Here is a 144,179-nt window from a genome sequence, read left to right on the forward strand (position 1 = left end):
CAGTAATATATTGAAGTAAACCCTTTACTTCTCAAGTTGCTTTTGGTCAGTGTTTTATCACAACAATAGAAAAGCAAAGTAAGACAGCAACTGGATGTGCTGTTGCTGCTATAACAACAACAACAACAACAACAACAACCACTAGTACTACTACTCTTCTCAACACACACATATGCACACACACACATACACATTTATATACACACACATCAAAATATGAATTTATGCATGCTTAACACACACAACACTGAGATTATTAAAATTCACTTATAAATTATAAATGAAGACAAAATATGACTCTTACTTTAATTTTCTGGCAGAACCCCACATTTTTGGATGTGATTGTTCAAAGACCCCATGTGTGTTAGGACTTAAATTTGCATTATCATCTGTGACATAAGAACTCATGTCTATCTCTGATTTGTACAGTCTTTGGACTTCAGGGCTTGGGGAACAAGTTATTATATTTTTCATATCATCATACATAAATATTTTTTCTTTTGGTGTTTCTGGCAATTTAAACACAATTTTGTGGAAAGATATGCTTCCACCCTAGTTATTTGCCTATAAATCCCATTATTATTACTATATATTTCAAGCTTACCAGGAAAAGAGTCAGTTGGCATATTGGGGTACACATGATGCCCTGAACAAATCATTACAGCATCAAAGAGCAGAGAGTCTTGCTTCCCATCCTTTTCAGTGACAACCTCCCATTGTCCAGTGGCCAAGAAGCCAGAACATTTCTTTATACTGGAAACAAGGGTCTGAAAGAAAATGAGAAAAAAGAATTCCTTCTATGTTTCTTCTGTAATTCCTTCTATAATTTGATGTTTCTTTCTTTCTTGCAGAATTTTTATTCCTTCATCTTTCTTTTCTTTCTTCCTATATAACATTAGCATAATATAAGCATGTATCAGGAGCATGATTAATGTTTGCAGATATTACTGCCATAAATCAAGGCAATTTTTGACATTGAGAATTCCAAGAATAGATGAATGGATGGAATGAGTAGATAAATGTAATAAAAGGACATCTGGGGCCAACTTCTTTTTGAGTTCTCTCCAGCTGCAGGCAGCTGTTTCTTTACTTCTCAATAAGCCTTGCTTTTTTACCATTTAAAAAATTTGAAAAATGATAGCTGGAAATTTTAACTATGTGTTTAGAACAACCCTGGGGAAAATAATTATGTAAATTCAGCCTCAGGTCATATTTTTGTCCATTGTTTCCCTCACTATCTGTGTGCACCTTTCATTTAATACTAATTAATTAAGACGGGGCTTTCAAACAAATATGAAACATTACTGCCAGCTCCAGAAACAATGGCTCCACTTCATAACACTTCCTAGACTCATTAAGGAGATATATAATGGGCTAAGAGGGTAAAGGACAGGGCTCATTTAAGTTGTTATTCTTTTCATAATGTCATAATTTCTAACAAATGCCACATTTGATTGGACAATGCATAACTCATTGATATTGAACCCACAGGAATCTAAATCTGGACTACAGAATTTTGGATGATTTTCCAAGCATAAGAGAGTATGGTATGGAACTTTGCTGTAATAGTATATTTGTCTTCAGCATTTTCTAAGGCATTTAAAAAGTTTCTGAGAGGGATTGGGTGGAGGAGTGAATAAATGCTCTATAGTCTAACAGAACCGCTGACTGGTGAAGCGTCAAGACACTTGGTACACGCTGTCTGATGCTGTGTCCTTCCATCTTCTCTGATTCATTCCTGTGTTCCAGTGGTACTGGGTACAAGGTCCTACCTCAAACTGTATGTATCTCAAAAGACCCTTCTTCTGAGCAAATGCCTTTATGTATTCCTGGAGCTTGCTATGGTGCATGTAGTTTGGGAAATCATCAGGATAGGGGAAGTCCGGAAAACACATCATTTCTTTGGAAGAGTTGGTGAATACCGACTGGTAAATGCTGGCTCTTCCTTCCTCTGCGTGGCCCTAGGAAGAATAGCAAAACTGTAAAATGAAGCCAAGAATGGTGCTCTTTTCTGAGAATATTCAATTATTAGTTGATCAACACCCCTCCCCCCCTTTTAGACTTTTTTCCTCTCACATATTACATCCCAGAGGCAGTCCCCCCACCCCCACCCCCATCCCCTCTCCCCCAGATCCACTCCTCCTTTTTCTTCAGAAGAGAGAAGGCCTCCCAGGGATATCAAACAAACACGACATATCAAGTTATAGTAAAACCAGGCACATCTCTTCATATCAAGGCTGGAAGGGGCAACCCATCAGGAGCAAAAACCCTTTTAATATTAAAAATTAAGAGTTCTTTTTTATCGGTTCTCTCCAATGAAGTCTCACTAGGTATATTAACCACACTTAAGGGTAGACCCTATGCCCAGGAGTAGATGGCCAACATAAGACAAACCCAATGGTTTTGTCTCACGTTGCTTTGTTTGGCTTTTTTTTTTCTCTTACTGATCTTTTGTGCCTATATTATGGTTCCTGATTCTGTGTTATTATGGGTTTTGTTTGTGTTTGTGTGTGTGTTTCTTCATTTTTTAATGTGATTTTGTTTTTTTCTTGTTTGCTTTCTAAAGAGAGAGAGAAAGGAAGGGTGTGGGTTGGGTAGATGGGGAGGTGCATGGGATATGGGAGGAGTTGGGAGAGAGGAAAACTTAATCAGAATGTATTGCATTGTATTAAAAAATTTCAATAAAAATGTATGAAAAAAAGAGTTCTTTTTTCCAGATACAGAATAGAAAGCTTTTTACATAGGACTGTACAGAGCTGATCTCTTCCCACATTAACCCTCCTTGCCCTAATTAACCACATGTTAGTTTTTTGTTTTTTTTTACAGTCTCTCAGCATTTTCCTTATTCTTCTCTGTGTTATCACTGGATCTGATATCACACTTACCTTGAAAAAACAAGGATACAGCAGTACAGTGTGTGGTTTTTCTCTTATGTGGTTGCTACATGGACATTGGTACCCTCTTCACCAGCCACAAGACCTAGTGTACAAGTGGCTTATCCACTTTGGTGCAATCAGAATCACAAGAAAATCCCCCCAATTGCAGATTCCTGGGTTTCACTTCCAAAATTTTGGATTCCCTGTCCCTCTGATATATGACCTGAGAAGCCTGCGAATTTGTACTTCTAAGAAGTTGCAGGGGATACTGGTGTGGCTGGTCCTGAGACCACAGTGTGGGAAACTACGCTCTGCTGTAAATGAGTCCTGTTGAGGAGCCTTTAACTCATCAGCTATGGGAATTCACTCTTCAAAAAAAAATTCACAGGAAACCACAGGACTTAGACTATGTGTCACTGCTTGGCATTCCTCTCTAAAACCTCTGTGTAATTGAAAAGTGGCTTCTTGTTGAAAAGCAGTCGGAAGCGAAATTGAAAATAAACATTTCCTGTCTCTTGTGTGGACAGGATAAAACATACACAGGGTGCTGCCTTGAAAACACATCTCAAAGCTGGCCTTCTCTATGTCCCCAAGGCCTGAAGGAATTCTTATGTAACAGAGGAGAGGGATACAATGTCACACTGTTGCTTGATTTAAGATGCCCATCTCTTGTTCACCAGGCTAGCTTCTGGAAGACCAAGACAGGCAGATCTAGAAAGGATCATGAGGCCTATGTCTCTGGGAGGGAAGGGTTCAGCCTGAGGCCTCAGTGTCTCTCCTCAAGTTGAGAATATATCCTTCCTCTATCTATGATTGCCACATTTCTCATAAATTTCTAGGCTCAAATTTTTATCTTTTTAAAGACTTGCTTGGAAATATTTATGGAGGTCAAAAATAGGGTGAAGGCTCTTCCCTGGCAGGTTCTGGGGTCTGAGCCATTGTATTTACTCACAGCCCTGTCTGTTGCCAGTTGTGAGGCAAGGAGGGAAGAAGCTTTCTCAGCTGTCCACTGGAAAGAGGGAGGGCACAGTTGTGGGTCAGGGAGTGGTTAAAAATCTAAGCTTGCTCTGGAAAAAGAGGTGATATGGCCTATTTTCAGATGGAGTAAGTGCATGTGTTTTCCTGCATCGATTCTAAGCAATCCTAACACGGAAAGAGAACTTGAAATTTTCTTCAGAGGCTGTTCCTCAAATAAGAGAAATGTACAACAGTAGACAGTTGCTTCAAAAAGCGTGCCCTTTCCTCACGTCAACATGCGAGGTAGTTAGAACCAGTCAGGAGGGAATTAAGCACCAACTATGACATAGGCTGAGAGACTGTGTCCTAGAACTAGAGACCAACAGCTGTGGGTATATTATCAACACATTGTCATTCTGTCTAGAACTTCGGCATCTCCCCTCTTCTGCCTTAGGTCATAAGTGAATGGAGGACTTGAGGTGAATTCCAGAACGTTCTTTGTGTGTTTTCATCAGTCTGCTTTTATTGTCTTTCATACTTCATCTCTGTGTATCTGTTCAGTTTCTGTTGGGTTAAATAAACTCTCCAGCTCCAGTTTCAAAATTGCTCCTTCAACTTGCTTTCTCTTTCTCCCTCTCATCAACTGTCAGTCATCCCTGCGTCCACCAAGCTCCTGTTGTCTTTATTGCCCTAACGACATATTTGCTCACATCATAGTTGTTTTCATTTCCATGGCCACTGATAGGTTTCTCATTTTCAGTGACTGACCCCACACCAGTGCATATATGGATAGCCCTAATGACTCAGTGGGTTATTTCAAAAAAGGCACGAAGTTTGGAAGGGATACAGGGGAGCTGGAGGAGGGATGAGAGGTAGGTATGATCATACTTTGTTGTATACATGTATGAAATTCTTGAAAATTAAGGAAAATATAAAACACTGGCTTCCTAGTGTACTTATTACTTGATGCTATGCCTCACACGGTACTGTATACACCCAGGATGTATCTGTTGAGTAAATACGTGAATAAGTGAGTGAGAAAAATAAGTTCAGATTATTCTGACTCTGTTGTTTTCCTTTTTTTTTTTCAACCAAAATGATGGCAATCTACCGTTCGTTCCTTGAGAAAATTTTAATTGCTGTGTATGACCATGTTACCAAAGTTGGGGCTATAATCTGTGCCCCAAAAAGTCAAGTTCAGCCACCTGTTCTCCAGAAGTCCATTGAAACAGCAAAATTAATAGTAAGAAGCAGAAAAAGGAGCTTTAGTCAATGTGGTCATTGGGAAGAAGGACGATGAGATCCAGTGACCTCCTCCAGTCCGCTGTATAAGTCCTTAAGTGAGATTAAAGTTTATGCACATCTAAGCAGTCCAGGGCAAAGTGGGGTCCTTCCCACCATTGACTCAAAATTGTCCAGGTTTCCATTTCATCATACAAGGTAGTCCAACAAATGTTAGATGCAGTCAGTACTATTAAATCTCTTTTTAGAGCTACAAAGGCCTCCAATATTTTCCTTCTCCCAGCATGAGATTCCTGGGGGAAATTTCCATTTTGGGGTGTCCATTGTTTCAATAGTCTGATAGACTGGGGAATACAAGTGTCCCCTTAGAATATCTTCATCTTCAGCAGGCCAGTTACAGGCATACCACCCTGAATGCACCAAAGTTCTGCAGGGTCAAGCTTGGTTAGTACTTTCATGGGAGAAATTTCTTATTGTAAAACTAACCAAGTCTTTTGAGGATGTGGCACCCTATATGAATGTATGAAACTTCAAACTCGCTCATATTTAATCTGCTATTCTTTAAACCCCATTTGGTTTCCATTTCTTAGGAAAAGCATACAGTGGGAAGTTCAGAATGATCAGGTTTCTGTCTTCCTGCACACCTTTTTGCACAGCAGGGACTTGCAAGATGAAAGCTTATGTAACACATTTTTCAAAAATTCCTGTCTGAGCACACTGTGCAAAGCAACTTTTCTTAGAAAAGAAAGAAGGCTTGGGGATGCGCGGAGGAGACCGGAGTTTCAAGTATTCGAATGTATTCACAGCCCCCACTGGGACTCTGAGTAGGATGTTGCTTATATACATAACTTGGTGGAAAAAGAGACCTTCTATCTTGGGGATAACCAGAGTCTGACTTCGTGTATCTTATTAGACTATCACTTTTTGCTTCCTTACATAAGCTTCCTGAGGTGGTGATAATGGCTAACTCAGATTCCTTCTTGGATGCTGATGACTTTGACATCTCTCATTTTTATTTCGGGGATTGTTGATTTTTCTTATGATGCTGGTATTGGCACACTGCCAGTACATCCACATGACAGTGGGCACCACTCACAGATCATGACGGAAATGGCATTCTGGAACTGCATCATGTAGTTATCTGCTTTCTTTGACAACATTCACTAAGATTCAGCTCACTGCTATCTTGCAGGAATTTTCTTCTCACTTATGAAGATTTCAGAAGCTTTTTATTCAGTAGCTATCTTGTCAACAACTTTTTATCTGAGATACTTAGGGCCCCTTATTTTATAGAATATGTATAGTTTTGAATTATGATCCATAGTCTCCTAGTGAGGTCTGGGGTACCTACCTATAATCAAACACGATAACATTTCTGTAGGATAGAGTAAGAGTGGGAATTAGTTGTATAACAGTTTGGCTTATGGTTTTTATATTTCACTGCTACTGAACTTTGGGTCACAGTCTGTGGCTCGAGAAGCCAGGTATGTCCACCTATCCTCAACAAGCCAATTAGGCCACCCAAATTAATATAAAAATCAGAAAAGGGGAAGGCCCAGTTATTTCTCCACTCCAGCTCATCTCTAGGGTCCTAAAATGAGACTGATGTTTAAATAGAGGACCAAGGATAGACACATTTCAGAAGTTTAGGTCAAGGCATGGTCCCATCCACCACTGACCCACACCATCTCTGTGAGGGTGTAAAGCTCTTTCCTCTACAGAAGAGCTTCCTTCTTGAATGGCCTAGGCTTTTCTTCTCTCAGCTTGAGATCCTGGGGAAATCCTGAATTCTTGAGGTTCACTGTTTTAATAATCTGATAGCTAAAGTGCCTCTTAGAATATACTCAGTTTTTTTTCAGATTGGTTCCATTACATACCTCATGGTCAGACTGTTTCCGTCATTATCCCATGAAAGGTGTTGCTAACAATTGAATTCTTGTTTATTTGATATCAAAGTGTTGTGGACTTAAGTTATGACTCCCTTCATCAGCAGACTGGAAACCATTGATGTAGAAGAACGATTATGTCACATGTTTCTCATCCTACTCACGAGCACAAAACAGACACATCCAATGATGATGTAGCATTTAGCTCTTGCTGATGGGATTGTGGACAGTCATGTTATTCTAAGCTAGTAACACTTTTCTGGGCAGATATAAAGAAAATGGAATGTTCCAAAAAAACTTATTTCCAGACTGGAAAATAAAATCTATGACTAGATATCTCATGTAATACTTTGCATTTAACAGGAACAAAAACTATAGAAAAATCTCATAAGATGAATACAGATGTATTCTAAATTAGTACTAAATTCTTTATCAGAGAATGAAAATTGCAGGTAGGCAAGAACTGAGACTGAGACAGAGAAAGATGGCTACACAGTGAGTGTTGTGGATACACTCTCTTTGAGCCAAAAGTATGTATCACTTTCATGCAGTCACATTGACTGGAAAATTCAAGGCAGGAAAGCTAGGAGTGCTCCCAGATTTGGCTTTGAAACTTGAATGTTATATTTATATCGAACATTTCATGGCCATATTGTTTTGAAGACTAGAGGGCAAAGATCATAATTTTTCTCTTCAGATTTAGAGTTGACAGGCAATCCAATAACCACACACACCATCAACATTTATAATAATTTATAACTGCTCAGAGAGACACAGTTAGTCATAAAATCATATCCTGTTGGAATCACAAAGCACATTAGAGGTAACCTAATTTCCAATCTCTGTGTTTGACAGATGAGTACTTGAGCTCCAGAGTGTGGTAGTCAACTTGCCTAAGATCTGCCTAGAAAACCTGAGTTGGAAATAGAACTCAGAATTTGATTCTAGTCCAGATTTTTCCAAACTGTTTTGTTGGGATTTAAGAGGAATAAATGATAGAATCTTTGCAAATATACAAGAAGGTGGCAGTGTATTACTTTAAGCTAATTACTGACATTAGCACTCCATCCCTTGGAGAACTGGACTCCACCAGACAGGTCACGGTATTGTTGCTGAGCTAGAGACTAGAAATACATCACAAAGTGGTCTGCTTTCTTTGAGGCATCCTGTAAGGTTCGGCTCAGTTCAGCCCTGCTGGTGTGAAGTAGTTTCGAGTGACCCAACATTAATGTGACAGGAGAAGTCAGACCTAAGTTTCCAGACCTGGGACTTTGGTGATATGGCTTTCAAGTCTGACCAGGTGTGGTTTGCAATGGAAACCATCGTTCTACCTCTTGTGTCCTGGAGACGGACCACTTACCGAGAATTTCCATAGGCCTCCAACATCGTGGCTCCTTTCAAAGCAGATGGGCTCCATCCCTTCCTCCAGACAGCACCGTATCGCAGCCAAGCCACTGACACCAGCTCCGACAATGGCCACTTTCTTGCCCATGATAGATGATAGATGGTATGAAAAAAAGTCTTTAAAAAAATTGTCCTTTGATGCTTAGGGTTTTTCAGTTGAAATTATTAGTCAAGGTTTATGTGTCAGGATCCCCACCTTAACACAAGAAGACACAGGAGCACATTAATGGTGTGTGTTCATTACGCACAATTCTTGTATAACAAGACACTGAACCTTTCTTCTTCTGATTACTCCATTCTCTAAGAAATGACCAAGCCGGTGGCCACCACAGCAGGCAGCACCATGAAGATAACCAAACCAACGCTCAGAATTTCAAATGAAGCTTCAGTAGCTTGAAATTCAAAAATGACTTCTCTACCAGTTCAGAGTTAAATACAAGGTTCAGAACTAGAAATGGACCCCTTAAGCGAAACCCATTGCATCAAATCACTTCTGTGAATACTGATTGCCTGATTTTAAGAGATTTTACCTCTTAACCAACCACCTTCTTTCCCCTGCCCAGATAACCAACAGCTCTCCAAATGTAGACGAGAATTGGCTTTTAATGTCAAAATTGAGAAAGGGGGCGGGGCTATTTTTCTTAAAGAAAAATTTCCTTTTTCTTTGTATTTTTCATGTTGTGTAGAGCTCTGCTAAAACCTGGAAGAGAAGGATTGAGTGCCATAGGAATAAGAGAAGGACCAGGAGGGCATGGGGGAACAAGGAAGAAAGGGCTGGAGGGAAGGCATGAATGGGGGCCCCGGCCCTTGGCTCTGAAAAATACAGTGGTGACTGATACGGTCACCAGGATGTAAAGTGAAACCCCTGGGAGATTAAATGACCCATAATTCTTTTATTTGTTCTTGCTTTGAAATTACAGAAAATGTAAACAAAACCTAAGCACCTGAACCCCAAGGAAAGAGTTTGTTGTGAAAACGGTGGGGGGGGTGGGGTGGGGGGGAAAGCTCAGACCTCTTGATTTGAGTTGCTGATCGACTGACTTCCTGTAGGTGGCCAGTTCGTGAAACTGGCCAATGTAAAGAGCAGACTGTGACGTCAGAGGTCCGCTCTCTGACCCCCACCTCTGCTCCTCTCTCCCCCTTGCTCCAGTCTGTGTGATTCAGGAGGGAGTCCAGAGTGGAAGCACTTAGCTTCCCTGCACAGTTTCATTTCCACCAGGCCTTTTCTTTACCCAAGTGCTAACTTCACTGATCAGTTTCACAGTGTTCTCAATCACTGTTTAACTTGTCCCATCTCAACACTTCGTGCGCTTTTTCCTCTCAAAGACCCCATTGTGCTCAATTTCTTATTTCTTCTGCCCAGAGCTAGCTAAGCAAACGGCAGGGATTCAAAAAGTACGTTTTTTAATTTAAGAAGCTGTTTAGGATTCTAGGGATTTTAGGGTACTTTGAAATGAAAGAGCTCCAGCTTTTATTAGGATGTTAGAAAACTGTAAAACCTCCATGATGCCTCTGGAGAGGTGATCAGGAGTTCATGTGGGAGAAGAGATCACAGAGACTACCTGGTGGGTCTCTGGTTTTCTGGAGACTTCACATCTCCCGTTTTCAAGCTCCAGAGGTGGTTTGCAGTGTGACTGTCACACAGAGCAGGGCTGTGTGAACAAGCTGTTCACTGGCCTGTTGACTAGCTTCTCTGGCCAGGGGATTAGGACTTTTTAGGGAGTCGAAGGATTTCAAGTGTGGAAAGAGCTGGTGTTTGCCAGCCAAGCTGATTATTGTAGAATTTGTGAGAGTTTGGGGAGAGTCTCTAGATGATTCCACACCATGTAATTCTCATGTTTGTACTTTGATGGACCCAAGGGAACATTGGGGTACCCAGAACCACAGCCAGAGGCCTTGCTTTCTTGTGACTTCACGTCTCTGGGCTTCACGCCTCCTCTCTCACTCCTCCTCTCCAGGCCCACTTGCACTGCACAGACCCTCCTCCTTGCTGGGGCTGTGCCTAGCTCGCTCCCTGTGTTTTAGTTCAGGCACAGCAGAGAGGCAGGGAAGACAACTTAGCCTTATATTTCCTAGAACTTTCCTTCAGTTAAGAGACATCTAACACTGACCTTTTAGTGACACCTTCAGTTAGGAGAGAGGAGGTCCTGGACCAAGAAGCTCCATCAGGAGGTGAAGGGCAGAGCAGTAGAATCCCTGTTCCTTTCTTCCACCCTGTGTTCTTGGCACCACCCTGTCCTGCCAGATGAACTTTGGCTCAACTCTGTTCTTTCTATGGCGCTCCTTTGCCTTTGGCAGTAAATTTCCTCTCCCAGTCCTCGGGACCTATGCATCATTTGGAAGCTCTAATGGCTTCAGGAAATTAATTTTCCCGAATGATAAATTTTATGGTGTTCCTCCCTGGAGATTAGGGCACACACAATCTCCCTTGCTTCCTGATCTCCCCACTTCTTGGCACTTGCCTGTCTACCATGATGCTCCGAACTGCCTGTCATTCAGCCACACTCTTTCTCATCCCTCCACAAGGGATCATGCTCCTTCCTTCTACAGTGCCTCTGGGGGGATTCTCCATGTTCATTTAATCTGTGCAAAGTTCACTGTTCAGCAGAAAGTTTCTTAGCGTTTACGTGTTTTGTTACTGAATTTCTGTAGACCAAATGTTATGTCATACTACCTAACAGCTATATGTTTTCAGAAGGTTTTGTGAATTGCCTCATAAATGTTGATTATTATCCTGATGGGCAGATTTTCCATTTCCAGCCAGACACCAACATGTCTGCTCTTTTTTTTTTTTTAATCTTCTTTGGCATCCATCCAGTAGAGAGTTGAATATTCAGTAGAGGCTCAATAGATACATGCTGACTGAACTTTATAGTGTTTTTAAGATGTTTTGTTTAGTTTTTCTATAAAGGGAATTTTATTATTACCACATAGATGGGTGCAAAACTTAGGGATTTGTTTTTTTGAGATGTTATATTATATTATAAAATGTATCTTATTGAGATATAATTGATGAATAAAACGTATATTTTGAGGTACACAATACAATCTTTTGCTATAATATACAACGTGAAATGGTAACAGGCAGGCTAATCAACAGATTTATCTCTTCACATGATGACCTTATTGTTTTTCTATAGTTGAGAACATTTAACATCTCCTGTTTGGTAAATTTTAAGTACATGATATTTGCTTTAATTATTGTTAGCGTGCTGTACATTGAATCTTCAAGACACACTTGTGCCACCTGATGAACAACATCATCCCTTCTTTCCCACTCCCAAGCATCTGAGATGGTTTAAAGAATGCTTGCAGGTTCAGTTAGTGCCTCTCAACTTCAAGCCTGTTTTAGTTTATGCTCTGTTTTAAGGAGCTGGGCAGTAATGCTTATTATTATTATTATTATTATTATTATTATTATTATTATTATTATTTTGCCTGCTGGCTCCTTGTCTGGGGGAGTCTCAAAGGCTGGGAGTGAAGGAAGTTTCTCCTTCCAGTTTCTATTAGCATTTCTGCCACAAATGTCATCACCCCAGCTACCTTGCTGACACTTTAGGTAGGTTCAGTTACAGTGATAGTTGTTCCCCCCAACCTGTAGAACCAGTCTCTCCATGTCACCTCAGAGACATGAGCCCAAACCACCTGGCACTCTCCTCAGAGTTGAGGCACCAGCTCTGCCAGTTCCCTTAAGACCTTTAGTTTTTAATATTTCCGATCTATTTCCTTAGTGTGAGTTTCAGTCTCTCTCCCTTCCTTCTCCCCTACCCCCGTGTATATGCAGACTCATGCTCACATGCGTGCACATGTAGGCCAGAGGACAGCCTTAGATGTTGTTCGTCAGATGCTGTCCCAGATAGATAGGTATCTTCATGGTCTGGGACTCTCCAAGTTGTCCAGGCTGGCCTGCTAGCAAATCTCAGGAGCCTCTGGGCTCTGCCTGTTTTTGCCTCACCAGAACTGGGATTACAAGCATGGGCTCCCACTCCTGGCTCTTCTGTATAGTGTCTGGTAGTCAAGCTTTACCATCTTAATTATCTGCTCCGTCCAGAACCTGCTCCTTTTGTCTCATTAGATCTAGGAGGGGCAGTGCCTTCTGTGGTTCACACCTCTGTGATATTCGGGGCTGTCTTTACTATTTAGATTCTCTGATACCCCGTCAACACTTTTCCGTATGATATTCTTACAATAAAATTCTCTCTTCTGACAGGATCGTAATTCTGAAGTTGGTGCCAGGAATAGTCCAAGCAAATAGACTCAGTATGTGGCATTTAGAGACATGTTTGGTCAAGTCCTCCATTTTGTAAGTCCTGAGTTCCTTGAGCATTGTGAACTCAGAAACAGAGACTCATGTAAGGTCACCATCTGTTCTTGATTGTGAAGTACTCACGCAAACGAAGGTGACCACTTTGTCTACCAGGCTTTTAGACGGCAGCACCCATGTGCCAGACCTAAAGAATTTCTTATTTCCTGTAGCTTCATGACCAAGTTTGCTGAAAGTCAAAATACATCTTAACTTTTTCACTCCTCAGCATTATAAGGTAACTGAAAATTCTCAGCTCTGGCAAGCATTTCAGAAGCACTGAGACTCTTGAATCTTTGGGTCAATCAGTTTGAGCTTCTCTTGCTAGTGAGTGTCTGATGACACTTGTGGTTACAAGGGACAGTGGTTCTCCTTGCGATCTTCCTCAGCCCATCCAGCAGGAGGGAGAGCCAAAACCAGATACAGATCTCAACCTGTTCCTGAGGACACAGGAAGCTCAAAGTCTGATCTAGGAGGAAATAATGTAGCTGTAAAGCAGGTTTGGAAGATGCCTGGATTGACCCAGGCAGGCGGATAATCATAAGTATTCACATGGAGGTGGGTTTATTCATGGACCAACCTGTAAGCCATATTGTTGATCTGGAACACAGTTACAAGAGAGACTGGAAAAGCAGGTTAAGCCATATTGGGCGGTACCTCATACATGATTTAAACAGATAAAGGCATAGCAGAGAATGATTTTTGAGCCGAAGTGATGTACCTAAAGGTTCACTTCAGAAAGGCAAGTGGGAGGGATCACGGGTGTGGGGGTCCCTGCAAGCATCCTCAGCAGGAAAATGAAACTCAAGAGGCATGAAGGAAAACTCGGTTCAGCCCGACTAAGTCAGTGCTGGCTCAAACTTCTGGAGTCTGACACCAAGCAGTTTACTGCAAGCACATTTAAACATAGTATAACTGTTGAAAAAAAACTTCCTAATGTGATACAATCCCATAATTGTATCCAATCATATCAAAACTCAACTTCCATGTACATGTGACCCTGAAGATGGGTTCTACAGCTTAAGTGTTTAGGATCTGGTGTGGCCTCTGACTGAGAAAGTGTAGAGGTTACCAGGCTACAAAGTACATGTGATATCTCCCCTAAGGATGGGTTATGTTGACTGAGAGCTAAAGATACATGTCTAGGGAGGGATGGTCTGGGATAAGCATTCTGAGGGATTTGGGTGAGGTCAGGATCTACAATAGCTAAGGTCACCAAGTTGTTAACAACATCCACTCTCAGATTTCTGGGTGGAAAACAGAAAATGGTGTCTCTATTAAGGAGACACTCCTGCATGATTAACAGTCCTGGTTTCTCCAGTGTTTATCTGTGAGCATGAGGACCTTGTGCCCTCTACATACAGAATGGGGTATGGCTTGGGTTCTGGAGTCTAGCTGGCCAATTAGATGACCATTCAAGAAATAATGATAGCTAGATCTAATATATACTCTATTTCTTCATTTTTAAATCCTGTGGTATAGACAAAATATTTTCTGCTCTATTAATTTATATTTGCATATTAACTACTTTGCTCCAACAGAATATAAACTTAGAGAAGAAGGAATAATTTCTACCTAATTCACTCTCAAGTCCCCTAGTCCTGGAACAGGTCCTGGTTCACAATATGAATTCAAAGACTGTTAGTGCAAAGATGACGTCTTTAACATTATTTTTACTAAAAACTTTAGACTGGGAAATACGATAATGATTTTGGAGTTAGGAATTGGCATAGGAGAGCTCTGTGTAGCAGAACAGAGCTGGGAAATAAGCAGATGAAATCATCAACTGTTGTCTGTTTATGTGATGCCAAACAGGATAAAGACTGATGGAGAAGAGGTTAGGGGGCACCTGGATCTGACATTTCTAGTTCAGAGCCTCTCCATAGTTCACACAAGGTCCAGAATAGATGGCTATAATCACCAGTCCTTCTTTCACTCAGAGGAATTTCAATCTTTTGGTTTTGATACCTCTAAATACTGATCTGGTGCACATCAGAGTGGAATGCGTGTACCCACCAGAGGTGAGGCCCAGAAGGCCTCCTTCTTTGGTAATTTTGTGTTTGATGCAAACCTTGCATTTGTACCCTTATTAAGGCTTGGATAGGTCACACTGAATTGGCCCATTCTGGTGACCTTAAGAACATATAGCTGTCTGATCACAGGAAGTGTAATCAGCCAAGGACTCAAGTTCCTGAAGCCTCTGAACTGAGGCCACATTTGTCCCGGGTGCTGCCAGATGATGGCTGGATTTGTCAGGAGTGCTAATCGAATCTATTCCCTGTACCTCAGGACTTCTCCAATGTCTAGTTTTGGATTGAGGGTTCCTTCTATGACCTCGTCAAAGCTGTCTTTGGTTGCTTGGCAGTCCACAGTGTTTCCCTCCCCTTTGTCTTTCATTTGGTATCAGACTGATTTCTTCTTCCTGGCTGTCAGATCTCCCTGGATTCCTCAGCTTACATTTATCCTTGCCAGGTGCCCTTCTGGTACAGCTCTGGTCTAGAGCGTCTCAGCATATTTCTTGGAGGACTCTGTTCTTAGAATGTACTTATTCTCTCTGACTTGACTTCTACTTGAGCTTGGGCCCCATCCGGATGCTCAGGTCATTTCACTGGGATTCTGGTTCTATGCCTAGTTCTTAGCAGCATTTCTTTTTCTACGTTCAGGAGCTAGATCTTTCCTTCAACTGTTTCTGGCCAGAGTGCTGTGACCTAGACACCTACAGCCTTAAGATCCACTAGCATGTCTTCCTCTTAGATAGTGACTATGAGTTCAACTGGCCATCTGTATGTAGTATTAGCCTTGGAATGCTCAAAAAAGCTACATGGCCTCAATAATTAGAGCACTAATCACTGATATGATGACATGTTGAAATGTACTTCTCTCTAGGGAAAGAGGCATTTTCAACTCTTATAAGGAATTCTTAGTGGCCATAAATTATAGATCCTTTGTTAATATTAGTGTAAAAACAGAGGAGATATGGAGGTGCATGGGTATTCAGTGACAGCAAACTCTTCTGAAGATTACAGAAGCTGAAAGGGAAAACACTAACTTCCAAGTGTCAAGGACCATTTGGACTCTCTACATACCTGTGTCACAGGTTTGATTCAGTACTGAAGTCTTTATCTGACAAATACCCACACAATTACGTAACAAACAGGAGGCTATACATTTTCATGGAGGAAATAGTATTACAGCTTAAACCCTTCCAGAGTCACAGATGGGCAAAGGCCTGATCAACTTACCTTTCCACATAGCCTTTTATGCTCAGGTCCTCATTCACAGGAAACCTGGTAAGTCAATCTGTGGCAGGGAGCTGAGAATGCAGTCGACATGACAGTCTACAGCACACAGTTTGACTACTAAGGGGCAGCTCAGAATCAGAGGGGGTGGTCAGAATCTCCTCTATTACTATTGTGCCAACCCAAGGGGACTGGCAGTGGGGAGCTGACTGTTCAGACCACTGCTTATCTGTCCTGTGTTGCTGAGAAGAACAGCTCATAGACTCTAGAGTACAGTACAGCAATATAATAAATACACAGCTTTGCATGATAATGCACAGCCATGAAGGCTCTGACAAGAAGATATGCGTGAGGGGGGAATAAAGTAATAGTTAATTTTATATATATATATATATGTATGTATATATATATATATCACTTGGAGGTGTGGGCCACCTAACAGAAGTGAATGGAAGGACATGATCATGAGTGTCTGGCCCCCTCCTCCTGGTGGCCAGCTGGAGAAGTGCAGAAAGTATCTCTCACCTAGCACAAGGCCAGTGTGCTAGTTCAGAAAAGGCTTCACCAATGTTTTCATGCATAAATTAAGAGTACTATTATTATTTTTAAAGTATATGTTGTGGTCCTCACGGGTTTTCTTCTGACCTAGGAAGCAACAGTAGCAAAACTACAATCGCTCAGCGGATAGAGGATGGTACTCTAGAGCTGTGGGAGACACAGTGTATTTTTAATTTTTAATTTTAGACATTTGCGCTATCTCCAACATTTTGTTGTTAAAGACACTTTGCAATAGGCAAAATTAGTGAGAAATAAATGATGCATTTGAAAATATTAAAAAAAAGAGCAGAAGGATTTTGTATTTTTTATTCATATAGACGATAATTATTTTTATGTGTGAAGTATGTTGAGTACTTCTTGGAGTACAAGCATTACACATTATGATATTTACCATAATAAGTTTGTAACATAGGGCTGCTATTGCTATATTGCATATGTTTTGCTTCTGTCAAGATACATTTTTATTTCTTCTGTACTATATCAGTGATTTTTGGAGAATGCTGTTGAATATCTCATCTTTCTGAGTTTCGAAGGCTTTCCCTAGGGAATCTCTGTGTACAGTGAGATGCCCTTTGAATGGCAATCATTTCCTGATCTGCTGGCCTCGTCATTCTGGAATAACAACTGTCCCCGATTTTTGTTGCTGTGATGAAACACCTGAGGCAGATTAGCGTGAGAGCACGAAACACTGGCATTGGCTGAGTGTCTGGTGTCACACTGTGGTAGACAGAAGAGTGGGAACACATGGGAGAACTAGCTAACATAACCGCATACCAAGCCAGGACCAGAAAGAAGAAACCAATGGCTTATAAAGCCCTTGAGGGCCTGCTGCATGGAATGACCCAAGGATCCCCTGTTGGACTCTACCTCTGGAAGTTTCCATCACTTCTCAGCAGTACACCTTGAGGTCCCCTAGAGAACCCTTACCATATTCATGTCATGGCACCAAGAAAACCCAGTTTTGAAAACATCTTTTGTAGCAACTCAAAGGTGTATATTGCTTATTGTTGTGATGATTTATTTGCTCTATGTTGGAGAGTTTCTTTCCTTATTTGGCTGATTTTCTTATCAGTGAAGTGAGCTAATTTGTGCTAACCTCCATTGTGGGTCAGATTTCTATACTGTGTTTCTTAGCTAGGGGGCAAGAAAGACTGCTTGGAGCATTAGTAATGAAATAAAATTAGAATGTAGTTGCCAAGCTCTCCCCCAGGCTCACAAATAGTTTATAGAGGCAGCCCGAGAAGATTATGTTCTAAATGCTCTATTTTATTCACTGTTTGTATTTGAAGTACACCTTTCAAACATTGTTTAAAAGAGAAAAGGAACCACTTCCAATTGTTTCAAAAAAAATGATTCAAGTTGGACATAAAAACATAGTTCTCCTTGCAAAGTGTTAGTGAAACTTAGAGAGAACTGACTTACAACCTCTGAAAACCAGCATGATTCCGAAAGAGGCTTACTTAAAAGGCCAGAGCAAACACTGTCTTGCTTACTAATTACTGCCTTCATGTCCTGCCAAATGAACTTGAACAGGAAAGGCAGAGGTATGAGAATCTTAATTTTTAAATAGCAAAGTTCCTGCCTGGTTGTTGTCAGTGACTACCCAACATTCTAGAGGGAATCCCAATCAGATGAGCACAAGGCAAATAGCTATGAGCAGAATAGGAACCGCAAGGAGCCTGAGCAAATCAAAGTATAAGCAAGGCTTCCGAACACCACTAACGACACGAGTCTTCATAGGCTTCAGTGACCGGTCCCACTGGGTTAGGATGGCATTCCTGGCTCCTGACCACTTCCCTGGACCTTCCAACCGGAACTGGTAGGGGCTGCAAGGGCCAAAGAACACTTGGATGGCCAACCTGGGATCCTTGAGAAACAGCTGTGGGATGTTGGGCTTTGCTCCAATAAAGGAGGCCAGTTCATCCATGTAAACAATGTAATCTGTCTGGATGGTCTCGCTGTTGCCAAACCTAGAGATGGAGAGGAGAGATTCCTGTGACACCCACGCTTCGCAGAAGCAAGAAGAGGGAAGGCAACTCACGTCTATCAGGGGCAGCTGTTCTCTTGTGTTATTGAGGGGGAATATTTCATATCTCATTTGGAAATAAATTCTCCAACTCTACAGAGCAGTGGAGAACTTTTGTGTCCCTGGGAGCAAATCGATAATTGTCTCTTGCTCAAGTGAAGTTTTTCATTCGCAGCCCAGAGCTAATGAGTGACAGTTCAGGAATGGAGTCTAGTTTTCTAGGTTAATTCTCATGCTGCTGAGTCAATTTCATTTAAAGCATCTACTTGAAGTATCATCTACCTTGTGACAGATTTCTGGGCTAGAGAACAGGGTTACTATGAGTTCATTACTTTTGCATGTCTTTTCTGGGATGTACTGCAGAAGACAGGGCAAACAGGGACAAAATACAACGAGGATCCTTAGTCTCACTCTGCACCTTGCACTGAGTGGGACCCAACGCAACGGCAGGCGTGAAGATCTCCACTAATGATTCTTGGATGGAAGAATGTGGCACATAGCTTTTACTCTGTTAACTTCATGAAGGATCATTTAAGATGAAATCAGTTTCAAATATTGACAAATCCTGGTTTTCTTTGCAAATCCTAGATCTACATTATTATATATCTACAATATAATCTACAATATAAAGCTCTTACCATTTGAGTTTTTTCCCCATTTTCTCATCAATATCATCCATCATGTCTTTTACAGAAGGCAAAATGCATGTTCCTGAAAAAGAAGAAAGGGCAAAAATGATTGTTTCATGAATCCAGCGTAGGGGTACCCCAGTATTTTTCATTCTCAGTGAATTATGAGTCATGTTATATTTTCACTTTTAAAAGTGTTTATTTTTTTTCTGTGTGTGTGCACATGCGTTCATGCCATGGCACTGGTGTGAGGGTCACAGGACAACTTTCTGGAGTCACTTCTGTCCTTTTACTAAGTTCCAGGAATCAAATCCAGGGCATCAGGCTTTGGAGGCAAGCACTTTTACCCACTGAGCCCTCTTACTGGTCCTATTTTCCTTTGACTTTTTGCTGTTCAACAAAACAAAGTCTTGAGCAAATTCGTAGGTGATGGTTTTCAGACTGATGAAGGATTCCCACTCTTCTCAGAACACTTGCCACAATAACAAAAGTCTAGTATGGAATTATCTTCTTCTCTTGGTTCTTAAAGATATCAGATGCTTAATATTAATTGAAGAGCCATATCATAAACTTTCAATCATATTTTAAAGAATATTTTCTATAAATTATAGTCTAATGCAGGTGAATTGTAATTATTTTTCAGAATTTTTTGTGTATATGGAGTATGTGTATATATCTTTTTGCACATGTCTGTATGTGTGTTGTGTGTAAGATAGATAGGTAGATAGAGAGAGATAGAGAGATATGAGAGAGAGAGAGAAAGAGAGAGGCACAGACAAAGAGAGAAAGACAGAGACAGAAAGACAGAGAGAATGAGCAGAGGTCAGAGGTCAATCTCAAGTACCCTTCTCTACAGCTCTCTACATTAGCTTTTGAGATATGGTCTACTCTTGAACCCGAAGTTCACCAGCTGGCTAGACAAGCTAGCCAGCAAATCACAGGCGTCCTCCTGCATCCACCCACTGCCCCTAGTACTAGGGTCCAGGCAGGCACTGACGTACCTGGAATTTTCACATGGGTGTTGGGGATCTGGACTCAGGCTGCCATGCCTTCATGATAAGTACTTTATTTATGGAACCATCTCTCTGCTCTGATTTTTGTTTCAAGATTCAAGAAAAAAAATCTCCTTAGGAAATTCAGTCTTGCTTTGCCAGAGAAGGGGATTTCAGCAGATAAGGTAGAGTGCTGTGGGATGGTCTGTATGTCAAATCTGTTGCTCTGATTGGTCAGTAAATAAAACACTGATTGGCCAGTGGCCAGGCAGGAAGTATAGGTGGGACTAACATAGAGGAGAACTGAGAGAACAGGAAGGTGGGAGGAGACACTGCCAGCTGCCACCATGACAAGCATCATGTGAAGATGCTGGTAAGCCACAAGCCACGTGGCAAGGTGTAGATTTATAGAAATGGATTAATTTAAGATATAAGAACAGTTAGCAAGAAGCCTGTCACGGCCATACAATTTGTAAGCAATATAAGTCTCTGTGTTTACTTGGTTGGGTCTGAGCAGCTGTGGGACTGGCGGGTGACAGAGATTTGTCCTGACTGTGGGTCAGGCAGGAAAACTCTAGCTACAGTAGAGAACTTAGTAAATCCCCAATTCTCTTGGTGGAGAAACAAGAGATGTTAAAAGTGACTGAGATGATGGACTGTCCAGATTCACCAAGGATACGGGGAGTGCCAGGTGACGAGATGCCATTTGAAGCTCCCTCAGGATTTTAGGCTCATATAAGCTAATATGGGTCTCTGAAACACAGACTAAAATATATTGTAGGACAATTTCTTTGGCAATGCTGGAATGACTTTTGAATGAGATTAGAATTTATCTCAAAAAAATGACTGTTCACCCTTTGCAGTGACTTGTTGAACTCACCATTCTTGCAACCCTTAAAGCATCATTGGGCAACTTTTGTCAACATGGCCTCATTATAGCCCCTGGGCTCTGTCTTATCCAGGTGCAGGTGAAGGGACTGGGAGGTGGGAAATGTGTTCATAAGCCAACTCACTCCTACCATCAGTTTGCTTGAAACTGGCTCTTCTGTCTTGGGGTTCTGATTTTTCTTTTCTGGGTGCTGGGAACCAAATCCAGGGCTTTGTGCTCACTAGGCAAGTACTTGTCACTAAACTCAATCCTCAGCCCTTAGCTGTAGCTCTGATTCTCCCAAACTAAGTTGTTTGTTCAATAGCCCATTTCTTGTAATCTAAGCATTTGCCTTTTCCATCAATTTCCTGTCAATTGCCCACTTTGTATTCCTCTTTCAAGATTATTCTTACAAGTTATTAATCTACTTATTTACATTGTGTCTGTGAATGCGTACATGCGCAGGAATCATGGTGTGTGTGTGTGTGTGTGTGTGTGTGTGTGTGTGTGTGTGTGTGTGTATGTGTGTGTGTGTGTGTATGTGTGTGTGTGTGTGTGTGTGTGTGTGTGTGTGTGTGTGTGTGGTGGTCAGAGGACAACTTGTGGAAGTCAGTTTTGTCAGTTTTATCCTTCTACCATGTGGGTCCCCAGAATGGAGCCCAGGTTTGTCAGCCTTGGCATCAAGCACTCCTTCCCTGGTTCCCCTTTTTGTTTTACTTTCCTTCCTTATTTTCTTTTCTGAGAGCCAAAGTTACAACTCTTGTCCTCACAGAGAGTTAGTGATCTCCCTTTAAGTCCAGTCTCCCTGAGGTGCTGCTGCTTTGCCCGAGTCACTTAGGCCTCTGAGGCCACCTCCAATCTCTGCCTGAGCAGGTAGAGGCAAAGGAGACCTAGGGAGGTCACGGCTGAGTAGGACCATACTGAAATGGGTAGCAGCCTGGTAGCCCAGGCTGCACAGTGCCGTGTATACCCACTCTAAGCTTCAACAGGAAAGGGAGACTCTGTAAGCCCCAGCAAGTCAGGGTAGGACGAGAAGCTTTAGCTATGGCTTCGAAAGGAGCCCACTTTGCTAAAACTCCCCCATCGAGAAGTTTCATAACTTAAGGTTCAACTAAACTTTGCTCAGTATGCTCTGACATCTCTGTTTTTTCTTTAATTATGGCTCTAAGTATTTTCATGATCTGTGGCTGCTCACAGCTATACTTCATTCGTTACTGTGACTCTGATTTTTCATCTGTTACTGTGACTCTGATCTCAGCTCTGCTACCAGAGAATGCTGGCGGCCTTCCATGCCTTACCCTAATCAAGTCTGTTGTTTCCTTTTCCTTTTGAAAATATGAATACTATGTACTCTTGTATCTCAGAGATTAAACACCTCTCACATCTTGTACTTCCTGTCTCAAGTCAACAACCACTGCTTGTCCTTAACTAACACACTGCGGAGAAGAAAATAGCACAGAAGAGCCACTGCCTTTCCAGAGTCTGTGCTCTCCCTGGCTGTAGATATCTGCGGCTGGCTGGAGATTGGCCTGGAACTATCCTTCCCTATCACCCTTTCAAGTAATGTAATTCTATTCAGTTTGAAATCACAATTTAATACTGTTGTCATGCAGTTAGGACCGCGAACTCTTGGAGTTCTTGTCTATTGAATGATCTCAGGTAATTGTCAGCTCCCAAGAATCATAAGCAGCAAAAATCTCCTAATAATATCATACCATTTCATATGATAACCTAGTGCCACATGCTTCAAAGTGCTTACAGAATGCAGCACCAATGGAAATAGAGTTACAAATTTGCAACACTGGATAGGTCTCTTAATTAGGATTATTACTTATATTCTGAAAAGTACTCTCATTAGTATCCATCGTTGAACTTTTTAACACACTTACCCTTTATTACTTGTGCAGCCCAGCGTGCCTGCAGGTCAGTTGTGGGGATGGCAGCACCAAGGGACTGGACAAGGCCAATCACTGCCATGGTTGGTTTCTCCAGTTGAGGAGGGAAGATGCCTTTGTACAAGGTGACCTCATTGTTTCTGCTTTTGATGATAGAGTCATCCAGGAAGGGGTAGGCATAACCATAGCCTGTTGCGAAGATGACACAGTCAATGTCCTCAAACACAGTCCCATCCTCAAAGACAGCAGAGGTCTCTGTGAACTCCTTCACGTTAGGCTTGATGGACACAGTGCCGCACAGGATACGGGCTGGGAGCTCATCATTGAACACAGGCTCTTTCCTGAGGGTTCTGTATGGACAGAAGAGACTGGTCATTGTAACAGTAACATGCCCCTCTTGTCTTAGTCTTTATACAAATTGTGAAGGTAGGAACAAAATAATCAACGAGTTTTCTCAAAGCTATGGAATATCACTAATGCATGTGAAGAATAAAACTTATATGAGGCCATGTAGGAAGTAGGAGAAGTTGCTATCATGTCTATGTCCAGAAAAGTTCTAATGTACCTGGTATCTGAAGTCTTTCATTACTTCCTATTACCCATGAAACTGAGAAGATTCAGTCCTCTTGAATTCCCCATATCTCACTTTTCTCTTCTGGAATGACAATGTCATCTATCTTAGATCACAGGGAGATCTGAATAATACGAGGGATTTTGTAGGCTGTAGCACAGACAAAGCACGAACAGTGTTAACTTCTCTTCTTATTTTCCAAACTGGCCATGGTAAGACAGACTTGAAAGGGTGAAAGGAAAACATGAGAGGGCCACACCTGCGTTTTCATAGAGTGGTGAAATGTGAGCCACATGAAGTCAAAGAAAATGCTCCTGGGAACTTAGAGAAAGCTAGAAGAAGGGGAGAACAGTTTGAAGCACTGGCCCCTGGGGATCTGAAAAGAGATCCTTATTTTTGCTTAGTAAAATCTCTATGCATACAGATTATTCAGAAGTTGACAATGAACTTGAATAGCGTGGAAGGAAAGGGCTGTTTATGTATGGCCAAGACAAGAGAAGAAGCTGCAGGAGGAGAAACTGAGACAGTGAGATTAGGTGGCATTCTGGTTGGAAAAGTGCTAGATTCAACTGCACTTCCTACCTGCCAGTTGTATTAAACTCAATGCCCTCAGTCGTTAAGCACCCTAGCCTCACTGAGACTGCATTTGCCAAGGCTATCAGAATAAAGCTGAAGGATCAGTTATTTTCTTGAACTTAGTAGTAACTCTTGACTTAGTTAATTGTATCTTCCCTCCTGAAACACTGTCTGTCTTCAAAGATCATTACTTTTTCTTAGTTCCTTTCCTAACATGACTATTTTCCCTCAGTGCTCCCTGCTGCTCTTTTCTTCCCTACCTGATTGCTGAGCTCAGCCCCCTTTTATCCTTCTGCATCTACACTCCTCCTTCAAGAGATGGCGTAGAATTTAACTTAGAGTTTGAACCCAATTCAAGGACCCTCTTGAAAACTGTCTTTATGGCATTTTCATCCCCCTAGCCTGCGTTGTATTCTCTCTAACACACAGCTTTCTACTAAACAGTTATGGTATGTTTATGGCTACTAAGAGTGTACTCTAGTAGGACAGGATTCTGCCTGTTCTAGACCCTGATATATCCACAAACACTTACTTGGGACCTGGCACAGTAAATACTTCATTTGTATTTGCCGAGTTAATGAATTTGTAAGAAGTTTGGGATTTGTATGCAATGTTGAAGAAATGCCAGATTCATGTAGACCCGGTCGAGTGAGAGCATCCTTTGAAGGGGTTGAGAAAAGAGTACTCCACTTTGACATTAAGTGTGAAGTCACAAAGTTTTATATAGATAAAAAACAAAGGACCTTGAATCAGCAGATGTGGGTTTATACGGAAGGTTGCTTCTACTTCCTGAATGTGGGACTTTGGTAACATTATTAATTCTATTGTACTTCAGTTTTCTTAGAAAAGCAGGAGAACAAACAGAGCCCTCTCCATATTTGTGCGGGTGTATGTCATATGCCAGAGCCTAAAGGAGAGACTAGGTAAGACTCTGGTAATATATGAAGTGCTTAAAACAAGTTTATTTTTGTTACTGTTACTATGGGAACTAATTGCTTCAGTATTACCTAACTTTCTAGATGTACAAATCTGGTATGAAGGTTATGTGGAAATCATTCCCAATATTTGCAGTTCTTTATCCTTTGATACAGGAGGTGTGATTACTTCATGAATATTTTTTGATTTGTTTTGAGGTTACAACACACATCAAGGGTTGTTGACACTGAAGTAAATGTTAGCAGGCACATTGTGTTTCAGTCCACATTACCCATTTAAAGGCATCAAGCCATAGTTTTCGTGCTTGAATCTTGCATTCATCTGCCTCATGTACCACCAGTCAGAGATGGCTGTGGGTAAGTTGTTCTTGAGGAAAGTTTGAAATCGAGTGATCACCAACATATCCCAGGGGTAGCCATCATCCCAGACCCGGCTCATCACCCAAGATCCACTTCTGGAGCTGATGACGACCTTAAAAATACAAATGCTAAATGTAGTGCATATTGTAAGATGCCCTCTATATCTCCCTATGGGAATGGGCTTGTTACTCTTGCTCTTGGGTTTTTAGTTTTGTTCTTTATTTGTTTTGTTGTTTTCTTTTACCAGGAGGAAGTAGGAATCCATCAGCTGCCAGACCTCCTAAAGATAATTGTTTTGACTAAAGAAATGAGCTCCACTCAGGTCTTATTTCCTTTCTGGGTTTTCTGTATTCACTGATTGGTCCATGTAGGACCCTCGTTTGAGCTTGGTTCATATCCATAAGCCCATCAAAGCTTAAGAATAAGGCAAAAAGAAGCTATCTTTCCTTCTTGGGGACATTGACTCCAAGAGTACTTTTAGACAAGCTTCCTCCGCTCTAATCTGCTTCTAAAAGTTGGCTACCCTATTGCTGTTGACAGGAACCAGCTTATTTCAGTCATGTCTTACCTAGCACAGGTGACCATCAGTATGACTTCCAATCATATTTCTCTGGGTGCTTATCCAACTACTGATAGCTACAGAGAAGCAGCTATGATCCCCAAATAGGCATTGGTGTAAAACAAGGCAAGCAAATTGTGATCAGGACACCATAGGCACAAATCCTGGCCCTCCTACCTCGATGTGACATAGGGAAGATTACTTTAACTTCACTGATCTTGTTTCCCTTCTTCTAAACCAGAAAGGAACATCATCTACCACTTCAGATTTTCATGAGGGTCAATTCAGCATGATAACCTGTGCCATATGGCTGACATCACCTCACATATAATGTGATTAGTAAATGTCCTTTCCTTCCTCTTCCGTTAATTCCTAACAGTAGGTCTTTAGGTTTCTTCTATTTATTTCTTCTTTTATTTTTAAATTATGTAATGCCATTATGAAAGAAACTAGCTAGACAAGAAATGTACCTTGAGAGCTTCAGAAATTGGTTTTCTTCCCTGCAATTCATTCCATATGCAGACATAAATATCTTATCACCCTGGTTCATCCTATTGCTCTTAGTTCGAAAACCTTAAACGATATACTTTTACTTATGAATAATCCATTTCTTTCAGCTCTGCATTGAAGTCTTTGAGAAGATCACTCACTGGGACTCCAACCTTTCTTTCCTATCTCAGTTCCTGTAGCTGCTCTGCTCTTGGAATCTGAAGCTCTGAATTTCATTTCTCTTGTTTTCTCCTGCTCTGATCTTAAGTTCCTCTGAGCTTTCTAAGAAGTTGCTGATATTTCTGTCTTCAATTATCTTTTTTCCCCAATGGGAAAAGTAAGATTCAATGACTCTTTACCTACAGTCGAAGGCACTCACTTATGCGGGAGCATTAAAGCACCTTGATGGATTATATCCATTGTTGATATTAAGAACCTTTATTTCAGCAAGACGAGTCAGTAGCTGTCAAATACACAGTACTGATTCCTGTCTTCATGCTTTGCTATCATTCCCCTTTCTAAGAACAGCTTCTGCCACCACTGCAACTGTATACATTTATACATATTTTTTGTATTTCTCTTTCAAAAATGGGCTTAGGACCATCTCCGTTGTGTTGCCTCCGAGTCTGGAATCTTGTAGGCATTTAGTGTCAGATTCATCCATTTATCTTTCATTCCAGTGCTAGCTCTTACACTGTTGTCATGCATTCTGCTTAGCTCTTGAGATTGTCTATGTGTGCCATTGTGTGTGTGTGTGTGTGTGTGTGTGTGTGTGTGTGTGTTTTGACTAGATTTTATGACCTCTTAAGAAAGAAGGTCATGTGGTTCATTTCTTTGCATGCCTCCTGCTTGTCAAGTGCAGTGTGTGGACAGAAGCATAGGAATAGATTTTTATGCCATTTGTCCTGACACGATCATCATACATCTTGACAATAATATCATGGAGTAAAACTAGAAACATACTGGGATACTCGGGGACCTTATCAGGAGTATACGACATCAGAAGGACTGACATCTGGAAATAAGATTCCTGCCTTTGGACTTCTGGAAAAGCAAACTTTAATGAATCTTTCAAAGTGAGGAGGTGACATTTGTTTAAAGTCACGCCCTAAGGGGATCTTCATCATTCCCCTCCATCCTCCTTTCAGTCTCCCTTTACACCCTTCTTTCCCAGACCCACTGAGATGCAGCCAAGAGGCCTTTTGTCAGTTTTTGAGACACCAAGTTTCTCACTTCAAGACACTCTACCTGGAGACCTCTTCTGATACTGTGCTTTTCTCAACTTCTGGTTGTCTGCGTGTGTCATCATCTCCAGGGGTCTTTCCCTCCACGTGGGGAGCAGGTCACCCCTATTAATCACATAGAACCTGGGCTTTGTTTTTCTTGCTAGCACTTCCCGCAATCATAGTTTACACATTAGAGCATTTACTTAGTTAATATCTTGGAGTTCAAGAGTGAGGGTTATGTTTGTTTAGTTCAACATTCTTTCTCCAATAACTAGGCAAGTGCCCAGAACAAGAAATAACCAGAGATTGAATGCATGCATGAATGGGTGAATATGCAGCTTTCTGTCAGTATTGACCAAATCAGGTTTTAACTCTGTCATGTTCTCATTTCTAAATTGGTTTGGTTTTTATCTGTTTTATTGATGAGGAGACCAGAAACCCAGAAGAATAGAACAACTTATCTAGGTGTCTTAGTCATAGCTTTAACCTGAAGTCAACTAGTTTTAGAGGAAGTGATTACACACACATGAGTTATCAAATGTCTCAAGAAGCTTGTTGGGTAGGAAACATCACTAATGATACCTATAAAGCGATTTCAAATCCCACTTATTACCTAGGAAGCTGAGGTATGTGAAATATCCCTTGGTTTTCACATGCCATCCCATTCCATAATGGTTTGCAAAGGATAATAACCGTTTCTGTTCCTTTCAGATTGTCTGGGGAGTGTGGGGGATACGGTACCTGTTGAGCTGTGTGGCTGAGTTCCGCAGCAATGTCACAGCCTGAGTTCCCCAGGCCAATCACCAGGGCTCGTTTTCCCTTCCACATCCCTGGTTCCTTATAGTCCCTGCTGTGGAAGCATTTGCCTTTAAAACGGTTCAGTCCTGAGTGAAACGTGAGAAATATATGAATCAATTTGATTTCTATTAAAAGAAAACAATAAAATAAAATATTTAGTGGTCATCAAATAAGAAAATTTAATAGTCTTAATAAATTATATATAACAGAAACGTATTTTAATCTGTCTGTTTGTAGTTTAATTAAAAAGACGTTAATGCAGTTTGGGGATGGCTTGAGTCTATTCCCCAGAGGTACATGTGCTGCCAGCTTGGCCCCCACTGCAGTGGTACTGAGGTGTGGATATAAACCTTCAAGAGGTGGTGGCAACTGGGAAGTAAGTTGGTCTTTGAGGACACCACCCTTGGAAAGGAGGGTGGAGTGAGCATAGTTACATAGAGCAGTAACTTTTAGTTCTAAAAAGAGCAAGCCTGCCTGTTGAATCCCTCCAGTCACCCTTCTCACTTTGTAATCCTCAGCTGCTGGACAGGGCTAGTTCTTTTTCCATTTCTTTACCATGCTGTGATGCAACTTGGGCAGGGTGGGGGGGGATGTCCTTGCTAGAAGGCTAGCACCAGGCTGCTTAGACTTGCCAGTGCCTGTAATTATGGGCCAAATCTCTTTTCTCTACAATGTCTTAATCGCCAGGTATTCTGTTACTTGCATGAGAAAGTAGACTAAAATAGACATCACTAAGATGTTTATTCTCAACAGATGTGTAGGTGGCTTCCTCAATTTCAGTCTTACCTGGAAAGGAGTCTTTTGGTAGATGGGGGTACACATGATGCCCAGAACAAATCATTACAGCATCAAAGACAGCTGTTTCTTTTTTACCATTCTTTTCAGTGGTAACTTCCCATTTGCCAGTAGTTGAGAAATCAGGACATTTATTTATACTGGTTACAAATGTCTAAGGAATGCAGAGAGAAAGCCTTCTTTAATATGCTAATAGTAGATTGGTCTTAATAAAATCATTTAATTAGTAAGGATTTTGAATTCGTAAGGAATTCAAAAGTCCCTCAGAAGAAATAAGAACATTAGATTGTGTATGTATGTATATATGTATATATATATATATATATATATATGTGTGTGTGTGTGTGTGTGTGTGTGTGTGTGTGTGTGTGTGTGTTCTTCTTTGGCTTGTTTTTAAATATTTTTCATTGTTTACTGCAAATGGTTACATTTATGGTCTCACAAAAGTATGGCTTTCTATGCTTTCCACAAAAAGTCTAACTAATATCTAATTCTAAATGTTTTGTATTTTTTTCATTAAACTTCTTTTGGACACAGGGATTATTTAGAAAGTAAATTTACAAACCCATGGATATTTTGTATCTGTTTTTTTGTTACTGGTTTCTAAGTTGTTGCCATTTTGATGTTAAAAGTATATGTGATATAGTTGCATATTTCTGACAGATTCATGAGAGAAAAATAGTGTTCACAAATCTACAATTAGAGAAAGCAAACTGTTAAAAATATTGATGAAAGAATGGGACCCTGGGGAAAGACGGGAACAGAGCCACCGCCATGGACTTCCTGATTGCTCTGTCTGACACTGCTTGGCCGATAGCACCTTACCTCAAATTGTATGTATTTTAGAAGGTTCTTTTCTTTGGCAAATGAAACGATGTATTCTTGGAGCTTGCTGTTATGCATAAAGTTGGGGAAGTCATCAGGATAGGGGAAGTCTGGAAAGCACATCATTTCTTTGGAAGAGTTGGTGAAGACTGATCGGTAAATGCTAGCCCTGCCCTCTTCTGTATGGTCCTGTGAATGAAATTTCCAGATGGGGGAAGATTGGTATGTGAGTATACAGTTCTTGTTTATATTCAGTTCCAAGTCATTATAGTAAGTTGAACTGGCCTTTACCCACTAGTGAATCTGATAAGATGACAAGTAAATATGAACTTCCCCTAAATAATTTACCAAGGTGATTTAGAATGTGGAAGCACATACTTAATCTATTTTCTTTTCTAAGGGAAACAACTTCTTTGTTTCCTTTTAGAAATACACAACTAGAATTTTTATTTATATAACATATGGTGATGGCTGTTTTCATAGCTCAACTCCACAGGATTTTACTGTGTCACCAATTCATGAACATGAGCAACTAGCAGTCAATTTGATTTGCAAAAACAGTGATAGGCGATTGGCGCTATCTATAAGATTTGTAAATGTGAGCATTTTAAACCATAATCTCTCAAAACTAAATGTAAGATTTGTACTGCTTATTCTGAACCAAGCATATTGAATTTATGAGCATTGCCTGCCCACTGAACATTTATGTAGGTAGCAGAGTTTCAACTTTTAGAAATATAGAAATGTTTGCATTGGTAATATTTTTTAAATTTAATTAATTAATTTATTTTACATCCTGATCACAATTTCCTCTCCCTCCTCTCCTCTCATTCCCTCCTCCCTTCCCTCTGCTCACCCTTAATCACGTCCTCTTCTATTTCTGTTCAGAAAGGGACAGGCCTCCCATGGATATCAACAAAGCATGGCATGTCAAGTTGTGGTAAGACTAAACACTTCCCCTTGTATTAAGGCTGGGCAAGGTGATCCAGTAAGAGGAATAGGTTCCCAAGAGCCAGCCAAAGCATTAGGGACAACTGCTGCTCCCATTGTTAGGAGTCCCACAAGTAGACCAAGCTACACAATTGTCATATATATTTAGAGGGCTTAAGTCACCTATATATTTATATATTTAGGGCTTGGTTCAGACTCTGTGAATTCTTATGAGCCAGGTTAGTTGTTTCTATTGGTTTTCTTGTGATGTCCTTGACCCCTCTGGCTCCTACAATCCATCCCCCTCTCTTCAGCAGGGTTCCCTATGTAATGGGGAAGTTACAGAATTGTGCTAAAATTTCTAAAGGAGGTACTAAGTGATGATGAAAGAAGAAAGGAACATTGAAGAAAAAAGACTTAGCAAAGAGCAGATCAGGACATTGTGTTCTGGTTCTCATCTGTAGCCATACACTGGTAAACTCTCTCTCTCTCTCTCTCTCTCTCTCTCTCTCTCTCTCTCTCTCTCTCTCTCTCTCTCTCTCTCACACACACACACACACACACACACACACACATACACACACACACACACACACACACACACACACACGCTTGCATGCATGCACACATGCCCAGCAGCAGCACCACCACCACCAACAAAACAGCCCCAAACAAACAAACAAACAAACAAACAAAATATCACAGCAATCCAGACTTAGATTCAACTACTGTAGACTTTGTTTTAGTTGGCCTGGAGTTTCAAACGTCTTTCAAGTAACAGTGTAGAATAAAACTGGTAGAGGGTAATGACCACCAAAGTAGATCCTATGCAGGAGTACACCTTAGAACCTGTTTGTTGCAGCTGGTGCCTCAATGTATGTGTGAGGTGAACTAAAGACACTAAATAAAAAATATATATGCTTGTTTATGGGTGGTGTATACCTGTGTATCCAAGTGCAAATGTGTCCCCTATCCTCTGTAGGTGTGTGTAGGTCAACCTCATGTGTATGTTCCTTAAGAGCCATCCACTCACTGATAAGGCTAGGCTGGCTTGTAAGAAAGCTTTAGGAATCCTTCTGCCTCTGCCTCACAGTGTTCGGATTACAAACCTGGGTGCTGAGGCTTGAACTCAGATGCCTCACACTTGCAAAATAAGCACTTTACTGAATGAGCTAGATCCTCAGCCCAAGGCATTAAATTAAAAGAAAAAATACTGTAAAGACCATGATAAAAGAGCTGAAACTTTGCTTGGATCTCTAAAACCACCAAGGTATGTTGTGAGTGCTCTATAGGTCTAGATGAAATATCTGTCTTTCTCAGCACCTCCATAAACAAGAAATCAGTAAGCTGTCTGGATTGGACCTTAAGTTTTGTGATGAAAGATTAAATTGCAGATCTCTATGGATGGCTGTGAGTTTGTAGAGAAACATGTAGATCATTAGAAAGTTCTCAATAGGTGTCATGTAACTCAAAGCTGATGGGTGCCCGGGTTATGACCTTTTAGTAAACATTGGAATATTAGGTCATGCCAATCACTATCACTAGCATGACTGAAGTTTGTTTATTGTCAAGGGACAAATTAGCTGTTTTGTTTGTTTCAAAAAGGAATGTGACTTTGAAACGGGACCCGAGTTTTCTGCTGTTCATGTGACTCATGCACATGGGTAGTCTGCATGAGATTTTTGAGGCGTTGAAGGGATTTGTAGCTTCCAGTGAATTTAGAAAGCTTGATAGAAATGATATTGCTAGGAGGGAAGAGGGAAAAAATAAAGGATATATTAATTCACATAGAGCCTCTCAACCTGAAAATCCCAAATCTGAAATGTTTTGAGCACCAGCATGGTAGCACAAGTAAAAGAATCCAGCTGTAGGTGGGACATCTGTATAGACCCCTCTCTTCAAGGCTCAGGGAATGTTGTAGAAGAAAGGGTAGAAAGAACATCAGGGCATGGAGAAGGGTGTTGTGAAAAGATGCCCTCTGGACAGGACATGACTGTTGCACACATGCTGCTGTTGAACTCACAGCAGGTGTTGTTGCCTACGTGGGACCTGTACAAGGTCAAGCCAGTTAAAAATTCAAACATGGACTGGACCTGCCTGGACTGAGTCTACCAGGTTGATCTCAGTCCTCGGGGGAGGCTTTGCCCTGGAGGAGGTGGGAATAGGGGGTAGGCTGGGGGGAAGGGGAGGGGGGCGGGAGGGGGGAGAACAAAAGAATCCGTGGCTGATATGTAGAACTGAATTGTATTGTAAAATAAAATAAAATAAAATAAAATTAAAAAAAATTCAAACATGGATTGGGGAAGGGGCTTCTGCGGTCCCAATCCAAGGTGAGGAACTATTGGCAGTTAATGGCTGCTGGGAGGAAGAAGGAACTCTTTCTTTCCTCCTTCCTTTCTCTCTCTCTCTCTTTTTTCTCTCTCCCTCCCTCCGTCCCTCCCTCCCTCCTCCCTCTCTCTCTCTTTCCTTCTTTCTTTTTGTTCTCAACCCATCCCGACTTCACTCCCCCCACTCTACTCTTCCCAGTAACCTCCCCACTCCTCTCAGATCCACTCCTCCTCTGTTTCCTTCAGAAAAGGTCTTCCAGGTCTATCAACTGAATGCAGCAAACAAGACACACTAAGTCTAGGCACAAATCCTCATATCAAGGCTGGGTGAGGCAACCCAGTAGGAAGAAAAGGGTCCCAAGAGCAGACTTAGGGTCAGAGATAGCCCTATTCCCACTGTTAGGAGCCCCACAGAAATGCCAAGCTAACAACCATAACATGTATGTAGAGGATCTAGAGCAGACCCATGCAGGCTAGAATTACCTTTCTTATCGGATTTGGCTACTGGTAGATTACTCAAGCCCCTGTGGATGACCCACACCCATGAGCAGATAGGCAGCACTAACTGAACTCAGTGAATTACACACACACACACACACACACACACACACACAAAACACACACACACAAAGAATGAAGTTGAGAAGGCAATGTGTCTGGGAATGGGGAAGGGGGAATTGGAGTGAGGAACTGGGGGTGGATATGAGGCACATATGATCAAGATACACTGAATACATGCATACAATTTTCAAATCATAAATAAAAATTAATAAAATGGTTGTGTATAGAAAAAGAGCCTTTATTAAACTTCTTGTAAATCAATGCAACTTACGAATTAATTGTTTGGGGGAGGGCTGCTGGGGAACAGAAATTTTAGCTAAAACTGTGGCCTGGTCAAAGTAGTTTATCTATTCTGTGGGTCAGCAGTGAGAGGGCAGTACATCAGTCTGGCTTTGAATCAGGGATGGAATAAGAACCCAATGGGTAGCATCTGCTGATAGGCTACTTGGGATAAATGGATAGTTAGTGATAAAACATCAAATGAACTTGAAAATGTGTCCTATACTGCCCTTTGCAGCTGTCTCATTAGTTTTTATCTTCTAAATTGCTTTTTTTAAATCCCTTCCCCTGCCCGCTCCTGCCTTCTCCTCTCCCCTCTCCTGCCCTTTCCTGCCCTCCTCTTGACTCTATGTATTCTAAGCTGGCCTGAAACTTGCTGTGTATCTGAGAACAGTCTTGAGCTTCCAGATGCTCTTGCTTCCACCTCCTGAGTGCTGAGATTAGAGGTGAGAGCCACTATGCCCGGTTTTGTGGTGCTGGGAATTCAACCTAAGGCTTCTGAATGAACGCTGAATTGTATTAATTTGTAAACTCTACCACTTACTCACATTCCCAGCATCTCATTTTTTACATTACTATTGCTATTACTTAGTGTGCTGTTTTACTTTCATTGTTAGTAAATAGCAGGCTTACATAAATACTAAAGAAGTGTTTTAAAATAAATTTCTTTAAAAACAAGTAACATTACACAGACTAAGTAGGTTCTATTTAGCAATGTGTATAGCAACAATTAGTGGAAAAGCCAAGACTTGTTAACGAGTACACAATGTATAAAAAATTAGTATTTGTATTAGTAATGCAAAATATGTTGGAGGAAACAGGAATGGAGAGATTTTATGTGTGATTTAAGTTGTTTAATTTAAAGTAGATATAACTACTTTCTGCCTGTGTTAATAAACTGAGTGTTTTGTGTTCTAAAATAAGCATTTTAATTGTATATAGTCATTGTAAATAGATGGTCTTGTCCTCCATAAAGGCACGTTGTCAGGAGTGTGTTTCTCCAGAGAGCACAGTGCCCTCCCACACTCCCAACATTACTACTTTAATTGTATTACCTTGTAGGCTATCATATAAAAATCATATACATGTAGGCATTGCATAGTGCTTAAACCAGAGTATTTAGAAATTATATCTTTTCAATCATTAAAAATATGCTGACTAACCCAGAATAATTGTGCATATTTTGAGCCACAATGTTTCAATGAATAGGTACAATACATGTTGATCAGATTAAGGAAACGAGTTTTCTACCCCTTGTCATCACGTTGTGTTTGGAGTGCTAGGGTGACTCTTTTATAGTTATTCAAAACCACATAATTGGTTACTGGAAACTATAATATAGAGCATATTACTTCAATCTGCTTGTTTGTATGTGACTGCTATCTAAACTTCCAGTGTCTGCTTCCTCTCTCTCCTTTCCCAGCCTTTAGTACTCGCTACTACACATTCAATTATTTAAGAACACATTTTGTTAATTTAACACAATGACTTCCATTTTCAACTGTTTTGCTGAAAATAATGGGATGGTATTCTTTTTAAGGTCAAGCACTATTCCATTCAGACTATGTGCCACACTTACTTCATCCATTCACCTATCATATCTTGTGCTGCTGGGGCCATATCCATTTTCTCTTTGCCTGTATTAATGTCTTGAAATGTCTTCTAGTAATTATGTAGTTCTGGATCTTACATTCAAGTTTTTAAAGCCATTTTTGCTTTACTTTTATATGCGTGAGAGGTATAGGGGGTCAAGTTTAATAATCTATTTGTGAATTTCCTGTTTTTCCAGTACCATTTACCAAAGAGATTATCATTTCTTTTTCTAATAAGATTAAAGAGGAAGAGATTGTAAAAGGAATCTCATTCACAACTTGTACAGAACTACAAAGGAGCTGGACATAGTGGTGTACATTTCTAATCCCAGCATTTGGGAGGCAGAGACAGGTGGATCTCTGTGCATTTGAGTCCATCCTGGTCTACAGAGAGAGTTTCCAGATACCTAGGGCCAGGGCTATGCTGAGACTCTGTTTCAAACAAAAAAAACAAACAAAGAACAAAACAATGACAACAACAACAAAGCAACAAACTCCCCTCTCAAAACAAAACAAAACAAAACAAAAACACGACTACAAAGGAATAAGTTTAACCAGGGAAGTAAAAGACTTTTCAATGAAAATTGTAAAACTCTGATGAAAGAAATTAAGGAAGACCTCACCAAATGGAGATAACTCTGATGTTCATAGATGGAAAGAATTGATGTTACTATGTACATAGTACCCTAGTTATTTATAGATTCAATGCAGATTATTATTCAATCTATCAACATACCAATGATGTTCTTCACAAAACTAGTGAAAAATGTCCTGGAATTCCTCTGGAAGACAGAAGACTCCAAATAGATACAATTTACTTGAACCAAACCAAACCAAAGCAGTACTAAAGAAACAAAGAAAAAACCAAAAGCTGGAAGTAATCACATTACCTGACTCTGAAATATACCACAAAGCTACAGAAACCAAAACAGCATGGTAGTGGCATAAAAACAGACACCTTGACCAGTGGAACAGTATATAGCGCATAGAAATAACCTAATACATTTGTAGCTAATTGATTCTTGACCAAATCTATCTGAGAAATTGAAATTTGTGGTCTAAATTACTAACATGACCTTTTGTAACCTCACATTTGAAACATTTATGCTGCAAGATGTCATTCTGTATGCTGTGAATATGTGTTGCTCTGATTGGTTGATAAATAAAATGCTGATTGGCCAGTAGTGAGGCAGGAAGTATAAGCGGAACAAGCAGAGAGGAGAATTCTGGGAAGAGGAAGGCTGAGTCAGGAGTCACCAGCCAGACACAGAGGAAGCAAAATGACAAGGCAGAACTGAGAAAAGGTATCAAGCCATGTGGCCAAACATAGATAAGAATTATGGGTTAATTTAAGTGTAAGAACTAGTCAGTAATAAGCCTGAGCTAATGACCAAGCAGTTAAAATTAATATAAGCTTATGAGTGATTGATTATTTTATAAGCAGGCCACAGGACTGCGGGGTCCTGGTGGGATTGGAGAAACTTTCCCACTACACATTATTTATTTATTTTGTGTGACAAATGTATACATGTTCAAGAGCGTGCTGAGGCCAGAAGTTGAAGTCTTCCTCAATCCCTTTCCTCCTTTTTTGAGGTACAGTCCCTCACTGAGCATGAGCTCACTGATTTGGCTAGACTGGCTGTCTGGTAGCCATATGTATGGGTATAGCTTTGCCTCACTATATGGGATCATAGGTGTACACCACTGCACCCTGACTTTTATGTATTTTCTGGGGATCCAAACTCAGATCCTCATGCTTGTGGGGCCAAACACTTTACTCACTGAGCCATCTCCAAGACCTACCTGTTGGATTTTAAACAAGGAAGACATGTATTTATATTATATACAAATACCTAGTATTTGACTATGGATTTTTAATCTCCAAGTGACTCTTACTTGTGATTTATCAGAGGCGAATTCTGAAAATAAACAAACTCTCTAAGGTAACTGGTTTTCTGCTAAATTGAAAGGAGGTTATTTCTGACCTGCTTCCTCGCTTGTGTTTTTTGGGATCCAATCCTGCTAGGAATCACAACTGTCACCTAGGCAGGCCTGGGGCCTCCTCCTCCACTTCCCTGCCTGTTGCACAGATGCCACACTCACTGAGAATTTCCACAGGCCTCCAACATCATCGCTCCTCTCAAAGCAGGTGGGCTCCAGCCCCTCCTCCAGACAGCTCCGGATGGAGGCCAGGCCACTGACACCAGCTCCGACGATAGCCACCCTCCTCTTCATGGGTTCCTGTGGAGTGAGGCAGAGGTCATTTCCAGCAGCGTTTCTGAGACCTTACTTTGGTGTTTGTTTTTGGTTTAATGGGAAATTTTGTTTTGGCGTGCATGAAAGCCTATCCAAAGTACTTCAGAACTTCTGTTAGTCATCAAAGTGCTTTCTGGTTCTTGGCAAGTAAGCAGCTAAAAAAAGTCACCTTGAGACTTGTGATCTTTGGTAACCTCACATTTTAAGTTTGTTTAACTTTTAAACAAGTTTGTGTGTGTGTGTGTGTGTGTGTGTGTGTGTGTGTGTGTGTGTGTGTGTGTGTATGTGCGTGCACACATGTGAGTATTGGGAGAGAGGATGGCACATCCACACGTGCACAAGCATGTGAAAGCAAAATGTATTAAGCATTTTCTTTTCAGTCAGCTCCCCAAATTAAGAGATTCACAACTAAGCTTCATAAACATTCACCCACACCACACATTCACAGCTATGTTATAGACACACAAAGCTCCACAAAAATGTTTATATGTGAATAAAGCAAACCAAGATCTATGTGTAGATGTATGATGGTCTCTTTGTGTGAGAGGGTTAGTTTCATGACCATCTGCAGATGCTCAGATTCCTTCAATAAACGGCCTAGGATTTTGGTTTAACCTATGGAATCCTCCTGTATCCTTCAATTCATCTCTGGATTACTTGTAATTTATGATATTACCAATTCATTGGAAATACTTGTTTTGCTATATCACTTAAATAATATCAAGAAGGAAAAAAACCATGTGTGTATTCAATACAGATGCAACCCTCATAAGCCTAACCACATCATTGGTTTTGATGTGGGTACTTGAATCTTTATATATGAAACACACAGATATACATACACTTATACACATGCATACTTGCACATACATACATGCATACACACATATACATACAACATACATGTATGCCTATGTCTATATTACTTGACATAAGACTGGGAACACCTACATCTCAATATGTCAGATAGTCTGTCCTTTTCCTTCCTCAACAAAAGTCACCATTGCCTTTAAACAATATCTTCCCATTATTATCCATTCTCAACTCCATTCTCTTCCAAGAAAATCATGCTTCCTAATCTTTTCCTATCCTTAGATTCTACCTCTACTTCTCTATTTTTCTTTTTGAGTAAAAGTCCATAACTCTGCAAACAAACAAAATATCTAGATGATGAGAATCCTATTTTAGGACACCCAGGAAAAATAAAAACCAGGCAACTTCCTGAATGGCATGCCATATTCATTCTAGCCACAGTGAATGAAGAACCACCCAACTCCATTTACCCACCAGACCCTCCTCCTCACTCCTTTTCCATTCACCTCCCAGACTCCCCTACCCCTAGCCCATTGCAACAGCTTTCTTTTTCTACCTTTTCCTTGTCTTCCTTTCTTCTGTGTGTTTAAGCCCCGAGTCTTCTGGGGAGTCTGAAAGAGAAAATGCTGGGCACCTGATGGTAAGTTGGGGAGTGTGTTATTGGAATAGGGAGGAGCTTCTCTTAAAGGGATAATCCTTGATCCTGTAGCAAGTGAGTACACACCCCAGCTCCTGTGATATGTGGGTCTCTGGGGCCACCTTTCTGGTCACTCAGACCTGCTTTCCTGTTAGCAACCTCCAGTTTCACCCCTAGGTCCTTGCCTGGGAGGCAGCAATTTCTCCAAGTTGCTATGGTTCTCGATTCCGTTTCCTTATGTATAATTCCAAAGTTTACCTTACTTTCCTTATTTGTAGGTCTTTTGAGGTAGCCTGTGATAACCTTCCAAACTCTATGGAAAATTAATCATAATTGGATTGGAGATAGACCAGCAGTGAAGATAGCTTTTCTATGATATGAAAAAAATCCTTGACATACTAGTAGCAAGTAGGTCAGACCTGGTCATGGGCTTTAGAAAAATTGAATCTTGCTGAGGGCATTGTGGGTCTTCTGTGAGACCTTCCTCAGCAGATTTAAAGTCAGAGCTTGCAATTGTATTTTAAAGGAATTCCACAGGGAAGAGTTTGGAAGTGAGTATGTCTCTTGCCATTGCACTTTACCCTCTTCATGGGCCTCCAGTGCGAGAAGTGTCCACTGTACTCTATCTGCTCAGAAGGGATGAGACTTCCAGTCAAGCAAAGACCTGAGAGGAGACTATGCCCATTCTTCAAGACCTTCACTAAGCTATCATCTCCACCAGTCAAGCTCTCCGCCTACTTACAGACATAGGTCTCAGCATCTGAAACTGCCTGCCACTTGGTCAAAGTAGGATAGGGACATATGGTCAGAGCCATGGGAAAGTGTTCTACATAAGGGGCCAAGAAGTCAACAGAGTCAACAGAGTCAAACTCAGCTCTTCAGAAAGCAGTGAAGATTAAGCTTGCACTTAAAAGCATTTATGAAACTCAGTTAGGCACCTAACTTCAACAGAAGCCTTTTTAAAAAGTAATTTTACAAGCTTTATTTTCTGTGAGTAATCTAATGCATATATCTTTAGTTGTCGTTTCTATTCAAATATTTATATTTCTGCAAAATTGAGACTTAATTTGCTGAATATGTACTTTCTAAAAGAGCCATCGCAGTGTGGGTATGTTCACAAAATGCCTCACAGTCTAGAACAAGAGGAAATAACTATACTTTAAACAGTGAACTTGTACAGTGACTGGTCTGAGTGGAAAAACAGACATATGGACAGTGTTAGGTCATGTTTAAAAGTAACTGAATGTAGAATAATGACCATTTGTTAACACACTTGATTTTTAAAGAAAGCACTTGCTTCCAAAAGGAGATTAATTAGGTAGAGATTCACACATCTTATCGGTTGAAATGGCTTGTCTAAATATATTTAAATAACTTTGTCTGAATTGCACAATGCACTGTGCCTGTGACTTTGGAATGCTAGCTGTGTCTCATCATTCTGCTTATTTTTCCTACCAAGTGATGCCAAATGCTGTGCTGTTATGTGGTTGATGGCGACACAGTGTCTTTCTCTAAGACAACTTGGTTTATGTTTATGCAATAACAGGTGACGCTGATGCTCTAGAGAGAATGAAGGCAAGGGAGCTGGCTCGTCTCTTGGATTCTCCTGCAGGTCACAAGTGCTGCTGATACCAGTGTTCACACTACTAGAAACAATTGTCAAGTGGGCCTCTGTTGATAGATCAAGAAGGTCATGTCTCCAATCCTGTCAATCTCTCTATACCTCCTCCTAAGACAGAAGCACAGACTCCTTTTCCTTCAAACTTTATTGAGACATAACAAGTTAGAGTTGCACATCATTAAACTTTATTGGTGCACACATGCATGCGTGTGTGTGTGTGTGTGTGTGTGTGTGTGTGTGTGTGTGTGTGTGTGTGTCTGTCTGTCTGTGTACATGTGTGGGTATAAAGGGGACAACTTTGGATGTCAGAAACACTATCTATCTCTTTTTAAGAAAGGCTCTCTCAGTGGTTTGGAGCTCACTGAATAGACTATGCTGTGGCCAGCAAGCCCTAAACATCTTTCTGTCTCCATTTCCCACACATTATGACCTGCCTAGATTGTTTTTTATACAAGTTCTAGGTACTCAACTCAGGTCCTTATGCTTACAAGGCAAACATGTTACCAACTGAGCTGTCTCCCAAGCCGTACTCTTATGTTTTAAATTTTATACTTATTCATATTTATCAGGGAGTTTTATAATTCCACATTGTTTCTGAGCTTTTTGTTTAAACTGGAAAGTTCTCCCTGCATTTTTAAAAATAAGATAGGCCTAAGGATAGGCTCTCTCAGTTTTTACTGGCATTGAAAATGTCTTTACCTGTCTTTTATTTCTTTGGACAGTTATGATACTTTTAGTTTAGTTTTTTCCTTTCTGGCAGTTCTTCTTTGAAAAGTGCCATCCTGAAGTCCCTGCTGATAAATCCCCTGAAATCCTTATGTTGGTGTCATTGCATATAATGAGTCTCTTTTATGTTGACATTTTTGACGTTTTGTCTGTCTTTGACAAATGCTTACTGATAGAGAAATGAATAAATTACTTAATTCCCAGAAGATAGTCTGTGGGTACTAAGAAGCTATAATGTAGCTATCACAGTTGTAATAGATGGTTTAGAGAAATCTTATGTCACACGGAAAGCAGACACAACATGTACAAAGGCTATTACATTTTAACTAGAAAAATGTACAGTTATTTAAAAATTATTTTCAATATGAATGCAAGCACATATAGGCACACTCATACAATCTAAAATAAACTTATATTAAAGAGAAAAATATGGCCGCATGTATACACTAAGTTGTTAATATCCTTTACTCTGTTGAGCAGGGGGTCCATGTATGAGTCTAGATGAAAGAGCCAAGATGAAACAACAGTCCGATAAACCAACAGCATCAAACATGAACAAAATACTTTCACTGCGTAAAATAAAACAAAATGTTCTAGAACTTAGATGATAAGACTACGCATTTATTCTGGAGCTAACAAGATAGTGCAAATTTGAACACGTGTCTCAGACAAGGTCTGGCTGTGATTCACTGTGATTTTTGATCACTGAGTTCACTGTTGAGCAATACCGAGTTGAGAGCTGGCTCCAACCACAGGGCCTGTGGGCTTCTGTCACCCGCTGTCCTTTGCCACTGGGTAAGGCTACTTGTCCTCACATTGCAAATGTTACCCCATGATCAAGACCCATAAGGGAACTTGCAACTCTGAGTTCCCACCTAAAGCGTTCATAATTGTTTCTGAGGTGACAGAGATGGATGTCATCAGGATAGCAACCCATCATCAGAGCCTTCCTTAGCAAGAGCTCTGTGGAATGAGAAAAATTTTAATGTGATTTAGGAGATTTCTTGTCTTGGTTGGGGCTTGGCAGTAGGGGCCAAGATAAACTACTGGGTTCCATTCCATTTCCCAGACTACATGAGCTGGAACTGGTATTAAGAGCAGGGACCTAGTTCAGAGTTCAGCCCAGAGCACTTGGCTGCTCTATTCCTACATTTTACATGTGGGATCTGAGCGTGAAGCCAGGGACATTCCTTAAGGCTAACAGGAAGAAGAACCAGAGCCCTTTCAGCTAATGTTAGCTTGAGAGTCACAACAGACAATTAAAAAATATCCTTTACTTTAAATCATATCATTGTAGATACCTAGATATCACTAGATACCTTGGGCAGGACAATTTTTCATTCTATTGGCCTGTTCTTGGGATTTCTGGATATTTATCTCTCTTGGAATATTGTTGCTGATAAATGCTAATTATGCCTGCCAGGCATTAGAAAAACAAAACAAAACAACCCTGTGCCTATTGATTGCCAGCTATTCCAATAAAGAAGTTTCAGTATCTCTGTGAACCACTTATAGGTCAACTATGTTCTTACGTTTAGACAAAAACAAACCAAAAAAGAAAAACCAAAAAAATGAAGGACTTTAACTGATTTATTCAAATTGTGGCTTACTAGTTCAACATATATTTCAAGAACATGTGTTATGTATCAAACACTGAACATGGCTTATAAGATAGAGGATAGAGTTTGGCCAATAAGACAGATAAACAGTTGTTATCACTATAACATGTGCACACAATTGTACATACACACACACATTTTTATATATTAATTTAGTAAATAATTGTCTACACTGTACCAGGTAATGTTCTAAGAATCACTCACACCTTCCAAGTACACATAGGTAATGTTCTAAGAATCACTCACTCCTTCCAAGTACACATATTCAAGTGCTCTCCACATTGTTTTCCCATTCTACTCTTAATTATCTGACAACAATACTTTATATTTAAAACACAAGGCTGAGATATTAGTCCATTCACTATCTCTCTCAACCCAAGGATGCCATCCAAAGGAGGAGATATCGCTTATTGACATATAAGTAGTTTAAAAACCATTTAGACAGGCTAGCATTTAAAAGATAAAATAGTTTGACATTACCTTTAAACGTTCAGAGTTCATAAAAATGCTGCATGTTAGAATAAAAATGCTGTGCTGTTATTGTGTGGCCTTCACTACTGATTAAACAAGTTGATTTGAAGAACAGAGTGCAATGGTTTATGTAAGTCCTGGTACATTGTACACTTGTGAACTGGACTTTCTGGCTTGGCTTCTGAAGGTACTGGAAGATATTCAACTGTTATTTGATCTTTTCCTTTGAGACCAAAAATCACTGTGTTTAAGCACGTAACTCAGTTTCTTCTGATGCTGGAATTGAAGCTGTGATGTTATTTCTAGCTTGCAGTCAAATGTTTTCATTCCTGGGACTTACTTAGGTTTGAGAATGGTCCTTACTTACTTGATGAAAGGACTTATTTTACGGTCAGTAGTCAGAAACCTAGTTCTACAGAAGAGACACATTTCTACTTGGGGAAGCTCACTTAAGTTTAAGAAACTTCAATCAGTACCACTGTTCTGTTTCTCTTTCATTCTCTTGTTGAGATGAATGACTACAGCGTCTTAACTCAGGTGATAACTAAGCTTGGGAAATGACTGTAACAGAGCATATTGTTTCTCATCAGAGGCTTCATATCCCAACTTGACAATAAATGTCAGGCCTTGACTAAAGAATGAGATGGGTGAGCAAAATATAGGAAATTTATGATGGAAACTGGAAGCTAACATAAAACCATCTTGTTAGTTTTATGTGCAGGCACCACAGCAATGGATTTTCTATAAACTCCATATGTGAACAAAACTTCCAGTAACTTGCTTAGTCCTAAAAGTGGCAGCTTCCCCAGGCATGTGAGCCAGGGTGAGGCTCAAGGTATGCATGAGTGTTGTCTTATGACACTGAAGCAATGGAACAGAGAACAGTGCAGAGGATAAAATGAAGAAAAAGTCAGAAAACTTAAGGGAAATGACTTATGGCCGGACAGATCTGGTTTGAAACTCAGTTTAATCTTTTCTTTTTCTTTTTTTTTTCTTTTCTTTCCTTTAAAAAATGATTTGGTTTGGTTTTTGATTTTTCAAGACAGAGTTTCCCTGTGTAGCCCTGGCTGTCCTGGAACTTAATTAGTAGGCTAGGCTGGCCTTGAACTCAGAGATCTACCTCCCAAGCTCTGGGATTAAAGGCATGTACCATCACTGACAGGCTTAAAAGGGTTTTTGAGGTTTGAATGTTTTCTTTATTAGACTTTATTTAAACTTTTATTTTTAAAAATTGGTATGTAGAACATTAGTTATCATTATGACATTTTATTTTTTCAAAGGTTTTAGTTTTGAGTATGTGCATGTGTATTGTGTGTGGGTTTGTATCTGTGGGTACAGTGCCTGTGAGATCATGAATCGGGTTAGATCCCTGGATCTGGAGTTGGGCAGTTGTGAGCTGCCCAGTGTGGGTGCTGGGAACTTATTTGGGTCCTCTGTGAGAGCAAGAGATGTTCTTAACCACTGCACCATCTCTCCAGCCCATTGTTATATTTTCAAACAATTATTCTCCTCCCTCCTTACTTACTATCTATCTATTAGGCTGAGCTTGTATTCTTGGGTTCAAATTAGCTTTTCCCAAAAGAGGAAAGGCTTTTGGGCAGATTTTCTAGCAGTAGTCATGCAGTGGTCATGAAGACAAACTATCCGTTTCCGTGTTTCAGATTACAGACATTGGCTGTAGTAAGTGATACTGTGGTGACTGTGGAGCAGTCACCCCAAACAAAACTGAGGTAACAGAGGAGCTCGAGCCAGAAAGTAAGAGCATGAGATGAAGAGCTGCTTACCTTTGGAGTAAGGGATTGTTCCTGCCGGGCTCAGACCCTTCCATGCTTTCTTGCATTTACCCTCCCAGAAGGAAGCCTACCTCGTGTGCTTCTCTGTACACTGGTTTAAAGACCCAGTCTATATTGAATTTAGTATTATAAACATCCTAGTAAAAGTATACCATTGAAAGTAACTAATCACACTAAATTATAAATTATTATTATTTTGTAATGGTATGCTCTTCTGTTTTCTTACTTTGCACAGGTGTAGCAATATGTTATGAGTATTTGCTATGCATAAGAGTGAGATAATATTTGGGAGTGAGACAGTCCCAACAGGCTATCAACTTGTTACAGGAGTTAATAGTTAGAGATTTACAATGCAGGGTTTCTTCTTGGCATCATTCTGCTGTGAAAATAATATCTAAGGCAGTCTGCACTAGTTTCTGTAGAAAAAAAAAAGAACTTGGGAAAGTGAAAGCATCAGGGTACATGAAAAGCTTAGATAATGCTATCTTTTCCTTCTGGCCTTAGATGCTAATTTTCACCCTATTTCTGGCTGCATTGTATTTGTGGAAGGTAAAGAAGCTCAATATTGATGTCCATTCCCTGATGATACTTCTCTATAGTAGTGGTTCTCAACCTGTGGGTTGCAGGGGTTGCATATCAGATATTTACTGTAGGCAGACTTTTCTTTCCCATTGGCTGGTTCCCAAATAACTAACACAGAGACTTAATATTAATTGTAAATGCTTGGCCAGTAGCTCAGGCTTGTTACTAGCCAACTGTTACATTTTAAATTAACCCCTATTTCTGATTTACCCTCTGCCATATGACTCATGTTTTGTTACCTCATTTTCTACACCTCCTGCTTTCTCTGTGTCTGCTGTCATCTCCTCTGACTCTGACCTTCCTCATCCCAGCATCCTTAGTTTGGTTGTCCCACCTAAACTTCCTGTCTGGCTACCAGCCAGTCACCTTTTTATTAAACTAATTCAAATGACAAATCTTTACAGTGCACAAAAGGATTATTCCACAGGAATTTACATTATGATTTATAACAGTAACAAAATTACAGTTATGGAGTAGCAATGAAAATAATTTTATGGTTGGGGGTCACCACAACAAGAAGAATTGTATTAAAGGGATGCAGCATTAGGAAGATTGAGAACCACTGTTGTAGAGTATCAAAGCAAAAATTCTCTCCAATCTGTGGTTCCTGATTTCTGTCTTACATGAATAATAGACCCCATGCTGATTTTCCATTAGAAATCTAGAATGTAGTACTCTGTTGCTCTTTATCATCCAACCATCTGACTGGTGAAGATAACAGGCCAGACAAAAGCAACAGTGTTGCTAAATGTCAAATGGGAGATGTAATGGCTGAGTGGACTAGTTACAGATTTAACTCTATTATATAGATATAGATTATGTGCAAGCCACTTCAGTTGGATAAGTGTCTTATTGATATTTGATCACACTGTGAACTCCAAGACTGTGTTAATTAAATAAAAACCTGAGGTCAGGAGGTGGAGCCAGCAGCCAGTTGACATGAAGTAGCCACAGAGGGAAAAGAGGGTGTCAGGAAGATGGATAGAGAAATGCACAGGAAGCAGAAGGGAGGGATGGAGAGTTTGGTGGTTCCTTTTGTATTGGAAATGTGGAAAAAGATTTCTCTTTTTGAGATGCCAGCTGAGGAGGAAGGTCAGCTAGTTGCTCCTCAACCTCTCTGAGCTAGCAGGGTTTCACCCCAGTCTCTGACTCTCGAGTTTCTGTTGGTAAAATCATAATATATAAATTTAGATAAAACAACAGTGTCTGGCTTCCAACTGATTACATTGTGCCTTCTGTTGCTGCCAAAAGGGTAAAACATGATATAACACACAGACATTTTAAAACCATGGTCTAAACTTATTTAGTAAGTATATAGGAAGTAAAAATAAAATAAAATACCAAGTAACAGAGAGCAAACATCATCAAATCAGGTGTTTACAGCAGCTAAGAGAAATGGTAGAGTCATCCAATCAGCAGCTTAATGGAGACAGACTCGGGGAATTAAGGTGGTCACCTGGAGTTCTCAACTGAGCTTTCCCTCCATGGAAGGAGCTTCCCATGGCTGAACTTCTGGCTTTCTGTTCCTACCACTGGCATTTTTATAGCGTGGGATAGACAGTAGTAACCTCCAATGGTTGTGGCATACCCTCTGTTCTCAAAGATGCAATGTTTTACTCTTGAGCTGTTTGTTCTCTGTTCTCTTCCTGCTCTGTCACAGCCTTAGAGCAGCCAGTCTGTCACTGGACAAAGGGTCTTGAAAGACACTTGACATAATAAAAATGTTGGGGTCTTGAGGTAGTTTGAATGTAATTGGCCCCCATAGGCTCATAGGGAGAGGCGTTATTAGGAGGTGTGGCTTTGTTGGAGTGGGTATGGCCTTGTTGGAGGAAGTGTGTCACTGTAGGGGTGGGCTTGGAGGTTTCCTATGCTCAAGATACCGCTTAGTGTCTCATCAAACCTCCTGATGCCTGCAAGATATAGGACTCTCAGCTACTTCTCCAGCACCATGTCTACCTGCATGCCACCATGCTATCTCACCATGATAATAATGGACGGAACCTCTGAAACTGTAAGTAAGCTACTCCAATTAAATGTTTTCCTTTATAAGAGACATGGTGGTCATGGTGTCTCTTCACAGCAATAGAAACCCTAACTGAGACAGGTCAGAAGTCTAAAGGTGACTCCCCTCCTAGAGCCAGCTTCTCAGTGAGTTAAAAGAGCACATGACAGTTTACCAAAATAATGTGTATTATGCCAAGCAAGGTTTCCATTTCCTGAGATAAATTTCATGACAGGGAAATGGTGCAACTGTGGCCTTTAGTGTAAGGGTGACTGAGGTGAAAGATAGAAGACCTGAGAAGAAGAGATGAAAATATGAAGGAAGGGGAACAAGCACCAGGAATGTGGAAGATGAAGTGTGGTGGAAATGAAGTAGCTATGATTGAATTATACCCTCCTACAATTCCTTTGTTGATCTCCTAATAACCCCCAGTAGCATAAAATGTAAATGCATTTACAGAGAGGGTCTTTCAAGAGCTAATTAAGGTGAAATGATGTCATTAGGATATGGCCAATCCTGGACAGGTCCATATGAGAAGATTAGGACATAGATGCTTTCAGAGGACAGGAACCACTTAGAAGCCAAGGACAGAAACCCCAGAAGAAACTAGATAGTATTAGATTGATCTTAGACTCTTAACTTCAGAGCTATGAGAAAACAAATGTCTGACGTTTAAGCAGGATCTCTTGAAGATACATGTACTTTTTGTTGTCGACTCTGCCTGTAGTGTGATGTGGGGGTGAGGCTAGAGTGTGAAGGCTATTAGCAAGATCAGCAAAGCCCACAATATAAAGGTAAATAACTTGAAAGAGTTTGTAGTGTTCTAAAAAAAGAAAGAAAGAAAGAAAGAAAAAACCAAGCTGAGTTTAATTATGTCAGTAGCAATTCAAGATCACTTTACAGCTCACTGTGTAGATATCTTTTGTAACAAAACCTGTCACATGAGATAATAAAAGAGAGATTACAAACTATAAAGTAAAATCCCTGATCTTGAGGTGAGGAATATGGGTCTATTAAGAACTAACTGCTTGCTGAAGCATGTCAGGTTTATCTGCTCACAAAACGCCGACTTCTTATGACTTTCCCTTAGTTTGATGTGACAATCAAATTACATGGGTAGCAAGTCCCCAAGGACAGCACAGAGCCCAGCATATGGCATTTGCTCCATGGTCATGCAACTTTGGAGAAGATGAGCCATGAAAATCTTCCTCCCAGCAGGACGGTGGGCATATTAACTGGATCCCCTAAGCCAGTGGTTCTCAACCTGTGGATCACAACCCCTTTGGGGTTGCATATCAGATAGACTGCATATCAACTATTTACATTACTATTCATAACATGAGCAAAATTACAGTACTGAAGTAGCAATGAAAATGATTTTATGGTTGGGAGTCACAACAAGAAGAACTGTATTAAAGGGTCGCAGCATTCAGAAGGTCAAGAACCACTGCTCTAAGCAAACAATCTGAGCCATCTCCACCCCCTTGCAGGCAAAACCTATAACCTGCAAGCCTTCTGTTGTCCCTGGACATCACTGCTTTTCTTAAAGCAGCTAGTCAAGACCTTTAGCCAAGCAACATTTTCTGGGTAGCAGCCAGAGATCTGTGTTCCAAATATATAAGGTTTCTTTTTCATCACGGCTTCCTGGGGGAAATGAGGGATTTTCTGGACTGAGAAGAAAACCAGTCTTCCTGCCATGCATCCAACACCGAGGTGCCCCTTTCTGTTCTCACAGCCAAGATATGTCTAAGAAGAGACCGCAATGACACAACTCACTCCTGTTTGGATTTCCTCTCCTCATTTCTTGCTCTGTTCTCCTTGGTTGACACTTACCATCAGCCACCATGATGGATCACTTACTCACATTTTGTTTTCTGTTATTTCTCTACTTTCTGCTAGGATCAACTCTCAATAAAGGCAGTGTGTGTTTAAGAACTGTATTCACTTCTGTGTCTTCGGCTCTTAAAATAAAGCCTGACAGTTGGCAGGCACTTGACAGTTTTGTGAGTTGAAACCCTTAGTGAAATGTATCACTTTGTCCCTGATTCTAAGACTCCAATTTTGTTTCGTCCACCAAAAGTTGGTTTGGGAGCTGGGTTTTGGGTCTCCCAAGGACCTGAGGGAAAGGTAAGTCAGTTGAGGGTTTTTGGAAGTTTTACTGAACTGACAGGTAGTAGTTTGACTTGTATTGAGTAGAAAGCTAGAGAAGTACTCTGCAGTCTTTTTTATTTACTTAAGTATTCACTTAATTGTGAATACCCTAGACTATGGACTTCGCAAGCATAAAGAACTGCTCTTACTATTTTGTAGATCTATGATAGTGGGTAGGACAGTTCACTCTGAATTTTTTTCAATTCAAAATAATGGCATTGATACTCATACCACATCATTATCCTGGGATTAAATGACTATATGTGATATTACTTAAGATTCTGTACTCAGTATAGAGTAACACTCAGAGTCCCTATTATATTACTGATCACTTTTTCAAGTGGTATCTATGCAATGCCTCTAGTCCTTACCACACTCCTACAAGACTGTTATTATTTTTCCATTTTACCAAAGTCAACCATAGCTCATAGGAGGCTGATGTCAAAGCCCCACAATGCTAACAACACATTCAGCACAGATATTTTACACTAACTAAACTATTGTTCATTGTCGAACTAGATAGTACTTAATGGTAATAAGCCACACTGGATCACAAGCTTTACCAAAATATACATTAGTAGGTGTATAGAATCCACTATCACCTTTAGAATCTACTTTTTCTAAGAATAGTGTTCCTTCATCCTACCCAGTAAAACATGGATGCATTGAAATTTTTTTCTTCTTCTTTTTTTCCTAGTAATATCAAAATTACAGAAAAATGTTTCTTTGTATTTTACAGAATCTTACTATTTTCGGCACAAACTCATGATCAAGTATAATTCTGCATCTCTGCCCCTCACATGCATAGCCCATGATCAAGCTGGCCATTTGCCACTACACACCATGAACCCGGGAATGCTACCAAGGCCATTTGTTCTTTCTCAGTTTGCTTATGTGCCTGTCTTATGAGATGGTGAGGACCATGAATCCAGAACTATACCCCAGTATTCAGTATCTCGTGTAAGAAGACACTGAGGATACACTTAGTAAAACTTGAACGCATGAAGATGACGGGGGCTATATTTTATTGCTCATTCTAAATTTATGTTCTGTATTTGACTCTGATGATTAAGGATAGGCATTTTAGTATCATTGTATAGGTCAAAACTATTTTTTTTGTGATAGACAAAGTTATTTTCTTTACTTACTCCTTATAGACCAACTTCCAGATGTTTACCCACTGACCCCGGTAATTAGGAGAAGCACATCACTACATAGCAGTCATAGTGGCAAACACTCATTGAATTTACTGTGTGTTCTGGACAGTTTATGTTTGTTTGTTTATTTTACCTTATTCAGCACAAAAGGAACATTGTGAAGAAGGAACTTTTACTGCCACCTAATGATACTGATGGGGAACTGAGACACAGACAGTATAACCACTCACCACGGTTATAGAGTTTGAAATGATGAGGCACTTGAACTCAAGTTAGCTATCCTGTCTAGATGCTTGATCACTACTTCATAAGACTTGTTTGTATTAACAAATCCAGCTGGTTAAGATAGCCCAGAAGGACAACTACACCCTGGAACAATATTTTGATACATTAATTGATTTTTGGTGTTCAGTGTTTCCTGTAACATCATTATTCCTTATCAAATTGCAGTGACGTAGTAACCTTGAGAAGGCACAACAGAATAAACAGAAAATTAGTTAGAATTTGAGTTCTAGGCACAAATTATAGGTACAAAAGAGTAGCAGTTTATTTTGTAACTCATGGCAATCAGGCTTGATTCGAAGGAGAGAGAAGTGGGATTTGGAACAGGCTACTGTTCCCCAGTATTTGCTTGAAGGGCAGATACACCCCAAGGGTCTGCAGGTCTTGTTTCAGAGAGGACTTGGACCTGCTGCCATCTTTTCAGAATGGCAAAGCACATTGAGACTTGTAAGGCTGGGAGTTTTCTTGCATGCAACATGGAGTAAGGAATAAGAATACAGAGGGTATGGTGCCATAGATAAATAATACCACCTAGTTTCCCAAGTTTGATGTATAGCAGAGAAAAAAAGTTTATCATGTGAGATAGATCATTGAATCTACTCAGAAAAAAAGATAAAGAAATAATAGGATAAATAGGTAGATCACTGAATCTACACTGAAGAAAAAGGGGAAGATATAAAAATGACAAAAGGTAGACCACTGAATCTATTATGAAAAGAAAAAAGAGAGAATATGGATATGATAAGATAAAAAGGGAGATTGTGGAATCTACTTTTAAAAAGGAACTGCTTGTGGGGTGTTTACCCACCACCCCCACAGTTCCCCAGAGTTTCCTTGAGTGCGAGCAGCAGGAAATATTAGATAGAAGGATTTATTGCAGAGAATATCACGGAGATAAACAGATAGAAAATAAAGGATAGCCTCGAGAGGGCCTGGAACCTATTCCAACGGGCCCGACTGTCTCTGCCCCAGGGTTTTTATAGAGACGCCAAGGGGTGGAGCAAAAGACCTCCTCCCCCAGCACAGCCAAGTGCAGACCATCTCAGACACCTGCACTCAGGCCCGTAGTCCTAATCATCCTCTATGCGGACCTGCTGGGTAAAGCCACGAGGAACCCGAGAACGGGCTCCCACAACTGCTAGTTTTAAATAAGATAAGTAATGAAAATTTTTTGGTCTGAGTTTATCAGACGTTACTGGACTGGACATTGTTAATATATATATAATGGAGTTTTTATCTGAATCTGTCAAATGTTAATGGACTAGACATCGTTAATGTAATCTTGACTGTGTATATTGTATATACTTACTGGATATAATTTTTCTTGTATTAGTTATAAGCTTTTTTAAATTTTAGACAAAAAGAGAGAAAATGTGGTATTGTATTCCCCCAAATATTGTGCATGCTAATAAACTTATCTGGGGTTAGAGACAGAACAGCCACAATATTAAACATAAAGGATAGGCAGTGGTAGCACACGCCTTTAATCCTAGCATTCCAGAGGCAGAAATCCATGTGTTCAAGGATACAGCCAGGCATGGTGACTCATCACGCCTTTAATCCCAGAAAGCAAGCCTTTAATCCCAGGGAGTGGTGGTAGAAAGCAGAAAGGTATATAAGGTGTGAGGACCAGAAACTAGAAGCATTTTGGCCTGGTTAAGAATTTGGCTGGTTAAGCATTTGGCTGGTTAAGTGTTCAGGCTTCCGAGAAGCACAGTTCAGCTGAGAGCCATTTGGATATGAGGACACAGAGGCTTCTAGTCTAAGGAAACAAGACCAGCTGAGAAGTTGGCCAGAACTTTGAAGATTCATGAATCAGAGAAGTGTGACTGGCTGAGACTGAGTGTGGTCAGGTCTTAAGACAGCGTAAATAGGAGCTCCTATGACCTGGGATAAATAGGGTTCCTGTGACCTAATGGCTGATGATGACAGGCTTGAAGTGGGCTCAGTAAATGTCACGGTGGATCTTTGATGATGACTGAGGAGCAGTTGTATTGCCCTTGTCCTTCTCTACTTCTCCCTTGAAAGACTGGTGCCAACTGAGCCTCTTGGAGCACTTCACATAGGATAGAGCTGGAGCAACAACCTGAAATGACAGAGTAATTCTGTCACCAGGTAGAAAACGAACTGCACTAAAAAATTATAAAAATGATATAGCAAATGGAGTGAAATATCTTTCATATTACTTATTACAAAATCCTCCAATTCAGCAGGTAACATTTATTATTTAATAGACTCTAAAGACTATGCTAATTTATTTAGTCTTAGATATTTAGACAGGGCTTCTATTCCCTGCCCTTGAGTTAAATGAATAGCTTATGTAACAGCCAGGTTACATAAGGATTTAATCTCCATCTCACTGAGTCCAACATTCCTGCTCCTAAACATTCCACCAGTCCATCAGGTTTTATCTCCTGGCAGTGTAATAAAACACTAAAATTGGAACCAGTCTTGGCTTCCTTCATGCATTATATTCAATTTTTAAGACACGGGGAGTCTATGTCCAAAATACAAGATGTTTGCTTTTCATTTTGGCTGGCATCACCACAGTTTAATTATTATCAAAGGGCATGAAGGAAAGTTACAGACCATGTAAAGCTGGGTGAGCACCTGGCAGAGCTTCTGGTGTCTCAAGCTAGAGTAAAGGAAGAGAATGTGTACAAGGTAGGGCTGGGTTGCCACAGGATGGTTAAGCTACAGCAAAGAGAGCAAGGAATTGTTAGGCTCTCCTGGCAAACACAAGCATCTGTGTGCCCACTTCACGTCAGTCATCCACGGTCTTATGGAGCAGATGAGCCATCTATTATTGGGATTGTTTGAGCTTAGTTTGTGCTGTCCATCATGGCTGACATGGTTTGTCTGTCTTGCAAACCAGAGTATAGTTCATTACAACCTCTTCTTCTTTGGTCTTCTGCACAGCCTGACTAGTATCCCTGTTTACAAGTTTTCTCACTTCTAGTCATTTCTGAACAGAAAAGTCAAAGTGATATTTCTTCAAATCCCAATTTGGATGCTATTTCCCACCCAGTGTTCCTCAGTGCCTTTCCAATAGCCTTGGGGTCACCCCACATTGTCAGAACCTCCCATGCCACTGTCACAACTCAAGTAGAATTCTACATCTCTGCCCCTCACATGCTGTGCCCATCCACCCTGGCTGTCTTTGTGTCGTGAACATACCAGGGTATTACCATCTCAGTCTCCCTCACATATGACATTTCTCATGTCTTAACAATTTTCTTCAACTCTTCCAATGATAAAGCCCTATGGATTGCTTACTTTTCTGTTAATGAAGACTTTCAAATCCCCATTTTATATTAGGTTTCTTTAAGGCAAGATGAGCACAATGTATTTGCTTTCATTGCATACATGATAACTTATGATTATACACTTTCTTGCATGTTTATTTGTTGGATATTGCATCTCTGGTAAGTAATAAATTCTATGTAAGAGGAGATTTGTGCCCATTTTGCTTGATACTGCATTCCTGGAACTGCCAGCTGTGGTGATATTGTGTCCCCCAATATATTGTGCACCCCAATACACTTATCTGGGGTCAGAGAACAGAACAGCCACTAGATAGACATAGAGGCCAGAAAATGGTCACACACACACACACACACACACACACACACACACACACACACACACCCATTTAACCCTAGCATTCTGGAGGCAGAGATCCATCCAGATCTCTGTGAGTTCAAAGCTACACTGGAAACAGCCAGACATGGTGACATATGCCTTTAATCCCAGGAAGTGATGGCAGGAAGCAGAAAGGTATATAAGGCATGAGGACCAGGAACTAGAAGCTGTCAAGCTTTTAGGCTTTTAGCAGCAGTTCAGCTAAGATCCATTCGGATGAGGACTCAGAAGCTTCCAGTTTGAGGAAACAAGATCAGTTGAGGAACTGGCGAGTTAAGGTTAGCTGTGGCTTGTTCTGCTTCTCTGATCTTTCAACGTTCACCCCAATACCAGGCTGTGGGTTTGTTTTTATTAATAAGACCTTTTAAGATTCATGTTACAGTCAGCCAGGAAATTCTTGAGACCAATTCTTGAGAAATGAAGTCAACAAATCTAAAGATTTCATTTAAAATAGGGGGTGTTTAAGACTGAGGAAATGGCTTGATGGATAAGAGTGTCTCCTGTGCAAGCATGGGGACTTGAATTTGAATCCCCAGGACCCATCCCAAAAGCAAGCAAACAAACGAACCCTTGGGCATGACTATGCATGCCTGTACCCCCTGTGCTATGGGGTAAAGACAGGAAAATCCCTGGAGATGGATGGCCAGCTGGTCCACCCAACAAAGTGAGCTTCAGGTTTAGTGAGAAGGCCTGTCTCAAGGGAAAAGAGTCATAACAGAGCAAGCCATGTAATGCCCTCCATAAGTGCATGTATGGATGTGTGCAACTGTACACACAGGTGCATACACTACATACACACATACCGCACATAAACACACAAAATAAAAGGAGTGATAAATGTTTTCTATAACAACATTATTGTGAGGTTATCTGATGCAAAAGGTTTGATGAGACCTTCATGTGAATGTGTGGTGCTGGAATAACAGAGTGTGATGGCCTCACATGATGAGCCAGAGAAGATGTGGAAGAGCTAAACAATCGAGAATTGGATGGCTTAGAACCAGAAAGTATGGGTTTGAATCCTTGAATTTTAACTCATTCTACTGAGTGTCCTGGAAAATTACTATTTTTTATTTATCTAAAAGGGGAGATTAAAAATTGTTTGCCTTCAGAATGTTGTTATGTGGAGTAAATGATAGCTCTTAGGAAGAGCTCAATAAAAGTTAACCTCTACATTCAACTTAGACATAGACTTGAGTATGCGTAGGAAACTGATGGTAGCTACAGAATCAGGCAGGCTAGCCTAGTATTTTAGCTTAACAAGGTGAAAGTTGTGAAGATTTGTTAGAAGTTAACATTAATGATTTGACAGAATGATTATGAGTCTACTTAAATTATTTATTTCATCTTTGGTGAAATTATTATTTCATCATATATATATGTATATATCCATTTCTTTTAGATTTTCCAGTTTGGTAGAATACAGACTTTTAAAGCACATCCTTTAGGATTCTCTGACTTCCTTTGGTGTCTGTTGTAATGCTTTTCTTTTCAACTCTAATTTTATTAATTTGTATACTCTCTCTTTTTGTTAATTTGTATTTCTTGTTTCTATTTTATTAATTTTAGGACTGATTTTGATGATCTCATCCTGTCTCCTTTTTTTGAGGAAGTTGGTTTTCAGGTGTATCATTAAGTTATTAATCTGAGACATCTATTTAAAACTAATTTCTTCATTTAAGCATGGTGGTGGTGGTGGTGCATGTATTTAATTTCAGCACTTGGCAGGCAGAGGCAGATGGATCTCTGTGAGTTCGAGGCCAGCCTGTTCTACAGAGTGAGTTCCAGGACAGTCAGGGATATACAGAGAAACCCTGTCTCAAAAACAAACAAATAATAATAATTATCATTATTTTTTAATTTAATAAGAGTATAACTAATGCTTGAAATTCCTATGATTTTCTCTGGGTACATAGGTTCATTTATTTTAAACTTCTATAAGTAGAGAATGTTTCTTTGCCAGAAGGAGTTTATAGACTTTTATAAGTCAGTGCATCTGTGGAATGATGGATGTTTTATGAATGGAAACTGAATTAAAGATTCAAGAATTCTAAAATGTTATCTAGTTTCTTATATGATTCATGTTGTGTGAACACATTGTAATATTGCACATAGATCTTGGTTTATGCCCTCTGTATCTCTGTGATGCACTCTGTAAAATTAACTCACTAGTTCATGCAATGGATGCAATGCTCCCTTTGGGTGTCAGCCCAGACAACTTCTACTGCATTGGGTTTCCTCCATTGCCTCTTTTCAGGAGTGACTTTTAGTGCCCCTTCTGTGTCTGATAGTATGTGAAGGAAAGGTTTTTCCTGAGACATTTTTCTTACTTGCAAATGTGAGGAGGAACAAAAGGGAGAGAGAAATCTCACTGCAAAGAAAAGGCAGCTGAAAATAGTAGGAACGAGATTTGCTGACACTGTGGAACAGCCGAGGTCTTATGGTCTCATAAACATATTTCTAAGAAGCTGCCTAATTCTAATCACACACTTCCATTATAGAATTACACTGCTCATATTCTTTGACCAAAAACTTCCAAAATGATTTTTTCAGTATCCTTCAATATATAGATTCAAAGTTCAACTGGATTAATTTGTCTCCATGTTGTGGTAAGTTGGCAAAGGAAGGGGCTCAGAAGGCAGATCCCAGTGGAAGAATCTGCAGAGTTTTTTGAAAACAGAATGTTTGGACAAAACCATTGGATTATCCTTCAGCTTTGTGGGCTCCTGGGTGTCTAAGGCTCTTTGAAGTGGTTTAACTTGTAGGGATTCACTTTTTAGATCTTGTTCTATGTATAATGAGCTGGAATCTAAAGTATATATTGACTTTTATGATGGATCTAAAATTGTATTGGGAAATATTCATGGTATGGAAGTGCAATCCCGTCCCCACTATCTCATTCTCACCACCAGTCTTGACAGAAATTCTCAATTAACACCCACCCCCCAAAACCATGGTGGTACTTCTGATTATACTTTCCTGTCTGCCTCCAACAGATTACCTCCAAATCAATTTTCCTGATAGTCTAATTAACTCACAGCCCTGCTCAAAAATCACTATTCTAGGCTTACTCTACAGAAACGAAATTCCTCTTCATTATCATGGTTTCAAAATTTCTGAAAGTATTTATCTAGCTCCTATTGTGGTCTGACAATTCTGCAAAGTTCCAGGAGCTTAATGGCAAATATGAATGTAGCATTTATCACCAAAGAGCCTGTAGATAAATGTTGGGAAATGTCTTAGTTAGGGTTTCTATTGCTATGAAGAGACTCCATGACCATGACAACTCTTTTCTTGTTTGTTTGCTCTTTTTTCATTAATTTTTTTATTTATTTTACATATCAACCACAGTTTCCCTTCCCTCCTCTCCTGATGTTCCCTTTCCCCACCTTCTTACTATACCCCTCCCTCCACTCTTCAGAAAGGCAAGGCCTCCCATGGGAGTCAAAAAAGCATCATGTATCAAGTTGAGGCAGGACTAAAATCTTCCACCCTGCATCAAAGCTGAGAGAGGCATTCCACCATAAGGAATAGGTTCCAAAAAGCCAGCTCATGCACCAGGGACAGATCCTGGTCCCACTGCAAGGGTTCCCACAAACAGACAAGCTACACAACTGTCACCCACATGGCCAGGTCAGTCCCATGCAGGCTCCCTAGCTGTCAGTCCAGAGTCTGTGAGTTCCCACAAGCTCAGGTCAGCTGTCTCTGTGGGTTTCCCATTATCATCTTGATCCCCTGGCTTGTACAATTCCTCCTCCCTTTCTTCAACAGGACTCCTGGAACTCAGCCCAATGCCTACCCATGGATTACCACATCTGCCTCCATCAGTCACTAGATGAAGGTTCTATGATGATAATTAGGGTACTCATCAGTCTGATTATAGGAGAAGGCCAGTCCAGACATCCTCTCCACTATTGCTAGGAGTCTTAGCTGGGATCATCCTTGTGGACTCCTGAGATTCTTCCTGGCATCAGGTTTCTCCCTAACCCCATAATGGCCCTCTCCATCAAGATGTCTCTTTCGTTGCTCTCCCTCTCTGTTCCTCCTCCCCCAACTCGATTATCCTGATCCCTCATGTTCCCATCCTCCATCTCTCAACTAAAGAATGGATAAAGAAAATGTGGTTAATTTACACAATGGAGTATTACTCAGCAGTAATAAACAATGACATCATGAAATTTGCAGGCAAATGGAACTAGAAAAAAACATTTTGCATGAGGAAAACATGGTATATACTCACTTATAGGTGGATAGTAGAGAGATATAAAGAAAAGGATAACTAGGCTACAATCCACAGCCCTAGAGAAACTAGGTAACAAGGAGGACCCTAAGAGGGACACATTGATTGCCCTGGGAAGGGGAAATAGATGAGATCTCCATGAGTAAACCAGGGGTGGAGAGAGGGGGTATAGGGGAGGGGATGAGGCATGACAACTCTTATAAAGGAAAACATTTAATTGAGATGACTTACAGTACAGAGGTTTAGTCCATTATCATCATGGCAGGAAACATGGACATTGTGGAGAAGAAGCTGAAGGTTCTACATCTTGATCCACAGGCAACAAGAAGTGAACTGTGTACCACACTGAGGAAAGCTTGAGCATAGGAAACTTCCTAGCCCACCCCCACAGTGACATACTTCCTCCAACAAAGCCACATCAACTCCAACAAGGCCACACCTCCTAATAGTGCCATTCCCTTTGGGGGCCATTTTCTTTCAAACCACCACAAGAAAGCAGGTGGCTTTTTTAAAACTGAATTTTATTTTTGAGATTAATACATTACAACATTTCTCCCTTTTCTTTCCTCCCTTCAAACCCTCCCAGGTACCCCTCCACAGATGGCTTTACACTTCTTCTTCAAGTACAGTGACTTGTTTCAAGTTGATTCTTTTGGTCAACATGTATCTAAGTGCTCCTTAAATAACAGGCTTTGCTCTAGGATGTGGAGTTCTAGTGGTTGAGAAATTCAGTGTACACCCCTACAGTATTTCTATTCTGAATTGGAATAATATGCAGAAAAGTAATATATACAAATAAAAGTAAAAAGTGAAAACAAAAAGGGTTGTACCTATAAGTTTCATTAATTTTCCTCAGATTTACAAACTTATTAATGATTTTTTGGTGTATATTTTTAAAAGTGTATATGTATATACCACTGTACATGCACATGTTTTAAAAATAAATGGGTCAAACTCTCACTTAGTATAGTTAACTGAATCAAACTTTAACTTCTCTTATATAAGACATGCCTTGTAACAATGCCATTTTATAGTTTTAGTTGGCAGATTCTTTGACTTTGCAGTACATTAAAAAACAGGGTGGAATTTAACAATGAGCCAAAAATATAATGGCATAATAGCTGGGGATTTGGCTATGAGAACAAAAAACAAAGACAGCATCAAGAATTCCATTAGGCTGAAAATAATAAAAATGAATCCTAATAGCATAAAAAGGAATTGAGGATTTTGGAATGCAGATCTAACAGTTCGTGTTAAACTGTGGACTAGACTGCAGGAAGTCACACATGACTAAGGAGTATGTGTGTCATGAGAGGCCACAGAACTGAAACTACAAGCAGTAACAAGATGACAGAAGCATGTTCTGGTGACGTGGGGGAGATTCTGTTATGTTCTTCTTTTTCTTGGTTCCATACCAGGGCCCCGAGAGGAACAGGACTGTTTGAACAAACAGATATTATGAGAGGATTTCTTAAATTGACTTACAGGTATTCCAATAGTGGTTGAATTCACACAGAAGGGGCTATGAACCAGGTCGTGAGTGTAGGTCTCTATTTCCTCCCGAGTTGGCCACTGGCCCATGAAGGCAGAAGAAGCAGAAGCAACGAGCAGGGTTCGGACAGCCGTGAGCATGATGGAAAGAACTTCCCGGAGTCAACTTTAGAGAGTCAGCTCATTTTATTGTTCCAGGGGTAAGGTATGTGAGGGTTCTTAGGGTTAAGGGCAGGAAGGGTTAATTGGTTGAAGGGTTGACACAACACCGAATTATCATTCGGGCAGGAGGAAAAAACAGGATTTCTGTGCTGCGTCGTACAGTGGTTGTAGGGAGCTCTGGGCAGGGTCATCCTCCAACCCGGGTCAGGCATCTGAGCTTAGAGACACTCTCCAAATAAGAGTAGACAGAGAAAAGGAAACCCTACCGGGAAAAGGAGTCCTCCGTTTTGCTCTGAACTCAGAGAGCTATCCGGACCTGGAAGACTACAGCCTTCAATGTAGGGTTCTGCAACACAAGATCCTTAGCAGTGCGGAAAGCATAGAGAATTCCTGGAGAGTCACCGGTCTTCAGTTCATGTTGGAAGGCCAGTGAAACTGGGTTCTAATGTCAGTGAAAAGTGGCAGCAGTGGCAACAGCAGCAGCAGCAGCAGCAGCAGCAGCAGCAGCAGCAGCAACAGTAAAATGCCAAGAGGGTGGATGGGGACCAGCATAATATGAAGGCAACAAGGCAAAACCAAAGCCTTTCTCTCTTGGACTTCTCCTTTTCTGGTCTGCCACTGAAATGCACCATCTGCCTTTAGGATGGGCCTTCAGATTTCAGTTAAACTGATCAAGACAATCCCTCACAGACATGCCTAACTGATAATTTGTTCAGTTGGTTGTAGATCCAACCAAGTTGACAACTAAGATTAACTGTCAGAGTCTCCAAGGTAAGGTTTTTGGCATTTTAATAGAGATGTTTCACAACCAGTCAAGCTTTAGTAGTGAATTTCCAGGCTTTCAGGAGGCAGATGTTTCTGAAGAGGAAACAGGGTAAGAACGAGGAGACTGATTTGCTGCAACTAGACCTATACATGCGAATGTGTCTTGTGACTCTGTTTCACGAACCAGACCTTGATGGATGGGGCCTGCTCTGAGCAGCCATCCAAGTGCCCATGCAGGTGATGGGATAAGAAGGCTCTGCCATGCTCCGGGGGCCTTCTGTCTACAGTGGTGAAGTTGAATTTCTGGTCTGAGTTTCTTCACCAAGAAGGTATCAAGCACATTGTGTGGGGCACTAGAGTTCCTGTCAGGCAAGAGCAGCTGAAGTTGGAGCATTCAATTCTGCTTAGCATCCACTTCTGAAACTTAGGTCGTGTCTTGTGCTACCGAGGACACGTACTTGGTTGTGTGGCCATGTGGGGTGTGAACAACTAAGGACCTGCATGGTGGAGTGTTTGCTTAGAAATAAATCACTTCACAAGACATCCTAATTCCTTAGCTTCTCTCTCTCTCTCTCTCTCTCTCTCTCTCTCTCTCTCTCTCTCTCTCTCTCTTTTTGAAAAATATATAGAGGGAGCTTCTCAGTATGATAAATAGAGCTCAAGAGGTGAACTGTCCCCCACAGCCTGCCCACAGCCTGGGGAAGGAGTTTTGTTTGTGGATGGGCTCTTCCACTTAAAATATATATCCATAGGCTGGTCTTCCTTGAACATTATAAGGATACTATGAATAGAGAGGACTGAACTGCAAATGTCTCCCTTTTTGTCGAAGGTCTTCTAAGGTCACATACCGGGAGCTCCAGCGAGAGGGCTTCTGGAACATGACTATCCCTGAGAGGGAGCGAATGGTGCACATTCCAGAAGAGGCTAAAACAACTCTCACTGGACAGAACCTTGGCTCATGGGGGTAACTGGCTTAGTCAGGAAGTCACATAGGGTTCGGATTCCCATGGCTCAGGCAGAGTGGGCCTGTGTTCTATCACTCTTTAAAAAGTTGATGTGAGGTTCATACAACACCAAGTCAATCATTTTGCAATCTCTATTTGGTGGGATTTAGTGCACTTAGGATATTGTATAGTTATAGGATATTTCCATCAAAGGAAATTTCCTATCAAGCCCTTATTCCTATCTCCCTCCTCACATAATTCCTTCCATAATTCCTGACTGCTCCTAGCATACTTCCTATTGCTTACAGGTTTAAATATTCCTGGTATTTCACGTACGAGGAATCATACCCTGTGTGACCTTTTCACTCAGTAATATAATATTTTCAGGCTGATACGTTAGTATCTCATTCATTTTTTTAAAAAAATCTAACAATATTCCACTATAGATAATTCTATGTTTAGTTTACCTATCTGAATTTAGTTTTGTAAAAAAAAAAAAACTCTCAAGAAATGTGTTGTTATATGAGTATCTTCTAGACAGAATTTAGATATCATAGATCTGCTTGTGTAATATATTAATTTTTCTGCAGTTCAGACTTTTTGTTCAGCTATGTTTGGGAAGAAACTTCTTGGTAAAGTTTAGCAGAACTGTTTGTCAGTACATATTGCTCGGCACAAGCTCTCTGCCCTTTTGTCAAACTTTATAGAGATTGTCTTCCTCTGTAATCCTGGCATTCAAATATTAACATGAGCATTATAGATGGCCAGATATATATGAAATAACTCAGACACAATTAACACCTAGTGTGTCTGGCAGTTCCCTTTCAAATACTCAAATGTTCTTTGTTTCTGTTAAGTAGTGCTTACAAGTATGTGGGAACATCATAGCATCACCCACATATTACAAAGCATGAAAGTGATATGTTCTATCAGCGTTCAACGTTCAACTCATCTGGCAAGTGTTCACTGTTTTTTTTTTTTTTTTTTAACATCAGATGCAAGGTACTGTGCATTCTAGAGCACACATCAAGGTGTAAGATAAGATGGGTGCTTCCAATCAAATTTAGTTCTGGGAGAAAGAAGGAGGAAATGATTTTAGAACCATCTCATAAACACAATGGGAGAGATTTTCAACCAGGGTGTTAAGACAAAATGAAAGCAGTGCCTACCCACTGTGGCCAAGAAAGCGTAAAAATGCACCTCAGGCTTCTCAATGCTGCAGGGAAGGAGTTTTCTCATCATCAGACAGGTGGTAGACTGCTCAGATTTATATATTTTAATAATTATAAGGGTTAGTGATAACTTAGCATTCCTCAGAAAAGGATTAAGCATGGACTGCGGTTACTAAGAGGCAAAAGAAACTCGTTTCTCTTGAAAGAGATATTCGGGTTTCTCCTCAACAAGGTTCTCCAGGTTCTCCTCAGGCTTCACTTCTGTAAAGTCTTCTGGAGTGCTCTCCTCAAGGGATGTAATATTGGCCAAGTCATAAATAAGCTTCAATTTTTTGGTATGGAACATCATAGCCCATCTTCGAAAGGTTTGTCTGATGGTTGAAGAGGTTATTCTATAAGCTATTTCTCTAAAAATTTTACGGGTTTTTTCTGCCAACAACTTGATCACAGGATCTTCGTCCCGAGCCACTCGTTCAATAACTGTAACAGCAGAGGGGCTCTTAGTTCAAGGTCTCTCTGACTCCAAGAGCGTTAAGTCTAAGCTCCCACCTCTCACCAAGTTGCTCTCTCCCATATTCTCCACCTGCAACTCTTCCCTACCCCTCTCTTTACTTGACTAATGAGATCTACTAGAGAAAAACAAAAATGGTTACCAAATTTATGGCATACTTATGTGCCAAGCATTCAGCTCAGTATCATAAGAAGAGATTCATGTGTTGGTGATAGTCATGTAAAACACTGGAATAAGTCCAAGTGCTTATCAATAGAAAACTGATTTAAATTAAAGTTATTATAAAATAAAATAGCACATGTATTTTAATATAATGAGTCAATGCATATTCATTGTCACGAAAAAAAAAGCTTATGATAAACAGCCTTGAGGCCATTCCTCTGCCTCAACCTTCCAAGTGCTGGGACTACAGGGTGAGCCACAGTATTTTCTTTTATTTCTTTGGATAAAAAAGCAAGAATGAAAAAGGATGTTTTAGAAAAGAGAAGGAGAGAAAGACAAGAAGAAAGAGAGAAGAGAAAGATCTTAAGGGTTAAGGGGGAAGTATAGTGCTTGACATGCAGTAGCTAGTCAGCAGTGTTGAATGAATGAATGAAAGTGACTGACTGACTGAAGGAGAGATAATGATGCACCAAGTGGGCACAACTCTCCACAGCCCTGGTGGGAGACACTGACAAGGGAGGCAACTGCATGAATACAGTGTGGAAGTCCATGGGAAGTCCTTGAACTTCCAGCCATGTTGTTGTGAAGCTGAAATTTCTCTGGACAATAGTAGACTTTATAAAGACAGACAGACAGGAAGGAAGGAAGGAAGGAAGGAAGGAAAGAAGGAAGGAAGGAAGGAAGGAAGGAAGGAAGGAAGGGAAAGAGGAGCAGACAGCTATCCTAGCTATTTTCTTTTTAAAAAAACTTTTAGATATATTTATTGTATTTTATATCTATGAATTGTTTGCCTGAGTGTATGTATGTACAGCACATGTATGCTTGGTGGTGGCAGAAGTTAGACTAGGGTGTCTGTCGGATTCCCTGGAAATGGTGTTGTGGATGGCTGTGGGACACCATGTGGGTGCTGCAAGAACAAGTGCTTGCAACTGCTGAGCCAGCTCTCCCTCCCTGCCCCCAAGCTATTTTCTAATAAGACAGTAGAGAGATGCTAAGATAGAGTGATGCCCTGTACCCGAGCCCTTTGGAGGAATAACAGCATTACTCTTCTTTAATTCCTCCCCCTCTGAATGTAATGTATTTTAATATTCACTAAAATGTAAAATCTATGAGGAATGAGCCAGCTTTATTTATTAGGGTGACCCAACAAGTACATGGTGCTGTCTGTCACACAGGACATGCTGGAAAAAAATATTTGCAGGATATGTAAGTGAATGACTCCTGAATTTCCAGTAATTTCTTAAGGCTCCGGCATGATCTTTAGATTTCAGACAATAAATGGGATAAATTTGGGGAATGAAACAGGGACAGTAATAGAGAATAGGGAGAGTGAAAAAAACAAATGCCCCTTAACCTAGTCCCTCTCCTGATTTTCCTATCCATAAACCCACCACCACCCAATTTCCATCCTCTAAACTATTAGAACTCTCATTCAGCTAGAATCAAAATAGTGAATTTATTTGAATCTATACACAAAGACCTCAATCTTACCCTCAATCATGACATCAATTTCTTCTTTGAGAAGTAAATGTGCTCCAGATTTCCCCAAGTACCCTGTGTATAAGGTATAAGCAAAGTCAGGCCAAAATAAATGATTAAATACATTTCTGTTGTTATCTAGCTAGATCATAGATTCTCCTTAAACTATCTTTTAGTGGTTTCAAATAGTTATTATTTAATGAAAAATTAAAATGTGTATGAAGAATGACCACAAAGGGAATATGCCTTAGCTACCATGTAGGTTCATATCCCAGAAGACTTTCACAAGCTCTTTGCAATTTCCTTCTCCATATTTCAGAATGTATTTTTGGGCTCTACTATCTTCATTCAACATAGTTTTATGAGATGTGCCCATGTTCCTTCCTATAGAAACAGCTCATGTACTGCCATTTTTACATGCAGAGTGGAGATTCCTTGAAACACAGCCTGGCTATCAACTCATTTTGTTACATATCCCTTGTTTATTGCTCTAGTTGGTGGTGGGACCTGAGGGAATGGAGCCATGGACTAAAGTCTCATGTAATAGTCAACTTTGTTCAAAGTATCACACAAGTTAAGAAGAGTCACAGGAGTAAAGAGTAACATAAAACAAATTAAGAAGAGTCACATGAGTGAAGTGTACAATTACAAGGTCAAACCACAAGTGGCAGGCCAGCTGTACAAGGCAGGCAAGCCTAAAGTGGCAAAATGTGTATCTCCATAGAGGCGTATAAACAAATATAAATATTGTTGTTGTAATGCATAATCTGAAGTAATTTCCTCCTATCCACTACATGTTGGAGGGGCACAAAAGCATAAACTAACAATAATTTCATGCTTTTGAAGAAGCTGAGGTCATAAAATTCTTGGTTTCTTGGAGTTTTCTTACAAAGTAAGAAAGAGTACACCAATATATACAATATACAAAGTAGTAAGAGTACACCAATATATCAATTGATATATGTATAGGTTTTAAAAAAAAGCATCGGGACTTTTAATCTTATTCTTTCTTTCTTAAAATAGAATTTATACTCCACTCATTGTTAACATTTCATTTCCTTCAGTAATGTTCACAAGTAGTCTTCATGTGTGCAGCGTATGGACTTCAAAGGTTTTTTTGTCCCTCCTTGCTCTCTCAGTCCACCCTCCCTTCTTTTCTTCCCATTTGTTCTCTCTCGTCTTTACTTCTTCTTTTCCAGCTCTCTCCTCCTACCCCCACCTCCTTTCTTCCCTCTCTCCTTCCCTCCCACTTCTTCCTTAATAATTATGGTAGTTTGAATGTATTCTCATAGAAAGTGGCACTCTTAGGAGGTGTGGCCTTGTTGGAGGAAGTGTGTCAAGATGGGAGCAGGCTTTGAGTTTGGTCTTTTGCTCCAGCTTCACTCAGTGTGACAGGCAGATCACTTTCTATTGCCTTCTGATTAAGATGTATTCAATACCATGTCTGCCTGCATGCATGCCATGATTATACTAGACTGAACCTCTTAAGTGTAAGGCAGCAATCAATCAAATGTTTTCCTTTATAAGAGTTCCTGTGATCGTGGTATCTCTTCACAGCAATAAAAACCCTAAGACAATAATTTTCTTTCCTTATTTCTTTTTTACCCATTATAAATGGTATCTTTTGTTTTTGTATATTTCCACCATTGATCTATAAGACTTGTGAGATTTAAACTACATTTTAAATTAAAAAAAATATAGGAACAACTGTGTGTGATATATATATTCTGAAGCATCACAGTAAGATGGACACTGATCTCTCTTGTGTGACCTTTGCTCTTGTGGAGGATTGGCTTATCACTACTAACAGTGCAGATTTTCTCATTTGTGGGTTACAGTTGTTTTCCTTTTCTGTGATGGTTATGTATCTTTCCTCACACTTGTCCCCTATGCTGTAAAATCTTACTTTCATGGTCTTTACTTCTTATATCAAATACATTCTGTGTATTTTTAGGCACATTCAATCTTTATTTTAAAGCTTTAGGTTCATAGAATTATTTATTGTGAGTCTCATCTGTTTGGTAAAAATACATTTTCTATGTTTTTTTCTCATCTATTCTCTGTTTTTACCTTGAAGTACAGAAAAAATGATGCTACCCTTTTATGAGAAAGTTATTTATTGGGGATTCCATAGTTGGGTGTTATAAACAGAGATGGGAAGCTCAAGGAGATTATTCAGGAGATTGTATTGATTTGAAATAAAGTTATCACAGAACTCTCTGTGTCTATCTCTGCCTGTCTCCTCTCCCCTCTTTTCTCTCTCCTTTCTCCTCTCCTCTCCTCTCCTCCTCCTCTCCTCTCCTCTCCTCCTCCTCTCCTCTCCTCTCCTCTCCTCTCCTCTCCTCTCCTCTCCTCTCCTCTCCTCTCCCTTTCCTCTCCTCTCCTCTCCTCTCCTCTCCCTTTCCTCTCCCTCTCCTCTCCCTGTCCTCTCCTCTCCTCTCCTCTCCTCTCCTCTCCTCTCCTCTCCTCTCCCTTTCCTCTCCTCTCCTCCCTCTCCTCCTCCTCTCCTCCTCCTCTCCCTCTCCTCTCCTCTCCTCTCCTCCCTCTCCTCCTCCTCTCCTCCTCCTCTCCCTCTCCTCCTCCTCTCCCTCTCCTCTCCTCTCCCTCTCCTCTCTCCTCCTCCTCTCCTCCCTCTCCTCCTCCTCTCCTCTCCTCCCTCTCCTCTCCTCTCCCTCTCCTCTCCTCTCCCTCTCCTTCTCCCTCTCCTCCTCCTCTCTCCTCCCTCTCCTCCTCCTCTCCCTCTCCTCTCCTCTCCCTCTTCTCTCCTCTCCCTCTCCTCCTCCCCTCTCCTCCCTCTCCTCCTCCCCTCCCCTCCCCTCTCCCTCTCCCTCTCCTCCCTCTCCTCTCCTCTCCTCTCCTGCCCTCCCCTCCCCTCCCCTCCCCTCTCTCTCCTCTCTCTCTCTCTCTCTCTCTCTCTCTCTCTCTCTCTCTCTCTCTCTCTCCTCTGTGAACACAGATCAGAAGCTTAATGCTCCTCATGGTATAGTTGGTTACGTATTTTGACTGTCCAAATTCTCTACAGTGTGATATGACCATGAGTTTTCTCATTCCTTTCTGTTCTTGATAGTCTAGTCTAGGGTCCCAAATAGAACAAGGGGAGAACTGTCACCAAATTGGAATTCTAGACTCTCACAGTTAGAGTGTCACAAGGAAAAGCATCACTGCCATTGGTCAGATTTGTCCAAGGTGAAAACTTTAGCTGTCATCGCCTCTGAGTGTCTTTCTGGGCTTCTCCCATACACATTTTATTTCTAAACTTTACTGGATCAGATATCTCTCTTATTTGTTGTAGTTTGTTGTTACAGGTGTTCAAGTTGTGTTGAACATGAAGTTCATGTGAAGTTTTAAATCACTCTTGTTATTTAGATAGTGATTTTAGGCAGTAGAGGGGAATGATATTACATTCTAAAATTTTATTATCCATCTTGCTGAACACATTTTATGTAATAATTGGTCAGACAGATATACCTACTTTGTGTTGTAAAATAGAACTTTATTTCAATCACACATATTAACCATGTTCATCATATTTATCACCATGACAGGTATTGTCAATCATAAAACTTGTAAATATTTTAACGAATAATTTGACTTGAGCCCTATTTTATACATCCAAAGACAAATTAAGAAAAATTAAATTTATTTACCTATTAATATAGTGGCTCCTTTCTTCAGAAATGTTCGGGAGCTCCACAGGAACCCTAAGGTACCAGATATTAAATCCGTAATGTAACTCTCATAAGAAGAAAGCTGGGAATAAAACAGTAAAATTCCTCTCTTAATTGTTGACAAAGCATATTTGCTTCCTCTAGAGAAGAGTCAAAATCAAAGTAAGAGACCTTAATTACTTAGTTGCTAGTATGAAATTAAGACCAGTTTAAAACTTGGAGATTTGTCTGTGTGAGCTACACTCCTCTGGCTGCTGGCAAGGACTATTCTATCATATCATTCCTGAAACCAGGATTGTTCTTCCAATCTGTAATTAGCATCCTCTCATCCCCACTTATTTACTCTTATTCATACTGGGTTTCAAAAGACAAGCTCGTGAGGTTATGGCAAAATAGTTTTCCTTTGGTGATGTGGAGTGTTCTACTCAAGTTTGTATCTACCCGCAGGTCAAAATAAGAGGAAGAAAATAGAGTGATCAGTGTTGAGAGTGTGAAAAATTCTCTTTCTTTCCTCTAAAGCTCTTACTGTAAATATAAATGTTATCTTTTCTTCACATTCTTTCTACAAGTTCCTCCTTTTCATCAAGTCATCTGTCACCACTTGTGTAATCTTTAAGTTGTGCTTATGATAGTTAAAGCAGAGGGCTACTTACAAGGTTGTTGCAGATGCTGAGAACCACTGACTCAAAACAGTAATTTTCCTCTTTGAGCAGATGTGATATTGACCACTTTAGTTGTGAGAAGCAGATAGTTAATGTATATCTGCAAGCCTGGGAGAGAGAAAAGATCAGTCAGGCTTGATTTGCTGTTACATAAAACACTCTGTTGGGTTTAATTGAGAGAAATAAGATTATGTAAGAAATTTAAGAAAAAAGGCTCTTACATTCACAAGTCTTATTTCGTTAGACTCCAAAAACAGGAGCAGGGGCACAAGACTTCTTATGATTACATGGTTTAGCATCCGTTTGTAATGACTCATATCCAGAAGTAATTCACCAAAGTGTCGAATGGCCATGCATTGAATGTCACTATTAACCTGGACCATGTACACAAGTAAAAATTAAGATTTCAGTTGAGCATATTGATGTTACTTTCTTTAGTGGTAGTATATATGTATGGTATGTATACATACATATATAACTATCATTTTTAGTAAAGATTGGGCTTGTTAGAGCTTCTTTTTGTGACAAGATTTGACTAACCATTATTCCCAATAGCCAAGATATAAGTGCCCATTAATAGATGAATGAACACACAAATAATTTGAGACATAATAAAAAAAAAGATTATCACTGTGACAGTATGGCTAAATCAGGAGGACATTACACTGAGTGGACTCAGCCAGTTATAAAAAGGAATGTTTCCTGATCTCACTTACTTTGCCTTCAACTTAAACTTATAGGAACAGATGCTCAGGTGTTGTAGGATATTTTGATCACACTCTGAAATTCCCCAGACTGATGATAAAGTTTACTTTGGATCAGAGGGTAGAGCTAGCTACTAGCTGATCAAATTAGCCATAGAGGTTTTGGAGGACTGAGGACATATGCAGAGACACTGGAAGTAGTAGTGAGGGGTTTAGAAAGATTCTTGGCCCTTTTTGAATCAAGGAAGGAGAAAGAGAGGAGGTCACTAGTTGTTTCTCCTCTGCTTCTCTGATCATTCAGATATCTGACTCTTGAGTTTTTATTGATAAAGAATAATTAGATAAATGCTTCATTTGACATCCAACATGGGGCATATGCAGCTCTGGTACAACTGGCTTCTCCTCCCTCCCCTCAGGTCCTCTATGCAAGTCTGGGGTTTTCCCATTGCAGCCTTTCTATGGCAGCTTCCAGCTGCTGCCCCACCCCGGCCCTAAACACCATAGGTGTCTGGGCCCCAAATGCCACAGGAGTTAGCGCCTACCATCAGCCAGCTCTGTCATTCAGGTGGCCCCATGCCCTCACTTCCCACCACATTCTTCCACAGATCCCCCTAGGCTGGCTTTTCAGGCAGCTGGCTCCTTCTCCCCATGGGTTGAGGGCTTCCCCTCAACTCCCTCCTTGGGCCATTGCCATATCAGGTGGACTGCCTTAATACTCACTCAGGCTTTTACTGCTACTGCCACAGCCACACACTCTCAGCTCCTAGGTTCAGGGGAGCAGCTGCAGCTGCCCTTGGCCAGGTTGTGCATTCTCTGCCCAGCCATGTGGTGCATCAGCAGCCAGCCTTACACTTCACTGTCATTATCAGCACATGTGGTGAGACACCTGGGAATTCTTAAAAGGGGAATTAATCTAAAAAAAAGGAAGCTTTTTTGCCCACATTAAGAATGGGGAACACTATTAAAATGCAGTGAATTAGGTCTCTGTATGGGTCCACAATGGAAGGTTTGAAAATGAAAAAAATTAGATGAAGGGATAATCAACTTAGTTGGGATTGACACACTGTTGATTGTAATAATTATCAATTTTGTAATTCATGTTCTATACTTTAAAATGTGGTTTGACATTGGTGCCAATATGAAAAATTGACTGATAAGATACATTCCTTAGAAAGACCTGCTAATGAAACTAAGAAAAATATTCACACATACACACAGAGGAGTTTAGGGCAGAACTTACTTCACCATTGTATAATGAAACTGAAGATGAGTGGCTCAAGGTTATTTAGAAAACCAACCTTAATTTGTCCAGCTACCATTTAAGAACAACCATCAGATGATAGGTATCTCCAAGACTATTAAGAAGTTACCTGGGACACTGCAGAAATGTTAGATTTGAAGAGATTTAAGGAAGCAGTAGTTGCATATGTATGTATTCACCTTTTGTGAAACAGATGTTAAATTCATAGGCAACTCAAAACAGAATTATTCTACAAGATTGGAAATACTGAGCTATAGCAATATTGGAAGCTGGTCCTCAGTTACAATGGAAAACATGGCGGGGAGAGGAAGCAAGGGTTATAGAATAATGAAGTAGGGATAGAGGTATTGAAATTTCCCAAGATTAGCTCCTCAGTGAAGGTCAGTATGCTGATTTGTAAAGACAGATTACATTTGCTGACCACACCTTGACTTTATATGATATAGCAGCTTTGACTGCTTGGGACAGGGTTGAAGAATCAGGAAAGAGGACTGAGTCATTTACTAAAATTATACAAGTCCTAAAAGAAGTCTTCACTGCTTTTTTTTTTTAACACAGATTGACTTCAGCTGTAAACAGAATGTTATCAGATCCAGAAGTTTGACAAATATTAGCTAAATCTTTGACTTTTGAAATACTAATTCAGAATGCAAAATTGTGACTAGACCTTTACAAGCAAGATCTGCATCAATAGATAAATGGATTAGAAATACAGCTGATATTGGATCTCATAGTTATAATGATAGTAGGATAGGAGAAGTGATTTCTTTTTTTTTTTTTTTTTGGTTTTTCGAGACAGGGTAGGAGAAGTGATTTCTAAACATTTTAAGAAAAATCAAAAGGCAAGAAATTTTAATTGTGGTAAAAGAGGCCATCTGAAAAGGGATTATAGGCAAGGTGGTCCTAGAAACAATATTTTTTCTAGAGATGACCCAAACATAAGGCCCCAGACTTCTAGAATATGTAGAAGGTGTGGCAAAGGCCAGCATTAGACTAATGAATGCAGATCAACATAGGACAGGCAAGGTAACCCTGGACGTGCCTTAAGGGACCTCTCACAGGCCCCCATGTCAAATTTGGTTCAATCATTCCCTGTTAACATTAGAGAAATTCCTCCACAGAGCAATTAAAAGACTTAATGCCTGTTTTAAAAATACACTGCTCTGGATGACAGAACAGCATCAGTAGATAAAACCAAATTTTCAGGAGAGACAATAAAACAAGTATTTTGGCAAACATCTATAAATGATCAAAGATCAAAGCTAAAAATGCAAATAAGTGGTGTTATGATGGAAGGTTACTAGATACAGACATGGATATAACAACAATTTCACCAAAATCTTGGCATTCAGATTGGCCTCATCAGGAGGTAAATATTCAGCTTTTAGGGATTGGAACTTTATCTCATGTAAAACAAAGTGTATAGAGCCAGAAGAACAAATAGGAAAATTAAACCATATGTGGCTAACATAGCAATGAATTTATGGGGATGTGATTTATTACAACAATGGAAAACCCAGATTAACATTCCTTCAATCTTAGAAACAAACCATAAACTAACATATGCTTCTGAGAAAGATATTTAAAAAAGTGTTATAAAGAACAGTCACTGACCATTAAGGTATAACATAAGCAGGGCACAATAGCTGATGATCTTTCAAAGGTACCAACAGCCCTACCTTTAATATGGTTAAATGACAGATCTGTCTGAGTGGAACTATGGCCTTTGACATCAGAAAAATTACAGGTCTTAGAATAGCTGATACAGGAACAGCCAAATGCGCAATATATTGAAGTCCTTGGAATTCTCTTGTATTTGTCATTAAAAAGAAATCTGGGAAATGGAAATGGTAACAGATCTAAAAGTTATTATTAAAGTAATCCTGCCAATGGGCTCTTTACATCCTGTAATTCCCTTGCCTTTTTTAGATTGCCTAAAGGATGGTTTATTATAGTGATTGGTTTAAAAGACTGCCTTTTTACTACACATTTACAAGAATGGGGTTGAGAAAAATCTACCTTCACAGTGCCTACTTATAAAAATTTCCAGCCTGTTAAAGATATCAGTGGAAAATTCTTCCACAAGGGATGTTAAACAGCCTCATCTTGTGTCAATATTTTGTACAAGAGCTGTTGGAAATAATTTGCAAACAGTTTCCTCAATCTACATGCATTATATCTTACCAGCTGATTCAGATTTAGATACTCTAGAAAAAAATGTTTGAAGAGGTAAAAAAAATTTTGCCTTTTGGGGGGATTACAAATTGCTCTTGAAAAAAATACAAAAAGGAGATTCTATTAATTACCAAGGATATAAGATAGGTTTACAAAACATTCAACCACAGACAGTACAAATCAAGAGAGATCAATTACAAATTTCTAACGATTTTAAAAAATTGTTGGGAGATATTAACTGGCTGCAGCCCACAATTGGATTGACAATTCAACAACTAAGTAATTTATTTCAAACCTTACAAGGTGATAAGGACTTGAATCCTGCAAGAAAATCACCAGCTGAGGCTAAAAGAGGACTGGCTTCGGTAAAAGAGAAATTACAGGATACACATGTGTAGATGTAACCGACCGTCTTATTAAATAAGAAACACAGAACCAATGCAAAGAAGAAAGCCAAGAGATCAGAGCTAAGAGCCTTACCCACCTGCTGCAGCGATCCTCTTCAGCCAAGAGACCTCTCCAAAAGAGAGCTACTTCCTGTCTGCTTGTCTTTATATAGACTTTCTGTTCTGCCTTCTCATTGGTTGTAAACCCAACCACGTGACTGCCTCGTCACTGCCTGTCTGTATAGACCTCCAGACACACATTTGGAGTGTGTCTCTCCAATGCTGGCTGTATCCTTGAACACACAGAGATCTACCTAGCTCTGCCTACCAAGTGCTGGGATTAAAGGCGTGCGCCACGAACGCCCAGCTCTGCTATGGCTTGCTATTAGCTCTGAACCCCAGGCAATTTTATTTATTAACATACAAATAAAATCACATTTCAGTACAAATAAAATATCACCATACACATGTGGATTGCTTGGATCCAGAGCTTGATTGTATCCTACTCATACTACCTTCTATGAATTTTCCTGAGGCTATGGTTCTGCAGGACTGGTACCTTCACATGCTCCAGCAGGTCATAGACTCAGTAGAGGTTGGGATAGGCCAACTCAAATCCCTGAATGTGGGCCTAGGTGGTAGCTGGTCATTCCAGGCCACTGAGGTCACTCCCCTCAGGTGAGGGACAGAGCCAGCTCTTTTTTTTTAAATGCCAAGACCATGCTATTTCAGCTGTGTAGTGTAACTTGAAATAAAGGATAGTGATAACATCAATAGCTTTTTTTTTTTTAATGGTTCAGGACCATTTTGGCTATTCTTGGTTGTTTGTGTTTCTATGTGTAATTTAAGATGATTTTTAAAAAATTTCTATGAACAATTATGTTGGAATTTTGTCAGAATGTCGAGGATTAAGAATAATGTTGAGCCGGGCAGTGGTGGCACACACCTTTAATCCCAGCACTCAGAGCCAGGCGGATCTCTGTGATTTCAAGGCCAGCCTAGTCTATAGAGTGAGATCCAGGAGAGGCACAAAGCTACACAGAGAAACCCTGTCTCAAACAAACAAACAAACAAACAAAAGAATAATGTTGACAAATGTTATTGTGGATGTGAGGAAAGGGGAGTACTTATTTTCTGCTGGTGGTTCCTCTATGGTAAGGTGTGAAGGTTCCCCCCCCCCCCCCGCAAAAAAAAAAAAAAAAAAAAACCCTAAAACTAGTAGATCTACCACATGACCTACGTATATCACTCCTGGACATATCCCCAGAGGACTCTATATTCCTACTATGGAGTTACTTGCTTGTCTATGTTTATTGCTAATCTAGTTACAATAGCCAGGAAATGGAAACAGCCTAGATGTCCATCAACTGGTGAATGGATAAAGAAATTGTAGTATATTTACACAATGGACTGTTATTTAGCTATTAAGAGAAACAAATTATGACATTCACAGATAAATGGATAGAACTGAAAAATAGTGAGCCGAGAGAGATAAATATCACATATCTTCTCTCATTTGTAGACATTAGCTTTGAAGTATTAGCTATGAATGTTTCATTTGGAATACTCATAGTCAGGAAATTAGTAAAGGCCGTAGAGGAAGGACTTTAAAGTGGGGGATAGAGAGCAGTAGTAAAAATGCTTAAAGTGGATTAGGGAACAGGAAGGGTTAAATTTGTGTGAGATATGGGAGAGCAGGGTAGAGGAAGAAATATGGGGAATGTTATTTAACACTGAAGGTCTTTCAAAAAAGTAATATAAAATCTACTGCTGCAAAAACTTTCTAATATATATACATATTATATAAGCACATGTATCTTTATATATGCATACTAAAATAGTTAAAATAGAGTTTCCCTATAATGGGAAGACAATGTTTCTACTAGGTAACACAAGCTAAGAAATGAAAAGCTCAATGGCAGGATCTTGGCTAATGAGGTCCCATGGAACCACAGACATTTCAGGCTGTTGCCAGTGCTCTAGGTTACCACCCAGAACATAATGGTTAAGATTCTGTTGCTGAAGACGGCATGTGCTTGAGTCACAGAGCGTGGAGAATTTAAGCTGGTGCCGACTTGGAAGCTCCATCCCTACTGGGTAGTTTTTATAGTTCCAGAAGAGAAAGGCTGTGAACTTGTGAGCTATAATAACATCTCCTCTGGCGAGACATGCCACTGGTGCAATAGTGGCATGCTCATCATAGAATTAACCAAATACTCTAATTGGATTTAAGTCCAGATCCACAAGAAGAAACTTATACCAGTGCCATTATCAGGCCAAGAACCTGTGGCCAGACAGGTCATAGACCCTAAGGGAACACCTAATACTATTCTGCTGCTAAATAGATATAGTATGAAAATGCTTTCTAGTTACTAAGATTCTTTAGAGTTTAGTTCCTGGATCTGACCTTAAGACTTTCTCCAATTAACCTGTAAATTTCAACCAAGATTCTTTGTTTTGCAAAAAAAAAAAAGCTTGCTTCTATTATTTTAAATATTATTATTTAATGTAATTGTCTTTTCTATTTACCTTTTTAATTAATAAAATCTGTTTAAGCTATTGAAGAGCAACTCTAAAACGAGTTGAGGCTCAGAGTTGAGGTTCTGTCATGCATTCAGTTTTGATGCTTATTTTCTTAGCTTTTTGAATTGTGTTTGTTATCAGTAACTTCTGGAGATAGTAATTGGAGTCACTTAGCAGGAGTCTGGTTCATAGAAGGCTTCCCTAAGTTGTTCTTTTCTCTGTCACATCTTCTGTGTTTATAGTATGATTCTTTTAGTATGGCAGCACTAACTGGACTAGTGGGGTATGAGACTAAGTCAAGAAGCTGGGAAGGGGACCTGTTGCGAGGACATAAATAGGGAAAGTTGGATGGGGAGGTATATTTTGTTATATTTCATTATATACATCAGTGGTTTCCAACCTGTGGATTGCAACCCCATTGGGGGGTAGCATGTCAGATATCCTGCATATCAGATATTTACATTAAGGTTCATAACAGTAGCAAAATTATAATTATGAAGTAGCAACAAAATAATTTTATGGTTGGGGCATCACCACAACATGAGGAACTGTATTAAAGAGTCGAAGCATTAGGAAGTTTGAGAATCACTGGTATGCATGAATGAAACCTCAAGAATAAAGAAACATTAAAATAGGGCTGGACAGATGGTTCAGCAATTAAGAACACTGGCTGCTCTTCGAGTTCAATTCCCAGCAACCACATGGTGGCTCACAACCATCTGTAATGAGATCTGGTGCCCTCTTCTGGCACGCAGGTGTATGTGCATACATAACAAATCTTAAAAAAGAATTCTATATGAAAAAGAAACAAAACAAAACAAAATCCTCTATTTTGTTAATAACAAACATTTATTGGAGGTACTGCACATGCCAACTTTGCAATCATGCAGCAAAAATGATGCATTTTAATGGAGTGCAATAATATGGAACAGGAAAATATTTTCAAGGCAAAATTTAAGTGAAAGAATTTGTAAGTCCCTACTCTTTGACAAGTCAGTTCCCAACTGAAAAATTTTTATTTATTTTTTATTCTTTGACATTTTCATGTATGTGTATGATGAATTTCAATCATTTTTTTGCCTCTTGTCATTTTCACATCTCTCCTCTTTCTGACAAAGCCCTTCTTTTCCCTCAATAATTCTTCTACTTTCACATCTCATTCATGGAGTGGCCCCTAAGTTTAAGTAAGATTGCTTGCATGAGCATGGGTAGGAGGTTCCTTACTGAGGCATGGGCAATTGATCAATGGCTCCACCACTGGAGAAAGTTACATCCTTTCCTCTAGACACCACTAATGGGCATTAGTCCCTTAGGGAAGAACAGGGCCTCATGAGCCCTTCCTCCTTCCATGATGATGTGTTGACAATCTCAGTCTTGTGCAGGTCTTTTGTGGATCTCCACAGCTTCAGTAAGTTCATGGGCACAGTGGTTATGCCAAGTCCAGAAGACATCATTTTTCAACACTGTGCTCCATTTTCTGGCCCTTGCTGTGTTCTTTCCACCACCTCCTATGTGACGTTCTCTAAGCCTTGGAGGGGTGAACATATAAACTCTTAACCATATAATAAACCTACTTCTGTATCTGTTTTACTGCTGAGGAAACTGATGTACCAAGACTCTGAAGAAATCTCTATATCTCACCATGATATCAAAGGTAGAAGGGGGATTTACACCCACCCAGTCCAGGTTCAGTGTTAATCAGGGTAATCACTAAGCTGAAATTTATCCGGGGACAGATAGCTAATCTTATTCTAGGATATAAGATCATCCTGCCATCTGGGGATTAACTGAACCACAAAAGCTAATGGTCTTAGACATCTAAATTGCATAATGTCACTCACGTGATCCATAAGAGGACAGTAGCTGGAAGCAATCCTGGTACACACCGTGGAGTAGATCTCCTTGTCCAGTTTGCTCAAAATGTTTCGGAGGGTGAGCATGGCCCGGATGACCACAGTGTACTCTTTGGAAAGAAAAGCATCCAAGACTGGGAGTAACAGGTTGCAGACGTTTTCTAACTATGTATAAAAGGAGGAAAACAGTAGAACTTTGGTACTAAGAGGCTTGGGCTGATAATTGGTATGTACACTTCTGAGTTTAGCTGGCCAACTCACAAGTCTTTATAACTGTTAGAGGATTTTGTAAACTAAATGCTTTCAAAAGTCATTGTTAAAAATTAATCACACAAATTTATAATTGAGTAAAATCAAAAGTAGTATTAAAAAGTGATCAATTCTAAAATCTTTTGCTAGTATGTATTCTGTTTTCTACATTCTTAAGGCTATTTATGAACTGTGTATGGATGATTGGAAAAGTAAATGAAGTTATATTATGCATTTCTGCCCAATTCCATGTTTAATAACAAGCATTTGATATCTTGAAATTAGCCATAGTAAGAATATTCATATCAGAAAATTTTGATCTTGTTTTTCAGAGATCTGGTATTAAATATTTACCAACAATATCTGGTAGTATGGTCTCTAAACATGAGAATGAAATGTTTAAACAGAGGAACTGAAGAGCCTCAGAGACAAATCAGAGTAAAAGAGAATGGAATTGTAAGGAAAAGAGAAATGGGAGACACCAAAAAAGTAAAAGAGTGACTTTAAGGATATATATACATACACACACACAGTACCAAATCAGTGCCTAAATGTTTTTCTAGGAAGTTAGGTCTGTATTGTTTCTCTATTATTGTCCTTCTTACTTTGGCATAAAATCTCCCTGTTATAAACAACATGGAAAAGAATTTTGGACAAAGCAGCAAATAATGTTCTTCTTACTAAAGAGTAGAAATAAACACTCTTATTGACTTGTATTTTTTTAAAGCTGATGGACCACAGCTTATGAAATTCTAAATGCAAAGATGGGTGTCCACCAACAGGCTTGAAGGCTGTGATCAAATAGATAAACAAAGATTTATTATTAGATCCATTATTGAATTAACAATGATTTGTGGTGCATCGACAGTTTCAGGATTGTGCAAGATACTTTGAAATTTGGAATTACAAGACATGGGGGCCTGATTAAATTTATTTGAACTGAAAAGCTATTCACATGTGCTAGTGGGAAATGATTTAAGATCATGACTCTCACTGTTACCAAAAGTCCTAAATAGACAGATCCGTGGACCACAACCCAGAATTTCTGGTTCTGTAGGCTTGAGGTGGGCACAACAATTTGCATTTGTAACAGTTTTTCAGGGGACTTTGATTCTGGTGGCTCAAGGACCATACTTTGAGCCTCACTGTTATAGAATAAGTGTTCCTAGATGGGGCTGCCCTCAGAGGAAGGAGGCTGCTAGAGTTTAGAATATTCAATAAAGTCTGACTTGAAGTCATCATCAAAAAGGGCAAAGAGTGAAATCATGTATAAGTGAGGGGAACGTATTATAAGTGGATGGAAGACATCTGGTGGGTGCCCCAAGGAAGAAGTCAACGAGTACAGAAATACAGAGAGGGAATGGACAGATGTTTATGACTTAAACTATAAGGAGAGTATTTACTCTGAGCAATGATGATAAATAAATTCTGAGCACAAGACATGATTTTGTGGAAAAATTATGAATAAAAGGATAAAAACCACTTAGTTGGTTTATATTCTCTCTATTCTATTGAGTTTCAGACTTCGATAGTTTTAGCTGTACAGAAACTGAGAAAGCACCAACATTTTATTACAAGACATTGAACAGTATCAAAACATTCAGTCATGACACACAAAGGTCATACTTCACACATACACATACTTCACTGAAAACGGGTGCCATGCTCGCAATTTTCTGAAGGCTCATTTTGCTAACTGAAGGATTGGGATCATTAATCCAGTTTCTGAAGAGAACCAAAAATTCCTTCGGTAATGATTCCTTGAAGAAGTTGTTCAGAAGCTTTAATAAAAAAAATGCACTTACTAAATTAATGAGTGGAGTCAGGACTCCTCCTCGCCACCTCCCCTTTGACTTCATATATCATTTACTTTCTTAAATTTTTATGAGAAAGGTACTTAGAGAGGGAGATGAAATGCTGGAATTTTGATTTAAGTTTATTCAAGGTATGGGAATGAAAAGTCAGTTGGTCACAATCTACTATCAAAACTCACTTCAGCAAAGAATATTATTGTGACGATACTGTCTTCTGACCTTCTAGGGCCTTCTACTGCAACCTTGTAGACATAATGCAGGGTCTCTGGAAACTGTGGAAAGTTACATTCACTGAGAGTTCTGTAAAGGAGCAGAAGACACCAAATTAGCAAAGAAGGGAAATATCCTTCATTGACAAAGAGTCAGTTCTTATCTATGTACTATTGACTACCCAGATTAGAAAGGAAGTTGTTCTAAAAGATTCCCTAGTCTAAGGTAAACTGCAGCATCACTTCACAGTCTAGATAGACCCTGGGGAATTATACAAGCCTGAATCTCTACAGCAATTCTTTCTTTGTCACACCTCCTTTTCTTTTTTCCCTTATTTTTTCCACATTAAGAGTAGCCTTATTTTGGCATTAGCCACCATCAGTCCTTGACTAAAAAGAGAGGAAGTGTATACCTAAACAACAATCCAAGGTAACCACACAGGCTATGGGTCAGCTTTGTGGCTTTGGATGGTGCTCTTCCTTTTGGGACAACTTTAGGTTACTTGAGAGAAGGGCCATTGAGTTCTGAGTCACTAAAACCATTTTCCAGAAACACTTAGGGAGTGGCCAGGCTTTGAGTTTTCTTCATAAACCATCCTGAATCCAAGTGGTAGAGGGAGGATATTGAAGGGTCATATGACAAGTTTCCATTTCAAGCTTCAGGTCCTTTTGCTAAAACCATAAATGTGCATTCAAAACACATAGTACTCACAAATATAGTTTTACTTCCCAGGTGATGTTGCTGTTAGTCTGTGGACCACACTTTGAGTAGTACTAAAAAACAGGGTGGTCTATGGCCATACCACCCTGAACGTGCCCGATCTTGTCTGATCTCGGAAGCTAATCAGGATCGGGCCTGGTTAGTACTTGGATGGGAGACTGCCTGGGAATACCGGGTGCTGTAGGCTTAAGAATAAATTTATTTAAAAAAAAACACCAAAAAAAATAGGGTGACTACTTGTAGGGTGCAAACATACCATATTTTTATCATAAGATATATTAACCTCCTTTTTAGTACAATGTGGGAGGGTGCTGCTTACGTGGGTGTCAGTGGCTCCAGGCTGGATGGCTAGCAAGATGATGGACCTTGTTTTATAGTCTTATGGAGGACTTGAAGAGTCTGAAAATTATCTTCACCTGTATTGGACCATATTTGAATGGTCTCTGTCTATATTTTCGTTGTATTTCCTACCTATGAAAACACCTGATTTTGAAGTTGAAAAAGGTCTAGTTTTTTGGAGTATGTAAGGATAGAAATTTATTTCCCTACACAATCATGTGGTAGGAGCTCATGTATCTGTGGGATTTTTCCTAGAACACCATCTTTCCCCAAACATCTATATAGGCAAAGTTGATGAAAAGCAAACCAAAATTGTAACATTTACTTGTTATATTCATTAATGAATGCTATGTATTTGGAGGTGATCAAAGTCATACGACATGACTTCTTTTGTCTTTGACAATTTCAAAAAATCTAAACATAGTTTTCATTTAAAATATATGTTTCCAAAGTACATATGCCCACACAGTACCAGTTTTAGAAGCATCTAAAGCCCAGGGATTACATAAAAAGTATTCTCCGAGTCAGACACAATTGCAAAGTCTCATGTCACCAAGACCCTGTATTCTTGATTTTTTTCCATTGTTGTTCAGAAAATCTGACCCCTATAACCAGAACTATTAAATAAAAACAAATTAAACAATCCCCCCAAAAACATTTCTAATGCGGGAAAAAATGTTCCAGTATATTTTCAAGAATTTGTTTGGCTTATTGAGTACAGATTTGGCACTTTTGAATGTCCACAGAGCAGGGATCAGCTAATATCAGAAAGGAAAACATTGTATTTACTTTAAGCTATTTGTACGTGAAAGAGGGGCTAATGTATTGGCAGATGGTTATGGATGTATTGGTAAGGGGAGTAATGCTGGGTATCTCTGTATCATTAAGTAAGAGGAAAAGAAGAGGAAAGCTATCTCAGAATAAATCTTTCAAATAATCAAAAGACAAATCAGAAATTGAGTGGCAATGTAGGCTATTAGGAAAGCCTTCAAAAATGTGTTCCCACATGAGACACCTGAAGGAAGGTGGAGATGATTCGATGGAGAGCAAGAGTCTACCCAGAGTGCCCTGCTCTTACTTTGCGATGAGGTGGATCCCGTACTGGTGATCCATGACTTGAGAAAACTGGTCCCAGAAATTCTTTTTCTCTAGAGCGTCATCCACTTCTTTTAGTCCAGAGCTATTCAGCAGAACCTTCAGGCCATCTCGTACATAGCTAAGGCCCAGAAAAGAACAGACATTCTAGGACAGTGACCTACACATAACTGAGTACATACAACTTGACTTTCCATTCTATCTTGGAAAGGACACAGTTTCAGAGAGAAAGATACTTTAGGGGATGGTAATTGTTAAATGTTTTCATCTTCCCTGATGAACAGTGCATGGATTTCAAAAGTCAAAATAAAGTGGTATCACATAAAATTTAGGTTGAATCACGTTAACAGCTTGCTTTCTTACCCAGAAATGTAATGACTTGGAAGAACTATCAATTTTCTTTGGGGGGATGTCCTACATAAGCAGGATAGGTTCCTATCTTTTTAGGGGTGGTTTGGTGTGTATCTTTTTAAGAGGACGATGAATGGATTAAGTATTTTAGTGAGATAAATTGTGCTCTGTTTGGCTTAGATGTTCATACCAGACATAGAAAATAGCTGACCAGTTGTACTGTGACTTCCTTTTCATGGCAAGAAAACTACCTCTCTTGTCCAAAAGGAAATTGTGACCTTTGTCCTGAAACGGAGGACTGATGTCATACTGCTCTCACCCACAGTGTATTCACATCAAACTATGACATACTTTCAGTTTACAATGAATATCTGCACAGTGTTCTGGTTTACACATTCAGTAACTCTGAGAGGTTACTATTAGAGAATATGGAATGGCAGAGCTTGAATGTATCTAGTTTTGGATCTAATGGCCCTTTCTGCCTCTTCCTCATCTCAGTGACCTGACATCAGGTGCACTGGGAGTGAACTGGGAGTGTTCTGTGCTAGGAACTCTTTTTATGTAGTGCACATAAGTCATGTACTCAGGAGGATTGCTTTTCTGAAGACACTCTACCCTTAGAGAGAAAACTGGAATAAATGTGAGCAGAACCTCACACAGGCTTATAGCAAGTCCCACATAAACTCAAGTGAGTTGCTGGACCCTCACCTCCCCATTTAACCTGAAAGAGTACTCCCATACATAGATCTGTTCTGTGCCGTGTCTTTTAAAAGCTGACTACAGTAGAAGAGTTGAAGCATGAGGGCCATCAGGAACTCGGGGAAGAGCTTGGCCACCACTTTCTTATAAGATTTCACAGGTAGAAATGTGCACAGGGCCTGAGATGCCTATTAGGGAAGGAAAATGGAGTTAAAAAAAGGCAATTGTCACCCTCCAAATACAGAGGGCAAGAACAGCTGCAAATCTTCCCAGCCTCTGTCAGCCTACATGTTCATTCACTCAACTACACTCACTAGTTTAGTTGTAAAGCAGGAACTAGGCCAGGCATTCTTGATAAAGAGATTCTGAGGCACTGTTAATGGTTCCCTTCTAGCTGCCAAATTTGTGGAAAAGAAGCTGGTCCTCAAGGAGGGCTTATATATAACCATGAGGAATTGTCTTACTAGTCAGCAGTCTTTTTAAAAAGCTCCTTGAATCACTTGACCCCTGAATAGTGTCCCTTACAATACTCACTACCATACATCCATACATCCTAACCCCTCATATCAATAAACATATCAATAAAATGGCACCCCTTTTCATTACATTTCTCTCAGTTTCCTCTCAAGTGTGGTGATGCTGGTCCATGGGAGAAATGTGATAGACACAGATGATATCAGACATGGACTCGATTGCTAAAGTTTATATGACTTAGCTGCTGGCCATCTCTCTACAGTCAAGTAGAGTTTTGCCCTTGGGAAGTTCCCTCAGAGTCTTTGGCCTTCTTGCCATATCAGTCACATCCTGACAGGTGTGGTAGTTTGAATGTAATTGGCCCCCACAAGCTCATAGGGAATGGATAAGGAGGTGTGGCCTTGTGGGGGTGGGCTTTGAGGTCTCCTTTACTAAAGCTACTCCCAGTCTCACAGTCTGCTTCCTGTTGCCTTCTGATCAAGATAAAGCTAGCATTGTGTCTGCCTGCATGCTGCCATGCTCCCCACTATGGTGATAATGGACTGAACCTCTGAACTGTAAGCCACCACCTCAATTAAATGTTTTTCTTTATATGATCATGCCATGATCATGGTGTCTCTTCACAGCAATAGAAACCTTAGCTAAGACAACAGGATATTTGTTCTGCTCTCTGTCTTTCCAATATGCATGTAAGTACTATCTTGAAGCATCCCAGGATTCTGAGTTTAAGTCATTTCAGTATGGAGGTGTGCCATGTCCTACTTACCTTAAACCATCCCTGTCACCTCCTTTCCCTCACACATACTACTATCTATTTTTGTTTATCTTGAATGTAAGTATTCGGTCCTTGTCTCTTTATCTTGGCAGAATGTATGCTCTGTGATCAAGATGTGGCACACATTGAATGTGTTTTGGATGGATGGATGCACGGGAGAGGACTGTGCCAAGGAGGTGTGGCTTAATCAGTGCAGATAGGAGTTTTCATGGTCAAGAAGACAACAGGGAGTAGAAACACTCATAGTGTCATTTACCGCCACAGGCATCATGTTGGTAGCATCAAGGGAGAAACGTCTTCTTTCTACCAGGGTTTCCTCCATCTCCACAGGCTTTCCTTTCAGTATTGACAAGATTGTCTTCAGCACTTGAGCTGCAACTCTTGAATCGGCACTTGCTGCTTGCCACATCAGTAGCAGCGCACTGCAAACAAAGGTGTTAAGAGCCATGTGTTCCACTTGCTATTTTAAGTTTGTCACAGCCAGTAGAAGGGAAGCAACACCTTCTTCCCTCCAGTGAATGAACTGTAGAAATAGAGCCGTATAATTTTTTCTAAGCTCTTCTAATGCACCTGTTAGAGTTGTGCTGCCCCATAAACTCAAAGTAGTGGGTTTTGTTCTTTAAGATTTCTTGTGGTCCTAGGTCATGAGTTTCAGATGAACAGTTAATGGGCAGAAAATTATCAATTAGTTTTAGCAATTTAAAAAAATATTATTTTATGTTCTTAGTTGTGTACATGTATGCATGTGGGTACTTATGGGTGACAGAAGAGGGCACTGGATCCCCCGGAGCCAGAGTTACAGGTGGTTGTAAGTCACCCAGTGTGAGAGCTCAGGATTTAACTCTGGACTTCTGTAAGTGCAGGGCTTAACCACTGAGCCATTTCTTTGGCCTTTAGTTTGGTAATTTAAAATTTGTCTTTATTTTATTGGTGGGTGTAGGGAAAAGAGGCTGGCTAAAGAAACCCACTCTGACCCTGGAGCCTAGAACTAGGGAAAGATGGCTCAGATAAGACCAGTGAAAGACACATAGTTTGGCTCAGTCAGATCAGAGCCATCTCTGCGCCTGGCCAACTGACTTATGAAACCAACCAATCACAGAGCAGGACAGTAGAACCCTAGGCCCCAAGTCAACCACTGGTTGCCTCTACCCCCAAGACATCCTGTATAAACCGCCCTGCCTAGTCAGTTAGAAAAAAAAGGCTATTTTCTCCACCCTGGTAGAGGCAGCTACTCTCCTGGACTACTCCTTCCCAAGTAAATCTCTTTCTCAAAAGAGTTTTGGGTGTGAAGATCTTCATTCACTGGCATAGAGAAGATCCTTACTGAGAAGTCCCTCAGTGGACAAAACAAGGGAGAGCTGAAAGAACAGAGCAAGGAGGAGCTGAACAGAAGATCTTTGCGGAGATGTCCCTCAGTGGACAGAGCCAGAGAAAGCTGAAAAGGTAACACTTTTCTCTGGAACCTGAGGAGATTGCTACTTTTATGCAGGGGCTTTCCCCTTTTGCAGAGTAAAGCCAAAGAAGCAACATCTTAGGCTGGAGAAGCAGAGCTCTGTTAGGAAGCCCCCTTAAATGGGAGTTGAGCAAAGCTCAGCTGTAGCGGCTCTCCAGGAGAGGAACAGGATTGCTGTATCCTGTGGGGAGACCATCCTCCATCATACTAGGTATACCCTGACTTTCCAGAACAGTCAGGATACCCTTTCCTGCTGAAGCAGTTTCAGGCATGACTCCTTGCAGTTCCAGCCACCAGAGCTGTGCTAAACAGCTCCAGGTGTCCAGGACACCTTCAGGGCAGAGCTGTTGTTTTGAGCAGCTCAAGGTGTCCAGGATAACTCGCCCTCCAGGGCTGAACTGTCTCCTTGCAGTTCCAGCCATCAGAACTGTCCTAAGTAGCTCAAGGTGTTGCCTGACTCCCCAGGTAGTCAGGACACTATAGCTAGAGTTTTCCTGCCTGGCCCATGGTCAGGACAAATCTCTCTCACCTGCCAGTCCCACAGTTGCTCAGACCCAACCAAGTAAACATGCAGAGACTTATATTGCTTACAAACTGTATGGCCATGGCAGGCTTCTTGCTAAACTGTTCTTATATCTTAAATTAACCCATTTCTAATAATCTATAAGTTGCCACGTGGCTCGTGGCTTACCAGTACCTTACATCTCACTTTTCATGGTGGTGGCTGACAGTGTCTCTCTGCCTCAGCCTTCCACTTCCCAGAATTTTCCTCTTTCCTTGTCCCACCTATACTTCCTGCCTGGCTACTAGCCAATCAGTGTTTTATTTATTAACCAATCAGAGCAACACATTTAACATACAGAACATCCCACAGCAGGACACCGTTCCCCAGAGTTGTTGCAACAAATTTACTTACATTGTTGGTGCCAAAACCTGGGACCAAACCCAAAGAGTTGCAACCAATTTACTTACAGTGGGTATTAATAGCTTAAGTCTGTCCTTTATGAATAAGAAAACCTCTATGTCTGGGAGGTTTTGGTCAAGGAAAAAAATGAGTAAATTAACAATGGACAAAAACAAAAAAATCATTATCTTTTTGAAGCAAGTTTGTCTTGGTAAGATTTGTAACAGAATATAATTTAACCCCCTCCCCCACAGTGATATTGATAAAATCTTGAGGTCCTACTGTGTGCTAAGCATTACACAAAGTTACACATAATACATGATCATACTTAAATCTTACAGCCAACACAGCTGATTCAAAAAAAAAAAGAATTTCTTTTTAGAAAAATAAATTATGTATGACTACAATAAAGGAAGCTTGAGCTTAGGCCATATGACTTTGGAGTGTGTGGACAAGTGTGTACAGAGGGGCAAGATGCAGGAAGCCTTACTTGTCTGCAGGGACTGGAAACTCCATGAGCTGAAAGATCACCTTCTTAGGGAAGGCTCTTGTCAGCAGGCTGATAACCTGCAACAAGACAATGTTCATCGGGTGGGAAAAATTCCCAGTGAGTTGTTCATAAATGTCATCCACAATTTTAGACACCTGGAAAAAGAATTTCATAGGTCAACAGAAGCATCATGTTCCTTGTTCACCTTTAAGCCGAGCCATTTCTTGGTTATAGGAATTCAACCTTTATTGAAATGACCAATGTAGCAATTAGCATACAAATAAGCAATAGCAGAAAGTATATTTATATTATTACAATGCAAAATATTTAAGGTCAGGAATAAAGTCATATAGTTATGGATATAGGGGAAAATGGCTTTAAAAAGTAGCTGAGTTGAGGTGATAAATTGCTGAACAGTTTTTCTGTTCAGTTTCTCGTTGGTTAGTGATTTGCTGTAGTAGAAGTTAGTTTTATACATAACTCCAATTTCCTTTTTGGCCTTCCTGCCTGCCTCCAGTGACATGTTATGGTTTCTTCTAGGCTCTCTGAGTGTTCTTTCCTATTCTGTTGGAGAACTCTGTTTAGTTAAGGAGATGACTATGGACCTCTCATTTCCCTCAGGTTGTGTTTGGTCTGTGGAATGCTCTTGCCTGCAGCAGCACTGAGAACTCTCTATGAGGTGGTCCTTTTCCTTGCCTGCTCTCTGAATTTGAACGACTCCTCTTAATCTACCTTCTTTCACAGCGCATGATTGTGTCAGGAGAGGAAACTATGAGTCCCCTATGTCCATCACTTTTAGGACTGTATTCATGGGTCTGTGACCTAATGATCTGTATGTTGAAGATCCATTGTTAGCAGATACTTTCACTCTTGTCTCAAGCTTGGATTTTTCATCTTGAAGTTTTCCGCTTTTGATATTGGGTTTTATAATTCAATTCCAATGGGACAATGGAGTACAGGAAATCCTTGTAATACGTGAGGCTTGCATGGTTCTTGTAGCCCCAGTTACATGTAATGTTCACAGTGCTTCATGTGCATAGAATTGCCATGATATGGGGAAGCTCAATGGGAAAACAAGCTGGATACCTGAAGCATCTAACTGAAACTCTAACCACTTAGCTGGAAAACGATGACATAGAAAGGAAGAGAAAGACAGGGTGTCATGGTCTGAGGATGTCCCCCAAATGTCATGTTAGAAACCTAACTCCCAAATGCAGCAGTCTCCCTCTCCCACCCCCTCTGCCTCTCTGTTTGTTTACCTGTAAGGTAAGGTACAAGGGGAACCCAGAGTTTGATATCAGGAATACTTTCCTCTACCATTTCTTATTTAGTAAGACTGTTTAGAAATTTGTCTACAATTGGTAAGTGTAATTCATTGTAACAGTCCCTACAAGTTTCCCTGTTTGAAGCATTTCACAAAAGCTTCATCTGATTAAAGTGACTCAAGGAACAATAGCAAGAGACAGGGATGTAAAGAAATAGAAAATAAAGCTGAAAAGTGGACTTTTGAGAGCACACTCTGTTCTTAGCTTGTTGTCAACTACATTACCGTGGTGATCTTCTGAGCATGATACTCCAAAGTCAGATTCAGTAAGAATGCAGCCTCAAGTGCTGATTCCTTATTAGATGAGAAAAGCTTCCTCAGGAGGGTCCACACGAAGTCACTCAGCAAGTGGGGCAGTAATGTTTGTCCCACACTCTGAAATCAAAAGGACATTTGTGACCACCAGTGTAAGCAAGACACCACAGCTTAGCTGTTTCAAGGCAGGGAAGTAGGTGGGTGGGGAGTTCTGGACCATGTAGAAACACAAGACATTTGTGAACTATGGAAACTGCTTTTCTGCTAAAAAATGATAGAAAGTGTGTCTGTGGTAGTGTTAGTGTAATGATAATCAAAACCCAGGTGTTATTATACGAAACTTATCTTCTGCTCTTAAAACAATTTCAGTGCCAAATATTACCACATCTTCAACAGTGTGAGAAATAAATGTGGATCATAGAAGATGCTGGAGGAACTAGGATGAGAGAGTCAAGGTGATGGGAATGTATACATTTTCTTTTCAGTGACAGAGACAGAGAGACAAAGACAGGAAGAAAGGATGAATGGATGTGAACAAACATAGACGTTTCATATGCCCATGACTAAGGTTCAACAATTGCTATGTAAACAGTTCCTTTTGAAGTTTGAGGACTATCCACAGGCTATAAATGATGCTGGGAATAGAAAGGAGAAAGGTGCCACAATTTCTTTTTTGCCTTTGTATGAAAAACACATCATCCATGCAAATGGAAAATGCCTCTAATCTTACCAATAAAAGATTTTACTTATTGCCTTTAAAGGGATGGAGTACTGAGGCTGGATAGATGACTCAGGAGTTATGAGCACTTGATACTCTTGCAAAGGACCTGGGCTCTCTCCTCACCACTACCTATAACTCCAGTTCCAGTGGATAGGATACCCTCTTCCGACCTTCACAGACACCAGATAGGCATAGGATGCATATACATTCAGGTAGACAAAACACTCATTTTTTTTTTTTAATGAAGAGATGAATTACTTTTCCTTTTGCTCACTAAGGCATGTCTGAGGTCTGAGACAGGGTGGATTGCACCCAGCCCTCCATCCCTAGCCTGCACATACTTGGCAGATCATTGAAGGATGATAATATTGGAAAGCTGTGGGAGAAAACCAAAGAACTACTGTGGCTTGGAGAGGTAAGTGGGTTGCTGTAGTTTGTCCTACTTGAAGAAAGCCAGATATAATTGTAAAAATTGAATTTTAAAATACCACTGGAAGTGATCATTTCTTCATTGAAATATTTGTTTACTCAACAATGGTTACTCTAAGTTATACCTAAAATTACAGAAAAACCAGTTCTCAGTGAAACCTAGAGCTGATATTAGAAGATTTTGTTTTGTAAAGCTGTGGATATGATAGTAGGTCTATTAAAAAGTAGAGTTTGTGGGGCCTGGGGAGATGGCTCAGTTGTAAAGTGATTGGTGTGCAAGCACGTGGACCTGAGTTTGGATGGCCAGCACTCATGTAAAATCTGGGGATTGGTGATGCATATCTGTGAGCTCCATGCTTAGGATTGGAACAGACACAAACAGGACACAAGGTTGGGTGGGTAGGGAGGTGATGGTGGATCTGGAAAGAGTTGGGAGAGGAGGAATGAATGTGCTCACAATACACTGTATGGAATTTTCCAAGAATAAAACTATTTAAAAATATGTTTGTGGAGAACCCCATGTCACAGATGAATTATTCTGAGATTATTAGTTTGTGTTGTATGAACTTGTTTTAGTGACTAATATGTTCCTCATCCTCTGTGAATTATTTATGCAGTCTTGTCCTCACAAACTGTTCCTATAGAAAAGAGGAGTGACCTGATTTACAAACTGTCTTCATGTTAAATACAGTCTTCATACTTCCGTGCTGTTTTGTAGCCAGAAGTTTTCAGCTACACTGTTTTGTACCCAACTTCCCTAGTGAATAACCTTACTGCTTGCATCCCTGTTTGCATCCTTTGAACTTGGTGGTGGTCTCTTGAGTGCCTTAGTACAGCTTTGGATTCTTCCCACCCACAGGTTGGTATTCTTGTTGGAACCTTGGACTCTCTCAACCCTGTTTGATCTACTCTGGAGGTCTACATCTCTGTTGTCTAGTCATTGTCCTTCCATGTCCTGTTAACTCTGAACTTTCTGTGGTTTAACAAGAAACTGAATAACAAATTCAAACACTTGGGTCTAGGGCACTCCAGTCCAAGGAGCTCTCTAAACACTGAACTCAGATGAGAGAGGACCAAACCCAGAGAGATATGTTGATAGTAAGTCTCAAGAGCCACTGGGGAAAGGTTACAAGAAGGCTGCTAGTCCCAGATTCAGTAGCTCAATCATGGTGCTCAGAGATCTATGCCCTAGTATTGGACTGGACAGGAGAGTGTGTGGATGAAGAAGGGTTTGCTTACAAGCTTACAGAGATTCCCAGTTTCCTTATGGAAATGGAAATATTTATATTCAACCAGCCTTGCGAGTTTTGAGGTTATGAGTGTAAAAAACAAAAACAAAAACAAAAAACAAACAAACAAAAAACCCTTGTCTTTGTAAAGAGGCACCATCAGGTATATATGTATTGCAAATATCCATATGGTATCCTTTGATCACAGTAATCATTTAGGTACATTGCTTTGGCATGTCCTTAGCCTTCCACAATTTTTTTTTTTTTTTTTTTTTTTGGTTTTTCGAGACAGGGTTTCTCTGTGTAGCTTTGCGCCTTTCCTGGAACTCGCTTTGGAGACCAGGCTGGCCTCGAACTCACAGAGATCCGCCTGGCTCTGCCTCCCGAGTGCTGGGATTAAAGGCGTGCGCCACCACCGCCCGGTGCCTTCCACAATTTTAACCATATCAGCCATTGGAAAAGAATCACTGCTCTATATTTCAAGTCTAGAAGAAAGAACACCCTAGAGCTTCTTATCCTAAGAGGTAGGCTAACCTGAAGGTCCTTCCCAGAACTTGTGCTGAGCTGTTGGATCAGTTTATATGTCTGAAAGTTAATCCACTTGACAGCCCAACTTGGGCCCAGTGCTGGGGAGACTTACAAAGCTCTAGGTAAAAAGTATGAAACATGAAGAATGAAACAATAATATAGAGTTATAGATCTTAATGGTTTCTCTAGGATTAGGATAGGGTAAAAATTATTTGCTTAATACTAAGACTTATCAGCGCATCATGTAAATAGTTTTTCCCCCCTTAAGATGGTATCTCTATACATATCAGACTGGCCTTGAATTTGCCACTCCAATGTTTCCGCTTCTTGAGTGCTAGAAGAATTATAGGCACATATAACTATGCCCAGCCCTTTTTGTAAAACTTCATAGAATTTTTTTAAAATAAAATCAAAGTTAAAGGTCATTCTGATATTTGTTGGGGGAAATTAATCACATTTTAGAAAAGACTTAATTGTTGACTCCATTAATTTTGTCAAAAAATTTGAAAGTTGTCCGGGTGGCAGTGGTGCACACCTTTAATCCGAGCATTCAGGAGGCAGAGCCAGGCAGATCTCTGTGAGTTCAAGGCCAGCCTAGTCTGCAAAGCGAAATCCAGGACAGGCACCAAAACTACACAAAGAAACCCTGTCACAAACAACAACAACAACAAAAAATTTGGAAGTTACTCACATATTATCACTAAGAAGCATCTATATAATTTACATTTTATAACAAGTAGTATATTTTAAAGTGCTATATTTGAAGATAGTAGACATAATTCCTAAGTGGCATGAAACTTAGGAAACCATATACTCTGTGAATCATTTAGTCATTTGTCTTTCTGAATAAAGAAAAGGAAAATTGAGTTATTCAAAACACCAACTTTGAGGAGATAAGTTACCACTAAGGGTAATGATGCATTTAAAACAAACTACATAGAGTATACCTGGGCAATTTTGTTTCTGTCTCCTTGCATGGTCTTGGATAGTAATTCAAAGTCAGAAGTTATCTCCTTGGGGTTATTGGTCTCTCTGTCACTTGCCATGCTAGATTTGCGTTTTACAAAGTTAGCTGTGTTAAGGAAAAGTATATAAGGTTTTCGCTTGATTACTATTTTAACATAAGACCTTGTTATTTCCAGTTTCCTACTCAATCCTGGGATGCCTACAATATTCTGGTTACTTAACACTCTGCTCATGGCCTATTCTCATAAAAGGTTAAGGTGGCATGGGTCCAAAATTTATAAAGTACTTAAGTGAAGCCATGTTTAACTCTGGCAATTTGAGATATCTATCTTCTTGTCCCCTTGATCATCCCAAACAGTCTGTCACTCCTCCTTCCTTGCTTTTGTCCTGTTTTCTGGTGCCCTTATTTCCTTTTTTATCTCTGTTGATTCCCGCTTCCTGCTTGCTTTAGCTTCATTTGTTCTTTCTCTAGCTGTGTGAGATGAAGGCTGCTCAGGATTGAGACCTTTTCTCCGTTCTAAAACAGGCAAATAAACCTGTGAATTTTCCCTCTTAGTACTCCTTTATCTGCACATTAGATTTTTCACTTCCATTCGGTTCAAAATATATTTCCTGTATCTTTTTTATTTGATCGGCAGGCTATTTGGGAGCATGTTATTTTGCTTCCAAATGCTTTGAGGTTTCCAGATATTTATTATTTTGATTTCTAATTTAGCACCATTTTGTCAGAAAATTATTTTTTTTTTAGCTTAAAGTATCTATTTCATGGCTCGTTTTTCTGTTGCTGGTGCAGGATTCTGTAAATGATGGTTAGTTCATGCTGGTTAAAGTCTAGATCTTTAATGATTTTCTGTGTGATTACACGCTGCTGACAGAAGACTTTCGAATTCTCTGACTAATTGTGGATCTTTCTCTTTGTTCTTTCACTTACATTTTTGGTAAGTTTATTTCTAATTTTTATGATGATACTTTTTTTTTTAGACACCGGAGTGTTGGGGATTATTATGTCTGTTAGCTGTTCTACCACTTCATCATTACAAAATAGCCCTTTCCCCTCAGAAACATTTTCTTGCTCTGAAATTCAACTTTTTATATTAATATAGCCCATAATCTATTTTCTTTTGATTACTATTAGTGTTTTTGTTATTCTCTAACTATTGTTTGTGTCTTCCTAGTTAAACAGGTTTCTTATAGGCCATATATAGTTGGATCTTACATTTTGTATGATCCAACAACCTCTGCCTTTAATATTGGGGTATTTTGAACATTTTTATTTATTATATTGGAGTTAATTGGAGTTTTCTGTCTTTCTCACCTGGTTTCTTTTTATTCTTCATCTTATGGACTTCATTTGGATTAAAGATATCTTATGAATTGACTTTATCTCCATTCTAGTTAGTTATATGTAACTCTACATTATCATAATTGCTGTGTTAAGTTTTATATGATACATTTGATCATAATACAGTTTACTTTCATAGGATTTTTCCATGATTTTGTGCACAGTAGAAAAATCTTTAAAAAGTATTGGTATGTTTCTTCCCTTCAAATTTTAATTTATTTATTCTTATTCACTCTGCTTTTATATTACTTTCATCCTTGTCTTAAATAATTATCATTCAAAGAAATTTAAATAAGGGAAAAATATGTGTTATGTTAAATATTTATTTACATGGCTTCAATTTCTAGTAGTTTATTCCTTCATTTAGGGGAAAATTTGAAAATTTCACATTATTTGGCTGTGTTTTCTCGATGGGTTTCCTACAACATTTCTTAAAATGTAGATCTGTTGGGAAAGAATGTTTGCGTATCTGAAAAATATCTTCAATGAATTTTCTTTTGAAAGGTGTTTTTGGTGGTAAGAGAACAATAAGATGATAATTTTTCTTTCTCTGTTTAATTGCCTCAGACTTCCATTGTTTCTGATGAGAAATCTATTATACATAAATAAATCTTTCCTCTGGTTTCAAATTTAACATTTTCTCTTTATCTCTGGTGATAAATAATTTAATTTAAATGTGTCTTTATTGTACTTCCTTTATATTTTTTGTACTTTACTCAACTTTTTAGGTCTATAAGTTGTAACTTTTATGAAATTTATATCATTTAGTCATTGTTCATTGTTCAGTCTTTCTTATTTCTGTCTAACCATTGATAATTACTACTGCTGTAGTCTCACAGACCATTTATTCTTCAGTGTTTAATTGCTGTTAATTCCTGCCCAAGTGTTTTTCATTTCACATAGTCTATTGTCCTCTACAAATTCAGTATAAGTTCATGGATTTCTCTCTCCTCTCTTCCTCTCTTTTTCCTACCCACCCTCCCTTCCCCTTTCTCTCTTTCTTTTCTTCCCACTTGGATTATGCAACCCAATGTGACATCAAACTCATGATCCTCTTGCCTCAATCTCCTGAGTAGTGGGACATTATGGGTCTTTTCAAAATTTCTGTATCTTTACTTACCATGATGACATTTTTAAAAAGTTTTTAAATAAGTAAAATATAGTTGTGATAATTGTTTTTAATGACCCTCTCTACTAGTTATATTATCCATTGCACTTTTTGATAAGTTTTGGCTGATTTTTATCCTCATAGTGGGTTGTATTTTACTTTCTTATTTATTTGTTTGTTTGTTTGTTTATTTATTTGGTCATTCACCTCAGCAGAATGCCAAATGCCATTTATTGAAGGAGGGAGGAGGCCTTAAATACAGGCTTATAGCACAATGGGAGAACCCTGGAGGGCAGAAGTTTGCTACCGATGTTTTACAATCTTGCATCTAAGCTGTTGACGTCCAATATGCAGGATACACAGACAAGGAACTTCTCTTAAGCATTCAGGAGGGTGGAAAATGGCAGGGAGTTAGTATAGGGAGGACATCAAGGTCAAGGCCAGCAAGCAAGGTAAGAGCTACCCAAAACGGGAGCCAGGGCCCTACAGGCCCCCCCTTTTACTAAAAAATGAGCTTCTGACTTAGGTTGTGTGGGACGTCAGCAGGTCACTTTACCTGTCATGGAAACACCTGCCCAGGCCTCACAGGCACTCTGTCTTAGGTTGGTGAGTGCCCCCCAGGAATTACCCGTCTCTGAATACTCATTATCATACAGGCTCAATCGTGTGTGAGCTGCAGAGTTAACTGCTGCCAAAGATCTCAAAGTGGTGCTGGGCTTGCAATCTGTGTGTTTGACACAGAAAAGACAAACAGAAGTCCTAACCCACGCATAGCCAGTAGGCTAAAGGCAACTGAGCCATTCCCTTCCTTAACGAGCCTTACTGCAAATTGGAGTCCTTGTAAGATGGTATCCCAAAAGCAAATGGAACTTGAGTTTATAAATTTATAACTTTCAAAGCCAATCAAAATGTATATAATTATTGAATTAAATTTATCATGCCCAATAGAATGAAAGATAAACTAACTATGGTAGCTACTTTTGCTGCCAGGGTCTCCACTGTGCTAGCTCCAATTATGAAATGATAATCCTAGAAACAGTAGCAGCGGTGGCCGCCACTGCTATAACAGCAACAATGGCAGCAGCGATGTCAAATTCTCTTCTGGAGCATGTGAGCATCCACTAGCATGGACACAACTCCAGGAACACGAACCACCAAGGCCCATTTTTCTTGATCCCAGCACAACTTAAGCTGGCAGCTCTTCTGGAGAATCCAACTGCATGGTTACAGTTCCTAGGCTTACATTAATGCTTGCCAAAGCTGGCCATATTGTGCTTTCAATCCCCATTGGCATCAGAAGGGGAGAGTTTTTCACGAAGGCCCAATAGGTCTCTGCCATGTTGGGATTCAGCAGCAGCCACAGGGCACACACAGTGCTCAGGAACCCAAAGAGGAACCTCATTGTCCTGAGAAAAGACACAAACAGAACCCTGGTCCCACAACAACACCAGATCGGGTCCCCTCCAAGTGCCAGTAGAAAAATCCTTCCATCGCACCAGAGGGTGATTTGCAACAGGAGCCCTCCAGTGCTTATCTGCAGTGGCTAATCCATCAGAATTCACCAATAAAAATTTTTAAATATATAAAACAAGGGAAAGAATAGAATGTGGAGAGGAATGATGAGCCCCTAGTTCCCCCTTTTTACTTTAGCAAAATATGTTTTTTTTAATAGTTCAAATTTTGTTTTCTTTTTATTTATATCTTTTTAAATTATTTATTTATTTATTTATGTTTCTATTATCAGCTTGATACAGTATAAATTCTTATCTTAATAGTGAAATGTTTCATTGAGGCTTGCTTAGTAATTGAGTAAGACCAAAATTTATTATAAGCCACAGTCATCTAGGGCCTCCCTTACTTTCTTTTTATGACTGTTTTTTTTTCTTGTTTGTTTCTCCTTTGGGACAGAATCTGACTGTACAGGCCAGTCTGGTTTTGACCTCAAAGTCCTCTTCCATAAACTTCCTAAAGGATGAGATGACAGATGGACACTGCTGTACCTGGCTGCATTGTAAGTTTTACTGGGTGCTGGACATTCTTAAATTTACCTTGTTGAATACTGGAATGCTTTTATTCTTAGAAGTAGGCTTCAGGTTTGTTCTGGTGAACAGCTAAAGTATTTGGAACTCATTCTCCTTATTAGCTTGTATTTTAAAATCTAAAATGTCAAATAACATAATCTAAGGATAGTTTTCTTCCTAATAAGACAAAATCATTCTGCATTACTTGTGAGTTATGAGGTTCTAAATTCTGGCTTTTAGGTGTTTGGGCACTCAGTCTATCTTTTGCTAGCTCCTTGAATATTTCTCTTTAACAACCATTGGGGGGAACATACCTCCTCTAAATGCTTCACTTCTATAATTTATCCTTCCTCTTTCTTCCTGACATTATCTGCCATCCTTGTCCCCTCCATCAATGTTCAACACCACTCCAAGAAACATAAATAGATCTAGAAGCTGCAAAGATCTTAAAGTACCAGCTTTTACTAATTAGAAAACTTCCTCAACAATGCTTAATTAAGTTTTAAAGTCATATTTTAGATAGTAGTAAGGCTACATATCTTGGGGTAGGGTTTACAAATAAATTGTAGACATAGAGGCTTCTTCAAAAGTCAAATAATTAGAACAACTTTTTTAGTAACAGAAGATCATGAGCTGTACTTACACTTCTGATACATTGCAATTTTGAGGACGTAATTCATCCCTGTGATTGCTTGTTGTGTGATTAAGGGATCTTCGTGGGCACACAAGAGTGAGAGTTCTGCTGCCAGGAGACCTAAACATGGAACATCGATACTTGGCTAATTGGAAAACAAGGGAGAAAGTGCATTAGCTTTGTACAGTCAACATTAAGTTTGCATTGGATCTTCTTAAGTAGGAAGGTACCATTCAGTGATTTTCAGCCTATGTGTCATGATCTCTTTGGGGATGAGTGACCCTTTCACAGGAGTTGTCTAAGACCACACAGATACTTACATTACAATTCATAACAACAGCAAAATTACAGTTATGGAGTAGCAATGAAAATAATTTTATTGTTGGGGTCACCACAACATGAGGAACTGTATTAGAGGGTCACAATATTAGGAAGGTTGAGAATCACTGACCCAGAGTCTTAAAACTCTGTACACAGATCCTGGGCTCTGCTGTTGAGGTTCAGTTTCCTTGTGAAATGAAAGTAAACAAACACTGTCTTTGTCACAGGTGCTGTAGGGACAACTGATAATGTGGGGGACTTCCTAGGGGACTGCTTGAGATAATAATGATTCAACTTTAGTTTGTATTTCCTAATCCAGGTAGGAATTGGTAGGTAGCAAATGCCTCTATGGAGGAGTGGGACAGTGATGGGCAGAGACTTGTAGGCATCTCCTATTAGTGTTCAGCTCAGGTCTGATGTTTTAAAGAATTTCAAACTATTGGAAAGCTCCAATTTTCCTATGCTAAATGCTTTAAATGACTATGAGTGAAATGTGAAGTTTTCTTTTGTGCTTCCCATTTCCAAGATATTGTTACAGTTTATGCATCTCCCCCTACACCTTCTTTGACACATTAGCTAGTTGAGTATTTCGATTTTTGTCTTGAGTAATTTTTCTGGCTGAGTTAAGTGCAATTACAGGGACATAAAAGGAGATGAGATGGATGGTGTGTGTTTGTATGAAGATAGGAACTGTTCATCAGTGTGTGGGATATAGTTGTGTTTTTTTTTAAGATAAACTGCTTTATCAGTCTATAGCCTTGTGCACTAGTGGCTTGGTCATAAGATATTTCTTGTTACCAAGATGAGGGATTATTATCCTAGACAGATGATTTTGGTATTTGCTGTGGCAGGTGTTGGTGGTAGAGGTTAGACTCCAAATGCACCCTCTAGAAAGATCCCAAGGCCTGCTCTCTTTCTTTCTACCCTTTCTGTGCTATTTCTCTGTCTCTGTCCTCCCCGAGTCTCTGTGAAGTTACCCAAGGCCATAGTCGAATTGGGGTGCTGAGAGGAAAGGCCTCAGTGAGAGAAGGGGAGACAAAATAAATCTGTTTCTTCTTTGGGTGTCCTTGAACTATTTTCACCCACACTTCTGTGTGACACTATCCTGGAACATTCCATTTTAGGAGTCCTACAGCCCAGAATCTAGAAGCAGGTAACAGAACCCACCTAGTTCTAGGGAGATGTGCTCTTATCCCTTGGGTGTTCTGCTCCTTGATTCAGCCTATCAAGCTTCTTGATTCTGTTGACTGTCAAGATCTTAAGGAACACTCCTGTGTTATGATCCAAAGGATTGGCGATGGTGGAAATTTCTATATTGGACCTGATAAAGAAATACTTCCTAGCTTAGATCATTGAAGCTGGGGACCAGTTGTTTACAAGGAAGGCCATAAGGGTATATGCATTACAGTTCTTGCCATTCATGCTCTTTGATTATTCTTTCTCATGAGCATGTGGATGTAACTTATATAACTCTGAGTGCTTATGCTTGCAATGAAAGCTGATGGTAATTTCTCTCTATTTGCTGTACAGAATCTAGCATAGTAGGTGTGACTGTCTAGATTGTTAGCAGGGCATTGGTTAGGATTAGCCAAGAGAAAAAGAAGGCAGGTTGTTAAACTGCACACAGTCCTTTCAGATGGGTATCAATCACAGTTTTGTCTTTTTGACCATCAGGATTTTGAGAACTTTGACAGGATATGCTCCACTCTTGTGGAAAATCTATCCAAGGAAGAAAAGGCCCAGAGAAAAGTAGCTTTGCTACTAAAGTTAGGGAATCCTGATTGAATTTCTACCTTCTCCCTTTTTATTGCAGACATTTACAGATCCTGTCTTTCTTCAGTTCCTTGTCTTAGAAACAATGATGGATCTAGGAGCTAGATGCCAAAGGCAACCACTTCTAAACATTTTAGCTGCCTCATCTGGAAACCACACCTGTATCTAACAATCAGCTTCCACTTATATTTCCAAAACCACGTGGTGTAGCATGAATCTTAACAGTTCTTATTAATAAGATCAAATCCGAGGCCAGTTATTGGGGTAAATGCTGGAAGGTCAGAGTACCAGAACAAGCCACAGCTATCTCACCTTGCCAATTCCTCAGCTGATCCTGTTTCCTCAGACTGGAAGCGTCTGTGTCCTCATCTCAATGGCTCTCAGCTGAACTGCTGCTAGAAGCCTGAATGCTTAACCAGCCCAAATGCTTAACCAGGCAAATGCTTAACCAGGCAAATGCTTAACCAGCCAAATGCTTCTAGTTTCTGGTCCTCACGCCTTATAAACCTTTCTGCTTTCTACCACCACTCCCTGGGATTAAAGGCTGCTTTCTGGGATTAAAGGTGTGAGTCACCATGCCTGGCTGTTTCCAATGCGGCCTTGAACTCACAGAGATCCAGGAGGATTTCTGTCTCTGGAATGCTAGGATTAAAGGCGTGTGCTAACATTTTCTAGCCTAAGTATCTTGTAGCTTTTCTGTTCTCTGACCCCAGGTAAGTTTATTAAGGTACACAATATTTTGGGGAACACGATACCACCACAAGGTGGATTGGTCTTATCTATTTATTCTTGATCCAATAAATCCCAATTTAACTAAAATACAATTTTCTGTGCTACAACAACTCCCTTGGTGGAGCCATTCCTTTCTTTCTTTTTAATAAATTTTACATTGTGTGTGTGTGTGTGTGTGTGTGTGTGTGAGAGAGAGAGAGAGAGAGAGAGAGAGAGAGAGAGAGAGAGAGAGAGAGAGAGAGAGAGAGAGAGAGAGCATGTGTGGGGGGCAGAAAGTAGATTGTAGAAGTTGGTTCACTCTTTCTAACCATATGGGCCCTTGCAATAGAACTCAGGTCATTAGGCTTGAGGGCAAGGGTGCTTCACCCACTGAGCCATCTCTAATGATCGGGCTTTTATTTCCTGCTGCATGTGACAGAGATATTGTCCCAATCACCTATTTTATGACCAACAGTTTGGAGGGCTGTTATTTCTCCTCAATTTCCCTCTGCTACTTCTAATATCCTCCTTCTATTAACTACACTTTTTCAATCTTTTATCATGGCCAAATGTATATGTAATATTTGCCCTTTTAACCATTGCCAAGTATATAATTTAGTGGCATGAAATTCACTAACAATGCTTTGCAACCATCATCGATGTCTAGTTCCACAGTGTTTTCAAGTAGATAGTCATCCTTTGCCCACAAAGCAGCTACTCACGCCCCTTCCTTATGGACTCTGGTACCCACACATCAGCTTTCTGTATACAGATTTCCCCATTGTGCCATTTACATAAAGGAGATCATACAACATATGATATTGTTTCCGGCTGGTATGATGCTTTGGCTGAGTGATATACCACTGTATGACTATGTCACATCTTGTTTGTTCATTCATTAATTGGTACCTTTCGGGTTGCTTCTTTTTTTTTTTTTTTTGGTTTTTCGAGACAGGGTTTCTCTGTGTAGCTTTGCGCCTCTCCTGGAACTCACTTGGTAGCCCAGGCTGGCCTCGAACTCACAGAAATCTGCCTGGCTCTGCCTCCCGAGTGCTGGGATTAAAGGCGTGTGCCACCACCGCCCAGCCTCGGGTTGCTTCTATTTAGCTATTTTGAATTTTCCTGCAATGAACTCTTGCAGGCCAGTTTTTATGTGAACACTGCATCTCTGTTTTTCTTTGTTGAGTTTATAGCATTTATATCATGTGCAGCAACCCGTTTAAGGGTTTTAGTGTTTGGTATTAAAGTTTAAAATTAAAATATGGTCTGTGACTTAGTAAAATAGTTGACTGAAGAGCCATGCTCATTTTACTTATGCTTCCTTTTGTAATCCCTTTCCTCACCACCTTTGTGGGGAATAAATCCTCATCTGGACTTTGAATGACATTTTGATAGAAAATTGTTTTCTTGATTTACTTTAAATCGCCTCTTTTAGTCACTGAGTTTTCTCAAACATCAGGTAACTTTTGATTATCTACTCATATATAAAAATGTAATAGTAACTGGGATGTAAGACTCTTGCTGATGATACCACATGCTTTGGTTGCAGGATACAGACAAATCAAGTTAGGACTGAATTGGAATCTTCCTTCCTGCTGGCTAGCATTCATAATGCCCGAAGGCATTATACAAGATGCTGGAGGAGAAAAATTATCAATATTTTACCTAGCTGTGGACTATGCACACTATAAAACTGATCTATCAGGCAAGATATGCCCATGGGTGAAATAATGGCATGACTGGTGCAGGGCGTAACCAACCACTTGTATTGGATTTGAAGCTCCATCCAAAAGAGGAAATACATGCCTAGTACTATAGACCTTTCAAATGCCTGTGATGAAGGAGGTCACAGACCCTAAGGGGAATCTTCAGCACTGATGTGTTGCTAAGAAGACATGTAGTCAAACTGTCTTCTAAATATTTTTGTTATGCCTACATAGTGGCTCTTCTCTCAGTCTTGCTCAGAGAAGCTTCTTTTTGCAGCAGGCAACAGTCAACGTGAAGACCTTCAACTGGTCAGAGTGCTAAGAATAGTGACCATTGAGAACCCAGCCCTAAATGGCACATCTCTATCCACTCCCTGCCCTTTTCAAAGCCCCAAGAATTCTTGGAAAATAAAGAGAAGCAATAACAAGACCCAGAGGACAGGGAGGAGTGCTTTGAAATACTATTTTCTTAATAAGCCATAGCCATTGCAATCATGAAAGCAGCAGCTTTGGCTTCCTGCACAGGACATGAACTAAATAATAAGGCATCAAAGTGCGAGGGAGACCACTATGTAAAGAGGTCAGCAAGAGGGGAAGAGAGTCATAGGGGCATATAATATATAAAACATATGTATACCTATATATATATGTATATATAATACATTGTATATGTGTGTGAAATTGTCAAAAAAATCTAAAATTGAAAAAAAGGTTGTAATAATGCTTCATGATGGGGGTTTTAATTGGAAGCAAGGCTCATCACCTAGGTACTTTGCTTTGGAATAGTTAAGGCTTCCCTCCCCCCTCAGAATGCTTAGCAAAGGTTTTCAGGGAAAAGGAAGTCCTCACATGTGCCCACCAATGAGTTTTATGTTAAGGAAGGGCCTGCCTAGTCTTTAGCATAAGTTTTCATTTAATCCATTCAATTAGCACATACAAATCATTGTCTTTCTGTTTCTTGGCTCTAGACTCCCCTGGTCCCTTTTACAGCTGTGCCATCCCAGGCTCATGGATGCTACCCCATGGGCTCCTCTGTTAGGTGTACTGGTTATCATTTTTTATTTAATCTGCCTTCTGGGAGTTGACCAGTGAAAGCCCTCCACTGATTCCTTTCATTGCTGCGTATACACACATTAAGGAATCAGAGCACTGTCATTTTGTGAGGACACTGGAAAGGAAGGAGGTAAATGTGGACAATGTGCCAGCTGTAGCTCAAAGTTCTGAACCCACTTTTTAAAGGAAGTTTATTTCGGCTTATGGCTGAAGATGGATAAGAGTCCATGATGGCAGTGCTATCGAGAGGCCTGTATCAGGAGGGACGAAGACCAGCAGAGGACCAGTTCAGTGAGCTGGACATTAGATTCTCCTTAACTTCAGTCAGCCTTTAGGCTGAGAGCTGCACTACAACCCTGTGAGAGACTCACCAGCCAGAGGCATCTAGTTACTATACCTAGACCCTGAACCACAGAAACTGTTGGATAAATAGGTTTGTGTTCTAAAGCTACTAATAGTAAATTTGTTATGTAGTTTACAGACAGCACCCAAATTAGGGTAATGTGTTACACAGTAATAAATAACAAAAACACAAGACTTGGCTCACATTCTTCCTTTGACTTTTCCCTGACTTATCCTTGCCAAGAGCAAACTTTGCTTCACTTGAACTTGATGGGACCTGTTCTTCTCCTTGGTCATTTTGTACATACTGGTGTCTTATCCTCTCTTGTTTTTGTCCTTGTAGGAGGGCAGCAGCAGTGCATTCATCTTTAAAGGTACCAAAGGAACAAAGATGGAAACACTCTTTCTATTGGTAGCCCTATATAACATTGCTAGCTTACATGCCTCCACCTATAAGAACCTGCCTCCTTTAACGAAATGAACAGGTGTTCATGGATTGCAGGGACGCTTCTCTACCCTGACGGCGACATCATCATGTGAGGGGAATCATCATTTTTAAAGGTATTTTTTAATAAGTCACAAGTGGCTGTCAAGATTCTTCAACAGTCTGCCTAGGCAAGGGTGGTTTATAAAGAAAAAAAAAATCTCCATCTAGTATCTGGACAATACCGTAGCACAGAGTGTGCAGTCACGTGTAATCAAAGAACAGACAAATATTCTTTGTGCCAGATACTGAGAGAGACATACTAGGCCTGTGGGAAGCCCAGCTTTTAATTTATTAACAGTAGTTTGGATTATGTTGTTATATGTATGTAACTATATATATATGCATACTTATAAATATATAATTGTTTTGTATATATATTATATATATATATGTTTTATATATAAATTTCATTGACCTAAATATTTTTCTAAGATATTATTTTTAAAAGAAAGCTGACTTAATGAAGTTTATGTTCTCAAGACCAAAACAAGCAGCTGGGTAGCTAGCAATGCTCTGAAAAATGCTGATATGTTGCCATCTGGTGGCCTTTAGTGACCACTGCAGTACTAGGTTATCCTATTTGGACTTGCCCAATCTGCTGTAACTAACCCCGTGTGGCTTTGGAGTCACACTTGAATGTGTGTGATTACATTTTTCACACCTGAAGTGTCCTGTGAGAAAAGGAACATGTCCTATGCTACAGTAAGGGGAAAAGAGAAGGGAATGGTCACATAAGACAACTTCCAAATGTCTGACCTACTCCCTGGGAGTGGCTTCATGGAGTATATCAAAATTCAGAGGGAAGTGTATGAACAGATAGCAGATAAACAGTTGGCATCAAATAACTGCTGAGTGGATAACATGTGTTAGGAGCACAGAAAATGTATGAGGGATGAACTATTCTTAAACCTAAGAACTTAATCAATAATTTAATGAACATTAGTAGAGTATATATAAATATTTTATATATAAAAATCAGCAAAGGACCAATTCAGTGAGGTTGACATTAGATTCCCTTTAACGTCAGTCAGCCTTTAGATTGAGAGCTGAACTGCAACCCCGTGAGAGACTCACCAGCCAGAGGCATCTAGTTATTGTATCTAGACCCTTGACCATTTGAAAATTACTTAAGAGGATAAATTAGAAAAGGAAATATTGACATAAGCATCCACAAGAGGGAAATGTTCACAGTGTGAGGTTTCTGAGAAAGTGGCAATGATGTATTCAAAGCTGAAAGCTTCATAAAAGCTTGACAATTAGAATATCTCTTCAATTTTCATATGAAATTCAGCAATCAAGTCTAATTATATCCCAGTATTTGTGAAGCTCTGAGAAATGGACTCTCTAAGAATACAAACCATGTTTTAATGACCCTTACCCACTCATGCCTGTCTCCTAATATTACTCCACTAAGCATGTCTGGATAGACCTGCACACAGTGTTTTGCATTATGTAAGGTAGAAACATTCAAACGCACCTTGATAATCATCAACTGGAAAGTAAGATACATCCATCACAATGTACCCAAACCATGACACACACACAGCGCATTTAGAAGTGTGAAATAAAGCTACATGTATTGAGATATCAATGGGACATGTTTACAAGCCCAATGAAGAACCATAGGTAAGCACAGTGCAACTGTAGTTAAGAAAGACACGGTAATGAACACATCTTGACAGGACACATGGAGTCAGAGTTCTCTCCAGTCCCGCCTGGTCCTGCGGTCCCACTGAGCCCTGTGGTCCCTCAGCTGCTTATAAAATAATCATTCAGAAGTTTATATTATTTACAAGCTGTATGGCCTATGACAGGCCTCTTGCTAGCTAGCTCTTATATCTTAAATTAACCCATTTCTATTAATCTGTGTTTTGCCATGTGTTCTGTGGCTATACCGGTCTGCTGGCGTGTTGCTCCTTAGGCGGCAGGCTGGCATCTCTCTGGACTCTGCCTTTCTCTTTCCTGTCTTTGTCCTTGGATTTCCCAACTGCTTCTAAGCTGCCTTGCCATAGGTCAAAGCAGCTTATTTATTAACCAACAGGACAACATATATTCACAGCATATAGAAAAACATCCCCCAGCAGACACATATCACACTGACAGGGATAGAGTGCAGTAAGCGGGGGAGTAAGGGAAGGTGTAGACTTTAGTGTGGTGAACAGTACAGGAACTCAAGGATTAGTTGTTGGGGACACAAAAGTCATTGCACTCACAGATAGAACCAGGAATGTTAAACACCCAGGACTGTCTTTTCAAGAAAAATATGTATAACCTGTTTTTCTATCCAGAAGGCTGGAAAGGGAGATGGGTAATGGCCTGGCAATCTACACTATCTGTACAGGCAGATTATTCTAAGCTCCCATGAGCAGGATTGGAGGTGGTTAATAGTCTAGGTGATCTTTGCATTATCTGTATAACCAGGGGCTCCCCTTAGCTCCTACAACGAGTACTAGAGGTGGTTAATAGCCTAAATGATATCTATGCTATCTGTACGATCAAGACCACACCAGATCCTTCCCAAGGTCCTTAAGATAATATAGGTAGCTTTAGTCTACAACCCATCTTCTTGGAAGAAAGGACATGTAGTTTGAGAAGAATTTTGATATAATTATGCCTTCTTGTGCATAGAGGATTGTATTACACCAGGAAACTTCCTTTCAAATCATACTGTACTTAAACATGCTTACAATGACTGATTGGAGTCAGACTCTAGAAGCTTGAACCAACACCAACTAACTAAGTAGCGTTGAACTGGATTTCCTTCTTGCCTCATGTGGATTGTTACTCTATGGGCCATGGTATTTGCCAAGACCCCCCACAATTAGTTGTATGTATTTAAAATAAAAAAGGTTTAAAAATACTTTAGAAAACAGGAAAGAAGATGAGGCTGAAATATGTGACATTACAAACAACACTGGTTCAACAGAGAAAAGTCTAAAGAGCAAAAATCTGGGGTTTTAACACGCTCATTGTATGTGTATAAAGTAAAATGCAGTTAGTTAATAATTGGAAAAAAAACACTGCTCAAATTGAGTCACAGTCATGTAGACTGTTGACACTTTCTAGACATCCCTGTCTCCTAGCCCATGGCACTGAGCCAGCATCAGTGATCTCAAGACCTAAGACCTGGCAAACAGACCTCTAGAAACTCAGTCTTGAGTAGGCAGAATTTCTGAAGTCAGTGACTTACGTATTTCTTGACTCTCCTGGATGCAAAGATGAGCACTCTGGTGATGAGCATCATTACTCGTTCTTGCAGGTACTGCTTATTCTGACTCATCCAGGTGACCATTTCCTGTTGGAAACATAACAGCTGTTTTAGAACCACAGTATTTCCATTTTAGAAAGGCTCATCTTTGTAGTTTCCAACTTAACCAAGGCAGGCAACATCATCTACTGATTGATCCATATTTGACCTCATTTTATTTAAATTGCAATAAAAAACCCAGTCTCCAATTATTGTACAACTTCCACTATTATACTAACACATTTGTGTTTTATTAAATTTATTCAATAGTTACTAATATTCACTCTAATCCAAAATTTTCCATATCATTAAAGATTTTGTATGAGACTATGATGTTATGCCACCTCTTTAAGTTCACACTTTCCCTTTGAAAAGCATAGTATTTGTATTTCACCTTTAAAAGAGTACTGAAATAGTATCTGATCCAGAAATGTCAATTTACCTCAGAATTCTTCTGCCTCTTGCTTTATATATTCTGGAGACAGCGTCTTGGGTTCTGTGTGCCTGCAGAACTACCTCCATGAGGACACTGCTAAGATTCATGGCTCATACCTTTCAGAGATGTGGATGGAGCCACACCTAGACTTGCTTGAGTCCTAGCCAGGACAGTGGAGGTATGGTTTGCTGGCACTTGAGGGGCAGAGTGTCCAACTGGTGCAGATCAGTTAATGCTGTCAGTACCTGTCCAGAAACTGTGCCCTTGAGGACCTAGCTTGCCTCAAAGATCTCTGAAAAGCCTTCAGGATCCTTTTCCCATTGAACAGATGGACAGAACCTGGCTTTCTCCTGTACAGATCAATCTCTTGAGTGAGCAGTCACCTGACCAGTTCATTAGCATTCTCTCTCAAGCACAAGCTGCTATACTTGTCCAGGTAAGAGTTACTCAGATATTTGCATTCTACAGCACTTTTATTTAAAACTTTGATATTTAAATCTTGTTTTCCTCCTCTTCTTTTACTATAACTGACCAAAAGAAGCCATGTAGCGAAATGGACACTTTACTACTTAGAAACTTCTTCTTCTGGATAACCTAGTTCCAAAAGGGAAAGGATCAGATGAAATGGAGCTGCTGATGACTTAACTTCTCCTTCCGGAAGAGGATTTTATAGTTCTGCCTTCCTCCAAGTTCTAGAACACAGGCATACTTCCTCCAAGTCTCCATAGCTATGTGAGAAGAATATCTTTTTTTCTAGTCTCCAGCACCTCATTCCTCCTCTCTGAGACTTCATGGTCTTTGTTTGCATCTTTCTACCAGTGTCCTGACTGGGATCATTTAAGTAGTCCGTAAGAAAATTTAGGCTTCTGCTATAGCTCATCTTCTAATTCCCACAACAATGATTCTAAATTTCCATTCATAGCAGCAGAGGGTTTTTCTAGCTCCTGTCTCTAAATTCTTCCACCCTCGTTATCCACTTCTCAAACTGATTTCATGTATTTATGTATTGTTATAAGAACAGTCCTATATCTTGGTACTGATTTTCTACCTAAGTCCATTTCATGTTATTACAGAATATCTGAGACTAGGTGATTTGTAAAGAACTTTAAGTATTCTTAGAAATTCGTATAATTTTTGAGGCTATAAAGTAGTTCAAAATTGAGGAGCACTTACCTATCAAGGGCCCTTCTTACTGCACATCCCATGGTGGAAAGCAGAAGGGGAAGAGCATGAAGGAGAAAGAGAAAGGAGGAGACAACTCCCTCTTTTTATCAAGAACCTAGTCTCATGATAATGGCCATAATTAACTGCTGAAGGAAGACTTCTCATGATCCCCCCAACTCCTAAAGTGCTCCACACTTTTGCACTGGGGAATTGAGAAGTGAATATATGAGCCTTGGTGAATGTAGTCAGTATAGGAAGTGGTATACACGAAGGTAAACTGTACGTGGACATGTGTGCTGGTTCGTTTTAAATGTCAACTTGACATAACTTCCAATCACCTGGGAGGAGAGACTCAGTTGAGAAATTTCCTAAATCAGGTTGGCCTCTAGGTGTGTCTGAAAAACTGTCCTGACTGTTGAGTGATGCAGGAAGATCCAACCCACTGTGGTGGCATTATTACCTGAGCAGGTGGTCCTGGACTATAGAAATAAAGAAAACTAGCTGAGCATAAGCATCCTAGCAAGCAGGCACCAAGGGTACATCATTTCTCTTTCCTCTTGATTGTTGGGTATGGTGTGCTGTCTGAATTCCTACCATGGTGACTTCTCTGCAATTATGGATTATATCTTTCAATTGTAAGTCAAATAAACCCCCTCCTCTCTTAAGCTGTTTTTGTCAAGGTGTTTAATCACAGCTACAGAAATCCAGCAATGACAGAGTCCTTAGCTCCAGCAGTGGTGGGACAGAACACAAACAGGCATCCTCACAGAGTCGCCATTGTTCTGTAGACTTGAAGGGAGCTTAGAACAACACTGGTCTTTTACTACCCCCCAACTCCCACGTCTTTGCACAGAAGGCTTGACTTCTCAGTAGCCGTTAACACCATTTCCCCAAATTTAATCTTTTAATAGTTCAAATAAAGGAAATGGTTAACTTTGTGAGTAATTTCACATCATTGAATGTCTAGAAAAAAAATTCCAGCCTCCAAGTAGTAGATGGAAAGACAAATATGGTCAATTAGAAATAAACAGAATGTGCTAAACTGTTTATATTATAACAAAACCATCTGTCTTGCTTTTACCTTTAAGATCTGTATCTTGTAGAAGTCTTTAGACACTAAAATAATAAGAGTATCTTCATATACATTGAAAATATTTTCATATAAACTCTGAAATATAAAACAGAAGCATGCAATCAGCCAGCCGGCCTTAAATTAAATTTTACCAAAAGTGTATAGCTTTGCATTTAAACATCCTAGTTTCCCTCATAAACTTAAGATAAGAAAGGGGTGGAGGGGGCAGCTCTGCCTCTAAGACCTCACGCACTAGCATTTTCTACTGTTCATTAACATCTTCTATTGCTCACTAGCATCTTCTATTGCCCACTGGCATCTTGCATTGCTCACTAGCATCTTGCATTGCTCACTAGCATCTTGCATTGCTCACTGGCATCTTCTATTACTCACTAGCACCTTCTCTTGCTCACTAGCATCTTCTCTTGCTCACTAGCATCTTGCATTGCTCACTAGCATCTTGCATTGCTCACTAGCATCTTCTATTACTCATCAGCATCTTCCATCAGTTGCAGCTCCAGCTTAGGGCTTACATGCACCATGGAGCAATGTGGACAACACAGAAACCACAAATGTTACTGATCTTACGATTCTTTGTTTCTGCATTTTTCTGTGTCTGCCCCTCTCCTCCCTTTCAGAACTTCCCAACAAGCTCCTTTGTCTTGCTAAACAAATTAACTCAGACTATCTTCACTCATTTGTTCCTATAAACCTTGTACAATCTGTTAAATCCTTATGGTCATGAGGATTTCAGGGATATGGGCTGGTGAGAGCAAATATATGATAGACAAATGAAGACATAGGCAGGAGAGTCTAACCATAGAGGTGTACCATGTAGCTTGCTGTGGTGTATGCCAAGACCTTGTCAGTAGTAAAGGAAGAAGGAGCCTACCTGCAGGTCCCTAATCTCCTCAGGGTTCTTCCCCATTGATTTCACTGTGTTAAGAGTTGGTAAGGAAAATGCCTTTTTGAAAGATAACTCTATTATCCTCAACTGTGACTCAAATTGCAACAAAGGATCAATGAAACTGACAAGAAAAGGGAACATAATTACTAAGTGAGTAAGATTTCAAATGCAACCTAACTTAATTAGTTTTCTTAGCACAAAAGTACTAAGTGTGAAGTACAGTTTGGGCTTTATATGACACACAGATTCCTATATTCTCTTAACAATGATGCTTTAAATATAAAAGAATAATGTTCTCTGGAAGCAACGGCATACAGTTATTCAGAAATCAGAATATATTTCTCTAGATATAAAGTTATAGACTGATTACATACCTAGTCAAATCCACAAATCCAGTGTACTTCAGATAACTAGGCAGTATTATTACCACATTTTCCTAGCCAATGTCAATATTCCTGGTATTGTGTGCAACTTCAAATTGATTGCAAAAGAAATCTGCCCACCATCAGCCTTAAAATGTATCTGCTTATCAATGCAATCCAGAAACTCTTAAGAGAGACCCCTTTAAACAAAGCTAGCTGAAATGGGGTGAATGAATCGAGAATAATTAAGTTCTTATGATTATGTTTTAAATATATCACACTTGCAAGATATTTAGTTAGTGAAGTCATGGATCATTATAGCTTACATACCTAGAGTTCATGGCCAAGATAATGGATTGATCACTTAGCATGGTTGAGTATGTATCCAATAGGATTTCAGCTTTAAACTCCTAAGGAACACAGAAAAAACAAAACCCAAAGGATCAACAATTACAAAACAATGATATTCATACCACCATGTTCAGCTCTCCCTTTTACAGAGAATAAAGGAAGCAAATCAGATTGTAAATGGAAGATTCATAGGATTAAAACTAGAAGTTTTTTGACTCAGCCACAGTATTGGTGGCTTTTTACAGCCGACCATTATTCTTTTATAACATTTCAGACTAAATTTGTATGGGATGCTCTTTACCAGGTGTGTGTGTATACCACTGAAAAGTTGAACACAATCTAGTTGGTATAGAGTCAACCTATGGAAATGTTAGCTGGGTAATTGAAGTTCAGTCTTAGTGCGTATCGCTTAAATTTGCACTAGAGAATAAGGATCAAGTGCCATTTAATGAGCAACTATCTAACATAACCATGTAACCACTAAACATGGTAATTAAAGAATATGTAATACTTCCCTTCCAAAGCAAACAAGATTAAAGAATATGTAATGCTTCCCTTCCACACTGGAAAAGTGACCCCAATTAGCCAAAGCAACCAAGAGAAAAAAGAGTGGAGGTACCAACACGTTATAAAGTAATGAGAGAATAAGCCTGAAACCCCCCCCCCCAAAAAAAAAAAATTAATCAAGTGAAGTGAAACTGAGATTTCAGGAATAATTTTACCAAAAGACAGTCAGTCTACCTTAGGTGTGGGTACCAAGAACATAAAATGGCAAAAGAATGGTCTCAATATGTATTGAGGTATATGATGTTGGTCATGTGCCATATACAAAAATTAAATGGTAATCTACTAAATACTTAACTCTAATATGACAACTATAGAACTCTTAGGGAAAAAAAGCAAGGAAAAAGGTTCCTGAAATTGGCCTTGACTTTGAATTTTTGTTGTGGCATAAAGCGTAAGCAACAAAAGTGAAAGTAAGCCAGAGTTTAGTTTCTCTGAAAAGTTTCTTCAGAGAAAAGGAACACTCAAAATACGGTAAAGGCTACATGTGGAGTGGGCAGAAAGAACGGAAAAGCATACACCTAACAAAGCATTGACTTCCAAAACACATGGAGAACTTAAGAAAGACAAATGGCCACTTACAGCGCAGACTTTTAGCAAAGGATGGCTGAGGAGTCCCTCTTTTCCTATATGTACCTCTCCTGTCCAGCCGGGCCTCTATTGCCACATTACTCCTGGTTTTAGGGCCAAGGAAATGCTTGATCCCTATTTCTGATATATTACAATGACATCTCAATGGGATCCCTTCCCTCTAATGTACAGGCAAATGCATACAGCTGATTAATTGCTACTTTGGGAGAGAATCTCTTCTCTATTTGCTTCATGCTATTCTTGAATCTCCAGGGTTGAGTCTTGTGGGATCTGTGTGCCGATATTGCAAGACTGCTTGCCTGGGTATTAAATTAGAGGAACTTCCTGATCAGGGTCTGAACTAAGAAAATGGCGTTCCCCTTGAGGCACAGCATTCTATCTCAGACACAGCCATTAACATTTCCCTAGTCCCTCGGCTCCATCGAGTTCACTCAGACTGGATGGCACAGAGAAGTAATTCTCCTTTCTCTAAAATACCTTTTCTTTCTCTTACAACACCAAATATGATTTTATTTAACCTTGGGGGAACGATTTCTGGCAATCTGCATTGTTAGCATACCACATATTGCTGGGAGAAAAGAACATCTACACTTCAGACAACCTTCACTGTAACATGAAGCTCTGTGGTAACTTGCCTATCTTGAAATTAAACATCTTTGTGCTATTCACTATTCCACTGAGCCAAAAATTCACTGGCTCCTGTCCCCTTAGCATTGACTAACCGAACAGTCTGTCTTTGAATGGTTATAATCATCCAGGGCTTTTCTCATAAATTAGGATCCAACTGGCCTTGTGCCCTTGGAAATCAGTTAGTAATATTCACAATGTCCTATAGTGCAGAGGTGGGAATAGGGGTAGGCTGGGGGGAAGGGGAGGGGAGCGGGAGCGGGGAGAACAAAGGAATCCGTGGCTGATATGTAGAACTGAACTGTATTGTAAAATAAAATAAAATAAAATTTTTAAAAAAAGAGACTAAAAATATAGATTCTAACTATTAAGCTACATTTCTAGATATTTGTCATCAAGTCCAGGCACTGATGTTTTTTTAAAGTCTTCCAGGCAATTCTGAAGTACAACATTACAACATCCTTCCTTACTAGATGGCTGTCTGTTTCAGTTTCAAAATTTTACCTATCACTTTTGGTTATTAATGGTGTCATGGATAACTCCAGGGAAACAATGTCTTCTAGACAAAACAGGACTGACGTACATATGAACTCACAGAGACTGTGGCAGCATGCACAAGACCTGGACAGGTTCAAGCTAGATGGGGTCCCAGCAGTGAGGGGGGAAATCAGTTTTCTTCAGTGGAGTGTCCCCTGGTATATTAACCACACTCTAGGGCAGGACCAATTCCCCTGAGTAGTTGGCCAACATAAAACAAACTCTGTGATCTTTTTCCTGTGCTTTTTGTTTAATTTTGACATATTTTTGGTTGTTTGTTTTGATTTCAATTTTTGTGGGTTTTCTTGAGAGAGAGAGAGAGAGAGAGAGAGAGAGAGAGAGAGAGAGAGAGAGAGAACATAAAGTTGGATGAGTAGGGAGGAGGGGAGAATCTGTGAGAGTTGGGGGAGGGGAAACAATCAAAATACATTGTATGTGAATTTTAAATAAAAAAGCAGTGTCATCATCATTGTTAATTCTGAATTCTTTTTATTTAAAATCTTTAACGTCATAATTCATTCATTCAATGCCCTGTCCCCAGAGCAAGCAAGTGTTCTGTTTTTTAGTGCCAACAGCCTTGGTGCTAGGCTACTAATTCTACTACCAGACTTGGAGTTTTCATACTGGCCCTGTCACTTAATAATTATGTCACCACAGGCACGTCACCTCCTGCCAATTTTTGCTTCTTTTCAAAGTAGGGATGACATTAGCACATCCCCTAGAGGGCTGTTGTGAGGAGTGAACGATTATGCACTTTAAGCACTCAGAGATGCAAACTAATACCCCATGAGTGCCTACTGAGCATTACCTGAAGTTGTTGCTTGAATGGGGGGAGGTTGCTCTGTCTCTCTGTCTCTGTCTGTGTCTCTCTAGGTCTCTATCTCTCTGCCTCGTCTCAATCTCCTTCTTCCTAATCTGAGGTTGTAGCTCTGAAACTGAGGAATGTATTTTCCTTCTTCCTTCTTTCCAGGTGGCCCTCCTCCCTTCCCTGCTTCCTTCTTTCATCTTTCCTTTTTCGTTCATGGCATAATATTGTATCTCCCTCCCACTGGTCATCACTTCTGCCCCCACAGGTGGCCACAAATCCCTACTGATGAGGAACTCATTCCCTTAGGGAAGAGTCATGGCATGTGGTGCTCTTTGCTTTCTTGCATACCTGTGCTCCTTTCTCTTCCTGGGATATACTTCGCTTTCAGCTGGATATTTCGCTTATCCTACAACATCCATTTAATATTCTCTAACCACAGGTAAATTTTGGAGGTCCCTTCAAGCATGTGTCTGTCATATCTAACCTGCTGTGCCTTCCTTATAAGTTACTGACATTTCTTATCACTAACTTCACTCACTTCTCCATTGGACTATAGGCTATTTGAAACTACTTTCTGAATTTCATTTTGTGTTGCATCTCAAAACTACAGCATGACATTGGACATGTCACAGATGCTCTAAAGTGACTTTTGAATAAATGAATGAATGAATGTATGAATGAGTTTTTTTTTCTCCTTTGAGATGGGGATGTTGGCAAATGATCTCAAGTCATGGCTAGCAAAATTCAACTCATCTATCAATGGTTACCAATGTTTTAATTTTAATTATCAGTGATTTTTTTTATACCTAGGATTATAAGAAACTATGTATAAAAGTTTTAATAACTATACTGGCCCATTTATGAAAGGTTACACATTTTATTGTTGTGGTATTCCTTGTACTAATTTGACTTAAATATTGATATTAATATGGTGATAGAGTTTGTTAAAGGTTCAGTATTTCAGTTTATATTTTTTAAAAACTGATGGATAAATACTCTCTAAGACAGTGGGTATTTTATACACTTCGAACAGCACAAAATGAATGATTACTTCTCTGTCTTCTAGTAATGAAGTACAAGAAAAGTGTCCAAAGGCCTAAAAAAAAAATCATAGAAGGTAAGTAGAAAAGGAGAGATGCAAAGCAAGATGACTCCTGAACAGACAAATTATGTCATGTGATATGAAGCTGGGGGGGGGTGCATTTGGTGATTTCCACAGTAATGGTGTCAGAGTGAGGAGACTTGGGGAGCCATCAGACTGTGGTGGTGGGTGGAGAATCAGTAGGCTTGGGGTAGACCCTTTTCAGTTGGTGCTGAATGTCATTTCCAAATGTTCAGGAGAGTGATTGAGAACATAATGCTATAGGGGAGAATAATGTAAAGATAGCTCCCCACCAAATTATCTGTACAAGTTAAGTATTACTTTTACATGTTTGCAATAGAGACAGCGAGTATGGTTTTTCCCTCTTGGAGGAGATTTCAGATGCGCTAATGAATATCCTTATAGAATGTCACATACCACATGGTACCACTTCACAGTGGTCTGCAAAGTCTGGAGACGAGTCACTAGGTAGAAAGAGGGAAGAGAATATGTAAAGAACAATGAAAACAATTATCTTGTCACCTTAGTTAGACCTTATCTCTAAAACTGAAGTTGTATTGACTTGGATGGTAAGACCACACACACACACACACACACACACACACACACACACACACACACACACCCCACAGATAAATTCATCATGTATATTCCAGAGCAACACTTAACAGAAGTTAGCAAATACTAGGTTGTCACATGGAAGAGCAGCATGCCATACTAAGTGGCATTTATTCTAAACAGAGGGGTACAGGAGCCTATGATCCAACCTATGATTTAAATTCTAGGATTAATTTTTATAAAAAGAAAATGTTCATGATAGTTTTCATTGTGGCAACATTTCCTGATAAGGCTTTAGTCTACTCTTGTTGACTCTTCCAAATGCAATAGATATGTAGTTAATTTCCTAATATTGTGAACAGAAAATGGTTTTCTGTGTAGATATCACCCAGTATTACCAGAAAATTTAATATATATATATATTAAAGTTTTCCATTTCTATTTTTTGAGTATGATCAGAGAAAATTTGCATTACTTCTATTCTTATGGAATTCATACGAAATATCTATCATAATATATAGTGACATGCAAGTGCTGTGAATATCTTACCGGGCAACAAGAGCAGATTTCCTGTGGTCACCGATAGGGTTCAATATCTGAATCTCCCTGTCTGTGTCTGACACACACACTCATATACATACCTACGGCATGCACACACACACACACACACACACGCACACGTGCACACACACACGTGCACTCACGCATGCACGCACACACACACACCACAGACACATGAACACACACACCACACACAGAGACACACATACAAAACACACACCACACACACACATATACACACACATACAGAGACACACATGCACACATCCCCCACACAAATACCCCGATAGTTCAGGCCCTCTATTCCAATAGTTCCTCTATCCGAATAGTTCAGTCCCCAAAGCCTTACTTGTGTTTGAAGTGTCTTGTGCCATGCTGCCAAGTGAATTAGTCTCCCAATGATTCTGGAAGAGAGTCCACGGCATTAATACACAGAGTAGGGTCTTTCCTTTTGTTTGTTTTTACTCTACCCATTTGACACTACATTGTTATAAGACATGGAACTTTCATTAATTTCCCAACTTAGGTCTCCAAGTACTGCACACTCAGTTTCCTAACAAACACCAACCCTTTGTCGTTTTAGTTTCTCTAGGTCCAAAACTAAGCGTAGGCTCTTCATGGCCTCTGCTCAGGGCCCCATTTTCCCAGCCACAGTGGCGTGAGCCAGGACTGTTGTCTCACTAAGCCAGACATCCTCTTCCAAGGTTACTCAGGTTATTGGTATAACTCACTTCTTGAGTCCATCAGGCCTGTGCCTTGCTCTCTGGTGGCTGTGGCTCAGCTCCTAGAACCCACCTCCAGTTCCCCATCATAAAGACCCTATCCATGGGCCTCCCATGCTGTCTTGTTTCCAACACACTAGAGTGAGAATTACAGGGCTCATGAGGCTAAGTAGGGCCCACTCAGATATCCTTTCTTTAGATTAATTCAAAGACAACTTATTATTGCCCTTAATTATAGCTGTGAACCCCCTTTACCATGGTGCTTAATGAAAATGAAAGCTAGCGTGTTCAGAGACTCAGTTCTTATCTTTACCTTTATGAGGCAAAGAACACTGAAGTTTGTCTTAGATTCTTCTTACAAACAGACTTTTCATAATTGAATTCCTTACTAACTGTACTTTCTCGGTGTGTGATTCTTTATAAAACAATAACAACAACAAATTCATATGCACCATCTTGAAGATCAATTGATTTGTTCTTACTGTTCCATTTCCAGTAAGGTTTCCCCCTGTCTTTTTATTTTCAATATTTTGAAAGATTTCATTTGTAAATGCTGCCACTACAAACTGTATTGCTGGGATTTAGTTATAATTTAACCAGATTTATGTCTTTTTATAGATATCCAATCCCCAACCTGCTGTGGGATGGTCTGTATGTCAAATGTGTTGCTCTGATTGGTCAATAAATAAAACACTGATTGGCCAATAGCCAGGCAGGAAGTATAGATGGGACTAACAGAGAGGAGAATTGAGAGAACAGGAAGGCGGAGGGAGACACTGCCAGCCGCCGCCATGACAAGAAGCATGTGAAGACACTAGTAAGCCACGAGCCACGTGGCAAGGTATAGATTTATAGAAATGGATTAATTTAAGATGTAAGAACTAGATAGCTAGAAGCCTGAACCATTAGGCCAAACAGTTTAAATAATATAAGCATCTGTGTGTTTATTTTATAAATAGACTGTTGGACTGCCGGAGTTTGGTGGGATGGGAGAGAAAACTCTCCAGCTACAACAACCATCTATTAATGCAGTAAAATGTCACCACAGTTTAAGTTATGTTTTGTAGTTGTTACTTTTAAATCTTTTACTATATTTTCACATTGTATATGTGTGTGTGTGTGTGTGTGTGTGTGTGTGTGTGTGTGTGTGTGTGTGAGAGAGAGAGAGAGAGAGAGAGAGAGAGAGAGAGAGAGAGAGACAAAGAGACAAAGAAACAAAGAGACAGAGAAAGATGGACAGACAGACAGACAGAGGCAAACTGACAGTGTTCATGTGCTCTTTTAATATGAAGGGTTTATATTTTTTAAATAATGATTGACTTACTTTTGATTTTTCTGAACTTTAGACAGAACTTGTTGCTTCCCAAATAGGAGTTTGAACACAAAATTTTCTTCCTTCTCTTTTCTCCTCTTTCTCACTCCTCATAAAATATTGGACTAAATTACTTAGTAAACTCTCTATGCCTTTGTGTTTATGGTACTTGACTAATAATCATCTCCATTAACATGAAGCGATCCTTGTACCTATATGACCTCCATATCTTCTACTTTACTACTTTATTTGCAAATCATTTACACAAGTTTGCTCATGGCACTCTCACCTCCCTCTATGCTTTAGCTCTATATTTTAATAAACCCTGTGCACACAGCTGGGCTTCCTTTGGTCATTTCTTGCTGGGTCAAAGTTCATTTACTATTAGTTGACTGAAGAGCTCCTGGCAATTGCATCCCTTGCATTCTTCTCATGTTCAGAACTGTTTGTTATACTTTACTGGATAGAACTTTGGCTGTTGATGATGGCATTCTTGGGCTACTGTGTTTTCCATGAGTTTTTCTTAGATGTTGCTTCATTGTCCTCTAGCTCTGCTGTGGAAGAGGCAAAGCTTGGTTCACTTTTTCCTTCCTTCTGTGTGGAACTTTGCCATGGATTTTCAAAGGATAATTTGTTTCTCTCTTAAGGACATAACTTTAAGAGGGTATGGGTCACCACTGATGGTTTTAACTTCTCTAGAGGCATGGTGGGCTTTGTTATCTATTATTCAAAGCAGATTTTGGTTAACAATCTTGATTTGTGTAATGTTGGATTGTGTGTGTCTCTCTGTGTGTAATACCAATTCTTCATGTCCTTTTAGCTTTTCCCAGTCTTTTCTGCATGCTTACTATCTTTCTGGCATTGTTTCCTTTGTTTCTAACATGGACCTTGCTCTATTTTCTTCTCTGCCTCTCCAAGTTGCAATGTTTGTTCTCTAAATTCTTCAATCTCTACTTTGAAGCTCACTTTATATGGGTAAAATCCAGCCATTAAATGTAAAGATCTCACTTATTTACCTTTTAACAATATTTTCCCAGTTACTTAATTAGCATTTGTTACTTCACCATTTTTAATGGAATCTGTTTATATCCTGCATTGATTCCTTTAAGATTATTCCACGTTTGCATCAAATGCTTTGCATCATGGAGGATCACCTTGTTCCAGAAGTAAATATGTGAATTTGATAGTTAACTTTACCTTTGATTAGCACATCTTAATTGTACAGAATAAGGGGTTTCATAATGGTGTTCCATGCATATATAACATGTTTTCGTTATCTTTACCACAGGCTACCCACTCTCCTCTGCCTTTCTGCTGATCTTTCTTTTTGCAATTTTCCCCTTTCTTTCATGTCTTAAAGTCCAGATTCTGCTCCTGAGAGAGCACCTGGGATATTTGTCTTCTGAATCTGTCCTACTTTGCTCAATATGATGACTTCTAGCCCTACAGACTGTTCTGTAAATGACATAATTCTTTATGACTGAACAATACTATCTGTCTACTAATGGTTGACTAGGCTTATTCCATAACTTTGAGCTTTACTGTTTGCCTGCTAGTTTACTGGTAGCCCTAGAATGACTGTAGAATTGACCTTCCCCTGCCCATTCTCTGTCTCAATAACTTGTCCATGGTTTCCTGTTTAGACCAGTCACTAGCTTCCTGTTAGTTCAGCATTGAACCATGAGTACATTCCATTCCATTTATCTAAGCTCTTCATCTTTTCCTCACTGTTCCCATTACCCTAGAGAAAGTCATCATTTGCAGGCAGTAGCCATGGACCTCGATGTGGATGAAGTCTCACTTTGGACCTGTTACATTCACTCTCAACTCCACTGCTATGTCCCATAACAGGAATACATGCACTTTTTAATTTCTAAATCTTCCATGTTTCACTAAAGGAAATTAGTGATAGATCAAGCTTCACTTTAGTGAAATTTTGTGCCTCAAAATTCCCACATGAAGAAGTTATGATAGGTCTAGAATGTTCTCCATGATATAATTTTTGATATCTTGTTATGTGTGTGACTTATTTTAATAAATGATGACCTATACTATCATTGATGTTTTAGAAAGTGGGTCTCTGTCAGCTTACACTGGCACTGAATTGTAATCCTTCTGCCTCAGTTGCCCAACTACAGGCATGTACCACCATGCCTAATATACCGCCATGCCTAGTTCTTTTATTAAACTATCCAGTCTCTTGAGTTTGTCACTACCTGATGAACTTTTCTATTTCCTGACTTATTGAAATCCAGCTTTAGTGAGGGAAAAATGTTTTCTGAAGAGAAACAAAATTTTAGAACTTAGCTGTTTAGGGAAGACATTTTTCGGGGGTGGGGGAGTATCTGCTGATAGGTGGTTTAGTTAGAAGTTAACACAAGTGCCCCCAGTGTTCACAAAGGAAAAGATAAGTGATCTAAGATGGGAAAGAACGTAGATATTGTGATGGCGGATTTCGTGTGCCAGCTTCACCGAGTTATTTGTGTCTCAGCTAGGTGTTCCAGTGGGGATGTCTCTGGGAAGGAGAGGCCGCCATTTCAGTTGGTGAACTGTATAAAGCATACAGCTGTTCCGAGTGTGGGTGGGCATCACCCCATCTGTTGAGGACTGCGCAGAGCAAGGCAATCACAGAGTTTTCCATTTGTTTTCTGCCTGGCTGGTTAGCCCAGGACACTGGTTTTCTTTGACCCTTAACATCTTGGTTTCACACCTTTAGAATTGGCTGGAATGTTCTAGTTCTCTGGCTCTTGGAATATCAAATATCACTCTGTGCCATTGATTTCCTGGGTTTCTAGCTTCCACAATCCAGATTGTGGGACTTTTCTGTTATGATTCTGTGGTAAAGTAATTTCCTAACTTAGCCAAAGTTTTTTTTCTTTTAATAAAGCAACAACAATAACTACACACTAAGAAGAAGAAGAAAGAGAAGGAAAAGGAGAAGGAGGAGGAGGAGAAGGAGGAGGAGGAGGAGGAGAAGGAGGTGCTGTGGGATGTTCTGTATGTCAAATGTGTTGCTGATTAGTCAATAATTAAAACACTGATTGGCCATTGGCTAGGCAGGAAGTGTAGGCGGGACAAGGAGGAGAATAAAGCTGGGAAGTGGAAGGCTGAGTCAGAGAGACTGCCAGCCGCCACTATGAGAAACAGAATGTGAAGATACCGGTAAGCCACGAGCCATGTGGCAAGGTATAGATTTATAAAAATGGATTAATTGAAGCTGAAAGAACAGTTAGCAAGAAGCCTGCCATGGCCATACAGTTTGAAACCAATACAAGTCTCTGTGTTTACTTGGTCGGGTCTGATAGGCTGTGGGACTGGCAGGTGAGAGAGATTTGCCCTGACTGTGGGCCAGGGAGGAAAACTCTAGCAACAAGGAGGAGGAGGAGGAGGAGGAGGAGGAGGAGGAGGAGGAGGAGGAGGAGGAGGAGGAGGAGGAGGAAAAGCAGGCCTTTGGCTGCATATTGAAATAATGAAACAGCCACTTACTTGTCTACAATTTCTCTGTGATCTCTGATGACACAAAAATAGTGAAGAGAAACCCCGTTACACAAAAGGAAGGTCCTTTAGATATTTATCAACCATGAGATTCCTTGGAAATATTGACATCTGTCATGGCAACTGAATACTTCAAAGATTCCATTCTAGAATGGTTGTGACACCTGGCCAGAATGTACTCACATATCTACAGGGTTCCTGATTCTCAGTGTCACTACTCAGGGGTACTTCCTGATTCCTAAAAAGAAATTCTTCATTTGTTTCAATAGAAGTTGGGTCAATTTGGATAGAAGATCCACAAAGATGATCTAATGGCTGATAAGTGTGTGGAGTGAACATTACTCATACTTGATTTTGTGGAAATACAATCCAATTAATTATTATTTTCCAGCTAATAGGTAAAAATAAAATAAAAATAAGTAACAAACATTTTAAATATTGGCAAGAAATTTTTTAAAAAATTATATTTTCTTACTCAATTGGTAGAAGTACAAATGGATATAAAATAAGTCATAGGGCAGTTTATGGCAAAATTGAAGTCTATGACCTAAAATTCCCAATTGCAGGTCTGTTGACCACAGAAACATTTATAAAATTCATGTACAATGAGCCATGGGGTCCAGTGTTCATTTCAAGATTCTCTGGTTATCAAGGCTGATGCTAGGTTGGCCTGTATGTGTATCTCATAGCTGGCAGGGCCTACACAGTCCCTGAGGTTAGGCTACAGGCCCACATCACAGCAGCTGGCAATGCAAGCCGACATGAGTATGTCTCACTGGGACACAGTCCACTGTAGGTGTTGCAGATTCAGAAATTATGATCGTGGGCTTTGGCCCTGGGGCAAGGGTCACTTGATTCTGTCTGTTGTTGTGGTTCACTCTGGTGGACCCAACACTGGTTCCCAGACAAAGTCCTGTGTTCATTTTTTCATTATACTCAGCTCCATGTTTGGGATCCTCCTCTGCACCATGTGACAACAGCTGAGTTTGGGGGATGGGTGATAGGAATAGACCCTTGAATGCCAGGCTAACTTGTGTATAAATGCTCACCCCCCACCATCCCATTAGGCCACAGAGTAGGAGCTATGGGATCTGTGCCATGCTAGGTCTCACTGTGGCTTACCTCATACTAGGTTCCAAGGCCTGCTGTTCATTCTTGTTCCTTATTCCATGTCTCTCTCCATATTCCATTGCTTAGAATTGAGGGAAGTGCTGTTTGGATAGTTCTTTCTTCCCTGTCATCTTTAATGCACTTATTACCACATGCTAAAAACAGGTACTATGGTCTCTCACTTGGTTATTTTTGCTGTTGTGAATGTAGTTTGGTATATGAATGGTCTTCAGATCCTGTAAAAAAATACTCACTGGAGAATCTTCCTTGGCCATCATCTTGCCTCATCTCCTTCTTTTTCTATTTTTCAACATGAAAAATTAAGGTTTAAGTTTTCTATCTATCTATCTATCTATCTATCTATCTATCTATCTATCTATCTATCATCTATCTACCTCCTACCTATATAACTACCTATCTGTGGACAGAGGCTTCATTCAGTTGCTGAGGCTGGCCTTGAACTTGTGATGCCTTTGCCTTAAGATCCTGAGTATATGGGATTGCAGGCCTGCACCAACAGCCCAGTTATCTTCTTTTCTGATAACTACATTTATTGTTACAAATTTTGGCTCTGCATTATATAGTATTTGTCATGTTATTGAGTTACTGAATAGTATCCCTTCATTTTTGCCTGTTATATTTATTATAGAAAGTTCTGTTACCAAAACAAGCCAACAAAAATTTTATCCAAATGTCTTCAATCCTTCAGTTTCAAAAAGTGATTTTGCTATATTTAGAAATACTGGTTGATTTTTTTTTTTTTCCTAGTGCTTTGAAAATGGCGTCCTGCTGGATCAGTCCCCCGTGGTTTCAGATCACAGATCAGGTTACCTTGATTGATGATGTCCTGTTCTAATACAGTGCCTATTACTTGTTTCTGTGGAGATTCTTTAGAACTCATCAGAGATTCTCTTTGAAGTTTGCTGAGCTTCTTAGAATTGATGGTTTTCATTAGATTTGGGGAGTACTGGGCCATTATCTTTACAGATTTTTTTCTACCCTTCATTCTCTTCTCCTTCTGAGTCTTGTATTACCCATAAGTCAGTGTGTTTCATGGTGTCCCAGAGTAAACTCCATTCACTTTTCTCTATTTCTGGTCTTTAGGCTGGATAGCAATAGATATATCATCAAGTTACTGATTTTCCCTTCTGTTACTCAAATACGTTATTGAGGACCTCAATGCATTTTTTATTTACATTATCTGACTTTTCTCTTTTGTGACTTCTATTTGATTACCATAGACAGGATCTCATATAACATTTGATTGTTTTATATTTTTTGTTGGACACTGTTCTTGTAATTTCAGTCAGTCCTTTATACATTTTTTTTTAGTTCTGTGACTATAATTATAATAATTTATTAAAAGTATTGGCCTAGGGGCATCTGAGACTAGGGACCTGAGTTTGAATCTCCAGCACCCACATAAAAAGCTGGGCATGATGGCACACACTTGTTATGTTAGTGCCGAAGAGGCGAAGGTGGTAAGATCCTTGGAGCCTGCTGGGAGCCAGCCCTACCTGTCAGTGAGCTCTGGGTTCCGTGAGAGACTCGGTGTCAAAAACTCAAGTATAGAGCAATACAGGAAGACTTTGACTTGCATACATACACAAACATGTACACATACACACCCCCCCATACACACTTTACTTAATTAGTTCAACATCTATTCTGCTCTGTGTATTAATGATTTTTTCCTGTGTCTTAGACACAGGAAAATTTCACCGAACCCTGGATGTTTTAAAGACTGTAATGCAGTGTCTGTTTGTTGTTACTCTTGCTGTTAGTGTAGATGGGATTTCTTTTAACTTTATGAATGTAGCAAATTTCCTCAGTTTATTATCCTGTTGAGTCTATTGTATTTGTCATACTTCTTTGCTCACTTAGTAGTGCTCTATTGAGATTATATAGACTTCCTAAAAGTCTTGGAAGTGTCTTCCAGTCTTCATCAGGATGATGAGTGTGTGTGTGTGTGTGTGTGTGTGCGCGCGTGCGTGCGTGCATGTGTGCGTGCGTGCGTGCGTGTGTGTGTGTGTGTGTGTGTGTGTGTGGTGTTCAAATGTCTTTATGATTTTTAGCAGTTCATAACTCTACCTTGACTTTAACTTACTCAGTGTTGAGTCTCAAGTTCAGAATGTAGTATGAGCCTGGGGTCTCTAGGGAACGTCTTTGGCATGAAGAGAGGCTTGCACGTGTACATAGCCTGGGAATATATACCCAAGAGTATATCAGCTTCACAGTTCCCTGTAGACAGGTCATCCTCTGACTTTGGTGTTTGGTCAGTAGCTCACCTGATGCACTCGGGCTTGTCATCCAAGGCAGCTGCCCAGCCAAGCAGTTCTCGCAGCCTGTTTTAACAAACGGTGTGGGAACAGAGCTGTTGCATGGAATGAGCTCTGGGTCAGAGCAGATAAAGGCAAATCATGGGAATGTTGTTTCTTCAGGGAGAAGGTAGACAGGTCCAATAGCATGGCTTCCTGGAGAACTGGTAAGACAATATAAACCCTTTCACCTCCCCAATGCTGGCTAGGGTGATATTTTCACAGTTACTTTGGTTGTGAAGTTGTTAGTTATTAAGTCTTTTGAGGACTAGAAATACAAGATGGTAACAGGCTGAATAAGTTACCATAGAACCAATAGTTTCAATTGTTTTTCTTGAGATTTTTAAATTGAAAGAAAAAAATGATTTCAAACCTTGATTACTACACTGAGTTCTGGAAAGTTTGATTTTTGATAGTATTGGTTTTGTTCTCATTGTTTTTATAAAGGAACAGGTTTTTTTTAAGAGTATATTTTCAAAATTCTACCTTATCCATAACATTGTAAATCTGTTGTCTCCTTGCATTTCTGGAGCTTCTTGGGTGCTTCTTTGGACTTGTTATTTGTCTCTACCTTTGTGGGATGACTACAAGTTTCCATTATAAAAGGCTGAAAATGTTGCATGTTGGTTCCATGATTAAAATGGTTCACATCTTCCTGTCCTGCCCATGTGGGTAGAGGTGCATACCATGGACCCCCACTACCTTCACCTTCCTCAGCCATCAAAGGTTCCAGCTTCCTTGTCATTTTCCAACACGAGGTTTGGATATACACCTTGGAGGCTCTGTCTTTATCATCACCTCAATCAAAAATGAAAAAGAAGGGAAGAAAGAAAGTAACAGAGGAAGGCAGCATACATCTTGCAAATATGTACTCTGTAAATCTGGGAACCAGGGTGTGGAGGGATCAGATATCCACTCAGGGCAAGTGCAGGACATCTCTGTAACCATGATAAGGAGCATGCACAAAGCAAGGAGCCGTAATTCCAAACAAGGATGGAACAAGGATAGTCAGCCACTTGGAGGTGGATATAACATTGTTTTTTTTTAATTAGGAAAAATTACTGAAAAAATGTTCTAAGAGAGATGAACTGATCTCTTTCTGCAGTAGAACTCAGCAGGCAAAATAATGCTCTCACAGCATACAACTAATTATAAATAGCTATTAACCCCAAAGAAAAAATAAATTTTGGTGGATAATAATACATGACATATAATTAAAATACATCTTAAATAATATGGGACATAAGATAATCCTTTTAATATGGAACAAATTATTTTGTGAAATAAACACAGTATCAATGTCAGTGATGCTAAATGGGGCTGGAATGGGAAAATAAAAAGCCAGTACCAACTTTGCCCATAATATTTTTCATTCTTTTAGTAAAGAAAATCTTGACACATGAATGTTTGCTATATGATTTTCAGTATGTAAAATTTAAGCAGAAAGTTGTATTGGATTGAAGCCCTCTGTTCTCTGGGAATTCCTTTGACTTTGTCCAATTTTTTTATGATCTATGAGTGGAAAGAAAACAAGAGACAGGAACGAGACACATAACTGCCGAACCACAGTTGGGTCCGCTGCCTGATGGTTTTGAAATGGTTTTGCAATGTGGAATGTCACATTCTGGGTTTCATTCTGCTTTTTTATAAAAATAACCATAAATTAAAATAGAAGAGAAAATGTGAATGTTGTTGGCATCTTCCTCTAAAACACCCATAGTGTGTGTCTTTCTGCTCTGGCCCGCTGAAGGAAACTGCCCACAGCTTTCCCACTTCACCCCCAGGGTTGCATATATAACTCCTTTCTAGGTTTTGGGAGGAGAAGGGAGCTAGCTGCATTATAATCTCAAAGTCTGGAAGAATTTAGAAATCATTTTCTAGAGATTTCTCATATAACATGGAACCACTAGGTGTCACTCAAGATAAAACTTGGGGGGACATCTTATTAGATGGCATGGAGGGACATGGAAAAGGAAATCATGTTAATGGCAAAACTAAGAACACACTGAAGAGTGGCTTCCTTCCAGGGCAAAACCTACAGGACATAGCTTCACACCATCTGTGCCATATCTATGCACTGGTTGGAACCAGACTGTGACATAAAAGTAATGAAATAAGCTCATAAAACTGCTCAAGAAGCTTGCTGTAGTCATGAGTCTGTCAGGACAATGGGGTGACAATTCCAAGCCTCAAATCTGCCAGAACTTCTCCCACAAATGACGTCTGGAGTTTCAACAGTTGCCCCCAGGTTGGTATTGAGTCAAATAATTTGGCATCTCTGTAGACAGGGAGAATTGAGATGTGATATTTTTAGCATATCCACTTTTACTGCTTGTCGGAAAACTATAACTAGCATTCATTCATTCATTCATTCATTCATTCATTCATTCATTCATTCAGTGTCCTATGAGAAGAATGAGTTAAGGGTGAGAATTAACGCTGATTTAGACTATCTACACTATGCTTTCTGTTGCTTAGTTTCAATTCCTTTCCATTTTTAACACAATTTTCGCCATAAACCAGACCTTTATTTTGATGATTGTTTCATAGAGGCAGTGTTTACAGAATCTGATCACCAATGGCTTTTACTTTGATTTCTCACTGTCCTTTTCAGCTCTAAGTGGAAAGCCTCTTCCCAGGGATGACCATGACATTGCTGGGATTTGCTGTTTTAATGGACTGGAGTCACATTAAGTAGCAGAACCACAGTTATCAATTTAAATTCCCTGGTTTGGTGCAGTGACCCAACTTACTTTACTCAAAATACAGCTCTCCTTCCCCAAACTAGGCTTACTGGGCAGCACACAGCTGGGGGAGGTGAACTCACTTCCTCTGCTCCTGAACTGCGGTTAGGCAGGAAAGGGAGGAGGATGTGACAGCAGCTTCTTCCTTCTGAGTGGCGCTTTCAAGTCGTTCTCAGACTTAAGGAGAAACACAGGCCTGCAGTTCCTTCAATGCAGCCCAAGCATTTTCTCCTGGCTGATGGTGCGCCCATGGAGCTTTATAGACTTTATTTTCTTTAATGGAGGCAATTTATTAAATAGTAAAATCTCCCTCTTTTTCAATAGATGGCTGCTTGGAATACAGATTACATTTCTTTGCTTCTCTATCCTGATATGTGGTCCATGTACAAATTCTTATAAGCCTCTAGAGCAGTGTTTTTCAAACTTCCTAACGCTGTGACCCTTTAATACAGCGCCTCATGTTGTGCTGACCCCCAACCATAAAGTTATTTCATTGCTACTTCGTAACTGTAATTTTACTACTGTTATGAATCGTCATGTACATATCTGATACGCAGGATATCCGATATGTGACCCTTGTGGGGGGACATGACCCCCCCACCCACAGGTTGAGAAGCTCTGCTACTTTTGAACTTCGTGTTCCCCACTTCCCTGTGGCGGGGGTGGGGTGGGGGGCAAGGGCATGGTCCCTGCACTGTGCACTGTGCAATTGGGTGGCAGCCCTGAGCCGAGACCTTGGTGATCATGGAATTGCTTTGCAGTCTGGTGCAGCTTGACTTTGGATTTCACTCACCGGAGATGGAGACTTCTCACATGCTGTTCTAGGCTTTATCACTTGCAGAGAGATGTGTTCTTAATTGGCAGAGGAAAACAGTGAGCTAAATTGAACGATGCAAAGCATCTGCAGTAATAAGATCAAGCAAGTTTAGAACAATACGCTTTCTTCCTGCATCTGCATCCTGAGTTCTGCCTGCCTTATTTGTGCAAATAGCATCCGGCGAAGTTCTGGAAGGGGAGGAGAAAGACGCAAGATGGAAATAAGGGAGTCCCACTGGAGGTCATCCTTCTAGAGAGGGTTGGCTGTATGTCTCAAAGTGCAGTCCGAACATTTGCAAGAGCTTGCTCTTATCTAGCATACTTTCATACATTTTCTACTTACACACTTGTATGCATCGATGCCCTTACTTACATGCATTTTCTTCAGTTTCTATCACATACTTGTATACATGTTTACAGGTTACCAATCAACTGACTGGAGTCCTTTCACTCTCAGCTGGAAACGTGGGTGGGGGAGGAGAGGCCTGCAGGGAGTGGTGGTAGCAGGAAGGGGTGGCAAGAGTACTACAGCCACACACACACACACACACACACACACACACACACACACACACACACACACACACGTCATCCCACCAAGAGTGTGAACTAGCTTTACAAATGCTAATAGCTCCTTTGTGGACCTAGGAAACAGAAATTCTGTGTGACTGAGCCTGGATTGCAGCCTCCAGGTGGGCTGCCTAGGATTCTTTAGATCTTGTCAGCAGCCTGTGTTACAGCTCTTGACCTGCGTGTCCAAACCCTTGGCCTTCAACATCTGACAGCTCTCTGGGACTCTGGAGAGCAGAGCCTGTGGTTTCTCTTCCCTGGCTCTTTACAGAAGTTTTCTTTCTTTACCCACAGCTCCCCTCCCTCTCTGTTTCTCTGCTGCAGCTCTTCTTCCTGCCCTGGATATGCTCACACTGTTGAGCAGCTTCTTCCTCAGCAAACAAGCAGCCTTCACTGCTTGCCTTGACTGCTTAACTGTCGCTGCCCACCGCCTTCACTTTGTCACAGCTCTACTGGGCCTGTTCTCTCTGTCTTCATGGCGCCAGCTCAGACCACAGTACTAGAAAAAGAACACTAGAAGAAAGACTTTTCTTGGGCCTTAGTGTTGCATCTTCCAGGGAGGCAGAGTATGAATGTCTCCCAGAGGAGTCATTCAGTTAATAGAGTGTTTGAACAATTCACATAAGAAGCAGAAGTTTGTGTTTTTAACCAATCCCAGTGTGTTAAACTGCTCTGTCCCCTACTGTCTTTGCTTTTTTTTTCAGGGAAATTAACCCCAGGAGTGCTTATAATAAGAATTTAAATAATTTATCATCAACACTGTGATTTTAACTGAATTATTTTTTTTTTAGATTGTAATATAATCACACTATTTCCTCCTTCCAAAAACTTCCCAAATTCCCCTCCTTGATTTTTGTCAAATTCATGGTCTTTTTTCACTAATTGTTGTTGTTGTGTGTCTATATACAAAAATACAACTTGCCATATCTGTTAACGTTATTTGTATGTAAGTTTTCGGGGCTGACCGTTTGATTTTGGATAACCAGCTGGTGTTCTCTTCCCTGGGGAAGACTGCTCTCCCACTCTCGGCTTCCCTTGCTTACTTGTCGATCATTGTGTAGGGTTGAGGCCTCCTGAGCTTTCTTCCCCCTACTCCCCAATCCTCGTCCATGTTAGCACATCCCTGGGGTCCTCCCTGCTCAGCTTGTGTTTAGATAGTCATGTTGGTGAGACTGTGGATGTAGCTTCCGACATTCCTAAGAGGCGCAACCACCACCACTATTATATACCAAGGGCAGCGTAATTCCCAACTACACTCTAAATATTTGTTCTTATATCCACAGGTAAGTGCAGTCCTCATCCCTCATCAAGAAAACTTCTTCTTGCAACAGAGACCATTGCAGAAAACCATAACCAATCAAGATGCAGAGTTGTGGAGCCCAGTTCTTTATCTATGGCATAGTTCCTGCTCCTAGGGCTCAGAGATCATTTTTTAAGAGAGAGTGGAAGGATTGTAATGGTCAGAGGAACAGGGAGTTTGATTTTAACAGAGTTTTAACAATGCTTAACACTCACCCAATGCTGCTCTGAGAAGTGGACCAGCCCCTTTCTGTCTTATATGGATATATAATTTATATTTATGCTCTTATACATGTGTGCCATGCATTACTCCTCACATATGTCTATAATCAGTCAGTTTTTTATACCATATGCTACCTATCAATTGGATGTGCAGTTTATGGCAATAAGGTTTCTTCTCTGAACTCCAGCTGCTCTTCAGGTCCCTAAGCTGACATTGTTATTTCCTTATTCAAATCCAAGGGAAAATCCACACACGGGAAAATTAATAAACAAACAATGTCACCAGGGTTTCCTTATGCTTAACTTCCTAGAGTCCTTTATTATAAGGATGAATTTATTTACATATACTGTATTATGAAAAAAATATAATAGGGTCTTAGTTTCCCTCTAAAGGTGACTAGAGAATGCATTCCTGTGACGTCCAGTTTAACAGCATGTTCCAGGAGCAAAGGATTGCATTGCCACTGCTTTCTTAAATAAATTTATATCACACATTAATATATTAAAGTGGCCGACTAGTCTGAAGTAAAGAAATACACATCATATTGCTTAATACAGAATTTTATCATTTAACCTAACACTTCCTAAGCCCCTTGGATTGTGGAGTGACTCTGTACTATCACACCTACTATTGGCTATTGGCAGAGCAACCTGTGCGTGTAGGGTAGCAGGAGTTCCCCCAGTTTCCTGCAGCCAGGATCTCTGAGCTTGACCTTGGTGTCATTGATTAATGGTGATGTTTTCCTAGCTTGCAGATAAAAGTTACATGAATGGAATTTCCATACTTCAAAACTGTTCACTCTTAGATTTTGCTTGCATATTTTGTGCTAATGATTGTCTGCTTGACAAAATAAGTAAGCAACAGTAAGTATTATTACTGGAAAGAAAATTGAACACAGAAAATCACACATACTTTTATGGCTTATTTTTCCAAAATAAGAATTTCTTTGGTTGTGCTGTTGTATTTACATATATGGTATCAGATAGTTGTTAGTAAATTATTCTTGGACCTGTTGTTAACATCTGTTTTGACTCTCTTCTTGGTGAATCTCAAGGCCTGAATACATAGAGAATAAGCTCTCTGGAATGAATGATGGGCACTTGAGGAGGAGGAGGTGGTGGGCAGCCCTGAATGAGGGAGGAAGAGGAGATAGATGCAAAGTTTGCTTTTCGTCCTCAAAGCTTTTATTATGTCCACTGATGGGCTTTAATGAGACTCGTCCCTTCCAAAATTCGTGTTGGGGTTTAATCCCCATCCTGAAGTACTGAGACAATGAAATGTTAATCTGACTATGATGTGGGTCTTTGTAGAGGTAGGGTCTTTGGCAATAATCACAATTAGATATAGACCAAGAATGGACTAATAATAGTCCCTCATTATTGAATAGTGCAATTAAAGGAGGATGAGACAAGAACAACTTCCTCTCTCTCTCTCTCTCTCTCTCTCTCTCTCTCTCTCTCTCTCTCTCTCTCACACACACACACACACACACACACACACATAGTCATTCCATGTCTCTTCATGTAATGTGCCACACAATCTTCAGATTTTGCCAGCAAGAAGAAAGAAGGCCATAACAATATATGGCCCAATAATCTTGGACCAGAACTATAGGCCAAAATAAATCTCTTTTCTTCATAGCTTACTTAGTGTGCAGCATTGTATTAATCAGAGGAGAAAGGACTGACCCGTTTGTGTTTCCTACATTTACGAACTGTTCCAAAGAAACTTTATTGTTTTCTCTTCTTAGGGTTTCTTTTCCCCCTACAATTATGTGTCCATGTGTCAGTCAAGAAGCCTTTCTTTTTTCTCTTTCTTTATTTCTCTCATTCTTTTTCTCTCTCTTCCTTTCTTCCTTCCTTCCCCTTTCCTCCTCCTCCTTCTTCTTTTCTCTCTCTCTCTCTCTCTCTCTCTCTCTCCCTCCCTCTTTCTTTTCTTCTTATTGTTGTTGCTAGGAATAGAACCTAGGACCATGTGCACGCTAGGCAGCTTCACTTCTACCAAACTACCTAGCCATGGCTGCTGCTTTTTTCTTTTTTCATATCTCATCATGTATTAAAATGTAAATATATGTTTGGGATGAGTAGGGACCATGGTGATTCTTTTATTTTCTAATATTTAACAAAATTGATAGTGAGTGTATAGTACTAGAAGCAATTCCTAATGGAAAGCCAGACCTGATGTAAAAACCTTTTCTGGACCTTCCCATTACTAAATTTCAAAAGTAGACTAAAATCTTACTAAATTAAACCAAGGGGAAAACAGGATGCTGGGTACTTTCCTAGCATAGCTGTTATAGACTGTGTGTGTGTGTGTGTGTGTGTGTGTGTGTGTGTGTGTGTGTGTGTGTGTGTGTGTGTATGTGTGTGTGTGTATATATACATACATATATATATATATCTTTTAATTAAAATTTCTTTAAAGTTTAAAGTTCGAGGCCAGCCTGGTCTACAGAGCGAGATCCATGATAGGCACCAAAACTACACAGAGAAACCCTGTCTTGAAAAAACAAAACAAAAACTTTTTTTTTTTTAAAGCTACAGCCAAGTAATTGTGCCTGGGTTTTGTCACCCTCACATGAAAGGAAGATTTCCAAGTAACAGGCATCAATTAACTTTTAAGTCTTACTTCTAAAAGTGTGGAACTTTGACAGGGAGTAGACTAAAAATATTGCATTTGCATTTAGACATGATCAGTCTTAGGATAACATGCTGGACTTTAAATAAAAATCTTATAATGGAAAGCAGAAATAAAGAAGACCATCTATAAATAATGATGCTATATACTCTGTTACATTATATTTTATAGTAAAATGTGAGAAGTTCTGTAAAGAAATTCAGGATTCTTCTCTGGCAGTCTTCAAATAGGAAACATCTGTAATGGTTCCAGGACCTTGTCATCAAATTAATTTTTAAAGACTCATATGATACACAGGACAGAAGGACACCATAGGACAGAAGGACAACATAAATACCTTTTCTGGACCTTCCCATTACTAAATTTCAAAAGTAGACTAAAATCCCACTAAATTAAATCAAGTAACAAAAACAACTCTTCAAACTTATAATCGACGCCAGTGCTTAGAATATATAACATAGGCTAATGCTTACACTTGTATTTTTATGGCACTGAATGAAATGAAGACATCAGGGAATGCTTTGATGCAACTGAGAAGTGTAAAAGCTAGAAGACAGAAGAGTCAGTGAAAAGACGGCACGCCATTCCTGCCTTCAGGGAGCTTTGATGTGAAATAAGATGGGCAGAAAAAAATAGGATGTACTGAAACTTTGTGTGCTAAAAAACAAAACAAAATCTGGAGTTGGCAGAAGAGATTTGGGTAGAATGGAAGGAGGTGGAGTCTGCAATTTTAAATTCCGTGCTGAACAAGTAGGTGTTTCCCTGAGGAAGTGGCACTTGGGCAAACCTTCAGGACAGGAGAGTTGAGTCATGTTCATTACTGAGGGCAGAGCATCCCAAATAAAGGAAAGAGCAGGTGTAAAGAGAATGTGGCACTTCTTAGAGGTGCCCCGACCACAGCAGTTGGTCATCAGTGAAAGAAGAGTGGAGCATTAGGAGAGGAGCTAAGAAAGGACCTCACTGCTGTTATGAGTGAGAGAGGTAGTCACTGAAGACCAGGCAGAGGAAGGACACTATCGAAGCAGTCATTGTACTGCTGTCTGGAAAAGGATCTAAACTTGGGCTAATATACGAATACATGGACAAGTTACAAGTGATTGTAATACATCAGAATCAAGATGAGAGTCACAAACCAGAAAGGAAGCAGAGAAAGCAGTAAGAGTCATCAGATTCTAACTATTATGAATGCAGGGCTTCTGTTTTAGCGGATGGACCAGCTTGGAAGATGTGTGAGAATAGCCACGGACAGTGGAGGATGTAGATGTTCTATCCTGTGAGTGTGTGGCAGCAAGATTTTTCGGGAGCACTGATTAGCAGGCAGACATCTTGGCAAAGCTGTGCATAGATAATTGGGTATATGGAATCCTATATCATAGTCGATGTCTAAGAGGACTCTGGAAAATGTAAATATTGATCTATAAGCAGTGCAGAGCAAGCCAGTCACTTGTGGGAAAAGTAAGCTCAGCAGTGGCATGCCTCATGGTGCAGCAAAGAAGTTCACGTTTGATTTAAGAGGTAATTTTTTTTTTAAAAAAAGAAGAGATAAACATCTAATGTCTTTACATGTTACATGCAGAAAAAATAAGGGGGTTTCTGAACTGTGGGTAGAAAGTGTTCTTTCTGAGCATGAATAGGACAGGAAACATTCTAAGAACTAGAAATAACAGGTTGCTCATGTAGATCTCATCCATTTCTCTGTCGTTGGGTGATCTCTGTGTCTTTCTTAGGGTCTTCTTTACTAGGTAGCCTCCCTAGAGTTGTGAGTTGCAGTCTGGTTATTCTTTGCTTTGCATCTAGTATCCACTTATGAGTGAGTACATACCATGTTTGTCTTTCTGAGTCTGGGTTACCTCATTCAGGATGATTTTTTCTAGTTCCATCCATTTGCCTGCAAACCTCATGATGTCATTGTTTTTCTCTGCCGAGTAGTATTCCATTGTGTATATGTACCACATTTTATTTATCCATTCTTCAGTTGAAGGGCATCTAGGTTGTTTCCAGGTTCTGGCTATTACAAATAATGCTGCTATGAACATAGTTGAGCATGTGTCCTTGTGGTATGTTTGAGCATTCCTTGGGTATATGTAGCTAGAGTTTTCCTGCCTGGCCCACAGTCAGGACAAATCCCTCTCACCTGCCAGTCCCACAGCCTCTCAGACCTGACCAAGTAAACACAGAGACTTATATTGGTTACAAACTGTATGGCCGTGGCAGGCTTCTTGCTAACTGTTCTTACAGCTTAAATTAATTCATTTCTATAAATCTATACCTTGCCACATGGCTCGTGGCTTACCGGCATCTTCACATGCTGTTTGTCATCTTGGCGGCTGGCAGTGTCTCTCTGACTCAGCCTTCCACTTCCCAGCTTTATTCTCCTCCTTGTCCCGCCTACACTTCCTTATGAAGTTCATTGCCTTTCAGCAGCTTCCTGGGACACCATTCTTGTTTTTCTGCCTCCTTTGTCTCTTTTGTTCATTCTTTATCACTTTGCTATTTCTGAAACATTCACTTTTCTTGGGCACCTATCTTTGTGCAATGTCCTCTAAATTAGAAGCTGTCACAGGATAGTGAGTCCCCATCACTTCACACCAGAACACTGGTATCTACTCTTCTTTTCCCCTTTCATTCTTGCAAGGAGGAGAGAGAGACGGCCAACATACTGACAAAGTGTTGATGTCTCTGGATCCTCTACCAGGAAGCCTTGGTTCAAATCCAATTGTGACATTTTCTAGTTGTGGATTTAGGATGAAATATTAAGCATCTCTCTGTCTCATGTTGATTTTTAAATTTTTATTTATTCCAAGACAATTTCATACATGAATACAATGTGTTAAGATCATATCACCATTTTTTCCTGCTCCTCCTCCTGCTCTTTCTCCTCCCCTTCCTCTTCCTCTTCCTCTTCTTCCTTCTCTTCTTCTTCTTCACCTTCTTCACCTTTTTTCACCTTCTCTTTTCCTCCTCCTCCTCCTCCTTCTCTTTCTCCTCCTTCTCCTCCTCCTACCACCTCATAACCCACTCAGTCCACTTACTGCTGCCTGTATGCTCATTGACACAGGGTGCCGTGCACTGGAGCATGGTCAGCTTACTACGGGCTACACTACTGTGGAAAACTGGCTCTCCCTCTCCAGTGGTCATAAACTACTAATAGCTTCTTTTCTAGGTGCAGGACCCATATTCCTCTTCCCTGGACATCCTAGATTGTTGACTAATTTGATATTATGCAAGTATTATGTTCATAATCACAGATGCTGTGAGTTCATGAGTGAAACAACCCCATCATGTCCAGAAGATATTACTTTGCTGCAATCTTCTCCTTCCCTGATTTCTCACTCTTATAATAGTTCAGTTCTCTCTTTTGGGATGTTCCCTGAACCCTGGTACATAGAGGAGAGTGATACAGACGTCCCATTTAAGTGTGAGCATGCCATGGTCACTTATTCTTTGCACTTTGACCACTTGTGAGGTTTCAGTTTGTGTATTACCTGCCTTTCAGTATTATTGCAAGGATCACATGATTTAATTCATCTGTGATGTTTAGAAATCACTAGCATAAAGCAGATGCTTAGTATATGTTAGCTATTAGCAAAGCACAGATTCTCCTCCCCAGAGCCTGAGAGGTTGGAACACTCATCACTGTTATCTCTGTATTCAGCCTCCCCACTGGAACAGGGACTAGCTATATAAAATAACTATTTCTTTGTTATTGTGGGTTTTGTTGTTACTTTTTGTCTTTTTATTGAAAATAGATTGTTTAGTATAATATATTCTGATATGTTTTCCCCTCGTCCAACTCTTCCCTACCTCTCCACCCATATGAATCTTTCTCTCTCTCATTAGAAAAATAAACATGCATCTAAAACATAATAAAAAAGTATGATTAAAAACAAAGAAATCAGGATAGGACAAAACAATCAGAACAAAAGAGCCAAGAAAAAGCTCTTTGCAGATACTCATACATTTTCACACATAGAAACTCTCTTAATTAGAACACATTTCCAGAATCATTGTCTTTGAGTTTGAAGATAGAGAAAGAAGAAGGATGCAACTTACTTGATATGGAGATAAGAAAGATTTCAAGTAAAGATGTTAGAAAAGAACTTATGAGCATCAGACTGTGGGATGCTTGTGGTTTTGAAGTAAAGTTTCTACAGAGAAGTTGAACTGGTACCTAACTAGCGCCTTCACTCCTACTGATGAGTGTTCATGGTACTGGGGGGTACTCTGCATTCGAACAGAGGAGAAAGGTAACCATAAAACCAGCTACAAACCCTTTGGTCTACAGTGGTGACCTGCCTGCAAGATAAGCTTGTACAATAATGGCACAGATGTTGTGGGAGCAACAACCACTATCTGATTGGATTTAAGGTCCACTCTATGAGGTAGAAGCCAGGCTTGACATTGCTCTGGTGGTCAAGAACCTGAGACTAGATAGGCTATGGACCTATGGAAAAATTAAAATATCATTGTTCTGCTGAAGGAATGTAGGAATAAAATGATTTCTAATCACAGTCCGCTATATCAGTGTCTTGCTCATCCATCTTCAGAGAAGTTTCACCCTGTAGTTGATTGAAACAATACACAGTAACTCACAACTGGGCAATGTGCAGAGAGTGAGAGACCTTGGAACACCCAGTCCTAAATGGGTGTCTTCATTAAACCCCTCCTCTCAGGGTTGAGGGAACTATGCAGAAGAGGATGCAGAAAGTTTGTAAGAACCAGTCGGAATGGTTGACAGCAAAGAGATGGTGTCTTCCAGATATAACAGACTGACTCCTGTATGAACTCACAGAGACTGAGGAAGCATACCCAGAACCTGCACAGGTCTGCTTTGTAAAATTTTTCTTCAATGTGGAAACATTCCATTCTGGAGAGAAGCTCTTTAAGCAGGGAGGTAAACAATTCAAAATAGCTTCTGGAAGTCCCTGAAATGGACCAGATTCACTAGGCCCTCTCCCTGCTAGAGTAAACAATAAAAGCTGAGAGTTCCTCTCAGACAAGCCAAGGTGCAAAGAAGACTCTTGAGACCAGCCAAGCTGCCTGGAAGGTGTTTAGACCAACTGAGGCACCTGGAAAGGACACTCCCCAGTCTGTTGAGCTGCTAACAGGCTGTGCAGTGTGCTCCTAGTTCCCAGCTTTTGTGAGTTGTCACCCATGCAGGGGTGGGCTTTGGTGATGCAGCTGTCTCTGAGTTATTTCTGCTTCTCTAAGTGACCTTTCATCCATATTCCTCTAAGTAACCCCAATTAAGCTCAATGGTTCACCAAGTTGGACTTGGGTAGAATTTGTTCTTTGGTCTTTTGTGGGATCCCTATTTGGGGTGAGTAGATGTATGTGTTGTGTTTTTTCAGGAAAACTTTTTTCATACAACAAAATCTAAACCAGATAGGCTCCCATCTCAGCTGAGATGGGGGAGTAGACACAAGCTCCCATCCATAAAACCAAGAAGCTATCTCCAGTTGACAACTGCTTGTAAAGGAAAAATCGATTTCTCTAAGGGAGTCTCACTAGATATACAAACCATGTGTACAGGCAGGCCCCAAGCCCAGCAGTACATGGCCAACACAAAATGAACTTAGGTTTTTTTTTTGAAGATTTAAAAGATTTTGTTTGGACTTTTTAAAAAATATCCTTATTGATTGTTTAATTTTTATATGAAGGTTTTTGATTTTGTACTTTTATGGTGTGTGTGTGTGTGTGTGTGTGTCTGTGTGTCTGTGTGTCTGTGTGTGTATCTCTGTGTGTTTATGTATCTGTGTGTGTATCTCTGTGTGTATGCATTTCTCGTACTCTTTCTTATTTCTTTGTTCATGTTATTTCCAGTTTATTTTATTCTTGTTTGTTTGTGACTATGATCATAATTTAACATCTGAAAATTTTATTTTCAATAAAATATTTCAGAAAAAAAGGTTAAGTTTCTGTAAGGATGAGGGTTGCCATGTCTCAGTCCATAGACCAGCCAATTCCAGCTGAAATCTATCCCAGCATAGTTGTGAAGAGAATTCATTTTATCTATAAAACCATCCAGTATCTGAAATGCTCTACAGGACCATTCTACATCAAAAACTACAAATGCATAAATATTATTTTAGGAAAGGGTTAAATAAAACTGTATCTGAACACCTCTTACTGCTTTGACAAATAGCTCATTGAGTGTTTTTTTTAATAATATATTTGTAAAGTGAGGAGAAAGCATGACTTCTAGATACAGCATGTGCTTTTATATTGATGTTTCATTATAATGGTATCACTTTGGCAAAATAAAAGCACCAAGCATACACAACTCTGTCGAAGTTCAGAGACTGAACTCTTGTGTGGAGGTACAAGGGACTCTTGTGTATAAGTGAAATCTTGGGAAACATGATATTTAAGCTGCAGTCTATAGGATGAGCACTTTGAAGCCAGCAATAACAACAACTCAAGGAAACCCAAGACATATATGTGCTGTACCATCTGAGGATACTTACTATATCTAAGCACTTTAGGAATTATCATAATAGAAAATATTGTGGAAAATAACTATTCTAATATGTTTGACTGCGGTAAGGCATTGGGTAAGGATACCTACAGGGACCCCCATGATAGGACATGGGACCAGGCAAAAAGAGGGAGGCTTTGGAAAACAGATCCTCAAGATGCCCACAGTAGCTCAGACACCCATGCTTGTGTTCACTCACTCAACCCTCTTGACTTGCTGAGTCCTATCAGACGATTTCTAGCAAAGACCACAAATGACCTCAGAAAGAACCCCAAGTCATCTCTTTACCACTAGGCATATCCTTTCATGTTATCTATCACTGAGAGCCACTCTGGAAAAATTCCTTTCAGGACTCATAAAAATCTGAACCATGTTTGTCCTGAGTAGTTTATCCTCTATGTTAGGCAGAGGCTTAGACTGTTAAAACAGGAAGACAGTAGTGTGTGCCTTCCCTGGCATAGAAGCAATCCCTCACTCACCAGATAGTTGTTTTCCCCACTGTGACATGCTATGAGACTATGTGAATAATACAGGTCAGGCCAACTCAGTCTTTGCTTACCCAGAACCTGGGCAGTACAGAGTCATCAACAGTCCTTAGCATATATCTATATCTATATCTATATCTATATCTATATCTATATCTATATCTATATCTATATCTATATCTATATCTATATCTATATCTATATCTATATCTATATCTATATATTTACACAAAGGCATGCAAGGTTGCATCTGAATGCCCCAGACTAAGCATTTAGACCATCTCTCAATGGGAAAAGTATATTGCTGATTATAGCACCACCTATGAAATATTCTTAAACAAAATCAGAATTACATGCATGCACAGCAAAATGCAGCTTGCATGTAGTCTTGCAAGAACTAGGAGTGTGGATGTGTGGCGCTATCCACTAACAGCTTATACAGAACCTCTAAAACAATCACTCAGCACTACACAAAAAATTGTGGAAGTGTATAGCTACATTCATCTATCCATTTTCCTCTCTTTCATTTACTATGGAGAAAACCAAAGCCCAGAGAGCTCAAGTAATTTGCTAAAATGTTTATGCAAATGGAAGTTCAACAGTCCCCAGATGCCAGCCCTAGAGATTCTGTTCACCCATGAAAGCAGTTATTATTACAAATGTGAAGCATCTCCTTGTGAGATTTTAATTGAGAAACAGAAAAGTGTAGATACAGTGAGCAGAGGGCAGTTGGAGCAAACTGGCCTTGGCTCTTGGACTAAGTGGTAAACAGTCATTTCTCACCACTCTTCAAAAGAAGACTCTTCATCAGAGTCCATTTTCCAGAGTATTCCCTGGGCAGGTCTTTCATTAGTAATACCTAGAATCATCCATCCAGCCCTCTGGGTTTCCTTTTTATGTGAACTCTCATGGCTACTGAGATCCCTGTGAATGGTCACTCTAAGGAGTCCAT

At 39.9% G+C, this 144,179-nt stretch overlaps 3 protein-coding genes and 1 pseudogene across 5 annotated transcripts in view; 1 reads left to right on the forward strand and 3 right to left on the reverse strand.

Annotated features, from left to right (window-relative positions):
- Positions 1-8,453, reverse strand: part of LOC128109438 (putative dimethylaniline monooxygenase [N-oxide-forming] 6) — an 18,096-nt gene extending 9,643 nt beyond the window's left edge. Inside the window, exons 1-3 of one of the 2 annotated variants that reach the window (XM_052736604.1) lie at positions 8,322-8,453; positions 1,773-1,961; positions 605-767 (exon numbers count right to left, since the gene is read on the reverse strand). In XM_052736604.1, coding sequence (XP_052592564.1) covers positions 605-767; positions 1,773-1,961; positions 8,322-8,453 — 484 coding nt within the window. The remainder of the gene's footprint in view (positions 1-604; positions 768-1,772; positions 1,962-8,321) is intronic. The other variant, XM_052736605.1, reaches the window with a different exon arrangement.
- An 8,304-nt stretch (positions 8,454-16,757) lies between these two features.
- LOC128109890 (dimethylaniline monooxygenase [N-oxide-forming] 3) lies at positions 16,758-44,022 on the reverse strand. 2 transcript variants are annotated; one of them, XM_052737417.1, is made up of 10 exons: positions 43,851-44,022; positions 39,324-39,401; positions 37,802-37,939; positions 30,010-30,198; positions 29,176-29,338; positions 28,333-28,475; positions 25,230-25,429; positions 22,870-23,225; positions 19,130-19,202; positions 16,758-18,435 (listed from the first exon to the last, which is right to left on the reverse strand). In XM_052737417.1, the coding sequence occupies exons 3-10, from the start codon at positions 37,931-37,933 to the stop codon at positions 18,093-18,095; spliced, it is 1,599 nt and encodes a 532-aa protein (XP_052593377.1). In that variant the 5' UTR covers positions 37,934-37,939; positions 39,324-39,401; positions 43,851-44,022; the 3' UTR covers positions 16,758-18,092. The 2 variants fall into 2 exon arrangements, with proteins under 2 accessions (XP_052593377.1, XP_052593376.1); XM_052737416.1 differs by lacking the exon at positions 39,324-39,401.
- Positions 44,023-64,396: 20,374 nt separating this feature from the next.
- On the reverse strand, positions 64,397-119,392 carry Mroh9 (maestro heat like repeat family member 9). Its single transcript, XM_052736505.1, has 21 exons — positions 119,368-119,392; positions 118,317-118,363; positions 113,650-113,729; positions 112,943-113,078; positions 112,060-112,146; positions 109,322-109,426; positions 99,748-99,883; positions 94,615-94,739; positions 90,731-90,880; positions 89,182-89,336; positions 86,591-86,756; positions 85,128-85,273; positions 84,019-84,156; positions 81,851-81,971; positions 81,501-81,638; positions 79,597-79,773; positions 70,928-71,080; positions 70,698-70,814; positions 70,024-70,126; positions 66,389-66,451; positions 64,397-64,704 (listed from the first exon to the last, which is right to left on the reverse strand). Exons 1-21 carry the CDS (start codon positions 119,390-119,392, stop codon positions 64,397-64,399), a joined length of 2,676 nt encoding a protein of 891 aa, XP_052592465.1.
- Positions 82,670-82,788, forward strand: LOC128110195 (uncharacterized; annotated as a pseudogene).
- Positions 119,393-144,179: the final 24,787 nt, after the last annotated feature.

This window comes from Peromyscus californicus, unplaced genomic scaffold, assembly GCF_007827085.1.
Source record: "Peromyscus californicus insignis strain IS unplaced genomic scaffold, ASM782708v3 Scaffold_14__1_contigs__length_90479793_seg_2, whole genome shotgun sequence".
Classification (NCBI taxonomy): Eukaryota; Metazoa; Chordata; class Mammalia; order Rodentia; family Cricetidae; genus Peromyscus; species Peromyscus californicus.

Bases quoted from the DNA above. Each gene is read 5' to 3' on its own strand.
- LOC128109890 (XM_052737416.1), bottom strand. From the start codon at position 43,871: ATGAACTCTGAACGTTTAAAG. The intron at 19,203-22,869 runs GTAAGTGTGTTA...CTTCTTTTTCAG, and splicing joins GGCTGCACAAGTAATAAAGG to GAACATGCATTTTGCCTTCT. The intron at 18,436-19,129 runs GTAAGAGCTTTA...CTCCATCTCTAG, and splicing joins ATGGGGAAAAAACTCAAATG to GTTTGGCAACAGCGAGACCA.
- Mroh9 (XM_052736505.1), bottom strand. From the start codon at position 119,392: ATGGCACAAGACACTTCAAACACAA. The intron at 113,730-118,316 runs GTATGTGACATT...TGTGTTCCTTAG, and splicing joins CTGTGAAGTGGTACCATGTG to GAGTTTAAAGCTGAAATCCT. The intron at 109,427-112,059 runs GTAAAAGCAAGA...TGTTTCCAACAG, and splicing joins ACAAGATACAGATCTTAAAG to GAAATGGTCACCTGGATGAG.